Raw genomic sequence first — 144,179 nt, 5'->3', positions numbered from 1 at the left:
CCTGCTTTACCACTTTAAAACAGTTGCTGTGAAAAGAGTCTATATAAGGTCATTATCAGTTATGTATGATTAATGGGAACTGGTTGAAGAGGACCTTTAAGATGTTTCATAGGTTTAATAGCCTCTAAAACCATAAACCTCTTACTGAATGTATATTATACAACAAGCGAAAAAAGCAATCTCATTGGTCAACTAGACATTTAGAACGTGCTCAAATGAAAAAAAATGCCTCTTCACTAAAATATGAATCCCCCATTTCCACAGAATGAATCATTTTGTTGTTAATTTGAGGGAAGTCTAGGACTAAAGTCAGTTGGTCCTGGTGAACTTCTTGGGCTGTCAAATGTTTCCAGGACTATCTGAAAAACACTAAAGCAAGCTGTGGATTTATAACTCTGTTCAGTCTCCATGTTACTAGATGCTCTGGCATCCTCCATCAGCAGCTGCTGTCAGTTGTTAGCGCTATAGCTTACATGTGGAGTTTGCCAACGTAGTGGCTGAATCTGTACATGGAAAAAAAAATTCAGATATCAGAACAAGATTGAGCTATCACAGCAGTTTGGTGTTAAGATGTGTTGCGTTTATTCAGTTTTGGGAAGCTGATCATGACCTTTAGAAAGCATTAGCTCAAGTTGGCTACTCTGACTCTACAGGGACTAGTTATCGTCTCATGTTGCTATAGGTCTTTACTAAGGGTCTGTCTTATTGCTGGAGTAGTAAACTAGGCTTCATTACACAGGAGTCTATACTGGACATGACTAACTGTTTTCCAGTTATAGTCAGACCCCTTGTATTTACAGGGAAACACTAGCAAAAAGTTTGTATTGGTTTTGAGAGTGAATTCCCCCACAATATGAATATGTTTTGTCTATAAATATTTGTTGATAACCGTTGTATAATCACAATATTACACGGGAGGGAGGGTGTGCTTTACCGTCATTGTTGGCACTTCAGTGAAGCGTACAGACCGAGGCTAAAGCACCCCCTCTGGTGTTTGAGTCACACAACTGCAGCTGCTGAGGCATGAAACTGCATGATGGCATGGGCAACTCATCTGGATCAAAAGCCTGGACAGGAAAGACACACAGCCTGGCTCAGTTTGTTTGGAGTGAACTGGTCAGTCAAGGTCTAAAGTGGATAATGGAAAATGATGTAACTGTATAACTGATGTAACTGTAACTGATATACAGTACCGACTCAATGGCTTTTTACTTATAGTTTATTACAACAGGGTCTACCTCTTTTAAATGAGAGAATATGGGCATTTGGGAGTGTAAAATTAATGAGCTCAAAAATGAACTAAAAAATTATCCCAAATGCTATGCAACCACTATACAATCAATTTATACACTCATTAACACAATTACCATTGCTGCCATTTCTCTTTTCCCTATTGCAGCATTGTAATTCTCTCTTATTGAGCCTCCAACCACGGGAAACGGGGTCAGGTCTGACTCATAATTTCCCATTCTTTCTAGGGTTCTTCCTCTCCTGGCTCTCCCAGCCTAGAGGCAGCTGTCCAACTCTTCCTCATTTTCTCCTCCACTCTGGTCACCTGTAGCGTGTCCCCCCCCTGGAGGACATTTTGGACACGGCACACACTTTACAGGGTGATAAAGCACAATTAAGGCGAAGGGAAATATCGGGACACTTTTCACCTCACTCAAGTCACAAGTCCCTATTAGCAATAGAAAATGTAATGTTCTTTCAAAATGTCAATATGCGTCAAAATGGTCTTCATGTAATACATTTCTGGATAATGTAATAAGATCACATTGTTCATTAACAAACAATTATAATTATCTAAGGGAATAATCACTTCATAAGTTAAAATTATGTAATAATTGTACTCTAATGTAATAACTCGTGTTTTACATTTTTCTAATTTATGCAAGTTGTTACATTGTAAGTTAAAATTATTACATCACGGGTCAAAAATATGTCACAACAACCTTTTATGAAGTTGTAAAAATTGGCAAGTAAATAATGTGATATCTGACATGTTATTACATTAACAGGTTTTATCACATTTGACTCATTTTGTTAGAGCCATTTCTAAGGACATCCATATCATTTTTAGTTTTAATGTTAGTTGTTTGGCAGCACCTGGTGGAGGGTTTTGGTACTGCATGTAAAGAGCACAGCGTCACCTGACCCACAAATCGTGAACCCCGAAGGCAGGTGTGCTCAGGAAAGAGTTGGATTGTGGAAGACGCCACGGAGACAGTCTTCAACCACACGCTCCTCTGTGTTTTTGGTGATTTTGCTGGGTTTCTTCAGTTTGATGGTCTATTTAATTTGGGGAAAGTTTGTTTTGTTGGTTTGGGATTTTGATTTAGTTTTTACGATGCAAAGCCAAGCCCGAGCAGTTTGCCTCACTTCACTCAATCAATAATAGCCTACAGTACTACGATAACGCTACCAGCCAAACCACCACCTGGCCAACGACACTAGTACACGTACCACCGTGGATGAAGAACATCAACCAGTGAGTAGCCCAAGCTAACCAAACACAAGTGAGTAGCCCAAGCTAACCAAACACAAGTGAGTAGCCCAAGCTAACCGAACACAAGTGAGTAGCCCAAGCTAACCGAACACAAGTGAGTAGCCCAAGCTAACCAAACACAAGTGAGTAGCCCAAGCTAACCGAACACAAGTGAGTAGCCCAAGCTAACCGAACACAAGTGAGTAGCCCAAGCTAACCGAACACAAGTGAGTAGCCCAAGCTAACCGAACACAAGTGAGTAGCCCAAGCTAACCGAACACAAGTGAGTAGCCCAAGCTAACCAAACACAAGTGAGTAGCCCAAGCTAACCGAACACAAGTGAGTAGCCCAAGCTAACCGAACACAAGTGAGTAGCCCAAGCTAACCAAACACAAGTGAGTAGCCCAAGCTAACCGAACACAAGTGAGTAGCCCAAGCTAACCAAACACAAGTGAGTAGCCCAAGCTAACCAAACACAAGTGAGTAGCCCAAGCTAACCAACACAAGTGAGTAGCCCAAGCTAACCAAACACAAGTGAGTAGCCCAAGCTAACCAAACACAAGTGAGTAGCCAAAGCTAACCAACACAAGTGAGTAGCCCCAGCTAACCAACACAAGTGAGTAGCCCAAGCTAACCAACACAAGTGAGTAGCCCAAGCTAACCAACACAAGTGAGTAGCCCAAGCTAACCAACACAAGTGAGTAGCCCCAGCTAACCAACACAAGTGAGTAGCCCAAGCTAACCAAACACAAGTGAGTAGCCCAAGCTAACCAACACAAGTGAGTAGCCCAAGCTAACCAAACACAAGTGAGTAGCCCAAGCTAACCAACACAAGTGAGTAGCCCAAGCTAACCAACACAAGTGAGTAGCCCAAGCTAACCAAACACAAGTGAGTAGCCCCAGCTAACCAACACAAGTGAGTAGCCCCAGCTAACCAACACAAGTGAGTAGCCCAAGCTAACCAACACAAGTGAGTAGCCCAAGCTAACCAACACAAGTGAGTAGCCCAAGCTAACCAACACAAGTGAGTAGCCCAAGCTAACCAACACAAGTGAGTAGCCCAAGCTAACCAACACAAGTGAGTAGCCCAAGCTAACCAACACAAGTGAGTAGCCCAAGCTAACCAACACAAGTGAGTAGCCCAAGCTAACCAACACAAGTGAGTAGCCCAAGCTAACCAAACACAAGTGAGTAGCCCAAGCTAACCAACACAAGTGAGTAGCCCAAGCTAACCAACACAAGTGAGTAGCCCAAGCTAACCAACACAAGTGAGTAGCCCCAGCTAACCAACACAAGTGAGTAGCCCAAGCTAACCAACACAAGTGAGTAGCCCAAGCTAACCAAACACAAGTGAGTAGCCCAAGCTAACCAACACAAGTGAGTAGCCCAAGCTAACCAACACAAGTGAGTAGCCCAAGCTAACCAAACACAAGTGAGTAGCCCCAGCTAACCAACACAAGTGAGTAGCCCCAGCTAACCAACACAAGTGAGTAGCCCAAGCTAACCAACACAAGTGAGTAGCCCAAGCTAACCAACACAAGTGAGTAGCCCAAGCTAACCAAACACAAGTGAGTAGCCCAAGCTAACCAAACACAAGTGAGTAGCCCAAGCTAACCAACACAAGTGAGTAGCCCCAGCTAACCAACACAAGTGAGTAGCCCCAGCTAACCAACACAAGTGAGTAGCCCAAGCTAACCAACACAAGTGAGTAGCCCAAGCTAACCAACACAAGTGAGTAGCCCAAGCTAACCAAACACAAGTGAGTAGCCCAAGCTAACCAACACAAGTGAGTAGCCCAAGCTAACCAAACACAAGTGAGTAGCCCAAGCTAACAAACACAAGTGAGTAGCCCAAGCTAACCAAACACAAGTGAGTAGCCCAAGCTAACCAACACAAGTGAGTAGCCCAAGCTAACCAAACACAAGTGAGTAGCCCAAGCTAACAAACACAAGTGAGTAGCCCAAGCTAACCAAACACAAGTGAGTAGCCCAAGCTAACAAACACAAGTGAGTAGCCCAAGCTAACCAAACACAAGTGAGTAGCCCAAGCTAACCAACACAAGTGAGTAGCCCAAGCTAACCAACACAAGTGAGTAGCCCAAGCTAACCAACACAAGTGCGAGTTGTATCATGTCATGGCATCTGTGGGTGGCTGTAAGCCGCAATAGGATGAATCAGCGTGATGTCACTTGATACCCAGAAATGCAGAACCCCGCGGCAGTTAATAGTATGAGTTGTGCCAAACAAACGTTAATATCTTAAAAACTATACATGACGTCGCTTATATTTTGACATTCTGAGTGAGAGCAGAAGTAGCTCAAGAGTTTGATGTATAATATATGCATGTCGTGTTAAAGTTGTGTGAACTGTCGCAGTTTTTAAAATGTAAACAGAGTCAAGCCGGCTAGAGTCAGAAACACAAGCCTTGTGCCACTTGGGCTCCATAGGGTTCCATTGCCGTTGCCACCCACCCAGTGACGCGGTTTGTTTTCCAAAATGCTGCTCGGCTGATCCCTCGTATACATTTATTATTTATGATTTGTTTTGGGATCATTTTATTACATTTTGACAAGTCATTACATGAGCCAGCAGTCTCTTCCCACTCAGTCAGAGGGTCAGTAGGCCACTATTGAAACTACATTTATACTTATTCCATGTTCATGAAGTATTTCTGGCCACATTGGTCTCTGTCTCTGCCTTGGTGAGCAGCCCAGAAGTGCTAAATACTCTCATTACTTCTCTATTAACATTCATTACAATGACTGTATGCACGTTTGCATTGGATGGGGACATTAAAAGAGGTGGCATTTTGGCCACTATACCGCAAAGAGCAGCCACGGAGTCGCTGACTAAATGAACCATCAATAATGTAGTAATGATACAAGAAGAACACTATGCAGCAAGGCTGCTGCTGTATTCACCTTATTCCTGGACTTACGTTTCCCATGATTCTCAGCGGTTGCCGGTTGTTGACTTCCTGTTTACATTTTTTTTCACTAGCAGGTGCTGTCAAAAAGTGGGAACGTTTGGCTTATTTTATCCGAAATGGCTAAAAATAGTAACGTTGTGTGGTTGCATAGCGGCGATATTTTACAAAAACGAGGTGAATGTCAATTCACTCGTACTGTATGGGCTTATTTTAGCCAAAATTGCTAAAAATAGTATGTGGTTGCATAGCGGCCGCTTTTGTTTTGAAGGCTAAACGTCCAAACTGGAACTCTTATTATTTGGTCATTGAACGGAGCTTTAGTGGTCTCTCTCTTTCAAGATTCAAGATATTGTCACTCTGTTGTACAATATGCACGTGTGAAATTATTGTGCTGGGGGGCTCCATTACAAGACATAGGTAGGTACAAAGTCACAACAATTATTATGATTATTTTCAGTCTCTTTCGCTATGAACGGTCCTGGGCGGAAACAGGCAACCGGCAGCTGGAAACAGGGAGGGAGGTGTCATGGAAGCTCCCACGGTCTCACCAGGAAACTCGTGAATACAGGCAATCTAAAAGCAGAGTTCCTGGTGTCCTTCCCCAGAGTGCTGGTCATAATAATGACCTTCCAACACTGACACATTATTAGCATAAGCATGTCTGCGGCGCTGAAGGGAATATGCTGTTAAGCCGTTGTGCCGTGGAGGATTCTGGGTGAATTCATTGTCATCGCCCTTTCCTTATTCGTGCCTTTAGGACCCCCTCCTGATTGACACTATTGTCTATGAAAACGCCTGGTCAGAATGCGCTTTATCATTTCAATTTAGCTGTTTCACCTCTTTGCATTGTGTTTAACTGCAGCTGGGAAAGCATCTCCTCGGCTTTGCCAGGGGGGAAATCAGTTGAATCCCAATATTTCCGCTCATTCAAGACGAGGCCTGGAGAATGGCTGAGGTATCAAGGGTGCAGACAATGTCAATGGCGTCGTATTGGCAGCATCCTGCAAGCTCGCCAAGTCTTAGCGCGGCTTTAATAGCTTTTCGCTCTGTAACAATGAAGAGACAGAGAGCTCCATAAAGACAAGCCCCAGCCAATCCTTTCTGAATCCTTAATAGGGGATGGATGCATTATAATATGACTGCTGCCATGCCAAAGTCGAGCTGCCGCGTGCTGCCAGTCAAACAAGTTGCAGGCGTTTACAGTCTGGCAGGAGTTGGGGGGGAAAATAGCCTGGAGGAGTTCTATAGTTACACTACATGTTTACTGTAGGAGTGAGGGAGCAGAAAGCTTGTTCTAATTACAGTCACTGAGGAGAGAAATATTTGCCAAACAAAGTATGTAATGTAACCCAACCTATGGGAGCCACACCCAGCGACATGTGCGTGCACAATCAAAGCACTCATGTTATTTGGCTTTATGTTTTGCATCACGCAGCACGTTTAGAATGATTAATCGGTCTGATATCTCAGGGTGATACATCATCTCGTCTACAGAGGGCGCCAATTGCTGTTGCGACTCAAGTGATCCAATTCACGCATGCATTTTTTCCCTTCTTTACATCGCACTCAATTATTGATGCTGTCGTGATTTGAAAGTTGAAGCGCTTGTGTGCAAACTCAAGGCACTGACGTGCAAGCTGACGTGCAAGATACATGCAAGATACATGTAGGAACAGGGTACAAACATTGGGCTGCAGGTGCTGGAGCTGAACAGCAGAGGCAGCGTTGCATGGCCAGCTCATGGGCTGGTGTGGTATAAAGTGTGTTAGTGGGTCAGAGGCTCACGCTGATAGAAAACATACACTTTTCACACACAAGCAGATTTGACAGATTATATGATCTTTGCCCCCTTAGATCTTGAGTCAGCACACACACACACACACACACACACACACACACACACACACACACACACACACACACACACACACACACTGCTTTGTTTAACATGAATCCATGTCTTTGAGCTGACACTGGATCCTTGATATAATATGTTTTTACACATACACCATGGCATCATAAAAAGTAAACAATGAGGAATAAATCAACACACATTATGATATAGCTTCATGCTGTATGTAATAAAATAGTCTTCCACACAGGCAAGTTGACTGGTCAGATAAGGAAGGTAAACATCAAGTTGACTGGTCAGATAAGGAAGGTAAACATCAAGTTGACTGGTCAGATAAGGAAGGTAAACATCAAGTTGACTGGTCAGATAAGGAAGGTAAACATCAAGTTGACTGGTCAGATAAGGAAGGTGCGTATTTCATTTTGCCTGCTCATTCCATTGGAGACCACAGATCATGCCTTTGCAATTTTGCCTGGCAAGTTTTGTAATAAAGAGTTGATGCTTCACTCAGTAGCCTAAATCATGTTATCTGCACTTTCAAATCTTTTTCTATGTGGTGGCAAGTGCAGTGTAACCTGTATAGCCTTAGGCTACAGGTTTACTGTCTCTGCTGGCTCGCCCCAGACCATCATGGTCCTCAGTCCTCTTACTGTACCATCTCTGCTTACCGTCTTGGTCCTCAGTGGTGTGTTGGGGCAACAAATTGCAGGAGACCCACTTCCCCGGTGTTTGTGTTGCCACAGCGAATTGCTTCACCTTTAAAAAATGGAGAGGTGACGCATCTGGACGGATGAAACATTCATCAAAGGATGATTTTTCATTAAGCACGGAGAGAGCCTCCATCAATATTTCAGTGGGCCTGCTCGTGTGTGTGTGTGTGTGTGTGTGTGTTGTACTTTATATGATGACCTCACAACGTCCTCACAAGGATTTTCAATGAAGGAAAATCTAAAGTTAGGACATCTTGACATGGGGGCGTGCCGGCCGGCGGCTTGTATGAATGCGTACCACAAAGGCTTAGTAGTCCTTTACATGATGACCGACCCAGGTTCGAATCCCACCTGTGGTCCTTTGTACCCTCCCATGTCATCACCTCTCTCTATAAAAAAAGAAAAAAGATAAAGTAAAGATAACTGTGTTGAGTTTATTGTCAGGGTTTACATTTAGGTTTGGATTCGGATGGTAAATAAAAAGTTGAGTAAATTTGTTAGTTTGACATAAACAACAACCACAACCACACATAATCATTTTCACAAAAAGTATTAGGTTAAGCCATCTAAGTAAGTTGCTCTCCCCCCCCCTCTCTCTCTCCCTGTGTATGGCTGGTAGATGGCTGTATAAGTTGCCCCCCCCCCCTCTCTCTCTCTCCCTGTGTGAGGCAGTGATTGGCTATCATGTAGAAGCATGCAGGGAAAGTTACGCCCAATTTAGCCGGTGTGTGTTTGTTGAGGCAGGCAGCGTGCGGTGCGGAGACAAGTGGAGCTGGGACTGGTTTCCACAGACAAGAGAAATAATCGAGAGGTGGGTCCGCTTACCGCAAGTTGTTGTTGATTAGCGGTTATCAGATCCCTCAGTCTGACAGTGAGTTGTATCCAGACAATTGGACTCGAGTCATAGGGACTCGGACTCGAGTCGACTCGAGTCGCAAATTTGACGACTTCCGACTCGACTCGGACTTGGAAGGGTAAATACTTGAAACTCGACTCGGACTTGGAAGAAAATGACTCGAAACTGCACCAGCTGGGCGTACGCCTAGGTTTACACGCTACGTCCGATGTAGAACTCAAAGTTACGACTAACTTAATTTTATGACTAGTGCACCCTGTATGCGCTGCGTCTGTGTATGGAGCAGGCGTAAAAGTTACACCCAAATGCGTAGCTACTCACTGACAGCTGTCTCATCTTGATCTGCGCGTGATGCGGCCGGAATCTTCTCCAAAAATATCGATCGATATGTGCTGTAAATAGACGTTTTGGGCGCAGGACCTCCGCTCGTCGGCGGGTTTTTAAAAGCTGATGCGTCGGAAGATCTTTCAATTTCTTCCTGACTTCGTCAACTGCCCGCAGTCTCCGCAGTCTGCCATCGCATTCAGTACTGATTGCACTTGTGATCAAACTGCTTGTGTTGGCGCTGTTAAATTGAGCTGTGAGAACGTTTCTATGCTTTGAATACAACTCTATAAGTTTGAGCTGAGATGGAGCTGTCTGTCAGCTGTCTCGAGCTCGTCTGAGAGAAGTGTGTTGCTTGGCAACAAGCACGTATTAACGTGAAAGCGCACGTCTGCAGCCTAAATAATCTCTGCCTTGTCATTTTTTCTAACCTGTGACTCGACTTGACATAAGCTGTGACTCGACTCGAGACTTGACTTGAAATAACATTGTGACTTGACTTGACTTGACTTGCCGACAAAAGGAAACACTTGGGACTTGCTTGAGACTCGGGACCAATTGACTTGAGACTCGCTTGGGACTCGGATCAGAGGGACTTGGACAATTGTCTGGTTGTATCTAGCATTAGATTGTTTAATTAATTGGCGCGGTAAAGTTATGCGCAAGCGGGCATTAGGGATGTTCATCAATTATCGAAAATCGATAATCGATCGTTAAGGATTGGAATCGATCCTGTGGCATTTGGATCGATTTTTTAATTATTAAAAAAAAAAAAAAAAATTTTTTTTTTTTTTTTGGACTAGGTTTGGGTGGAATTCGTTACTCCTCGCCCCACTCCATTGCACTGCCGACTAACGTGAACGTATCGATTCTGGAATAAAAGATCGATCCAAAAAATCGTGACATTAAAAATCGCGATACTTAGGTGAATCGATTTTTTCCCCCACCCCTACTACCGTAAATTCCGGACTATAAGGCGCACCGGTCTATAAGCCGCACCTTCAAAGTTGACTATTTTTTTCTTATATAAGCCGCACCGGTCTATAAGCCGCGGGTGTTTTGATGTTTAATTACCATATGTAAGGGTTCGTGCACAGAGGGGATTGTCGGAAAAGAGATGGCTGTTTGGGGAAGCTCCCATTTATTAACATTTCAACAAAACAAGTTGCATATTTGCATAACGTATTCAAGTGTTACCATTTAGTGCAATAGTAGCTACAGAACATGTACTGTGCTGTGTAAATTTAGGGGTCCTTGGCATGAAAAAGGTTGAAAACCACTGATCTACATTATAGCCTACAGTAGTACCATAACAAAAAACAAAGCTTACAGCGCTTGACGAGGCAATATCAATGGCTAAATTAAATGTGTTTTTTTTAAAGTGCAAAATAAAGTGCCTGTAACACGACAGTAAGCGCGTAAGCCTAAAGTTGCAGTAACACGGCTGCTTAAAATATACGGTAATCAGCCTACCAGAAAAGTCATTAATCCTCGTCTTCATCTTTTAGGCTAAGGTGCAGTACACGGCTGTAACCAGAAAAGTCAAGTCATTAATCCTCATCTTCGTCTTCTTCCTGCGTACTAAAACCACCAAAGTCCTCATCTTCAGTGTCGGAAACGAACAGGCTCAGGGTGGCTTCGTCAGCCACTCTCCTCTCTCCTTCGTTGTCGCTCTCAAAACCAACGAACTCCTCTTCGTCACTGTCGGAATCGAACAGCCTCTGAAGGCCCTCAGCTGGCGGCGTCCTCCTCTTCATCACGCAGCAGTCCAGCCTTTCGGAACCCGTTGTTGATCGTGGATGTTTTGACACTCCTCCACGCTGTCAGGATCCACTGGCAAACTTGAGCCTTCAGTCGGATCTGAACGGCACCTCGGCCGTCTGCTCTCTGTGTCAACACCCTGATGCCAAGGTTACGTGCTGCTACTCGATTTCCTTCTTTCCTTCTTCTTCTCGCCGCCATCGTCGTAACACAGCCAGTTCTCCATCTTTTGAAGCATGATGTTAGATTACAACGAGCTAGTTGTGTGGCTTAGCCTTCCAAAATGTTGCTGTTAGTTTTTTAGAATGTAATACATAGAATTGGGAATGTTACATTCAATTTCATTCAGACTGTCATTCAGGCTCAATCGCTGCCTTTTTCCCCCCGGAGCGAGGGAGGAGGGAGGGTGTTTTACCGTAGTGGCTGAGAGAGCGTAGTGGCACAGTGCTCCAATCAGGTCGCGAGACACATTTTTTGCAACATCATCCAATCAGGGTCTCGCTCTCGTAATGTCTGTCTTGCTCTCGTTCTGCCTCATACCAACATCCATAGATTTTGGAGGTTCCCGAGTGGCCGTTTGCTGAAAAAATCCATAGATAGAGGCTCTGCACTCTCCTGGTTTGCTTCTTACCTCTCTAACCGCTCATACCAGGTCTCATGGAGAGGGTCCCTCTCCAGATCCTGTCCTCTTACCACCGGTGTCCCCCAGGGCTCAGTCCTAGGCCCCTTACTTTTCCTTCTCTATATCAGATCTCTTGCCTATGTGATCTCTTCTCATGGCTTTTCTTATCACTGCTATGCTGATGACACCCAGCTTTTCCTTTCTTTCCCCCCCTCTGACACTCAAATCGAGGCTCGCATCTCTGCATGCCTCAAAGACATTGGTGACTGGATGTCTGCCCACCACCTCAAGCTCAACCTTGGTAAGACCGAGCTACTCTTCCTCCCAGGAAAAGACTGCCCTCTTGCAGATCTCTCCATCTCCATTGACAACACCACTGTACTCCCCTCCCAAACAGCCAAGAACCTCGGGGTGATCCTTGACAACCAGCTGTCTTGCTCTGCCAACATAGCTGCTACAGCGCGCTCCTGTAGGTTCTCTCTCTACAACATCCGCAAAATCCGTCCCTTTCTCACAAGAGAAGCGACTCAACTCCTGGTCCAGTCTCTTGTCTCCTCCCGCCTGGACTACTGCAACGTGCTTCTGGCCGGCCTACCTGCCACCGACATCCGACCGCTCCAGCTCATTCAGAACGCTGCAGCCCGTCTGATATTCAACCAACCCAAATTCTCTCACGTCACTCCCCTCTTCCAGGAGCTCCACTGGCTTCCCATCTCGGCCCGCATCAAATTCAAGACACTGGTACTGGCCTACAGGGCAGTACACCAGACAGCTCCCCGGTACCTGCAATCCATGGTCAGGTTCCAAACCTCTCACCGCTCCCTTCGCTCCTCCACCAGTGCAGGTCGCCTCGCCCCTCCTTCGCTACGGGGGCTCAAAAGTCGCTCATCCCGATCTCGACTCTTCTCGTCCCTGGCACCTCAATGGTGGAACGAGCTTCCACCTTCGGTCAGGACTGCTGAATCACTGCCGATCTTTCGGAAAAGACTAAAGACACACCTTTTCAGGCTCCATCTGGGCCCTTCTTGATCTAACCTCGTCTCTCTCTCTTTCCTTATATATATAAAAAAAAAAAAAAAAAACCCTAACCAACCTTGTACCACTAACCTAAACTTGTACCACTGTTCCTTCAGAAGCTGTAGTTGTCATAGACTGTGCTCCATAGTTGATTGTTCTATTTCAGACAGAAAAATGTGTTATTGTAAGTCGCTTTGGATAAAAGCGTCTGCCAAATGACGTAATGTAATGTAATGTAGATAAGACGCACCGTTATATAAGCCGCAGGGGCCAAAAAAGGCCAAAAAACGGGAAAAAAGCCGCGGCTTATAGTCCGGAATTTACGGTATTCAGTTGGTTCATGAAATCGCTGGGCTGCGTGCCCTCCAGTGTTGCTCCTGGCCAATCCCGGCGCCACAGGGCGTGGTTATTGCTTATCCTATGTGGGGTTAGAAATCACGCAACGAAGATAAAAGGGGGATCGTGTGTGTGTGTGTGTGTGTGTGTGTGTCTGTCTGTCTGTCTGTCGGTGTGTCTGTCTGTCTGTCTGTCTGTCTGTCTGTCTGTCTGTCTGTGTGTCTGTCTGCACACTCACTCACACTGAGTAAACTGTATTGTTGAATGTAAAAAAAAAAAGCACTTCATGTGTATATATATATATATATATATATATTTTTTTTTTTTTTCATTTGTGTCATAACGAATGATATTTACATGTCTGATGTCAATACAGTTCAAAATAAAAGAATTGAGAGCGAGTTCTGCCTGAGAATGTGTGCTTTACAAAAATTGCCTTTTCTCCTGTTTATCTTCTCATGGAGACCTTTTGGGTGAAAACAGGGTGTATATAAATGGCTATAAGTAGAGTACAGAACATGCTAAAAGCTCACTTTTTTTTTTCCTGGTGAACCCAGAGACGTACATCTTCATTTTGAGGTATTGCAAATCACTTTGGTGCTAATAGATCATTTACTGTGGGTCTTGAAAGATGAAATGAAATGGAAAGAAATGCAAATGGTGGTGGTGGAACGGAAATTGAGAAGTGTGCTGAAAAAATAAGAGCCTATTGGGGAAATGCAAAAAATGTAGTGTTGGTGTGTTTTGGTACAGGGGGGATATGTGTGGGTTGTGGGTGTCAACGTGGGCGTTGAACTAATGTTGGGTGAGGAGTATGTAGCGTTCCAGGTAATCCAGGTATTACCTGTAATGTGATGTGCAATAGAAGTGTCTAGATCGCACCTAGGAACTAATGTGTGTGGGTGTGTTCCTAGGGGGAAGGGGGGTATATAGAGCCAGCGGCCGTGGGCCGGATGTCAGTCTAGCTATGGAGCGAGCTGAGACGGTTGTTGTGTGTAGAGCTAGCGGTGTGAAGCTAGCTGCTAGGAGCTAAAGGAGCCTGTGAATAAAGAACCTGTACCAACTACAACTCTCCGTTCCTTGGCGTATCACCGATACGTTACAGTATGTAGACTGGTCCGCCGGCAACATTACTATCATTCCTCTTTTCAACTGAGCTGCAGCTAATTTAGTTTGCCATTTTAATGTGTGGGGACTACGTAAGTTAGTGTGTGCAACTAGTGTGCAGTGTCACTGGCAAATACTAACTGAAGTTCCCTACCACTCCCAGCCAAAAGTCTCCATCAAGCAATTACAGTATGTCCCAACTTTCTGCACCATCAAACAATTCTCTACTCCCAAAGTTGTTTGTGCATTAACAACCCTCTCAGTGACAAAACTGTATGTATGTATGTATGTATGTATATATATATATATATATATATATATATATATATATATATATATATATATATATATATATATATAATATATAATTTTTAGTATTATGCATAGATGTAGATGTTTTTCATTTTGTAGATGTTTTTCATTTTGTATTTTTGTACTGACTTGCAATTATTGTACCAAAATACAAACTAGCTCTGTCACACAAGGCTACTTTTAATTTTTCCTTTCTGGCTTGTTCCCACAGAAAATGGAATTCCACGCTGGGACATTATCCAATAGGTAAGACATTACCTGTGCCTTTACATATGTGTATTTTTGTTGTAATGATGTAACTTCAATGTGTCCTGAGCAGTGTTGGGCACGTTACTTTAAACAAGTAATATATTAGTAACGTGTTGCTGCCCAACAACACTGGTCCTGAGTCTGACACTCACTGCTATTATATTATATTATGATGTTTTATTTAGTGTTTCGGGACCATATCTCATGGTGATTTTACACTATAAATAAAACTGTAATGTCTGCCTTCTCTCGAATACAATGCAACTAGAGATAATACCAAATCCTCACGGTTATTAGTATTACCACAGCATTTTTAACATGTGGTGAAAAATTTCAAAAAGTACTGATAGACTCACAGAATCATTTCACCAAGGCTGCACGCCTGTGTCTTCGAGACTGTTGCTAACTTTGGTTGATGATGGGCAGAATTTACTGTGTTTTTGAAATATGACATGTAGATTGTTAGACATGTCTAAAGTAATTCCACAACACTAGCTGGTGTTTGCTGAAATGAAAAACCTCACAAAAAGACCAGAAAATGTGTCAGACTCAGGGCCATAATGTCCTACTCAGGACACAGTTCTGCAGTCGATGCTGTATAGATTGACGCTCTTTTTCTGAGTTAAAATTAACAAATTATTTACAGTTTTCTGTTGTTGTGTGTTCTTAGAGTGACTGACGTGTCAAAATGGGCTGTCAAGGATGTCATACGTTGGCTTGAGATGAATGGATTGAAGGATCATCTATCAACATTCCAAGGTTTTTAAAGGAGCTATGTGCAAAAAAATAATTGCTAGATGTCATGCTAGAGCATCAGCATCAGACAAAAACAAAAAACAGTCTATGAAACAAGTCTTCCAATGCTACTGTATCCCTTAACATCGCCCTCCTAGCTGGCTGCTGTGTGTGCACTTAGCAGGCCGCTTCCTTTTTCCATTGGACCATTCACAGCTTGATCCACAACTGCTCGCAAGCCTCACATGGACAGTCGCTGACTATGTATAAAGACGAAGGGAGGCAACTACTCGCATGCAGGAGCGAGCAGACAGACTGGCACTTGGACAAGCTGGAAAACCTGCCTGGTTTTCACAACACAGGAGCGTGGCTTCCTTCACTGCTCAGAACAGCATCACTCGCCTGGCTCGTGAAATATACTAGTGTCTGCTCTGAGACTGTGGACCTTTCTGCTGTTGTCAATTGAAGAAAAGGAATGAAGAAGAGGGAGAACAAGGAAGAGACAGAAAGACATGTTTATTTCCGTGTGATTATTCTGGACTCAACCACTCCATTTCTTCCTCTTGTGCCCGTGTGCCATGTTTGAGCTCAGAACTACACACCTGTGTGTGTGTGTGTGTGTGTGTGTGTGTGTGTGTGTGTGTGTGTGTGTGTGTGTGTGTGTGTGTGCGCGTGTGCGTGTGTGTGTGTGTGTGTGGCATTTGAGTTTCAGTCACCAAGTGTCACTTGGGAATGTTTTTGTTGACCGTTACTGTATTTTATTATGTGTTTTTTTAAGTTATTGTATTTTATCCCTATATTTAATCCCCGACATAATTGTTAGTGTCTTACCCCTGTGTGATGTATGTCTTTATTTAGCAATTCTAAAAAATAAAAAACCTTGCTTAAAAGACAGCGGTTTCATCACAATCAATTATATTATTATTATGAACATTACAGCAGAAATTATAAAGGTTCCTCGAAGAACTTCAAAAGGTTCCTCAAGTAACCCCAAGAGCGGGGTTCTTCGAAGAACCTTTTCTTGAAGGTTCCTCAAAGCACCTATGGGTTCCTCCACAGCGACAAGCTGAAGAACCCCTAAAGGTTCCTCCAGGAACTTATAGTTTTAACATCACCTCAGGGGGGATGTGGGTGGTTTAGGGTTGTAGGGGTAGAGTGAGTGTGGTATGAGTCTAACCAGCCAGGGTTATATTATTCTAGGATTGGCTGCCCAGTAATAAAACCTCAAGTTTGGCAAGAGAAAATGTTGAGTTATTTTTGCCAGTTGAACACATCAAGGGTATGACCAAGTAACTACAAAAATGCCATTTGGTATAAAAAAAAAGAAAGAAAAAGAGGCTTTTAAACCACAATAATAATATTATTATTATATCATATGGTGTGACAGTCAATAGGCAAGGAAAGTGACAATAGTTTTAGCCTATTTGTGACAAATCCTAAAAATCTGAATGGAACACAATGGAAAATAGTTTAGGCAAGAGTCACAACCGTGTTGTTAGATTTATAACAGGGTTTGTCATAGAACACAATTGCCACTCAAATAGTTTTCAAGCACTTTTCAAGGACAAATTATTTAATCGGAATGAATCATTAACATTTAACACAGTGGTTCCAAACTTGGGGTTGCGACCCCAGTCGTGGCATTGCCTGGAATGTTCATGACTTCCCATTCTATCGCTATTAAAGCATGACATGTCAGGCAACTTGTGAGGGATTATTGGAATTTCCCCTGAAGATTCTACTGTAAAAAAAAATCACTTTGTCCCAAATAAAAGCTAAACTTATATTAAAAACTTGTAAGCAATGGAGACTGTGTTCATGGCTGATTTGACAGCAATATAGTGCTACTTTATTTTATGCTAATATTACTATGGAATGAAGGTAAAGTTAAAGTCCCACTGATTGTCACACACCTGAGTGTGCGAAATCTGTTCTCCGCATTTGACCCATCCCCTGGGCAGCAGTGCTGCGCTCGGGAATCATTTGGTGATCTAACCCCCCAATTCCAACCCTTTTGAAGCTGAGTGCCAAGCAGCGCAGGGAGCTGGCTTTCTCTTCGACAGCATAATTTATAGCTCATGTACTCACACACACTCCAACAGAGGGGCGAGCAGGGGTCAGTTGACTTTGCCTAGACCCAAAACTAACTTTATGAAGAAAACTGTCACATACAGATCTATACTGTCCTGGAATTGTCTGCCAGTAAATATTTCCTCCGTCGATGGGAGGAGGTTTTAAACAAAAACGAAGATCCCATCTGCACTCACTAACACCAGCAAACACACTTTGAAACTTGTCACACAACTTTACTTCCCATTATGTTTTTCTTTTAATAGTATGTCTTAGAACAGTGTCTTTTTAGATCAGCTGATCTAATGTAGTTGGCCAGCTACATAGCTGACCAAACTATTGTTGGTTTTTTTCCTATTTTTGTACTGCTTTTTACTCTGTGATTCTCCTGTATTGCATTTTACTATTTTTTTTTTTTTTACTATGTTATTTTACTACTGAACTTTACTGTCTACAGTTTATAATTGCTGTAATGTATTTGTGTATTGTGTTTGGACCCCAGGAAGACTAGTGGTCGTTTCGGCGGCAGCTAATGGGGATCCTTTCAAATAAACAAATACAAGTACAGGATTGGATGTTGTTCCTGGTGTCGTTGAAGTCTTCTTTTTGCATGATATCTTTGCACCATGTTTTTTGGGAAGACTGGTCTGCATTAACAGGACTATAGCTATACTGTATGTATACTGTACATATTGTAGCGAATCAGGTATTCCTCCAAGGACCAGGAGACTTATTGTTGGTACAGGCTTTTATTCTTGGCTTCACACACAGCTCCTAGCGGTAGCTTCGCTGCTAGCTCTACACACAACCAGCCAGCTCTCTCTCATAGCTTGACTGACTCCTGACAGGATGCCCACTTACACCCCGTTCCCCCCAGGAACCACCCCCACACATCAGTTCCTAGCTAAACACGGAAACACCACATTACACGTCAAAACCCCGGATCGCTACATACTCCCCGCCCAACAATAAAGCCAGCTCCCACGCTGGCACCACAACCCACACATATCCCCCTGTACCAAAACAACAATAACACACCACTTAATTTTCCCATCACCACATCAAATTTCCCCACAAAGTCTTTTCTTATTACAGCACACCATCATAATGTCTAGTTTTCTTTAGGCACTCCATAATGTCTAGTTTACATTAGGCACTCCATAATGTCTAGTTTACATTAGGCACTCCATAATGTCTAGTTTACATTAGGCACTCCATAATGTCTAGTTTACATTAGGCACTCCATAATGTCTAGTTTACATTAGGCACTCCATAATGTCTAGTTTACATTAGGCACTCCATAATGTCTAGTTTACATTAGGCACTCCATAATGTCTAGTTTGCATTAGGCACTCCATAATGTCTAGTTTACATTAGGCACTCCATAATGTCTAGTTTACATTGGGCACTCCGTAATGTCTAGTTTTCATTATTTCCCTTCTTTTTCACACATTTCAATTCAACACAAACCCCAACACTTACATTATTTCTTTCAACCACCACCATTTCCATCCCCCCTTTCAAAGCTTCTGTCCCACCTGAAGCACTCTAGTCCCGCTCAACCCCCAGTGGGGTTAGTCCTTTGCAGGGTGACTCTCATCGGCCCCCTTTCTGTCCTCTACAGTCCTCGCACGCACTGCAGTATCTCCGCACGTCCTCCGCGTGTTTGTCCCAGTAGAATACCAGACGAACACGGTGGAGCGTCTCCTCAGCCCCCTGATGACCGAGTCCGAGGCCCCTGTGGGCCCACCGTAGCGCCAACTCCCGTAGGCAGCTGGGTACCACCCACCCTCTTTTCCCGTTGTTACGGCCCTGGCATAAGGGAAAACCAGGGATAACATGTTGGTGCCCCCACTCTTCCCACTCCCAAAGACGAGAAGCTAGACCATGATCAAAGTTCTCAATGCAGCAGGTTTATTTGTTTTTTTAGTTCAGAGTAGAGCACTACCAAAATAATAAACAAAATCAAACTAAAAGGAAACTCACACTTTCCTACACACAAAATAAAAAGGAAAACTAAAGACAATAACTCTTACCTAACTCCTGATAACAAAAACAATGAGTGGTAAAGTAAAGTCAAAGGAAAAGGGTTTCTCTCTCCTATGTGACTGCTACATGAGAATCAACAATAATCTCTACGATCTAAAGAGACAATAAAATGTACAGATTACCATACATAAATATCTATCAGAAGAACAAGTGTGGAGCAGAGTTAGATGGCCAGCCTTCATCTCTGGGATGTGGGGAGAATAGAGGGGCAGACAGCAGGCCTCAGCTGGTGTATATCAGCTGCAACAGCCAATCAGCAGCCAGTCCTCCTGACAGCCCAGGTACCACACACCTGCCGCTCATCACCCACTCAGTAACACACAGGGGAGGAATGACACAGGTTACACACTCAAATTACCCGAGGTCATAACACCCCCCCCCCCCCAAAAAAAAAGAAATCGAACATTTCCTCCCTTAAGAAAAATGCTCGATTTCCTTAACTCCTACCCAAAACACCTAGACAGCGCATCAGCCATCACATTGTCCGTACCCTTTTTGTACCGAATCTCAATGTTGAAATCCTGTAGCATAATAGACCAACGCATCAGGCGTTGGTTACTATTCTGCATCCGTGACAAAAACACAAGTGGATTATGATCGGAAAAAACCACCGTAGGCCCCGGACTGGAGCACAGATATACAGCAAAATACTGTAGTGCCAAAAGTAACGACAAGGCCTCCTTCTCAATCGTACTATAGTGAAGTTGATGCTTTTTAAGCTTCCTAGAGAAGTACCCAACAGGATGGTTAATACCACTCTCATCCTCCTGCATCAACACTGCCCCCACCCCCCGACCACTGGCATCAACCTCCAGTTTAAACGGGCACGCAAAATTTGGAGCAGCGAGGACAGGCGCACTGCAGAGGAGGGCTTTGGCTGCGTCAAAAGCAAACGCACACCTCTCCGACCACTTAAAAGGTTGCTTTGGACTTGACAAACTCGTAAGTGGGGCCATAACATCTGCAAAGTTTCTGCAGAATGCACGACAACACCCAGCCATCCGCAAAAACCGCCGGAGTTGACGACGCGTTTGGGGAGCTGGGCAATCCAAAACAGCTTGCACATTTTCAGCAACAGGGCGCACCATGCCCTGTCCCACCCGTTTCCTCGCCTGTGCCCAAGTAACAGCACACATGGGGGATAAAGAGAGCGCGTTTGGCACCGCCTGCGCAACGGCGCACCCATCAGGGTCCGGCTCCTCCCCAACCTCCGGGTATGGAAACAGCTTACCGCCAGCTAAGTCATTACCCAGAATAATATCAATACCTGCTACTGGGAGCTGAGGTCTCACGGCAACTTTGACTTTTCCCGATACAAACTGTGAGGTGAGTTGTACAAAATGCAAAGGCGCGCGCACCACACTCAGTTTGACTCCCCATGCCAGAATATCAGACCCACTATATGAATCAGGTGAGAAAGACAAAATGCCTCCACGAATAATAGTTTGCTTAGCACCTGTATCACGGAGAATAGTAACTGGGACTCTTTTTGTCTCCCCCACCAGAGAAACAAAACCATGAGACACAAAAGGCAGAAAATCCTCATCAATTGTATCTCTGTTTGACCCCACCAAATTCAGCGTTTTTCCATCTGCCTCCAACCTAGTTTGTACCACCCCCACCCCCAATGGTGTACTTGAGTCTTTAAACGACTCTGTCTCTAGAATGGGGCAGGCCGCTATTAGGTGTCCCGGCTGACGGCAATGAAAGCACACCCAGTCATCGGAACCCGCATTAGGAGGAACACGCCGACCACCTCTTGGAGATCTACTCCCTCTCTCAAAAGGAGCCGGCTCTCGACGCTTAGGGGGCGCAAAAACGCTCCTGTGAGTTCACACAAACTCGTCGCCCAGTATCGCAGCAGCACCAAGAGATGCCACCTTCTGCTCATTTAAATAGACCACCACTCTATCTGGGAGGCCATTTTTAAATTCTTCCATTAACACCAGTTCTCACACATTTTCTAACGTGTTAACTTTACTCGCCCGACACCATTTATCAAAGAGCGCCCCCTTCTGTCTCGCGAAGTCCACATATGTTTGGGTGACAGTCTTAACACATTTCCTAAATTGTTGTCTATCAGCCTCAGGCACTAATTCATAAGCCCGCAGGACTGTGGTCTTCACTATTTCATAATCAGCGCTGTCTTCTAAAAACAGACTTGAGCATGCCTCCTGAGCCTTGCCCACAAATTTACATCGAAGCAACAGAGACCACACATTCCTTGGCCAGTCAAGAGCCACCGCTATGCGCTCAAACGCTTTAAAGAAGGCGTCCACATCCGCCTCTCTAAATGGTGGTACCAGTGTGATGTGCTTACCTACATCGAAGCCAGCTCGGGGCGTGGGTGGGTGTGCTGGCCCAGGTGAAACCTCGGCCTCTTGGGCCTGCCGCTGTAACTCCAGCGCTTTCACCCGTAGGTGCATGGCCTCCAACTCCACCTGTCTTATATGCAGAGTCAGCCTCAGCTCCTCTGCAGACATACCATGCACAGGCATTTCCTGGGCCAGAATCTGCACACCACTTTTTTCAGCAGGTTGTTCTGCTGCACCCAACAACAACAAGCCCCTTCCACTCAGCTCCGCATGTATAAGGTCTTTTAAGTCTTTGACTTTAGCACTTTGTGTAACTTTCACACCATAGAACTCAGCGAGCAACAACAAATCATTTTTTTTTACACTTTTCCAACTTCTCAATAGAAGGATCAGTGGTAAAATCCTCTAGATTAAATTCGGCCATATTTAACAAAAAGACTGTCAACCAAACACCCGAGAAAAAAATGATCCAATACTCACCAAACGATGCATTGCCAAATTAAAGGAAAAGCAGACGAGCCCCCAAAACATGTTACGGCCCTGGCATAAGGGAAAACCAGGGATAACATGTTGGTGCCCCCACTCTTCCCACTCCCAAAGACGAGATGCTAGACCATGATCAAAGTTCTCAATGCAGCAGGTTTATTTGTTTTTTTAGTTCAGAGTAGAGCACTACCAAAATAATAAACAAAATCAAACTAAAAGGAAACTCACACTTTCCTACACACAAAATAAAAAGGAAAACTAAAGACAATAACTCTTACCTAACTCCTGATAACAAAAACAACGAGTGGTAAAGTAAAGTCAAAGGAAAAGGGTTTCTCTCTCCTATGTGACTGCTACATGAGAATCAACAATAATCTCTACGATCTAAAGAGACAACAAAATGTACAGATTACCATACATAAATATCTATCAGAAGAACAAGTGTGGAGCAGAGTTAGATGGCCAGCCTTCATCTCTGGGATGTGGGGAGAATAGAGGGGCAGACAGCAGGCCTCAGCTGGTGTATATCAGCTGCAACAGCCAATCAGCAGCCAGTCCTCCTGACAGCCCAGGTACCACACACCTGCCGCTCACCACCCACTCAGTAACACACAGGGGAGGAATGACACAGGTTACACACTCAAATGACCCGAGGTCATAACACCGTTCACCTTTCTCTCCAAACGCCCATCTTTATCCAGACGCAGGTCGGTAAACATGTTCCACAGTCCCTTCGTGGCACCGGAACATGTGTGAATCTCCCCCACAGGGGGCTGGCGTCCGGCCGCTACCCACGCGTACACCGGACCGATATCCGCATCCTCCGCCTGTCGGCGTCTCCACTCACGCCCGTCGACCTCCCAGATGGCCATGTCGTCGTCCTCCAGGACCACCTCTGAACAGTCCTCCTCTTTCTCCTCCACCTCTTGCACTCGGTCGTCCTCCCGTCCCCCTCCCCCAGGGGACGGCGTGCTCAGGGCAGCAGGGCGAACACCACCTGCATCCATCTCCACCTCGGCTTTCTGCACAGCAACCGTGGGGGGTGTGTAGCGGCTAGGTTGGGCCGGATCCTCCGGCAGTAACCCCTCTCGCTCACCCGGAGACACGAGCGTCGCTCTCCCGACTGTAACAGCGCTGCAGATGATGTCTCTCACTTCCCTCTGGCTGTTCAGCATGATCCCCGCTCTCCTGATTGTCTCGTCGCTGATGATGATGTCCCCCTCTACAGGCTGGTATGCAGAGCAGCTAGCCTGGGCCGGCTCAAACGTCACTCTCCTGCCCTGAATAACCGGCTCTGCACTGCTCCCCTTGCTGTGTGTCTCTTCCGGCCTCCACACTCTCAGTGCAGTCTCTAGCTAAGTGCTCCGGCGAACGGCACGTCCAACAGAGTCTCACCTGCCCGCCGCCTGCACGTCTCTCTTCTCCCGCTGTCCTCCGGTCCCCGACAGCCTTTCGACACTCTCTGGCTAGGTGTCCAATCGCATCGCATGCCCAGCAGGCTCCCTGCCGTCCCCAGTACCGTTGCTCCGCGTACCTGGTCTGTCCCCCGGGACCGCTGCGACACCACCTCGCTAGGTGACCAGGTCCCCCGCATGTCCAACACAGTCTCTGTTGCGGCTCCTCCGGCCGTTCTCCACACTGCGCTACCTCTGTACTCAGCAAGTCCACACGCTGCATGATTTCTCGTAGCATCCGCATCAGCTCCACTGCCCAGGCAGGAGTCGCTTCCAACAGCCGTCTGACTTCTTTCAACAAACGGGCTTCCATGCCCGTCAGCACCGAGCTGATCCCCGTCATCAGCTCCTCTTTCCTCCCGTTCACCGACGGCCATTCTCCGCCGCGCACCATCGCACGTGGTGCTCTTAGCAGTTAGCACCCCTGGTAGCTAACCTACTACCGCTAGGTCGCTCGAGCCCAAAAGCCGTCTCACACACAGTCTCTTTTGCCGTTCCTTCTCACCCTCTCCCCTCTCGGCCGACGCAGAGGCGATACCGCTTTACTTGCTGACACCAATGTAGCGAATCAGGTATTCGTCCAAGGACCAGGAGACTTATCGTTGGTACAGGCTTTTATTCTTGGCTTCACACACAGCTCCTAGCGGTAGCTTCGCTGCTAGCTCTACACACAACCAGCCAGCTCTCTCTCATAGCTTGACTGACTCCTGCCACGAGACAGGATGCCCACTTACACCCCGTTCCCCCCAGGAACCACCCCCACACATCAGTTCCTAGCTAAACACGGAAACACCACATTACATGTCAAAACCCCGGATCGCTACAATATACTGTACTGTGCGTATACTGTACGTATAACTCCCATTGCCCTAGCTTTACTTTGAACAAATAAAGCAAAACTTCTTCTATAGTCAGCGGTATCGTTAACAACTTATCAGCGTAAACGAATGCTTGTGTGTGTCATGCGTTGTTTAGCAACAAAAGCAGTAGGGATTTGTGTTTCAAAGGAGTAAAATATTGAAAATATTGTAATGTAAATATTGTATTTATCATGTTATCTTGTTAATGTAATATATTTAGCGTGGTGCAATTAGCTGATGTGCACATACATAGGATCTACTTCTTAATGTGCAGACCATCTCATAATGATGCCGGTAAAGTCTTAGTGTAGAAAATGATACCGGTGTAACGCTCACTCCTAAGGAGATATTAACTCATTCATCGCCAAAGACGTCTTTGACGTGTTATCAGGAATAGCCCTCCCCGCCAAAGACGTGTTTGACGTGTTTTTGTTTTTATTAGTGCAGCGCGTAGTTCAAAGACTTCCCCAGCCTGTGACATGGTATCAGGTCCCTGCCCTCAAAGTCAAGCCGACAACACGTGAACAAACACATACCGCAGCTGTTGTTTTGAAATGAGCAGGAGGAAAAACAGAAAACAGAGAAACGCGCTTCCTTGTGCAGAGAGGAGAAACGCCATTGAAACTCCCCTCGGCGCGCTTCACGAGCTGGTCGGCTTGCTGCAGGGCAGCGGACATCGATCAGTTGTTCGCGGTAGTCAAACCCGTGACCAACATGATCGATCCTGGTCCCTGGACCCCGTTCCTGTGTGCCAGCCCGAAAGAGACGAGACGGAGTCACAACTTTGTGAGGAGGAGAACAGCAGCCTCGCCACAGAAATTGCTTTCACACAGAGCCAAGCAGCACGGCCACTTTCCTGTCGAGGGCGAGGAAGACTGGACTCCAATGCGACAGGACCCGGATGATCTCGCGGTAAGGAGTGTGTGTGTGTGTGTGTGTGTGTGTGTGTGAGAGAGACTACACTGATCTCTGCATTCTATGATCGTATAGTTTACTGAGACACTAGTACACTACACTGTCTCTGTACTAAATGTGATTATATAGTTTACTGAGGATATGTTGCTTTTATTTCAGATGAGGAGCCGATTGTGAGCCCACATCTCAGAATGAGGTCAGGACGGTCAGGATGGTCATTTAGGTCTGCTAAATGACGAAATGTAATGTAATGTAAAGAGACACACATGGGCCCCGCGCACACACACACATTCACACTCACTCACACTGAGTAAACTGTATTGTTGAATGTAAAAAAAGCACTTCATGTATATATTATATATATATATATATATATATATATATATATATATATATATATATATATATATATATATTTTTGTCATTTGTGTCATAACGAATAATATTTACATGTCTGATGTCAATACAGTTCAAAATAAAATAATTGAGAGCGAGTTCTGCCTGAGATTGTGTCCTTTACAAAAATGCAATTTTCTGCAATTTCTCTTCTCAGAGAGACCTTTTTGGTGAAAACAGGGTGTATATAAATGGCTATAAGTAGAGTACAGAACATGCTAAAAGCTCACTTTTTTTTCTTCTGGTGAACCCAAAGACGTACATCTTCATTTTGAGGTATTGCAAATCACTTTGGTGCTAATAGATAATTTACTGTGGGTCTTGAAAGATGACCAACAATTATGAAAATCTTTGGCCTGTGCTAAATATTGGCAGTCCTAAACTGGCCATGAATGAGTTAAGCAGCCTGGTTCCCAGAATAAAATGTCAGCATTGTACGCGTTTCTGCAATCCAGAGATACTGTACGTAGAATTTCACGTTTCTGAACCAAAAATGTGTTACACGTCATACTGTAGAGTCTGCTATTGACAGAGTGCGGTGGCCAATAAGCCTGTTGTGGTCGGGGGGAGTGGAGGGCGTGAACACTTGTCTTTCACACCAGAGGGCCGTATGTTCGATCCCCAGTCATGGCCACAGCATTTCCAAAGTCTACATTTCAACTGTGAGTCACATTGAATATTGTTGTTATTTAAGCCTAAGCCAAACCATCAACCTAACCTTAACCAAGCTCTTTGACTTGCTTAAATGTAGCCTGCGTTGTGTTGACAGCACTGGCAGCAACCCATGTTACGGGCTTGCCCAGGGGTGGAGCAGGATTGGATCCGCCGGCCTCCCGCTTCCAAAGCGCACACGCTAACCGCTACACACCAACAGAGCTAGCTCCCTTGGCATCAAACACCACTGGACATCAAACACCACTGATGTGATGTTTGATGTCCAGGAGAGATCCTCACTGATGTGAACTCCAAGACATTTTAATGGTTGGGACGCGCTCTACTTCGACCCCTGCACGGTGCTGGCAGGGGGCAGAGCTTCACTGCGAAACGGGTGCCGTTGCTAATAAACGGATGGGCGAGGACTTCCCAGGGGGTAATCCTCACATTGGCATCCATTTGAAGCATTTTCTTCAATAAGTCGACAAACTCATATATCGTGATCCTCTGTTCAACCAGTTGATCCTCCTTCAGTTCATCCAGAGAGCGGAAGGTGTAGCGCCTGGTGTCGGTGAAAAACTCCTTCTGAGGCGGCTGCAGCCTCCAGCGTGGGTGCCAAACATAGAAAGGAGTTTTCTTGAAGAAGATCTTTGTTTTGAGCCCGGCGTCCAGAAGATGGTCTGCAGGCTGACCCAGGAGGTCCACGATGAATTGCATCACTTCATGTTCATACTTTCCAGGGAAGAGGTCAAATCCAATATACAAGTAGGCCATCACACAGCCAAGTGACCACATGTCGATGGCCTCAGAAAACGGCAGACCCAAAAGGACTTCTGGAGACCTATAGAAACTGGGCTGAAGAAGAGTGCCAGGCTTGCCTTCACTTGTCGCCATGGCCAAGCCGAAGTCGATCAGTTTCACCTTGAAGGGCTTTGTTAGATGATCCACCAGCATGATGTTGTCTATCTTCAGATCTGTGTGTGTCACTCCGATGTACTTCAAGGCTTTGAATGCTGTGCCCAGCTGCTGGATGATAGGTCTGATGTCATCAAATCCCAGAGGGAGAAATCCTCTGAGCTCCATGTAGTCATACAGGCTCATGTCCAAGGCCTCGAACACCAGACTAGTGCCACAGCTCGTCTTGAAGGACTCGTGAAATCGAACAATGTGACACTTGTCCGGGTTCAAACATTGGAGCTTTTGTAGCATGTCCACCTCTCTTGTGGCGTAGACACATTCATAGTAGCGTCTTATGGTTTTCACAGCCACAATCTCGTTGGTGTCCTGTTTCAAACATCGGGCCACTCTTGCAAAGATGCCCTCTCCAAGTTGTTTCAGTACCAAATAGTTATTGGATCTGCAGCAGCCTCTGTCTGTCATCGATTAATTAACTTTGAGCGCTTCGCGCTCTCAATTCTAGTTCTACAGTGTGCGGACCTTCTTTTATCTTTTATGTTGACTTCTTCTGGTCCTGCACCTGCCTTGAAGGTTTGTGGATGTGCACGACTACTTCATTGTTATCGCTGAAGATGTCACTGATGATGTCACAATGTCTATGCATAAGTGACATCAGTTCACTGGACATTTCGTGCTGACATCAGTGATTTATGACATCACTGAGGAGGTCACAATGTCTATGCATAGGGTGATGTCATCAGGTGATATCTGTTCACTGGACATTGTGACATCATCACTGTCACTGTTGACATTGTGGTACCATCAGTGATTTATGACATCACTGTTGATGTCACTATTGACATGACCGTCAAGTCATAGAGATATAAGACATGCGTCATCTCCATTCACTCGAATGGACCTTTTTTTTACCTCGCAATAAGCTCCCGGAAGTAAGGTTCTGGATTTAATTCCTCCAATAATTCCTTTAAATGTTTGTTTTTCCATTATCGATGACCACATTATAATTTCCCCTCTGATTACTGCTTTAGCAGCGTCCCATATATATATTATGCTTATATATGCTTATTAGGGGTGTCACAATATATCGTCCCACGAAATTTCGCGATAGTAAAACGTCACGATATGTATCGTTGAGATGAAATCTCATATCGTGAAATTTTTTTTTTTTTTTTTTTTTTTTTTTTTTTTTAAGTAGACAAAGAAACGTCTTTGTTTGTTGAAGTTCAATGTGTGGAAAGTAGTTCAGTTGAACAAGTCTCTGAAGAGACACATGAGAAGTTATACAGGAGAGAAACCATTCAATTGAGTTTCTGGCAAAACTGTTTACTTGACAGGAAAAACTGAAGATGCATAAAAAATAGACTAAGAAAAGTCTTGTTGTTTGAGTTTGAAGAAAAACTGAAGATGCATAATGAGAATTTATACTGCTGAGAAACCTTTTAGTTCAAAGTAAATCTAAGTGACGGTGTAACTCATTCTATTTCAAGATAAGCCTTATCTCCAATCTCATGTTTTTTCTAGTTGTTATTTTAATAACAATTTCCCACAACAGCATGTTTTGTATTTGTGCATTTCAAATAAAATACTACTTTTCCAGTCATATATTGTCATTATTCAAGTTTTAAAAAATATTGTTAAAATCGTATCGTATCGTATCGTTATCGTGAACCCAGTATCGTGATACGTATCGTATCGTGAACTGAGTGTATCGTGACACCCCTAATGCTTATGCATTAGGGGTGTCAAAATGAATCGTATAATCGAATGAATCGAGTGAATCTAATTGAATCGTTGACAGATTAATCGTTGAATCGTTTATGTTTAAATTTCTGTTGACATTCAGATTTTAAAGCACTTTAAAGTAAAAAAGGGACTTGATATTTATCTGACTGCTTGTATTAATTGATGAAAAAGTAGCCATGTGCAGTAATAGTACAGAAAATTGAGGATTTGATACTTGGAGCTGCAATACTGTTGGAGCTGTATCAAGATGCATCGTGGAATCGAATCGAAGACAGATGAATCGTAATCAAATTGAATCGTGAGGCCAGTGAAGATTCACAGGCCTAATATGCATACAGATACATATGCTTTAGCAGCGTCCCATATAGTACTAGGAGAAATGTCCTCACTAATGTTCTGTTCCAAGTCGTTTTTAAATTCCACCTTAATGAACTCCTTGAACAAAGGGTCATTAACTCATTCATGGCCAAAGACGTCTTTGACGTGTTATCAGGAATAGCCCTCAGGGCCAATGACGTGTTTGACGTGTTTTTGTTTTTATTAGTGCAGCGCGTAGTTCAAACACAAGCCGACAACACGTGAACCGCAGCTGTTGTTTTGAAATTGAGCAGGAGGAAAAACAGAAAACGGATAAACGCTTCTTTGTGCAGAGAGGAGAAACGCCATTGAAACGCCCCTCGGCGCGCTGCATGAGCTGGTCGCCTTCCTGGGTGCCAGCCGGGAGAAAACGGGAGAAAGTAATCCAGAGATGTGTTTGATCATCGGAGGAATGAGGAAATGATCGATCAGTTTGACGGGTAATCCAGAGGGCGGTGAGGACGTGTTGAATAGCCGAGGGGAAAACGGGAACGATCAAACAGCAGGGAGTATAGGACAGGGAGACATGGACGAGGACGGGTGGACCAGAACAAAACAAAATAAACACACGAACAGCTAACAAGGCAGAAGCGGCAGTCACAGCAGCAGACGCCAGCAGTACTCAGACCCGGAAACAACGTAACGAAGATAAAAGGGGGATCGTGTGTGTGTGTGTGTGTGTGTGTGTGTATGTCTGTTTGTCTGTCTGTCTGTCTGTCTGTGTGTCTGTCTGTCTGTCTGTCTGTCTGTCTGTGTGTCTGTCTGTCTGTCTGTCTGTCTGTCTGCACACTCACTCACACTGAGTAAACTGTATTGTTGAATGTAAAAAAAGCACTTGTATATGTATGTACATGTATATATATATATATATATATATATATATATATTAGGGGTGGGGGAAAAAATCGATTCACCTAAGTATCGCGATTTTTAATGTCACGATTTTTTGGATCGATCTTTTATTCCAGAATCGATAATCGCAAATTAAAAAAAAAAAAAAAAAAAAAAAAAAAAAATTTTTTTTTTTGGGTGCTTGCAGTCAGGCCACTCACTGAACAGCAGGCCAGGCGCCGCCTACTGGTTTACTAGTGGTTTTATTACTTTATTAGTTAGTCTGAAGTAATAATTACACTTCAGGGTTAAAGTGGGTGCATCTCATTGTAAAATTGGACCCAAATCTGGCTTCAAACGGCCCAAATTTCACGCGCGTTGGCCCATATCGGCCTGGCCTGCTTGGTATCTAATGCCCGGCCTGAATTATGATCCCAGTCCGCCCCTGTTTTTAACTATATCGCCCAGCCCTACTCATGATATATAATATACAGTCTCTAGTGTATGATTCAACTTTTCCCATGTTCTAATCTAGTGTAAAAAAGCAAACTGAAAAAATAAAAGAAAAAAATAAACAAAAATCGCAATAAATCGTAATATCGAATCGCAATAATCGTAGAATCGCAATAATCGTGAATCGCAATATATATCGAATCGGCACCAAAGTATCGTGATAGTATCGAATCGGGAGATAAGTGAATCAGCACAGCCCTAATATATATATATATATATATATATTTTGTCATTTGTGTCATAACGAATAATATTTACATGTCTGATGTCAATACAGTTCAAAATAAAAGAATTGAGAGCGAGTTCTGCCTGAGATTGTGTGCTTTACAAAAATCGCCTTTTCTCCTGTTTTTCTTCTCAGAGAGACCTTTTGGGTGAAAACAGGGTGTATATAAATGGCTATAAGTAGAGTACAGAACATGCTAAAAGCTCACTTTTTTTTCCTGGTGAACCCAGAGACGTACATCTTCATTTTGAGGTATTGCAAATCACTTTGGTGCTAATAGATAATTTACTGTGGGTCTTGAAAGATGACCAACAATTATGAAAATCTTTGGCCTGTGCTAAATATTGGCAGTCCTAAACTGGCCATGAATGAGTTAAAGAGGTTAGTAATAAGTCTCCATGTCGTTTCTTTAGCTTTGCTGTCCAAATGTATGGATAAACATACACCTGCATGGTCCCATATGTCCTTAACTCCTATGTCACAGTTTATGATTATATGCCTCTCTGTGTTGAACATGAACAAATAATCCAGTCTGACTCTTGAGTGAACAGCATGGGGGTGGGAAAAGAAAGTATACTGCTTTTCCATTGGGTGCAGTTCCCTCCATTATGTCAATCATACCGGCCTGTCCGAGTCATTTTTTAACTGTCAATGTCTCAGCGTTTATCTTCTTCATCAAGTTAGTCGAATCAAGGGTGGGTTGTAGTTGTTGGACATTCCAGTCCCCACCACAGATCAGGACACCGGCAGACTCTGCAGTTATTATGTCAAATTTATATAAACATTTGATCATTTCCGGGAGGTCTGTAGACATTATAGTGTTACTTGTTTATGGTCGAGGAATCCTTTTACAAGGACATACCGCCCCTCCGCGTTCTGGATTAAAGGCGGGTACGGTGGTGCAGTGGCAAGCGCTGTCGCCTCACAACTCGAAGGTCCTGGGTTCGATTCCCACGGGACGCTGTGAACGCCGAAGGAATGCGTGGCCGTCCGCATGTCCTCGAGTCGTCAAAAAAGGGCCTTTCTGTGTGGAGTTTGCATGTTCTCCCCGTGCCTTTCCTTCATATAGGAACCCCCTTCACCAAAACATGCAATATCCTGGTTGCTGATGTGGTGCCTCCTCTGGTCGTTAGGGGTGCCTGTTCGGAGGGAGGGGAACTTGTTGGAATAGCGTGATCCTCCCACGTGCTATGTCCTACCGGTGAAGCTTCCCCTGTCAGGTGAAAAGAAGCGGCTGGCTAACTGCCCATGTCTCAGAGGAAGCATGGAGACAGTTTCGGCTCTCCCCATATCGGCAGAGGGAGCAGCAACCAGGATCAATAAATTAAAATTAGCACTAATGGGGGATAAAAAAATAAAAAATAAAAAATAAAGTTATAGATTAAAGGAGAATTGCAGTTTTTTACACCCCGGACCTTATTTCCATCTTAAAATATGATGTTTTACTCACCCAGAGAACTTTGGTTTCATTCGTACAGCAAGCACAGTCAGCTCTTAGACACAGGGATATCATAGGTCAGGTGCAGCATGGGCGTGGAGGCTTAGGGTTGTGCATAGGGAAACCTGTGTGGAACAAGGCATCAGTAATAGAAAATTGGAAGATGGTAGTTGAAGAAGTACATAGGCAAGAGGAGGCAATAAGATGTACTAAGGCAGTGTCGCAGGCAAAGCAAGGACAGTGGGTGAACTGGGAGAGTGTAGAGAAGAGAAAGTTGAAGTGGAGAGAGTTGTGGAGCATGGAGGCCAGCAGAATTAGATGTATTCTAGGGGCTACTTATGATGTGCTGCCATCTCCCCAGAACTTAAATCAGTGGTTGGGCGAGGATGGTGCCTGCCCGTTGTGTTCTAGTGTATGTACACTGAGGCATATACTGTCAGGGTGTAAGGTCAGTCTCTCCCAGGGGCGATACACCTGGCGTCACAACCAGGTGTTGAAATGTTTGGCAGCTGCAGTTGAGGAAAAGCGGCTAGAAGTAAATTCTCTAGTTGCTAGCAAAGGGACTAGACAGATCAAATTTGTACGTGAGGGAGAAAAGATTAGACCAATTAAGGTCAGCACAAGTTAGGGCAGCTAAGTGTAGGTGAGCCTGGGAAATGAGGGTTGACTTGAATGAACAGCTAGTCATCCCAGCATATATAGTTAGCACCCGGCTACGTCCGGACTTGTTACTGTGGCCTGAGGTAGAGAAGAGAGTTTATTTTATCGAACTCACAGTCCCGTGGGAAGATCGATTTGAGGAGGCTTATGAGCGCAAGAAAGCTAGGTATGCTGAAATGGCAGCAGAGGCAGAGCAGCGAGGTTGGAGGGCTCGAGTGCGGCCTGTAGAGGTGGGCTGCCGTGGTTTTGTGGCAAAGTCCGTTATTGCCTTACTGAGTTGGGCATTCGGGGACGGAGCCTGAAACTTGCGGTTAGCAACATGTCTCAGGCAGCAGAACGAGCAAGTGAATGGCTGTGGATAAGGAGGAAACATGCTAGCTGGGGAGCTCGCTAAGGTCAGATTGATTGTTTGTTGGTTGTTGGTCATGATTAACGGTCCGCATCAACAGGGCTGAATCATTGACAGTGGTGGTGTAGTTAGGGATTGTTTGTTGTTGGTCATGATTGACGGTCCGCATCAACAGGGCTGAATCATTGACAGTGGTGGTGTAGTCAGGAATGTCATACCGAACCGACCTGGAGCTAGGCTTAGATAGTGAGGTAATATGCAGTTGTGCGGTGGTAGCATGGAGGGGGGTGTTTCCAGGACGCTGGATTACACCGTTAAGCCTTCTTGAGGTGTCGTGGGCCTAACTTAACGAAACGTCGGTGAAGGAAGGTGCCCACTTGAAAACCCCAATGACATGCTTCATACTGCTGTTGGCTAGGGCAGGTAACTGGTGATTTGTGTCTTGTTTATTAGTTTGTTAGCCTGTTAGCTTGTTTTATTCTGGATTGGGTTTATAAATGTGTTTTTCCTCGGATTTTGGCACAAGGGATAGTAACATCTTGTCCTGTGTATTAATTAATACTGATCGCCATAGAAGATATTCAGGTCTGAGTAGAGTCTGAACTGGCCAAAACGGGGACCTCTGTGTGACAAGAGGTCACATGAGAGGGAACACGGCGGTCGAAGAGGAGAGCGAGGCGGCCGGAGGGACAAACATTGAGGAGCGGGCGGTCGTCGAGTCTGCAATTTGTCTAATATTCCCAACCTGTGAGAGGCAACAATGTGCCGCAAGGTCTACAGTCTGCCAGAAAGACATTAGAAGAAGAAAGATTTATGACATCACTGATGAATAGGCATAGCCTACTTACACACACACGCACATTCACACACTCCTCCCCCCTATAAACTGTATAATTGTGCTTTAGTAGTGACACATTTTTGGAGGAAAAGTATTCCTAAACTGTGTGAAAATACAATATGATTAACTGTACAATTACTAGAAATGTGTACCTTGTTTATTATATTGTACAATTTACATCCTATAATAAAATTGCCTAGGTGGACGGGCAGGCGGGCGGTGTCTGTCAGTCATGTTCTGTCTCACAAACGTGACGGCCTGTTTGTGACGTCGGCCAGGCCGGACGCCCCGGCTGACCGATATCACGCCCTCCCACCACACACACACACACATACAGACACCCCCCAACACAGTCACCCCCCCCCCCCCCCACATCAAACACAACACGACCACCACAAGGAGCCGGAGTCCCACCAAACTAGATTTGAAGGCCGTGTAGCAGCCTGATAATCTAGTACATACAAAAATTAAAACACATTTATTTCAAGATGGTCCACTCTATCACTAGATATAACCAGAGATGAGCACTTGAGATTTGGACTCGATTCAACTCGAGCCAAATGTGACTTGGTCCCATGTCTGTATATAACTTCTGTCAGTCTGATGATGCTTCACTTACTATGATGTACCTACTAAATTTAGATTTAGTTTATTTGTCAGGGAGCAGCATATACAATAGACATTAATCCTCATAGGGGAAGAGATGCATTGTAACAGATTTAGTCATAGGCTAATTTCCATCTGGAGTCCCTGGGGAGGTGGATTCAGAAGCCATTCAGTTTTTAGGATTCATGTCAGTCTAAAAAGGTGGTAAACTATTCTGCAAACAAAAAGGTGGCTGAACTGTAGGGCTGCCACACCAGTACCGATACCAATAGAGTACTTCATTGTGTAGTAGAGCCATACTTTTGATACCAATAGAGTACTTCATTGTGTAGTATAGCCATACTTTTGATACCAATAGAGTACTTCATTGTGTAGTATAGCCATACTTTTGATACGAATAAGAGTACTTCATTGTGTAGTATAGCCATACTTTTGGATGTTTTGGAGGCATCTCTGCAACTCCCTCACATACACCGCACTCAACTTCACCACCACAAACTGTACAGGTTGTAGCTGCTGCGGTACTGATCAGCGCTTGGCTGCGAGCACAATCATACAAATAGCCATTTTACAAATAGTAATTTTTTTCTACATCTGTGTACAAAAAGGATCGAATGCAGGTTACGGTATTGGCTGACTGGAGAAGCTTCGATACTACTTGGTATTTACCAGCCCAGTGAATTGACTTGAAGTGGGTAAATGTACCTTCCACTACATATGTAGCAGGGGGCATGTTGAATTATGTCACCATTGTGAGTCATGAGAGACAATGAATGTGCACGATCCACAGCATATACAGCAAAACAGCAAAGCCTGTAAAAGTTGATTTACTTTGTGTAAAAAAAAACATACAGTATACATAGATTCTTTCATTCAGTCTTTACAATAGAAAAATATCATTTATCTGATTTTTTTTTACAATGTTATGGATCATACATTTGAAATACCTGCATCTAATATCATTTGCCACAAAAACATTGAAAATCATTATTATTACCACCCAGTCAGAGACAAACAAACTAAATTGCTAAATTGCTGTGGTAGTGCAAAGAGCCACATCATGTTATCAGATTCAGGCTGTTCTCAGTCACTGTTCATAGGAGGCGTAAAACACTCTGCTTTCACATCGGACGCTGACGTGTTCAACGTCAACCGGAAGTCACATTAAACTTTTTTGCTATTTAACCTTAACCCATAACCCTAACCTGGCTTTTTAGCACAGGCAACGTACTACATCACTTGATATGATGCAAGTGTTACTGTCTGTGAGAGCTTGGCAATTTCTTTGGAACAACTGAGTCTGTTTCCAAGGTATATGATTAGTCTGAAGTGGGTGGATCAGTGAAAACATGGCCTGTAACAGGCAGTGTGTTAAACACACACACACACACACACACTATAGAGCCGCAGGGATGACGTATTTTTGTAGTCGGAAAGCGGAAGTCCCGTACTTCATGGTTCTTCACTGTTTCTGCCTATGGGATTTTTGAATGGGTTTTTGGCGCAACGCAAGCTTAATCAAATGCGAACCAGTGTTCAGCGGGATAATCTTCACACATGAGGACCACTTTCATGAGTTTTGAAGCGTAAATGCGAGCCCTAGAACTAAAAAGCTTGTGCTAAGCTAATCCAGAACTACACACAGTGTCGCATAGGCTTCCACGTCACGTCACCACTCAACCTGGAGTGTTGTTGATGTGTGTGCTGCTGTGCACTGATTACCCCGGGCTGAACCAGGTGAGGGAAAGAGAATTTCTGTGTTCGTCCTTTGAAGTGATCGACTCAACAGTGTAGTCTCATTTAGCCGTTTGCTAGGTACTTCATCATGCTAGGTGTTTAATCATGTTTTAAGGTGTCTACGCTAGAAAAGAAAAGGAAAAGTTGACTGTTATTGCTTGTTGTTCTCTTGTTTTACTGCATCTATATGCCCTGTTTTTGCACTGTTATACTGTTATTTGCTCTATGTTGTAACGGAGCCTACATCACAAGAATTTCACACGTGATACTTGTACTACGGAGTGACAATAAAAATCTTGAATCTTGAACTTTTAACGGCACGTAAAAGCTTCAAAACTCATAAAAGTGGTCCTCATGTCATGTGTAAAGATTATCCTGCTGAACACGGATTCGCGTTTGAATAAGCTTGCGTTAACCACAGACCTTATTTGAAGCATCAAACCAAAAACCCATTCAAAAATCCCATAGGCGAAAACAGTGAAGAACCCGGAAGTGTTAGCATCCATGTTTTCCAGACTCATTCATTCTCTATTTGATGTGAATTGAAGAGCCGCATAAGAATGAGCAAAGAGCCGCATGTGGCTCGAGAGCCTCAGGTTGGCCACCCCTGACATAGAATAGCCTAAATGTGTGTGATTTGGTTAAAGCAGTGGCTCCCAACCTTAGGGTCACGACCCTATGTGGGGTCGCCTGGAATTCAAACAGGGGCGCCTGCAATTTTTTTTATTTAATTTTTTTTACACCACACACAATTTAATACTACCGAAGATGATTAGGGTCACTTGCGATTTTTATGTATTTTTTTAGTTTTGAGTTTAAAGCCCCAATCAGTAAGACTTTTGACATTTTTTACTGTAATATAAGAGCTTTTTAGTCATAGGACATGGTAGATTGACTTGTAATAGGGAGACTCTCGTCTTTATTTATCCCACACCGCCCTCCATTGGCCAGCCCTGGGACTAAGCAGTTTGTCTGCCACGTCCTGTGGCAAAAAAAAAAGAAAAAAAAGAAGATGTGCGCATGTGCTCTACAGCGGTAGCGTTGTATTCCTATAAACCAGGAAGTAACTCGATTCGGATTTGCTACGAAAATGATGTTTCATGGAACTATGGATTATTATTTCATCATCACGTGGTGAGTACCCGATGTCACAACATGTACATAGAGCTTTCTGGCGCTGTGTTTTGTTGACTTTGAACGGCGATATCGTTATCGATACTATTGCATGCAGAGGGTGCAGTTTCCCCAATAGCAAAACTTGGAAAACTTGCTGAATGGGGCTTTAAAGTGATAATCTCTAAGATCTCAATTTTGTTCTCTTGGGTGACACCTTTGGTGATGAGTGGTAATTGCAGGTGAGATCCAAATGCATTATGTGACATTACTAATCTCACATAATGTCACTATATACTGCAAAGGCTTCCATCAATGGACCATGGCCTCAATCAACATTGTGACTCTTATTTTAATAAAAAAAAAAATATGAAAATCTTTTAGATTATAACTTTAAATCTGTCCGAATTAAGTCAGAATTCTGAGATTAAAGTCCGAATTCCGAGTTACTGTCAGAATTTTTAGATAAAAGTGAGAGTTTTGAGATTAAAGTTAGAATTCTCAGATTAAAGTCAAAATTTTGCGGGGGAAAATAAGCATACTATGTGACATCACTGATGATATTATCAATGGTGTACCAGAATTTGAATGCCTCGGGTCCTTAGATTTTTGTGACGTCAAAGTAGGGTCACAAGCCAAAAAAAAGGATGGGAACCCCTGGGTTAAAGAGAGTTCAGAGATACAGTAGTTTTGGGGATCCCCTCTAACCTGACGCTGCCAGATGGACGGTATAGCTCCACATCGGTTTCACTAAACCAGTCGATCTGGGGTTGAAGTCACCAGACCCGCTGACGGAGGCGGGCACTTTGTCCAAGCTACTTGGCAGGTGATTGGATGACCCATCTGTCTATCACCGCTGGTGGGTGTTAACTTCAACCAATCAGATCGCGGAAGGTGCCTGTGGCTGATCTCCGTGGTATTCATTGATTGAGTCCTCGCGGTCGTAAAGTCACCTTCGAAGCATTTAGTTAGATTATAACGAACTAGTTGTGTGGCTTAGCCTTCCCAAATGTTGAGGGTCGTTTTTTAGAATTTAATACATAGAATTGGGAACGTTACATTCAATTTTATTCACTGCCTGTCACTTCCGCGGCAGCAGCCATGTTGACGAGTGAAAAGAACTACAAAGACCATGTACCCACTACTTGCCCAGACGAGCCAGAGCCCGCCTACGGCCGCCGCTGATTGGTCGAGCCGGCATGGCTCGACCAATCATCTTAACTGCCTGTGCAGGTCCAGACCGTCACGGAGAACCAAATGCAATGTGAGTTCACGTGACGGGCGGTTTACCAGGCTAGATCCCCTCCTCCCTCCACAGCAATATCAGGCAAACTTGTCTCAATTGTTGAGTGTGTATGGGATCTAATAACATAATCATGATCCCATAGGAATCCAGGACTTGAGTGAAACTGAGCAAGTAAACTGGGAGGGGTTGCCCTTTTCCAAGCTTTGTCTGGAGGGAGGCCCACAGTCTCAGACTTTGAAAACCCCTGATATAAGACAAAGCAGAACAATGGATGATGGCTCGATGATTAGAATTTGTTTAATGAGCGGCAATGTTTAGTCGATGAATCGATTAGTCCATCGTCAGAAAATTAATCACCAACTACTTTTTAAAATCGATTATCGTTTTAGACTAATTTTTACGAGAGAAAAAATCTCTGGTTCCAGCTTCTTAAATTTTCAGTTTCTATTAGTTTCTTTAGTGTTTCTGTTTCTATTATCTTTGGGTTGTGGATTGTTGGTCAGGACAAAAGAAGAAATTTGAGCATGTCATCTTGGGCTTTGGTGGAAAGGTGATCACCATTTTGTGACATTTTAGAGACCAAACTATCGATTAGTGGAGAAAATAATCAACAGATCAATGGATAATGAAAATAATCATTAGTTGTGGAAGGTATGATGAGAGGTTAGTCCGGGCCGCTGGTGGATGGGTCGTACGGTGTGATAAGGCAGAAGACGCAGCCTGCCTCCTGGAAAGCCTGCCTCATCTCCACCTAGTGGGACAAACACAGACTAATGAGTCATTTGTAGCATAGTCAAGATTTGTGTAGTTGAAGAAGTCTCTCACAACAGTAAGAAACCAGAGAGCAAAGACTGTCGCTGTCGATAGTAACTGTAGTAACACATTTTCTGCTTTCAAACCTATGTTGGCACCAATACTGGGTGATAAGTTACACTAATATGACTTTTTCCAGCAGACAGTAGTTACTTGAGTCTGCTCTCACAGGCTGATCCCACCCAGGTGCAGGACTATGCTACAGGAAGTCCTTCCTGCTAGCTGCCATCAGGCTATTCAATTTGCAAAATAATTCTATGCTGTGTATACATGGACTTCTCATATATGTTTAGTTTTTAGTTGGTGGCTATGGGAGGGTAACACTTTATAATAACGTTCAGTTGTAAGTCATTTATAAGCCTTTAGTTAATGATGAACTAACTAGGGATGTGGCCGATCCGATCCAATATCGGTATCAGGTGCCGATATTGGCATTAATTCACGGATCGGATTGGAATCGGGTTTTTTTTTGCAATTCCAGCGCACACTGGCTGTAATTTGCCCATGTATAATAGTATCCTTCTTTGCCTTGTGTATTTTCTTAATTTTGTCTGCTTTTTGCAAGGTATATTTAAAAAAAAACTTTAATTGGCCAAATCTTTGCCTATACTGTATATTCAAAAAAAATATTGGTATCGGCATAATATTGGTATTGGCAGATATCCAAATTCAGGTATCGGAATCGGATCGGAAGTGAAAAAATGTGGATCAGTGCATCCCCAGAACTAACCATTTACAAAACATTAATATACATTTGTAGATGATTAATAAATGTTATGTTAACATATACAAATGTGTTGTTAGTAATCTATAAACCTTTAGTAAATGAAGTGTTCCTCACCTGTTGTAAATTATGTGTAAATAATTTACAATTAATTTACAAGGCTTTCTGCATCCCCTAATCTAAAGTGTAAACCAGTCATCACACATAAATGTTTTACATACAAGGGAGTATAGCTCTGTTTGTCAAAATTGAAGCCAATGCGGAAGTGTCCTCTTTGCCTGCAGGGGGCGACCCATTGGTTTGTGGACTTCTGTTTTGAAGCCTTAAGTATGACCTCAGTAAACACTTTCCTAATGCGTTTATGGTCTCAATCGCTATATTCAGACTATGTTTTGGGGCGTGATTGACAGGTCGCTTGTACACTGATCACACAGCTCGCAGGCAATGGCCAAAATGCCATACATGAGGCATCAAAAAACAGAAGTCCACAGACCAAGGGGTCACTCCCCTGCAGGCCATTCGAAAGAATGCAGGTTTAAGTGCACTTCCGCATTGGCTTCAATTTTGACAGAGCTTGTACGTAGTGTGATGAATGGTTTACACTTTAGATTAGGGGATGCAGAAAGCCTTGTAAATGAATTGTAAATGATTTACACATCATTTATAACAGGTGAGGAACACTTCATTTACTAAAAGTTTATAGATGACTAACAACACATTTGTGATATGTTAACATAGCATTTATTAATCATCTACAAATGTATTCATGTTTTGTAAATGATTAGTTCAGGAGAGAGACAGTTGACGGTCGGAGAGACGGCACCCGGTACGGGATGGGTTTAGCACCCCAGCCTGGCTCTCTCATGAGGGAGAAATCCACAAACGCTACGGATTAGCCTCCCGAAAATCTGTGTAAACATCGGCGCGGTCCTTCAGGCTAGAGCGAGGTGCTCGTCGCAGGCGAATGACGTGCAGCGCACAGGCCTCCTTGAGGCATCCTCCCTGCCCATGGTACGCCATGATGGTACGGCATAGTAGGATTGCCTTCTTTACCAGGGAGGGTCTGGTGAGACGAAGAAGGAGCGCGGCCGGGAAAACCACAGGGCCTGAGCCTCCATGCACCGAAGGGTCTTTCAATGCTGCGGTGTAGCACTAGCTCTATTGCAGCGGATTGGGTGTGATCAGTCCTTCCGCGGGCAACGTTGCAGACAGAGTAGGAAGGCTGATCCGTATCGGCTGCTTCCGGGACGCGGGTCGGGGTCTTAATCGGCCTCGGCCGGGTCTACTGGGCGAGGGTGTATGATGTTGAGAGACCCGAAATACCTTACGACCCCAGCTAACATCACTGATGACGCGTCCCAGCGCATGCCGAAGTATGTATTTTGAATTGTTCATCATTAACTAAAGGCTTATAAATGACTTATGACTGAACGTTATTATAAAGTGTTACCGAAGGGGTATTGATGATGAACTATGCCTCGTCATTCATGTTATCTTGCTGGTTGGGTAACACACCGGAATGTTTTGTTCATTACTGAATGTTGATGTGTCTGATAATCGCATGTGGGATGGTCAATTGTCCTGAGATGAAAATAAAATATTCATTCATTCATTGTTATTGTTAATATTGTGCGTAATTGATTAATTAGAAGGTTTATTGATGATGAACTATGCCTCGTAATTCATGTTCATTCAGGGATATTATGATGACAGTGGTTTGGGGGCCCCACTGTAAGGTGTCGCATAGGGCCCCAAAAGGGCCAGAAACAGCCCTGGGCAGGGGGAAAACTGAAGCCACTCGCCGTTGACTTGTGAAGTTGTTTGGAAAAAAGCTGAATGGATTTTGTTTATCAATTAAAACTAGAACGACCGCCAACAATGTGCCTCCGCCAACAAGTGAGCAGGCTTTCCTGAGATATGGCGTTAACGAGCATAAAACGAGTGGCTGTGAGGTCACAGTGACCTTGAACTTTGAGCACCAAAAGCTAATCAGTTCATCCTTGAGTCCAAGTGGAAGTTTGAGGCAAATTTGAAGAAATTCCATCAAGACATTCCTGAGATATGGCGTTAACGAGCTTGAAAATGGCATTCGAGAGGTCACAGTGACCTTGACTGTTGATCTTTGATCACCAAAATCTAATCAGTTCATCCTTGCTTCTCAAGCTGAAGTTTGAGCCAAATTGGAAGAAATTTCATCAAGCCTTTCTTGAGATATCGCGTTAACAAACTTGGGAATGGTGTTCATGAGGTTACAGTGACCTTGAACTTTGACCTTTGAACATCAAAATCTAATCAGTTCATCCTTGAGTCCAAGTCGACGTTTGAGGCAAATTTGATGAAATTCCGTCAAGGCGTTCCTCAGATATCGCGTTAGGAGAGGAGAACACACAGACGCACACACACAGCCAAAACATGATCTCCTCCCGGCGATTTTCGCCTGGCGGACATAATAAAATAGAATACAATAGAAGTTACATAAAGTGAAAGGTTCATATAAGGTGGCCAAGAGCGCCATCTATCACATGACGGTGAAAACACCTATCGACGTCACCTGACGTCAATAGCGGGGAAACGTTGTCGCTTAAATGACGTTCCGAGACGCCAATGGCGGAGAATGAGTTAATGATGGTTCCATTCCATTTAGGTGCAGACCTGCCAAACTTGGGAAACCATTTTGAGTACGACCTGGATGCTGCATGTGCACAACTGAATTCAAAGGCGTCAACGCCTGTTTGAGTAGTTTGAAGTGACAAATTGTACCAGCATACTTTGATGTCAAAATGCGTGCACTCCTGCTACACAAAATACGTGCAAGTTTGCAGGTCTGTAGGTGTTCCAGTGCCAGGGCCCTCATTAATGTTATTGGTTACACCTGCCACCTCAAAACAGTTGCAGTGAAAGGGGCCTATAGCAGGTGAAGGCGAGCAGTTGAGGGTACGACAGCCTTACCAGTTTCTGCTGGTCCAGACACAGCCCCACTACAGCGCCCCCGCTGCCTGGTAACTTCACAGCTGAGCCAAACTGCAGCAAGTAGCGAAAACAGTGTGAATACATACACAGAACATACAAGACAGAGGAAGGTGTACAGTACATGTTGTTGGATCAAACAAGGGACATGCACCTACCTGCCTCGCCAGGTGGACCATCTTGAGGTTCCCAGGACCCAGACAGTCCTCGGTGTAAACGGACCTGGAGGAAACATTGTTATTGTTCTGGCTTTGGCTGTGTTGTCCTGACCATAATGTGAACACAGCCAATAGAAACAGAGAGCTCACCTCCGCAGCTCAAAGTTCTGGTCCATCAGCTTTGCCAGCTGACTCCAGTCTCCGTGCTCCAAAGCCATCCTTGAGGGAAACCGTTTAGGACACGTTCATTGGTGAGATGTAACATAAAATGAGATTAGCAAGGTTTCCATACAACTGTTAAGTGAATTCTATGCAAATGTGGAACCTCACAAAAAATAACATTAAGTGTGTTTCCATCAGCTGATTTGAAGCAACTAAATACACTTCCTCAAAGTAAAAAACACATCCATGAGAAAAGCTGAATACATTTTCAAGATTCAATAGGCATTGAGTAAGTTGTTATTGTTCTACCACTTCAGCTAATGTTGGCCACATTTCACACTTTCATCCAAAGGACAGATATTTTATCGACATTTCAGAGCCTCCAAAGCTAATTTCTAAGTGTTAAAAAGATACTGGGGGAAACTTGAAATGTTGCCATTTCCATTCTGCTTTTCCAGTTCAATCCTACTAGAAAATGAGGAAAACTCTGTCTGTCCGTCTGGCACCATTTTCCTCCTCAATGGGTTGGCTAATCAATCTGAAACTGCACATGGGCATTGAGCATTGACATAAACGATTCTAGTGCACTTTGTGGAGGAAACAACCCTCTACTAGTGTGCGTCGGGTGGTTGTTTGTCTCCACGTTGTGCATTAAAATCATTTAATGCACACCTAGGAGTTGATTATGCCCTACATAATTTACAAAAAATGCTTGGATGGAAACCCCGCTATTGTGATTTTAACATTACTAGATTATTAGGCCGCTACGTGTGTCATATCTAGTTTGCTGGACCTCCGACCCGGTATTGCGTTGTGTTCTGGGTGGTTCCCAGATAAACCACTTTTTGTGTTTCCAGGAGGTGGCGCTATACTAATTTGCACGAAATTCATTGCACTGAACTCTGTCAACTCACCCTAAGCGCACTCCCTGGGTGTCGAGATCAACCACTTTGTTTTGCCAGTAGGTGGCGCTATGCCAAATTGCACGAAATTCGGCACTGCACTCCATCAGGTCCCTCTAAGCGCACTCCCCAAGTTTGAAGTCGATCGGACGAATAGTTCTTGAGATAAACCACTTTTTGTGTTTGCCAGTAGGTGGTGCTATGCCGAATAGCACAAAATTTGGCACTGAACTCCATCAGGTCCCCGTAAGCGCACTCCCCAAGTTTGAAGTTGATTGGACAAACGGTTTTCGAGATAAAATGCTTTTTGTTTGCAAGTAGGTGGCACTATATCGAGTGTGTGTGTGTGTGTGTGTGTGTGTGTGGTGGGGGGGGTGGCGTGGTATCGGGCCGACGCCACTTTGCCCGATGTTCGTGACGCAAATCGTGACTACCACCGCCTGCTACCCGCCCGTCCACGTAGGCAATTTTATCTATACTATAATTAACATATCGCTAAGCCCCACCCCCTGTCCTCACTCGGACAAACACAGGGCAGGCTGACTCGAGTAAATGGCAGCCGTCACTGTCAAAGTTATATCCCAAGACGCTCTAAACAACTTTCTGAGGCCTGATATCGTCTAGAAGCCATCATAAAGTACTTCACTATGCCATGGAGGGCGATGTACAACATTTAAAGCTATCGATAAAAATAAATGCGATATACGTGCATGGAAAGTTTGGAAACGGCTTTAGCGAATTTTTAACCAAACATGCACTTTTAACGAAGGAAGACAGAAGACAGAAGATAACCAGTGGGGATAACAGGTGACTGACATCCAGAATTTACATTTTATTCACTTGAGTAACCTCTCCATGGATTATATGCCGAATTGAAGAGTGGCGCCTGGCAATGTATTTTATGTAGGCCTACCTCTGTATAATCAAGAAACTTAGTGTCGATGTTTTTCATAGCGAGACAACAGCACGCATGCATGGGTGTAGCAGATCAGGAGAGGCAGAGCCTACAGCAGACCACTTTTTCCATCATGTTTTCTCTTTAGACTACCTCATATTTATTTGGGGAACAAGATTAATTCCCTTGTTTTAGGGTTTGACTGGTGACTGGCGATGTTTTAATCACATCAATCAATGCGCCTCGTCTTCAACCAACTCCGGCATTACGTGCATAACGTAATGGCTGGAAACTCGCATAATTCAGCATTTTCTTTTGCCGAGTTTCTGAATACCATGATGATTTCATGATACCTTTGGATCACGGAAGGCAAATGAGGGAGAAGACTCGTCATCTCGCTGTCACCACGATTGCAGATTTAACGTCCAAACAGCAGCATCATTGTGGATGTGAGTGGATCTACGTTTACTAGTTTAATATTACCAATTGCCTGGCTTCCCAGGATACCTCGTAATGTTGCATTTACCCCCATGCACATCGTTTGACCAGTTTTTTCTACTTATAACTGTATGAAACACCATAAAACCAGAGGAGAATCCCGATTTCTTCTGCTTCTCTATGGAGCTCTCGGCTCCGGTTGTCCGAGTGTATTGCGGAGCTACACGTGCTGTGATTGGCTCGTCTGCGTCGGGGCGTGGCTTAGCGATAGACTTCACACTCGGGGAGTGCGCTGATGGCGACCCGACGGAGTGCAGTGCCCTGTTTCCGTGCGATTCAGACGCGAAACACGTTCGATATTTGAATATTTGTCTTCAGTTCTGCTCCTTCAAGCCCTAAGCCCCAGCTTTAAGAGGGTCGTTGACGGGTCGTTGACAGTAGTGAGAAAAGTAAATGTAGCGTCGTTGACAGTGAATGGCCCCCATTCACTCTCAAGACCCTCTGTTTACTTTGATGTGAGTAAATGAGGCGGGCCGGCCAGTATGCCTCCTCAGGTTCCAATTAAAAAATGTCTTGCAAAGAGGGCAGCATGAAATGAGCAGAGAATGGTGTATTTGTAAGCTGAATAAGCAGCATTAATATTCATGTGAAGGGGAAATAATCAGTAGAGCTCAATGATCTTAGTTAAGTGAGATTTCTAAGAGATTTTCATGTGGCTATAATGAGTCACGCATTCGGAAATAATATCCTCTAGGGCAGTGATACTCAACTTGCGGCCCGGGGGCCAGATGCGGCCCGCGATAGGGTGCAGAGTGGCCCCCCGACAATTTCCTAATTCCCAATGAAAAATACGGTTAAATAAAATTTGACTGAGCTCCAGCTAAATTGTCAAATATGGCTGTCTGCTCGCCACCCAGGCACTTACAGTCAGTGTTGGGGGTAACTCATTACAAAAGTAACATATGACATGTAATATATTACTTTTAGCAGTAACTCAGTAATATAACTTATTACTTATAGGATTTAAGTAATATTATACCAGTTACTTTGTCAAGTAACTCAAGTTACAAATTGAGTTACATTTCATTAAATCAAAGCACATAATAAAAAAGATACAATCATTTCCTAATCAAACTGTGTGTTTTTATGCAAATAACCACTATAGATGACAATAACAAAGGAAAAGAATATAATTTAGAATTTTGGATTGTTTACACTGACTTCAAGGCGGTTGAAATAATTTTTCGGGATGGTTCCGGGGCGGCGATCATTCTGCTGCTGCTGTTATTTTGGTGAAAGTAAGGCAAAAGTAGTGTAATAAGTAACGAGTTACTTTACACAGAAAGTAGTATTGTAAAGTAACTTATTACTTTCAAATGAAAGTAACTAGTAATATGTAGTATATTACATTTTGAAAGTAACTTGCCCAACACTGCTTACAGTATATGTATTAACTAGGGATGCACCGATTGCCATTTTCTTGGCCGATTCCGATTTCCGATTTTTGAATAGTCTGACTTGCCGATACCGATTTTTGCCGATTCCGATTTTTTTTTCTAAAAACAACAATTGACAGCTTACACAAACGTTTTTGTAACTTTGTTTGAAAATTAAGATTCATAGAACAATTCTTACATCTAATGGGGATCCAAATAAACAAATAAACAATTCTTATCATTTGCATGAAGTAGGACCATCTCACTCAAACACATCTCAAAATAAAAGTGTTCCAGGTTAGGCTACAGGACAGAGCTTTTTTGTGCAAATACAATGAATACAAAAATTTAATTAAATCCAATAGCCTATATATCCCACAGCTATCATGCATTTACTTTTCCAAAAGAAAACAGGTGCAACAGAACATCAAAATGATCCATGGACAAGGAGTTTATAGACTGGCTCCAGACCAGTCCTCTTGAGTAGAGGGGAAATGAGTTTATGAGTTACAGTAACGATCTTCAGTCTGAATATCAGGCGGAGTTTACACACAGTCCGAAGTTTGGTATGCATATTTTTATCTGCCATCCGAAAAAATATCATCACGCACAGAAAACGTTGCACACTTGTGAGTCCGATGCATTTTTATTATTATGTCCGTCGTTCTCATGTCGTTCTATTTGCAATACGAAACAAATGGTCTCTCCTGTATCCACCACGTTGCAACATGAGTGACAGGCTGAGGCAGCAGCGCTGATGTGGAATGGAGAATGCAGGTCGGGGAATGGTTATACTGGACACAATGCTCACGTTCACCTCGCCAAGCCGGCTGTGCGCGGTGGCGGGTTGCTGGAGCACCGCTTCCCGGGGAGAGAGAGCAGAGAGAAAGGGGCTAGTGAGGTGAAGCGAGCCGCTCAGACTGGACTCCAGCCGAGCGGGACTCGGCCGCATCTCTGTCTCCACGGCTTATTTTCGACTTGCATGTGTGACAAACTGCGAGCTTTGTCTACTTCACTGACGGTGGAAAAAATCCACAATGAGGTATGCTGGCGTGTGTGGTGTGGTGGCTGGGTGCCTGTCTCGGTGCTTTGGGGAGCGCGCACGTCATGTGAAAATCGGCTCACAGAATCGGCTATTTAGAGTGACCGGCGCAGATCACCGATCGAGGCCGATCACATGAAAATCGGCCATTTCCGGTCACGTGCCGATCGATCGGTGCATCCCTAGTATTAACTATGCAAAAAAATGTGAGACTAAACTCCGGCTGACACCCCAAAATCCTACAATCTGCTACAGAAAAAATAATATTAATGTTTATTGACTGGCCCCTTGCTTCCTGTAATTTTGCAAAAGTGGCCCCCAGGCAAAGCAAGTTGAGTATCCGTGCTCTAGGGCCACGCCACTTCTGGGAACCCCCATCCTGTGTAAGTAGGGTTCCCAGAGTAAAACCTGGCTATTTCCACAACTGCTTATGGATGAGCATCATCTGCTGCATGCCATCGAGAACCGTTGGTCGGATCGACTTCAAACTTTGGGAGTGTACCCTATTGTGCAGTGCCCTGTTTTCGTGCAATTAGGCATAGCGCCACCTACTGGCAACATAAAAAATGCGGTTTATCTCAAGAACCGCTCGTCCGATCGACTTCCACTTTGGGGAGTGCGCTTAGGGAGTGCAGGGAGCTGAATTCCGTGCATTTTGGCATAGCGCCACCTACTGGCCAAACAAAAAGTGGTTTATCCCGATAGCCATTCATCTGATCGACTTCAAACTTGTTAAAGGTCCCATTCCGTGCAAAAGCTGTTTTTACCTGTAAATGCATATATACTGCTGTCAGCCCTCCCTGTAATGAGTGGTCACAAGCTCAGAACTGCCACAGTTGGATTTGTCCCTATCCAGCTTCCCCCTGCAGTCTCCTTCAAGCCACACACCCAAACGCTCTGTTTCCCAGACGGGGTATCGGGACGTCACGAGCTTCCTCAAGCATACTGCGCGGGTCTCTCTCACACAAGCTACCTGCAGCATTTTGTCTATAGCCACAAAATTAACACTTCTAGCTGGAGCGACGGTAACTGTACGTGATCCAGCAACTGCGGAGGTGCATTCGGTAAGTCTAGGCATTTTGAGATGTCCTCTTTAGCGTAGCAACGTTAAGTTAGCGATAGCGTTAGTTGTGGACACAACCTAGCGTGCTGGTCCACAGACGCTAATCTGATTGGCCGCTGGGAGCCTGGGGCGGGCTCTCCCTCAGCGGCCAATGGGAACTGTTAGTTCTGAATATATTATAGAAACAGACAATTCTTGGGAAGCGACGAGATGAGGAAGTGAGAACTCCGTCACAACAAACGGGGTTGCTATATTGTCGACAAATTAATCCAGAATCATGTTTTATGGACCAGAGACACACGTTTTTAAGAGGTTACAGCTGCACGAATTGGGACCTTTAAGTGTGCTGCTGGGAACCTGACATAGAGCAGCGCAGAATTTTGTGCAATGTTTGTGCAGAGCGCCACCTACTGGCAACAAAAACGTGGTTTATCTTGAGCACCATTCATCCGATTGACTTCAAACTTGGGGAGTGTGCTCCTGGGAACTCAAAGTAGTGCGGCGCTGAATTTCTTGCAATTTGACATAGTGCCACCTACTGGCAACACAAAAAGCAGTTTATCTCGAGAAACATTTCTCAGATTGTTACTTCAAACTTGGGGAGTGCGCTGCTCGAACCCCGATGGAGTGCGGTGCCGCATTTCATGCAATTTGGACTTATTCCAGGACTGTCTGTATGTCTGTCCTTCGCGTATCTCGAGAACCGTTTGTCGGATCGACTTCAAACTTGCACTTAGGTGGACCTGACAGAGTGCAGTGTGTGTGCGGGGGGAAGCGCCCACGGGGTGGTGCATGGGGGAACGGGCACTGCACTAGTTATAATAAGGAGGATTGCAGTGTTGTAAAGATGTGCAAAAACCACTACGACCAACCTGGCCTGATCAGTGAGCTCAGCAAAATTCTTCATGGCTTCAACCACCAGGGGCTCTCCTGTGGAAAGACAGAGGAAGATCAAAGCAGTTCACCAGACAACCACCAGGGGCTCTCCTGTAGAAAGACAGGAAGATCAAAGCAGTTCACCAGACAAGCAAATCCTTCTCTTCAGGACTCCTGGGGAAAACACTCAATAGCTTTTACAAGTTTCTGCAGGTTTAAATGTAAGACTTTTAATAGTAGTATAGTAGTAGTGTGTGAGAAATATCATGCTTCTCTGAAAAAGTGCACCATTGTTATAAGCACATTTGTACATTAGACTCGGGGAAATGGTGGCCATCTTGGATTTAAGCTCAAATCTGACTTCCCTAAACATAAACCTTATGGTATCCACTCACTATAGCCCTTTTCCCACATGCGTACCGGAAAATTACCTGTAAGTCAATATCGGACATTTCCCTGAATTTCCCTTCACACCTCAGCTTCGCAAGTGAGAATCTAGTCGTCAAATAGCCGGTATGTTGGGGGGTGGGGTGGGGTGGGGTGGGGTGCGGCGCGGGGGGCGGAGGAGAGTGGCCTGGGGTCTGTGCTGCAGGCAACAACAAACACACATGGAGCCGGCGTCCACTCTTTTGATAATATTGCTGACGCGCTTTTTCCTCAAACGTAGACAGCGACGCAGACAAATTAAGGCGAAAATGGAAAGGGATATACGTGCGAACAGAAACAGATTCATGTTCGCAGTCTTGTCCGCTCAACATCGTGCAGAATATGAAGATAGACTAAACCGGGGACAGATCATGACAGTGTTATTATGTACCTCTGCGCTGCTGCGTGAGACTAGAGCCGTCTGGAAGCAAGAGAGACCAGGAGGGAATTTATTTTGGGAAGATGCTCTGAACAATTTTGACGACGTGGAATGGAAGCGTCATTTTCGCGTGTCCCGATGTACGTTCGACTACGTGCTGAGTCTGGTCCGACCCGCATTAACACGCAAGATCACCCGGTGGCGAAAACCACTGGAAGCGCGTTTGCGACTGGCAATAGTCCTTTGGTGGTACGCAACACCAGGGGAATATCGAACAATCAGCTGTGTATTTGGTGTTGGACTGTCTACTGTGTCACACAGTAGACAGTCCAGTCTGTGTGCAACCTGGTCCGCGAAGTCACAGCCCACTGATAGCGGAAAATGACTGGACCCCTTTCTCACCTGTCTGTCTATCGCGGCATACCGCTCTTCTGACTAGCTCAAAACTGGTGAAATGGCCGCGACGACGGGGTCGCGCTTATACCGGCACGGCGCCTTTCCCACATGCAGGCATTTGACCACGTTCCGGTCATTTTGCGGTACAAAGCGCATGTGGGAAAAGGGCTAATGTGAGAAATTCCATGCTTCTTTGAAAAAGTGCAATTTTTTTATAAGCACATTTGTACATTGGACTCTGGGAAATGGCGGCTATCTTGGATTTGAGGTCAAATTTGACTTCCCTCCACATCTGAAAACAAGCCATATGGTATCCACTCACTCACTATGTGAGAGGTTTTGTGCTTCTTTGAAAAAGTGCACAAGTGTTATAAGCACATTTGTACATTAGACCTGGGAGAATGGCAGCCAAATCCAAATTTGTGCTCAAATCTGACTTCTCTTCATATCTGACAATATACCTTATGGTATTCATATGAGATACTATGTGAGATAAATACTTTCATTTTCTTTCTTACTTTTTGAAGAAGAAAAAAAGTATCACTACTCCTTTCATATAAAACTGGGGTCAAAAACGCCCCCTATTAATTTCCTATGTAATGGCTAGGCTGAGTGTTTCTTTGCCATATCTTTGAAATAAATGTATTTTATCATGTAATATCACATGTATTAAATAAATATTGTTTATTTATTATAAATTAAAAAAACGAAAATCATTCATCTGGAGCAACCCGGAACGACGACTCACTGTTTACTCACTGTATACTTACTAATGCCCCACACTTCCGGAATGGTATAGCACCTACATTTTCGGTTTCTCAAAGACGGAAAAGTGGATTTTATGCAACAATTTGGAAGAGGCCACTATATGTATTTAAAAGAAGAGGATGTTGGGCATCGGATAGCGTCTTCACTTCACGTGTTTGGCTCAGGTAAGGGTTCATTTTTATACCTAGACGTGAGAGCGGCACGATTGTTTGATGGGAAATGCGTTGATGTTCGCCGGGCGCTAATGCTCAGTATGAGCGAGAAGCAGGGCCGATTTTACCAACGGGCTTACCGGGGCTGAAGCCCCGGGGCCCGGGACATCAAGGGGCCCAAAAAAAAAAAAATCTTTTTTTTTTTTTTTTGATTGACACCATTGATGTCATTGGAAAGTGACATTGTTAGAACATTGGACTTCACCACTCTAGTCAAACGCTTTGCCACGGCAAAAGTCAGGAAGAAGACATTTCAGGTACGAACAGACTTGAATACTGCTTGATTGATTTGTGCAATAATTGAATAACCATGTGTGTGTGCACTGTAATAATAACAGCAATAATAAATACTAAATAATAATAATAAAAGTGCTTGTTGTGACATCTCAGTGGCAATGTTTTCTTTCCAATCAGGCTGTTTATGAAAGAACATGATGGCTAAACCTACAGTTTGTGTTTGTAAGTTAGAATGCTGACAGGAGAGCAGGTGGTGACATGAAAGTTAGTGAGAAAAGGAGAAGATACTGAATAATGACATCACAACAGTATAATCCTAATGTTGATTTAAAATGAGATATTCCTTTAAATACGGCTAAAAAAGGTTAAAAAAAAACACTCAAATTGTTTTCACTCCCTTCCGCTTGAGGGGGGGGCCCTGCAGAGATGAATAGCCCCAGGGCCCATGAAGTGTAAAATCGGCCCTGGTGAGAAGCGCCCGGCTAGCGGGGTAACAGAAAACCTAGCCTGGTAAACTCACATTTCATTTAATTCTACCAGACCGTCTGGCCTCCAGCCCTGGGAGGGAGTTTTCAGAAATTAGAAAGTGTTCTAGCCAATCAGCGACCCGCCTTGTAGTTGACATTATAACCAGCCAATCAGGAACGCCACTGGCAAAACAGTAATGGCTGCCTCCGTGGCTGTCTACCTCGAGCAGTAACATCAACGTTCGTCGAGTTTGAACAGCCATAAAGTGCAGTTATTGCAGAAATAGACTCAATAACAACAATTAAAGTATGCAACAGCGGAGTTTCTCAGCGGAAAAGATGTTTTCGCCGTTCTCCGAGTGGATTTGGATTTGACTGGATCTGATTGGCTGAAGGAGTTGTCTGTCAAGGCAAGTACACCCGCCCACTGCTAAACACTGGGTGAAACCTGGAGGCCAGATGGTCTCGTAGAAGGAAATGAAATGTGAGTTCACGTGACCGGCTGGTTTACCAGGCTACAGAAACCCTGCTTCAGAAACCCTGCTTTTGGCCATGAAACAAACAAGAGAAAAGAAATCAAATCAAATCAAATCAAATCAATTACAGTATATATGTGTATTGTGTGTGTGTATATATATATATATATATATATATATATATATATATATATATATATATAGTCACAAAATGTCAACTCAAGTAAACAGTGCGACCATGTTTCATATGAGGAGGAGAGGCCTACCGCTGAGCCAGCGCTGACGCACGTTGCTATGGATACGACCTGAGTCACTGGGGTCGCTCAGGTAGGCCAGCCAGAACACAGGAAGCCTACCCATCTCCATGGAAACGTAGTTCCCTGAGGACGGCGCATGCGCGCAAGTGCACACACACGCACACGCACACACACGCACACACACACACAAGGCCTTTTATGCTACAATATAACAATATTTTGGCAGTGTTTCCCACAGGATTTAGAGAATTTGTGGTGGGGGGCCGCAGACCCCGTCTAGGGGGGTGCGGGGGCATGCTCCCCCGCAAGATTTTTTTAAACATTTTAAAGTAAAATGCATGAATTTGGTGTACTTTGAGAAAGCTTAAGAGCTAAATTAAAAGGCTAGATCTATGAAGAACATGTCATCATTACTGTGCTGTGGGTTTACAATGACAAACTAAATTTCTCCCTATAGGTCAGGGATACTCAACTTGCTTTGCCACTTTCGTGAAATGATAGAAGGCGAGGGGCCAGTTAACACATTCACTGCCGTTGACGAGTCAACTCGTCAAGCAGAAACCAACGGTTGACTGCCAATGACGAGTCAACTCGTCAAAAAAAAAAAAAAAAAAAATTTGACGGTGGGACGTGGATCAAACCCTTTTACGTCTCCTATAAAAATATGGGAGCCACCGAACTTGTACAACCCATTCCACGACCCACTAAGTCAGACCTGGGCAAAAGGCGGCCCGCGGGCCATATGCGGCCCGCGAGCGCCCCCTGTGTGGCCCGCGCTGGAATTGCAAAAAAAAAAAAAAAAAAAAATTTTTTTTTTTTTACAGTGCACCTGAATGCAACATGCAAGGTACCCGCTGAATAAGTATCCAAATGTTCATGTTATTCTGGGCAATACTCCACTTCTGTTATAACATTTCAGTCTGGTATGGAATATCTTTCAGTAATCTTTATGACTAAAAGGCTAAAAGTAATCTAATGTGTAAGAAATGACTGTTCTACATTGAAGTAAAAATGGAAATAATTAACTTTCAAAACTAACGGTTTTGGATTTATTTAGCTTCAAGAGTGCATTTTTGTTCGTGTGACCCTCAACACAGGCTTTGAGAATCCCGGGCACCAGCCAATTAGAATTTCCACTAGCCAAAATGTTTTTCTTTAAATAAACCAGAATATGAGTGTTAATTTAAGCATAACTGTTAATTTAAAATGAGGTATTCCTCTAAACCTGACTTCAAATGCCCCCAAAAAATTTGCGCCGGTGCCATTCGGCCCCCAACACTCAGCAAAATCTGGCCCTCTGGTAGCGAGGACATTTTTTTGTAGCCCTCTCTATCATCAAAGTTCCTGGGTTACGGCATTTGTTCGGCCCCCGGCAACAATCTGGGTTTCTCATGTGGCCCCCCATGAAAAATAATTGCCCACCCCTGCACTAAGTGGTGACAGTGCTCTCCAGACTAGAGAAAGCGAGCCAAAACTGCAGGGAAAAGCGTGAGGAAACCATTCTCATACTGTAGAAAACGCTTTCGCGCTGGCGCACAACGGTGGCGCACAACGGTGGGGGGTTCCAAAAATAGACTGGGTGCAACACACAACACGCAGCATAAAGCCCAGAATCGCAAAAGCTTCATCAAAGCTCTCAACCGAAACCCCAAGAAACGAGCGAGCCCCATCCAGGCTCGCCCGACGAGGGGCCGCCAGGCAGCAGACAGGCAGCAGAAACTCGCTTGTGACACACCCGCTGCAGAGCCAAGGAGGGAGGAGGAGAACGCCCACGGAGGGAGGAGTTTGAAGGAGAGGGGGTGCGGGTGCTGTTATGGAGGAAAATACTGTTCAGAACAAATTGTTTAGATGTCTGATGTCTTTGATGCCAAAAATAAATGGTTAAAGTGACTGTTCTATCGAATTTCACAAAAAGGCATTTTTCTCACCTTTCATTTTCAGATGCTGAAACCATGCTGTATTCAACTGCTAATGCCTACATAACTACTAACTCTACAAACTAACTCTTTTAGACAGAGAAAGCACACATTCTATTAGTTCTTTTGAGATATTTTGTGTTCACAAAATCCTAGCAGAAAATAATCCTCGGCTCTTGAAAGATGAGCCAGAATCCTCAAAAAAAACCTTGGCAGAAGCTACCTACAGTAAAAAAAAAACTGTTGGCAGTGAATGTGTTAATAAACAAACAATATACATTTTTCTGTAGCGGATTGTAGGTTTTTGGGGTGTCAGCCGGAGTTTAGGCTGACAGTGTTGTGCACACCGGATAGTTAGTTAGGTTAAGTTAGTTGGGTTAAGTACATACACAAGTGCCTGGGTAGCGAGCAGATGGCGGTATTTGACAATTTAGCAGCTAAATCATAGATTATTGAAAGATATTCCATATTCCAGACTGAAATGCTATAACAGAAGTATTGGCCAGAATGACATGAACATTTATTGGACACTTATTCAGCGGATATCTTGCATGTTGCGTTCAGGTGCACTTAAAAATAATAATAAAAAAATAATAATAATAATTTAAAAAAAAAATTGGTCAACATCTTATTGTGGCGGTCAAAATATTATTGTGGCGGCCCGCCACAAATTCCTTTATGTATGGGAAACACTGTTTTGGGTTATTAAAGAGATGGGGTTGTATGAGCTACTTATCAGTAGTCTGTGTATTGACTGTATATAAAAACAATTGGACTCTCCTGTGTTGAAGCACATCCATGGTTGTGTCCCCGCCACCCTTTAGCAAGTTGGCAGAAACACAGACACACATTTGACCTCATGTCAAAGTTCAGCCTCCTAGGGCAAAAACTGTGCCTGCTAAAGTGTGGTGAACTTTTTGTGGACGACCAACCAACAGAGTGAATTATGGAGCTGTTGGTTGCAGCTAAAAAAGGGGGAAACACTGAAAACATGATGGTATTATAGATGGTGAATATGAGCACAGATGTTGTGTATTGGCAGCTTCATCCTAAAATCCACTCCAACCAGCCTTCAGAAACCCACAGCACACCCTGATCATAGTGAAATACCATAGCCCTGCTCTTCCATCAGCTGCTTGCTGAAGTCCATGTAGACCAAGCCTTCATACACCTGCAAAGGCAAAACAACAATCAGTTCCTGCTTTCCTGGTTCTTAGACGGGAGCTGGTATCTCTACCAATGTGACGGAAATACCCAGAATACCTTGCGGCCCAAAGAAGGTTGAACTCCCGTCATGAAGGGGAACAGAAGAATCACCATGACAACTCTTCAAACAGGCAAGTACAACAATTTGGTTCGGGGTTTGGGTTTGGTCATGGTTAAATAAGAAAGTCCTGAGTCTAACCTTAACCAAGTTGTTCTTGCCTAACCATAACCAGAACAATCATAACCATAACAACCGTCACCAGAACAACCGTCACCATAACAACCTGCATCCTTAAAACAAAAATAAACACTCAATGAAACATGTTTGAAGAGTTGTCATGGTGATTCCTCTGTTCCCGGTCATCCTGACGGGAGTTTGGCCTTCTTTGGGCCGCAAGGTATTCTGGGTATTTACGTCACATTGGTAGAGATAGATGCTGCCAACCGCACATGGGAGAAGTTAAGTTAGCCTGGAAGACTTTCTGCCAGAAAGGGATGAGGCAGAATAGAGGAATCTCCATACAACTCTTTAAAACATGTTTCATTGCATATTTATTTTTTCTTTTAAGGATGTTGGTTGTTATGGTTAGGGTTAAGGATGTTGGTTGTTATGGTTATGGTTAGGGTTAGGGTTAGGCAAGAACAACTTGCTTAAAGGAACACTCTGCCCATTTGCAACCAGCTTTGTCAACTGTCAAACTAGATGAATGACAGAATGTTTGACAGTTATTGAGAGTTGATTTGAGTTAATGAGTTATTAATTTGAGTTAGTGTGGACCAGTGATGTCACTGGTCCACACTTTAACACTCAATAACTGTCAAATTAAATGACAGACTTCAAAACAGTTTACAGTTTTCTGATATACTACTGATGTTCTAATGATACAAAGCTGGTTGAAAATGGGCAGAGTGTTCCTTTAAGGTTAGGGCTTTCTTATTTAACAACCAAACACAAACCCCAACCCCAACCAAATTGTTGTACTGCCTAACCCTAATAACCAATATTTTAAATTAATTTAACATTTTCAAATCAGAAAAATGCATGTTAACAAGGCCAGGTCGAACCCCCCCCCCCCCCCCATACGTGTAGGCTATGTGTTTTTTTACAATGAATTCGTATATCATTAATAATTGGGATTATTGTAAATATTAGGATAGGTGAGATCAGATGACTGCTTACCATGTAAAAGCTTTAATAACACTGGCATTGAGGGCCATAGTGTTATTAAATATTGTACATGGTATGCAGTCATCTGATGTCCCCTCCCCTAAACGTTACATGTCATGACTTGCTCCTTCCTTGGCAGAGATCTGTGCTCCAGCACATTGCCTCGTGTTTCACTGTAAACGAGTAGGCTATTGTGACAAGCGAACTTTTTCAGTGAAACAAGTTCGCTTGTCACACAATACTCGTTTGACTTATTTGAGGGCATGTATGTTTATCGTTCACGTTCGCTAACCTGTCGGTCTTTAAACTCTTTGAACAGGTCGGGGGGCCTGTCGGCAAGATGTTTAGCCAGGTTCGATGTGTTTGAGCCTTTCGCTTGGGTCGCGTTGAAGCACCTTTTACACACTGGTTTCGATGTGTCCACGGGCTTGCCTTCGCTGTCGGCAACGTATACAAAATATTTCCATATTTCGCTTCGTGCATCTGCTTTTTCTACAAGCGTTGGCGGCTTGCAAGACGAAGCCGCTGCCATTTTCGCTGTGTCTGTCCTCCTGTCGGGCCCGGGTGCTGCAGTGAGGACTGAAGGACTCGCCATAGAGCGAGCAGAGAGGGAAGAGGGGAAAGACGGCACGCCCACATGAAGCAGACAGAGTCAGAGAGAGCTTTTTTTCACTTTTCACCAGTCACCATTGGTTCAAGGCAACGATGTGTTTATTAGCCAGAGGTGCATTACCGCCACCTACCGGACTGGGAAGTGGAAAGACATTACCTCGCCCTGCATCCATGCTCAAATGCGGGCGACAGAGTCGAATGTAAGGGCCCTGCTGTGCATGCTGCACACCGGCCCCAAAAATGTAAGTGGCTTGACTGGGATTCAAACCCCCCATCATCAGATTGGAAGGCAAACACCTTATCCAGTAAGCCACAAGCCCATAGCACAAGTTGAGCTGAACATTTTCAACCCTTGCCTTGTCCTAACCATAACAACCAACATCCTTAAAACAAAAAATATAAATGCAACGAAACGTGTGAAGAGTTGTTATGGTGATTCCTCTGTTCTGTGTCATGCCTTTTCCGACTTTAAGGCCTGTCCACACGTACATGGCATTTGACCAGATTCTTTTTGATCTGTTATTTTAGTGCCTGTCATCAAAGACAAAGTTGGTGAACTAAACAGTTCAGAGAACTACAGCGCTATACTGTAGCTCTTGCCAGCATTTTGTCCAAAGTGCTGGAAAGAACTCTACTTAATAGGCTGGAGCAGTACATCCTGACTTCTGATAATCAGTTTGGTTTTAAACGAAAACATGGCACTGATATGTGTATCTTTGCTCTTAAGGAGATTTGAGATAAATACTCAAGGCAAAACTCTTCCACAAATTATGTCAACGAGCGTCCCTAGATCTCTGGTGAAGATTCTGGTTCATTGGTATGCTCACCAGACGATGCACGTTAAATGGGGAAACTCTGTATCTACTCCGTTCCATGTGAATAATGGGGTCCGTCAAGGAAGTATTTTGTCCCATTTTTTGTTAAATATTTGTATGGTCTTCTCAGTTAAATGTCAGTGGAACAGGGTGCATTGTTGGAGACTATCTCATCAACCACCTTATGTACACAGACGATTTGGTGATTTTCTGCCCATGTAGTTCTGGTCTTCAGCAGTTACTGAGGATTTGTTCACAATATGGTATCGATTTCGACATCAAATATAATGCAAATAAGAGTAATACTATGATTGTCAGAAGTAGGGAGGACAGAAAATCAGTCTTTCCTGACTTCTTCCTGTCTGGTGTTTCTCTTAATGAATGTAATGAGGCTAAATACTTAGGCCTATCTGATGATAGGGACATGTCCAGACCGTGTCGTAAGATGTACGCACAAGCGAACATGTTGATTCGTAAATTTAATTTCGGTTCTGTGGCGGTGAAGATTGGTCTTTTTAAAGCGTACTGTACCCCGCTGTATACTGCCCACTTGTGGCACTGGCGTTTTAGCCTGTATGGAATCATTTCTAATTAGAGCTGGGTATTGGTTCAAATTTCAAGAATCGATTCGATTCCGATTCACAAGGTTGCAAATCGATTAATTTCGATTCGATTCGATTCGATTCGATCGATTTCAATATGTTTCAAAATGTTTTTTGATCTGTACCCTGAATTACATGTCCAGTTATGTAACACAGGGGTTCCCAACCAGCCAAGTAGATACACGGGGGAAAAGAAGTTGCAGACCTGTTGTCAATTTTAATGGTTTTAGTTACACATATATTTACTCACCAGGTGGTGACAAAGGGTAAATAACAGCCTTTTCATCTGTCAATAAAGACACTTTCACAATTATGCACAGTGATTTGATTTCAGCCTATATAATTTCTAAAAGTAGATATTAATGATCAAACATTTCCATTCATGTAGCCTACAGTATTTATGTTTTTGTTTCAACTACAAACATAAATAAACGTCAACTTGAAACTATGTTTCAACTACCACACAGCATAATATTTTTAGCCTGTTTATTAAAAAAAAAAAAAAAAAAAAAAAAAAAAAACGATCTCTGGACATATGAATCGATAATCGAGGATTAACACATTCACTGCCAGCCGTTTTTTTTTTTACTGTAGGTAGCTTCTGCCAGAGGTTTTTTTTGAGGATTCTGGCTCATCTTTCAAGACCCGAGGATTCTTTTCTGCTAAGATTTTGTGAACACAAAATATCTCAAAAGAACTAATAGAATGTGTGCTTTCTCTGTCTAAAAGAGTTAGTTTGTAGAGTAAAGGTGCATTCACACCGAGATATTTATTTTTCGCTCTGTCGCTCAAGTCAACCCTTTGGAATCGCTCTGTCGCTCTGTTTAAATCGCTCATCAACAGGCACACGAAATGACGGACATGTGGGGGATATAACGTTACGCAATGTCATGCTGTTTGTCCACTACGAGCCACCGTCATTGTTTACAAGCTAAGCCTATCAGCGTGCTCCTAATGCGAGCTGCATACCGGTAGTACAGACTTCACTTCATGTCAGCTGTCAGCCTGTCAATGCGGTTTGTTGCCACACAATAAACCAGCGGTTTGTTCCAAGCCAGAGTGATCCTTGACTCGCTCTCACACGGCAGCCAATCAGCATTGAACAGCGAGCGACTGATGCCAGCGTATTTTCGCTCGAGTTGGAATATTTCATCTTGAGCGACGAGCGTATTTTCTCCCTATCGCTCTGCCTCTGCCGCTCGGACGCCCAGCGATTATTCTCCCAGGCGAATATACGCTCAATCGCTCGTTTGCATTGACTTTGTATGTAAACTCGACGCCAGCGACAAACTTTAATAGGTCGGTGTGAACGCAGCTTGAGTAGTTATGTAGGCATTAGCACTTGAATACAGCATGGTTTCAGCGTCTGAAAATTTAAGCTGAGATAAATAGCTTTTTGTGAAATTCGATAGAACAGTCACTTTAACCATTCATTTTTGGCATCAGTAAGACGTCAGACATCTAAACAATAGTTTTGAACAGTAATTTCCTCCATAACAGCAGGAAACCCCCCTCTACTTCAAACTCCTCCCTCCGTGTGTGTTCTTCTTGGCTGCAGCGGGCGTGTCACAAGCTCGTTTCTGCTGCTGCTCCTGTCTGCTGGCGGCCGCTGGGCGAGGATGGGCTCGCTCGTTTCTTGGGGTTTCGGTTGAGAAACCCCAAGAAACGGGGTTTCTTTTGCGATTCTGGTCTTATTTATGCTGCGTGTTTCAAAGTGTGTTGCACCCATAATCTATTATGCAAATTTGCAATCCCCCACCGCCAGCAATCAACGCGAAAGCGAAAGCGTTTTCGCCAATCCATTTTACAGTATGAGAATGGTTTCATCGCGCGTTCCCCTGCAGTTTTGGCTCTGCTTTTTCTAGTCTGGAGTCTCTAGTGCTCAGCACTGTCGCCACTTAGTGGGTCGGTGGAATGGGTTGTACACGTTCGGCGGCTCCAATATTTATATAAGAGATGTAAAAGGGTTAGATCAACGTCCCACCGTCAATTTTTTTTTTTTTTTTTGACGTATCAACTCGTCATTGGCAGTCAACCGTTGGATTTTTTTTGACGTATCAACTCGTCAATGGCAGTGAACGTGTTAAAATAAAAATCGATTAAAAATCGGAGAATCGATTTTTTGAACCCAGCCCTATTTCTAATGCCTGTGCTTTTTTTATCTGTTTCTTTTGATATCTCTATTTTTATATTTCTATTCTGTGTTTGGTGTTTGTGGTACTATGGACCGCAGGGGGCTCTGTGTCCTGAATCAAGTTTGAATTGAATTGAATTGTACCCAGGTATTTTTTTAAACTGAGCTTTTTCTATGCGTTCTGGCCTCCCGTCCACACGCAAACTTTTTGGAAAAATGCGCCCGTGTATAATATCTCCGTCATCCGCCATGTGGGTAGGATAACCAGACTTTTGGAGTTGTGACAAGTGTGTACCGAGATTTTGGTGTGTGACATCCACTAGTGCAGGGCTTAAAATTCACTTTGCAAACTGGGGGGGAATTGCCCCCTTATGTTCTTCAGATACGGGGGATTTATAGACTTTGGGGTGTTTTTTTTCAGCCGATACTATAACCAACAAATATCTGCTTCTCATGTTCGATAAGTGATAATTTCACATTTTTGTATTTAAAAATGGAAGTTCTTAACCTAAGTTTATGCACACCTGAGTCTAAATTACTATGGCTTTTGTCAATGTGTTTTATCTGCAGACTAGGAGCCATAGGCTTTTGGTTCTATCAAAGCCTTTATTTTTTGTATTGAGTGATACACTGATATTATATCAGAAGTTCTTTGTTTTGTGTTCATAGTGATGTCAGTTAGATTTGGTTAGGTCAGAGCTCTGGAATATTACAGTTAAATCATCCATCTTTGCTCACTACATCTGCCTTTCTTACTGTCATGTTACTGGCAAAGCTGTAACAAATTTAGCATTGGGGAGAGTTCTATTCAAGTGAATGGGCAGGCATGGGAAGTCTGTCCCACTATAAACCATTAGGGCCAGGGGTGCCCAACCTTTTTTGACCCAAGATCTACTTTTCAAGCAGCCAGCCTCTACCAGTCCAGTTTCAACATCGCAAACGCACACACATCGTTTCCAGCCTGCAGTAACTAACCTCACAACACTTTCTCGTTGTCCCACAACCACTTGACATTAGGGCTGTGAATCATCACTGGCCTCACGATTCGATTCGATTACGATTCAGAGGCTACGATTCGATTCGATTACGATTATCTTAAATCGATGCATCACTTTTTTTCCCCAATACATGATTTATTTTTTCTCACTTTCTTTTTTCTCACTGTGTGCCTACTTTTAAAATAAAAGTGCATTTGAAATTGCATTGTATTATGATCCATAATTAAAATAAACAACTGCATGTACTTCCATTATATTTTTATTTGATTATATATATATATATATATATATATTTTTTTTATAATCGATTTTTGACGCGATCGACCTGGGGTCAGTCCGCGGTCGACCAGTAGACCGCGATCGACAGGTTGGGCACTCCTGCATTAGGCTATCTGTCTGTGTGTTTCCACCGGATTAAAGAAAATACATTACATACATGTTGACTGATGTTTTATGTATTACATAAAATATGACATGTTTTCTTTAGGTGTATATACTTTAGGTGTCATCTGAATGGAAGAATTACTAAATTTGAATATGAAAAATATAAATGTTGGTAGGCTATAATAAACTTTGATTACCAGTCCTTTTCATCAAATTAGTAGCTATAATTGGGAGTGATAGTGTTACAGTTAGGCTACTGGTGGAAGTGCATGGTCACAATATGGCCCTCTGGTAGCGAGGACTTATTTGTGTGGCCCTCTCTATCATCAAAGTTGCCCATCCCTGCCTTAGACAGCGTGGTGACTGTCCGTCCATCCAGTGTTGATGATGTCACAGACCTGCACCACTCGGTCTTGCAGGCCAGCGGTGATGAACAGCTCGTCAGTCTCCACATTCAGAATGAAGTTGGCTCGGATGGGTCGAGGCAGATCCTGAAAGAGAAAAATATTATTGTCAACGTCTTGACACTATTCCCTCACAGCAGTAGCCTACAGTTTTTATCATTGTGTCAATTTTTTTTTATCAAGCGTAACTGTAAATAAACTCAAACATAAAACTTAGTATAGTACATAACTAGAAATACCACATCGTGGTTGTATGCCTCCGCCAACAAGTGAGCAGTCTACATCCATGTCTGTCCAGACTCATACAAGCACAAATACCTTGAAGCCCACAGCACAGTGCTGTGGCCATTGAGCCTTACGCTACGTTCACATAGGGCACCTACGCCTTGCCTCAACCTACGCCTACAGACCTTGAGCTGCGCGTGAACCTATCACATGCTTTTGCGTTCACACTGCACGCCTATTCCACGCTGAACCTGAGCCGAGTTACAAGCGCCTCTCCTCTCTCCCGAGTGTTTTTTTTGGTCACGTGTGGTCCCGAATGATCATGGGTAGGTAAAATAAATCGGATATATTTAATGTGCTATTGATGCTGGATATGTATAACCAGGTCTCCTTCTTTGGTGACTGCTGTCATAGAGAACTGGATGCTGTTGTACTAACGCTAAGTGGATTAACTTTTCAAGATTCAAGATTCAAGATTTTTATTGTCACTCCATGGTACAAGTATCACGTGTGAAATTCTTGTGCTGTGGACTCCGTTTACAACGTAAGACAGGTCAGAGACAGTGTGCATAGGTGCACATAGGTGCACATGTCATGTGCATACTTTAGACGTGCTTGTACATCTTAAATTTGACGTATTTGACATACAGGTGCAAATAGCATATACCTTATTAAACATACAATTAAACATTAGACATACGTAATGGTAGCAGCTACAGTACGGTACAGTACAGCTACTACACTATTTGTGTATGTTAAGGAGTCTCGTGGCCTGCGGGAAGAAACTGTTCCTCTGTTCCTCTGTTTTCATTATCCATCTTGCTTCTTCGGTCGCTATTCTCTCTCCTGAAGATTTGTTTACCGACGGGGAGAAAGCCCCACGTGATAGCCACCCGTCAATCACTCTCTCTCTCGCTCTCTCTGCTCAACATTGTTGTAGTAACACCATTTTATTTTGAAATTCAGTTGACTTTGCCATTTCCCACGGATATTGTCGCGTTTTTCCTTCATGGTTTGACAGAAAAAGTGTGCCTTCACGCGCCTAGTCGGCTTGAAAATAGAACACACGCCTAAAGGATAAAATCGGCGCAGGTCAGGCGAGGCGTGGGTACACGCAAGGTTCATGCTGAGGCGCCCTGTGTACTCAGCCTCATTGACTAAAAAGGACACCTATTTAGAAGCATAGGTAAAGGCAAGGCGTAGGCAAGGCATGGGTGCCCTGTGTGAACGTAGCCTCATGGCACTTTAAGCAATGTTTGGGAGTACCTCAGCAACACAGCTAATTGTTTTCAACATGGAAAATACTCCTAACCCTACGCCAAAACCACCCACTTCTCCCCAACCACTCCCTCTACCCACCACTCTAATCCCAACTCTCTAAGACAGGGGTTCCCAAACTTTTCCGTCCAAGTACCACTACATACAAATTTCCCAGGGACCACTCCCCCCTTGAATGGGTTTTTGGCGCGATGCTTCAAATAAGGTCTGTGGGCAACGCACGCTTATTCAAATGCGAACCAGTGTTCAGCGGGATAATCTTCACACATGAGGACCACTTTCATGAGTTTTGAAGCGTAAATGCGAGCCCTAGAAGTAAAAAGCTCGTGCTAAGCTAATCCAGAACTACACACAGTGTCGCATAGGCTTCCACGTCACGTCATCACTCAACCTGGAGTGTTGTTGATGTGTGCGCTGCTGTGCACTGATTACCCCGGGCTGAACCAGGTGAGGGAAAGAGAATTTCCGTGTTCGTCCTTTGAAGTGATGACGTTATTGACGTATAACATCCCCGTCGACTCAACAGTGTAGTCTCATTTAGCAGCTTTCCTTTGAAGTGATGACGTTATTGACGTATAATATCCCCGTCGACTCAACAGTGTACCGGTAGTCTCATTTAGCAGCTTTCCTCTTTGCGGCAGGAAGCAACAGGGCTTGGCCCTGCTGAAATGCAGTCTTTTTATGAAACACAAATAGAAAAGAAAAGAAGTCCTTACACTGTCTGTGATGTTGTAGAATTTCATAAGACACTTCAGGGTAGCTGAGACGATGGCACTGTAAAAGACATGGAGGAAGTAGAAATGAGTGTGCAATACTTCTAGTTATAATAAATAGCAATAATACGCTATAGCTTTGTGAGCTTTAAAGACCCCCTAAAGTCAAAAACATGTTTTTCTTCTTGTTCCTTCAGTTGGATGTGTGAGCTTCACTGTGCTGAATGATGTCTGTGCAGAGTTGGACAGTAGAAGACTGTTTCCACAATCGTCTGCTGAAAGTGTTTCTCTGAGCTCACTGAAAAGGTTGTTTACAACCAGCATGAATTGGTGACCGGGGCGTAGTGGAGGGTAAACACACAGGGGCGTAGTGGAGGGTAAACACACAGGGGCGTAGTGGAGGGTAAACACACAGGGGCGTAGTGGAGGGTAAACACACAGGGGCGTAGTGGAGGGTAAACACACAGGGGCGTAGTGGAGGGTAAACACACAGGGGCGTAGTGGAGGGTAAACACACAGGGGCGTAGTGGAGGGTAAACACACAGGGGCGTAGTGGAGGGTAAACACACAGGGGCGTAGTGGAGGGTAAACACACAGGGGCGTAGTGGAGGGTAAACACACAGGGGCGTAGTGGAGGGTAAACACACAGGGGCGTAGTGGAGGGTAAACACACAGGGGCGTAGTGTAGGGTAAACACACAGGGGTGTAGTGGAGGGTAAACACACAGGGGCATAGTGGAGGGTAAACACACAGGGGCGTAGTGGAGGGTAAACACACAGGGGCGTAGTGGAGGGTAAACACACAGGGGCGTAGTGGAGGGTAAACACACAGGGGCGTAGTGGAGGGTAAACACACAGGGGTGTAGTGGAGGGTAAACACACAGGGGCGTAGTGGAGGGTAAACACACAGGGGTGTAGTGGAGGGTAAACACACAGGGGCATAGTGGAGGGTAAACACACAGGGGCGTAGTGGAGGGTAAACACACAGGGGTGTAGTGGAGGGTAAACACACAGGGGCGTAGTGGAGGGTAAACACACAGGGGCATAGTGGAGGGTAAACACACAGGGGCGTAGTGGAGGGTAAACACACAGGGGTGTAGTGGAGGGTAAACACACAGGGGTGTAGTGGAGGGTAAACACACAGGGGCGTAGTGGAGGGTAAACACACAGGCGTGTAGTGGAGGGTAAACACATAGGGGTGTAGTGGAGGGTAAACACACAGGGGCGTAGTGGAGGGTAAACACACAGGGGCGTAGTGGAGGGTAAACACACAGGGGCGTAGTGGAGGGTAAACACACAGGGGCATAGTGGAGGGTAAACACACAGGGGCGTAGTGGAGGGTAAACACACAGGGGCGTAGTGGAGGGTAAACACACAGGGGCGTAGTGGAGGGTAAACACACAGGGGCGTAGTGGAGGGTAAACACACAGGGGTGTAGTGGAGGGTAAACACACAGGGGCATAGTGGAGGGTAAACACACAGGGGCGTAGTGGAGGGTAAACACACAGGGGCGTAGTGGAGGGTAAACACACAGGGGCGTAGTGGAGGGTAAACACACAGGGGTGTAGTGGAGGGTAAACACAAGTAAACACAGTTTACCCACCTCTTTGAAATGAGGCAGATCGTTTACTCACCTATTTTCAGATCAACTGTATCAATCAATGAGGGGAAACAAGGTGGGTAAACTACTCACCTTGGATAGTTTACCCACCTCTGTATTTACCACTACACAGCTGATCGTGACATCACGGATACTGGAGCCAATCCCTGTCCAGTATTCAGCAGTTAAAGCCCCAACACATTCTCACTGCAGATGGGTCAGGAACCCTTGTCGTCATTTTGTCGGGAGTGAGAATGTGTTGAAAGCCCGTGTTGTATGCTGTGATTGGCTAGTTAGGTTCTAGATAGGCCTAACCCTGATTGGTTGCTTTGGATTTTTAAATGAGGCAGAAGGAGGGAAAGTCATCTTACGGATTTTGACAAGATAATATAACCTTTTTTTGTGGGACGGACAAACAGACACAAATTATTATTCAAAGTAGAGTATTTTATATAGATCTTGACACATGACTTTAGGGGGTCTTTAACTCATTGAGTGCCAGCCACTTTTGGAAGACGGATGCTCCCAGTGCCAGCCCTTTCAGAGCGTTTTCAGTGATTTCTCGAGGCCCACAGAATATTGTGTGATATTACTATGTAAACACGAACACGCCCAAAGAACGATGATACTCTATTGTATCATCAGCAAAAAAAAGTTTATTGATATCATTTTCCGTTCTTTAGTTATCAGCCGGAGAAGATAGGTTGTTTTCACCAAAAACAGACGTTTCAAATTAGAAGCTGAGATAATCAGCCTTTTGTGAAATGAAGCATTTCAAGCACATCACTGACTCTGAAGCTAATATTTTCTGATGTAGTGACACCTCAAAAATAATTTCCTTCAATAAAACAGCGAAAACAAAGGAATTTTGTTTGGCAAAATAATATTTTTTAGCTGCAACCATCAGCGCTGGCCCCTGCGTGCGCAGACCCTACACTTTCTTGCTGGTCTTGATTTAATGCTGGTGGGCATCAGATATTCTAGCTTGCCAATCTGTCCATCGAGCCTGCTGTCTGGGTCTGTCTGGGTCGGTGTTGTATGCTGCCCTGCGTGCCCCCACCCCCCCCCCCCCCCCCCCAACTGCAAACCCCTCCTCCGTGGGTGTGTCTCTGGTGGCTCTCTGCTGCGTTTGCTCTGCACTGAAAACCCAGCTTTTTCACAGCGTTCCGCATGTATTTGTCACCGGCTCCCAGCGCTTCCAACTGAGAATAATAACAACTCCACAACTAATCATGTGGAGGGGCTATCGCAGCGGACACGGAGGGGCTCAATTGTGGCAGCAGATTGGCTGCTGCAGGCACAGCTAACGTTATGCTTCATGCATATCGATGCATACCGATGCGGTTTCCGTTTCATCACGGGGCTTCTGCTGCTGTTTTTCCTCACCTTTCTCTAATCTGGAGAGCACTGTCGCCACCTAATGGGTCCGTAAAATAGGTTGTACACATTCAACATGCCCCAAATTTTTACAGGAGATGTATCAGGCTTTGATCCACGTCCCACCGTCAAAAAACGCAATTGACGACAATCGTCGTCATTGGCACTCTACGTTACTATTTGAATTGACGACGATTGTCGTCATTGGCACTCAATGAGTTAAGCAAAGTGACAGCACTATAAGGTTATTAGCATATAGTATAGCATTATAGTATGATACTATAATGCACTTATGAGGACATATGAGCAGTATTTGCAGACTGCAAGTAAAGTGTAAAACAAAAAGAGTATTTGTTGTCACTTTGGCATGGAGGTATAAAGAATTATGAATGCTCAACTTATAATACATTATGTCCACCACTTATAATACTTTATAACCCTTGTTATACGTTTCCATGCATGATTAGAAACATTTATAAAGTTTTATAAACATATACATTAAGTTTTTAAGTTTTTTTTAAGTTATCCTTTATTTATCCCCATGGGGAAATGCATCCTCTGCATTTGACCCATCCTCTACTAGGAACCTTCCTAGAACTAGGAGCAGTGGGCAGTCGCAGTGCAGCGCCCGGGGACCAACTCCAGTTCTTTTGCCAGTGCCTTGGTCAGGGACACTGACAGGAGTATTAACCCTAACATACTGTACATGTCTTTAGGTTAATTTAATGTTATGAATGTGCTCATAATGCATTGTAGACATGACCTTCATAGAAAGTGTTTGTTACCAAAATATCTTGAAGACGGGCGATACTAATTAGATTGTTTACCTGCTTCCAGCAAGACCCTTGAGAAAACAGAGAGACAAACATTAAGTGACATATTTCATGGTTAGTCTAGAGAACCTTCAGACTAATATCTGCAGAGATCCTCACCACTTGTCGAGGAACGTTGGTGTCGTACTTGAGTGTGAAGTTCTGCTTTGTCAAGGCGATGCTGCAACCAGAAACACACAGAGACTTGAATGAGTGAGAAGAGATGGCTTGTGAAGTAGCACTGCACACAGGGTTCCCACTGTGACAATCTAGCTCAGTGAGATCTATTGGTTGATCTCAGGGTGCTTACCGCTAGACCCGAAATAACTTTTGGATAATGAGTGTTAGACTACTTGCACAACTCCACTACTTCCTGAAATGAGTAGGGCATCTTGGTTTCCTGTCCTACACTATTGGATGAACTGATTAATGTCAGGTGTGCCTGACTGCTGCAGTCACAACAACAGTGATCAGGCACACCTGATATTAATCAGTTCATCCAATAGTGTAGGACAGGAAACCAAGATGCCCTACTCATTTCAGGAAGTAGTGGAGTTGTGCAAGTAGTCTGTAGTGTCAGTGTCTCGCATTTAACCAGTCAGTCTGTGCATTATGTTTAGTGCAAACAGACAATTTATTAACAAATATTTGTCATTATACATTGATTATTGCTTATCATTGAAATTATAAACAGCATTTCATTTATGGTCATGTCTATCCACACTTAATAGTTATGAATTATGGAATACAACTTTATGATTTATTATTATTATTGTGTGTACAAAGTCTAAATATCAGGTTTACAGTTACAGCGGGGTGGGGTGGGTGGACAGGTAGATCTTGTGCTGTTGAAAAATGTAAAAGTAGATCTGAAGTGTAACAAGGGCCCTGGACCACGTGCTGCGTGTGGTAACGGCGGGGGCAGGCATCCCTGGGTTGTGGCTAGATGGGGTACAGCCACGTATGGAGTGACATGAAATCGTGGCAATTGTTATTATTCCATGTAATTAATTTGTGTTACTTCTTGTAGTGTCATGACGAAAGCAAAGATACAAGAGGGTGAGATAAAGGATACATCCCCCAATATTGAAGTAGCCTCTAATACTGTGTGTGTGTGTGTGTGTGTGTGTGTGTTCCTTCCTCTAGACCTAACCGTATTTTCAAAATTTCTGATCACCAATACCATTATTATTATTTTTTAGTGCTTTATAGCATGAATGAGAGATGAATAGAGGGTGGCCAGCTATTATAATTTCTGTCAAAAAAATAAGTCATATTTGAGATCCGGGGCTTTTCATAAAAGATCCTGGGCTGTAACCCCAAAAGGCCAGGCCTAACAACCTACTGCTTGTAGGGAGATGCTGCTTTATCCTCCAAACTGCATGATAATGTCAATCTAATAAAAAGAAGAAAGAAATCTCCAATAGGCTGTCAAAGAACATGTCGGTGATGTCAGGTGTCGGACGCGATGATACAATTGCCAAAATGCGACATTCACACAAGTTGTACTCTTAGATTGAATGGTGAGAAGAACCAGAACCAGAATTGACACAGATAATTAGCGAGCAGATGACAGAGATTCCAGAGAATTTTTAATAACAGAAATCGGTAAGTAAGTAGAGAATCCTTGGTGACAAGTAGACCTATAGCTGCGTCTGTGTGCAATTGTCACAGGGGCGAGAGGAGGGGATGAGATGGAGGCACGCCTCGGCGCTGCTGACTGGGAAGTGAATACAGTGCAGCGCGTCCCCGAAAGTGGAAAGCGTCCTTTCCGTTCCATATGACTGACACTGAATTAATAGTCTTTAGTGACAACCAAATTAATTAACGTGTGATCTCTTTCTCTCTCTCAATCCCTCCCTCTGGCGGGCGTGCAGAAAAGACTTCAAAGGGATTGCAGCGACAACCAAATTGACGTGATAAAAACATTGGCTGTAACGCGAGGGGACACTGACACAGAGTTCATGTCTGTAAAATGTTCTGTAAAATGTAGTTCACCACTTACGGTTTTAGCACGGGCCGAAGCAAAATAATAACGAAATAGCGAGTTTGTAAAACGGGCCGAGGGTATTTGCATTGGGAGGAGGAGGTGTGTGTGTGTGTGAGTCAGTGTGTGCTCGTCGAAATGAAGGCACCGTCCCAAGCGGGTGGGGTCAGGCTTATTGAAACACACCACCCCTTCTGGAAACGAGAGTGAAAAGTCATCCAGCGCCCCCCGAAAGTGGAAAGCGTCCTTTCCGTTCCATATGACTGACTGACACTGAATGAATAGTATCTAGACCAGCGTGCTCCGCACGTGCTAAAAACTGATCTAGCTGATATGAGCGACAGGGATTGCACCATACATTAATATCCTCTCTGTGGAAGTCTGGGGGAGGTTTTACTGATTTTCAACCCGCTTTCTATCATTACAATGTCAGTAATGATGCAGATGGACAGCCTTTACCTTGTCTTCATATTTTCCTGCACAGAGAGCTCCGCAGTTTATTCCAGCACTTCCGTGTCCAGGATGATTCAAAACGCATCATTCTGTACAGGAAGTGAACAGGCGAGGGCGGCTTCGAAGGCGGTTACTTTTTATTTTCTCTGTACATCCGCAGGAAACGCATGGAGATCCTTAACGAGCGTTAATGACCCATACCAGTTCGCGGGGCGGAGTTTCTGCAGGCAGTCAAAGGTGGATTACTCAATGCAGAAAACATGTAAACTTTTCTCTGATTGGATAAAAATTGCCGCCGACCTCAAACTATCCAATCAGAGAAAGGTTGATCGCCATGCCTATCCAACGCCGCCATCCGTGAGTCTCTACGAGTTACGCTTGCAGAGATACGTCCGCCCTGCCTGCAGGACTACAGGAGAGACATAGAGAACAGCGGGGGGTTGGGGGTTTCAAGTCACTGACCAAACACTCTATTTCAGTGATTGCTGTCAGAATATAGAGCCATTTAACACTTATTTTAACACAAAAACATCGCTGAATGTACCTTTAATGTTTATCTAGCACTTTAGTACTGAGCACTTTACAATGAGCTGAATTCAGATACTAGGTCTAAATCTATCTTAGTGCAATAGAGCGATGTGCAATAACACACAAGAACTTACTGGAGAACTTTGCACTTAACTCTTAAACTTAATATTGTCTTTAAACCCGCATTTTCTTTACATTTTGGTCCCAGTGAAATATTATGCGATCTCTCCTGTTTCTAAATATATCTGTAGCGTTTGGTTTGAACCAGTAGAACTATTTTTATAGTTTATAGTATAGATGAAAATCTCTGGTACAGTGCTGAAGCAGGAAGTAGTAGTCACTTTGCCTCTCTATTCCCATGAGAAATCCTCCCCGGGGACAATAAAGCTGAACCTAACCAAACCAATAATAAATAAATATATTTTCTTAACCACCAGTAGCACCCGTGCGAGTGTGGATACATATTTCTCTTAGCACAGAATAATTTTTAATAGCCTAGGAAAACTGTAGCACTGTACAGCCCTGCACAATGCTATCTGTTTTGGGGAGCTAGTAGTTCATTCTCAGCTAATCTCATTGTCCATGACTGGAAAATTGGTCTGTTTTCCAGGTTTTCCAGGAAGCATGGGAACCCTGTATATCAAGGTATACTGGCCCTTGAAAAGTCTGAAAAGTCTTATATATACATGTACAACTAAATTTCAGGCTTAAAAAAAAAAGTATTCAACTCTTCAATAAAGTCATTGGGTTTTCTTTGGGTTAGATTTTTCTGCTCGTTTGTAGTTTCAGAATATTCATGAGCTACTGTTTGTTCAATTGGAAAACATACTCTGGATATTTGGGGGTTTATATTTCCATTCTTGTTTGACATTTTTGTATTGTAGTTGTTTGTCAACTAGATTACAGCAACAATTACAGCAACTAGCAAACTAGCTAATCTCACCCTTGTTTTGAGCAGAACTGGTAGAACTTCTTACAGGTGGCCTGCAGTAACCGGAGACCTCCTAGGTACCTACAGTACAAAATGAACAGAGAAATTTGAAGTAGCCTGAATATTAGAATAGGGATGAAAAATCATTAGCGGTTGAATGATAAACCATGATATAATTCCTGATGGTTAGTATTACCATTTGAATTATCATTAAAACCATGTTTGATTACCACGCTTTGAAAAACACAGGAAATACTGTCCATCGTCAACCAAAGTTAGCAAGTCTGAGTTTTAAATATAAAACTTGGTGAAATGTTTTCAGTGAGTGTATCAGTACTTTTTGAACATAACAATAACGCTGATAATACTGTTAACTGTGATAATTCTGGTCACTATAATCATGATATGAAATTTCATACCCTTTCATCAGTAATTAGGGAGGGGATGCACAATATCCGATATGCCGATATTTTCCAACTCTTTTGGCCGATTGCTGAAGCTGATAGCAATATATGCGCTCATTTTTCCCCACCTATATTTTCAGAGAACATCAAGTCTTTCCTGTAGTGGAATCAACACATTATTATGCCTCCTATGGTGATGGCCCACTGGCAGATGCAGACATAAATGCAATGCTTTTTAAAAAGTATACATTCACTGGGGAAAATAAGAAAACTACTTCAACTAAGCTCAAGTAAAACATGCCATATTTTTTTATGTAACATTTTCTTTCAAACAAAACATTGTCATTGTCATTTAAACATTATTTTATGGGCCTGTCATATAGTCAGAAATGTTTGTTTCGGGCGGATGGTGATATTTAATTTGAGAGGCTTTATCGGTCGATACAGATGATCCCTGAATATGATGAGATCTACGTCAGAGTTGTTGTATACAAACCCTTCAGCTCTATGTGGTGTTTAAAGTCGAAGTGAACCGGAACGGAATGCACCAGCACGAGCGTCGGACACTGAAAACGAATTGAGAGGCGGACCATATACGTGTCGATGATTTGATTTGACAATTCTGAGGACTGGCTTTGGCATTGGCCAATCCTGGCATGTTCCACCCCCAAATCGAGTGGGATTCAGCCTGTTGTCATGATACGCGAGTGGGATCCGCAGAGTACCAGGCACCCACCGGCTTCGTGCGGAGCGAGCGGACAATCCGATCCATAGGTGCTGCCCGCCTGCCTGGAATCTCCGAGAGACGACCCCTGACAGCCAGGGAGGCTGTCAGGCTCGGAGGCGCGCGCTATTATCGTTATAAATGTAAATAATATTCCTGGGATACGTGTTTTAACGAGCCAGTTACATTTCTTTGCATTCTTAGACATTACCGTTTGATTTAGTTTGCATAATTGCTCAAGTTAGTACCGTAAATTCTGGACTATAAGCCGCGGCTTTTTTCCCGTTTTTTGGGCTTTTTTGGCCCCTGCGGCTTATATAACGGTGCGGCTTATCTATGGATTTTTTCCAAAAAAAAAAAAATCTCTCTTTTTTAGCACTCTTTCTAATTATAAATCCACTTCTGTTTTAATTTCCTCTCTTGCCCTCTTTTACAACATAACATAACACAACACAGGTAAGCAGAAAGAAAAAGACGAAGCAATCACCGCCATGAATGAGGAAATGACTCACCTGCTGGAGGCTGGAGATACACCGGCTTGGGCTAAACTTTTACTCCGTGAAACACTATCGATTAAGTCCGACATCGCTCAGAGGTTTGAGCAGCTTGAAAACAAGTTTGAAAACGTGCAGAAGTCCATCCACTCACTCACTAAAGAAAATAAGGCAACCGTGGCGTGAACAGAGTTTCTAATGCGGAAAAGCGCATCAGCGCACTGGAGGACAAAAACAACACAGTGAGTCCGAAAGTGGATAAAATGCAAAAACAAATCGAAACCCTGCACACGCAGGTTGATGACTTAATCAGCAGGAGTAAAAGAAATAACATTCGCCTGATCAATGTAAAAGAGGGAGCTGAGATTGGTAACATGGACGCTTTCCTTGGCAAAATCCTGTGTTACATCCTGGACCTGAAGGAAGGCGAGAAACCACCAGAGGTGGACAGGGCACACCGGGCGCCTCGGCCACGTCCAGACCCCGGCCTGCCACCGAGGGCCATCTTCATCTGCCTACTACTCCGCTGGCCCGACCGTCAACTCATCCTCCAGGCTGCGGGGAAGAAGCCCCTCACCTGGGAGGGTACGCGCTTTTTCGTCCGGCAGGACCTCTCCGCGTTGGTGCAGCAGAAACGCGCAACATACAACAGCATCATCGAAAAGGTTAAAGTCAATGGATATCGCTTTGGCGTACTGTACCCAGCGAGACTCGTCATAACCATTGATGGACAGCGGCGGAACAAGAGCTCAAAGTGAAACTGCCGAATATCTTTTGAGTTGGACTGGTCAATAGTACTGTGAGTAACTAAAATAAAAAAATAAAAAACGGAATTCTCTCTTCTTTAGCACTCTTTCTAACTATAAATCCACTTCTGTTTTAATTTCCTCTCTTGCCCTCTTTTCACCACACCGCGGACACCGTGTGCACTGTAAAAAAAAACACAGGTGGTGTTGTGTTATGTTGTTTTGTTGAAATGTTAATAAATGGGAGCTTCCTCAAACAGCCATCTCTTTCCCGACAATCCCCTCTGTGCATGAACCCTTACATATGGTAATTAAACATTAAAACACACAAAAAAAAAAAAAAAAAACATTAAAACACCCGCGGCTTATAGTCCGGTGCGGCTTATATATGTAAAAAACAGTCAACTTTGCAGGTGCGGCTTATACACCGGTGCGCCTTATAGTCCGGAATTTACGGTAGTTAGTTTATGGGCTAGAAACTCTGCCAGATGACAGGCACTAGGCGCCATTTTCCCCTTCATTTGGAAGAGAAAATGATCCTGAAATGAAGATTTGATTGACAGCTGCATGTCGTGAAATGATTGGTTGAAATGGGGTAGAAATTTGATAGTACTAGGTGACGTCAGCAAACTGTAAATCACTGTTATCAATGAAATCTTGAAAAACGAACTTTTGATGTGAAAAAGTGTGAAAAACTAAAGAAATTAGATTGTTGTGATTTGTTTTGCATACATTATTAAATAGGTGCACTGCATACCCAGGTATTTGAACTAAAAGAAAAGAAAAGTCATTGTTGGGTTCAGCTCGACTTTAAGCACGTCAGAGTTGTTGTATACAAACCCTTCCTTCCTGCTGATACAGAAGAGATCTTGCAAGCTTCCAAACTCTGTGGGGTCATTGAGTGGGTGAGGGAGTAACACCTGCAGCAGCACAAAAATAACACATTAGCTGTGCACAATATATCCCTGACTAAAGTGTTTTAGAGTGTGTGTGTGTGTGTGTGTGTGTGTGTGTGTGTGTGTGTGTGTGTGTGTGTGTGTTTTTACTTAAGTCGAATTTGTGGACGCACTCAACTTGAAGAATTCAGTTTTTTTACAAGCTGGACTAAAAAGTTGCACTAAAAAGGTGCTGAGCAGTGGCCTGAAACAGAGTAAATGTGGACATGTGTAATGCGTGTATTTACGTCCACATGATCTTATTCCAGCTCAAATAAATACGGGTGGCCATCGAATTCGAAAGCATCGTCCATATTCTCGATATCAGATAAATATCCAGCCATGCCTACGTGTGTTTACCCTGCCATAGACGGTCATGGGGGCTTGATCGACTGCGTCTGCGCAGACTTGTCTGAGCTCTGAGTCCCCGGATGTCAGTCCCCGGAATGGAATGCAGAACAATGGATGGCTGGCAGAGGTAAACACAGCGCATCACATTCATGTCAGTATCTTCAGGTCCGAAAATAAGCTATTTACAGGACGTAAATACACGCATGACACATGCCCACATTTCCTCTCTTTCAGGCCGCTCCTCTGCGCTCTTTTAGTGCAACGATAACGTTAGTGCGTCGATTTCAGGGCGAGTTAAAAATCATAATGAAAGCTGGAAATAAGGCCCAGCTTGTCAACAGGTGGTAAAAAGCTGATTTTACGGTCAGTGTTTAAGGTTGGGTTTAGGTAAGTAGTGGTTATGTTATGGTTAGGGTTACTAGTCTCCATGGAATGCATGTAAGTCTATGTACAGTATATAACCCAAAAGTGACCTAAGTAAGACTGTGTGTGTGTGTGTGTGTGTGTGTGTGTGTGTGTGTGTGTGTGTGTGTGTGTGTGTGTGTGTGTGTGTGTGTGTGTGTGTGTGTGTGTGTGTGTGTGTGTGCGCGTGCATGCATGCTTGTGTGTGTTGCGTTACCAAAGTCTGGCTCTCCACCAGCGTCACCTCGGCCCAGAAGTTGGAGATGGTCAAAGCGAGTGTTTTCCCATTGAATCCATCAGAGGGATTTCCCATTAATCCAACCCTGTGAATGAGAAGATGAAGTGAACTCCTGAACATTTCCAGACATCACTCAGACGGCCTGCATGTTTAGCAACAAATGTCCGTCATGAGCGCTCTCCCGCGAGCACGGACTTTACCCCCCCTAAGTGCAAAGTCGCTGGCAGAGCGGGTCTAGTTTAGCAGCTCCCGGCTCATTTCCAGAACATGCCGTGAGCAGGTGGGTGATTAACAAACCATTAACAAACCATCTCTATATATATAATTTCATGAATGGACGTAGTTATGTGGCTGGATTATTTGGAAGAGAGCCAAATTGGTGAGTAAACAAGTAAAAGTTGAATGGTTTATTTTCCTCCATCTGCCAGTCTGCATTAGGCTATTGATTGACAAGTGGCTGCTATTAACGTTCACGCATATTAATTAATTGTTCACACATATCAATGAATTAAACGAGTTTACGTCCAGATGCATCGAATTCCTCAAGTGCCGCAAACGGCTTGAATGGTTTATTTTCCTCCCGGTCAGTCACGTCCAACAGGACAACAGTTTGTCACAGCTGGCATGTGACCGATGACAGGTGTTTGTCAGGTGATCTGTTACAGTTTGTCACAGCTGCTGACACAGTCAAACTGGAACTTGAGACACACAATGGCTAAAGCCTGAAACGTATGTATCAAATCCCTAAAGCAAGTCTGCAAAGCTACAAGCACATTCTCCGCTTCCCTGTAGGGGGCGAGGTCAACCAAATAGGCATTGCGATGTTTCCACAGTTAAAGGATGGCTTTACCGATTATCAACCCACTTTGTATATCATTATAATCTCTGTAATAGAAGCACATGGGCAGTGTTTACCTTCTCTCTCTGTTTACCTCGTGGAGAAAAATCCTCCCTTTGTCTCCCTGTACAAACTCCGCCCCCGTCCGCTGCAGGTCATTAAGGCTCGTTAAGCCTCTCAATGAGATTCTCCGTGGATGTGCGCATACTTATATATCTTTTTAAATAAACAATAACAGCCGCCCTCGGAGCAGATTCCACGTCTCGAGCAGAACTTCTGCAGTTCTGCAGTTGTTCTGAAGAATCCCTTTAGTTTTTCCACTTCCTCTCCTCACCTATTTCACTTCCTTTACCTCACTTCTTTCCCTAGCTTTACTCCTCACTATGAGTTATTTTGTTCACCTGTTGGCTGCTTCACTGATTGTCCCCATTAAGTTCACCTGAGTTCCCTTCCTCACTCCTTATTTAAAGTCTACACTCCTCAGCATCATTCAGTCACACACTAGTCTGGCTGGCCAGCCTCCTCTCCCTTCCGTCCGAGGAGTCTGGCGCCGCAGGTCTCCATAGTGGGATTGCGATGGGCGGCACTTAGCGGCAGGGCCCTTGGAAAATATTTTCCAAAAATCCAACTTGCTGTTTTCAGCGTGTAGCAAGTTAAGTTAAGTTATCCTTTATTTATCCCCTTGGGGAAATTCATCCTCTGCATTTGACCCATCCTCTACTAGGAACCTTCCTAGAACTAGGAGCAGTGGGCAGCCACTGTGCAGCGCCCGGGGACCAACTCCAGTTCTTTTGCCAGTACCTTGGGCAGGGGCACTGGCAGGAGTATTAACCCTAACATACATGTCTTTCTTGATGGTGGGAGGAAACCGGAGCACCCGGAGAAAACCCACACGGACACGGGGAGAACATGCAAACTCCACACAGAAAGGACCTGGGACGGACCGGGGTTCGAACCCGGGACCTTCTTGTTGTGAGGCAACAGTGTTAACCACTGAGCCACCGTTCCGCCCACCGTCCAAACTAGATGAATGATGAATAGTTTGACAGTTATTGAGTTGATTTGAGTTAATGAGTTATTAATTTGAGTTAGTGTGGACCAGTGATGTCACTGGTCCACACTTTAACACGAAAACACGATTTCAGACGGACAAGCCCGTCTTTATTGTCACACGGTTACACATCAACACATGCACGGAGGGCCACAAACACACACATGCTGACGGTGGCCGGTGAAATTTGTCCTCTGCATTTAACCCATCCTGGCTTTGTCCTTTTCCTCCGGGGGGCAGGCCAGGAGCAGTGGTCGCTTTCTCGTACAGCGCCCGGGGACCAACTTCGGATGTTGTCGTCACTGGTCGGATGACGATGACGATCTGATCTTCTGCATGTTTTTAATGGGGGGGGGGGGGGTTATATACGGAGGAACCCCCTGGGGGAGCACGGGGAGAACATGCAAACTCCACACAGACAGAAAGGCCCTTACGACGAGATACCCCACCTGGGCAGTAGGCACTGAAGATATGGGGGGAACACAACCACAGCGCCCGCAGTGTCCCAGGCGAGAATCGAACTCAGGACCTTCTGACTGCGAGGCGACAGCTCTACCACTGAGCCACCGTGCCCCGTAACACTCAATAACTGTCAAATTAAATGACAGACTTCAAAACCGTTTACAGTTTTCTGATATACTACTGACGTTCTAATGATACAAAGCTGGTTGAAAATGGGCGGAGTGTTCCTTTAATCACTGAGTATTTCCAGGTAAAATGATTGTGCCCTACAGCAGCGAGGGTAGAGAGGAAAATGCCTGGAGTCTGACGGCGGTCTGATGAGGAAGTAATCGTGCGGCACTTCTATACTTTCTAATGTTACTGGACCAAATTCTGATAGTGAAACGGGTCATTTTGCACGAGCTGTGTTGTGTACGGTAGCGGTGTTCACTTCACACCGCTCGGTCAGCTCAGCGAGTCAGCAGCATGGAGCCCTCTCCTCCTCGCTCCTCTCCCAGGCTGTCTGTCACCAGTGCCCTGCTGCACCAGGCAAGCACAGCACTCGTCTCTCACTCACAGATTCCCCTCGCGTTGGAGGGTGTTCACGGTGTGTTTCGCGTTGTTTGGTCATGAAATGGAAAAAAAATGCCTGCAAGTCTGCTGCCTTTTGGAGATGAACTGCTATTAAAGGCAGCCGCGATGAGGGCTCTGCTCTGTCCCTATCAATAGTCCCTATCTGCAGCGCTGGGCTCTGCTGCTCTGTTACAAAGGGTAACCACAGTGTAAACACTGTGGTTACCCTTTGTAACAGCGGAGTGACTGATACAGTTGTTAATTATACACTGCCAAAAGTGTACTGGCTACCTTTTGAAGGCTTGTTTTGAAGGCAACAATAAATATGCCTCAATGCCTAAATGTTGTGTTTTCTTGTTCCACTACTTTTCGTTGTAGTGGCAAATTTGACAGTTGTCTTGTCCCACACTGTGCTACAGCAACCCCAAAATCATGTGTGTGCATTAATAAGAGAATTGAGAGTAAAAAAAAAAGTAACTCAAAAGTAACGTTCCTAGTAACTAGTTACCTGGAAAGTAACGAGTAACTTAAAGTAACTAAGTTACTTTTCAGAGCAGTAACTAGTAACTGTAACTAAGTTACTAATTTAAAGTAACTTGCCCAACACTGATTATATATACATTCCATCCCTATGCTGTTTGAACTCAGCCTAATCAAGGTTACAGCTGTGAAGCGGAGTGACATACACACAGTGATGGTATAATGAAATATCGGCACAACTGGAATGCCTCTTGTCCAATCAAATTGCTCGGCGGGAACTAACTGTTGTGGCCATGTCTATCACGGGCTCTCTCTCTGGTGTCACCTAAATCCCGCCCCCAGCTGCCTCATAGGATGCTGATTGGTGTGAAACCACCGGTGGTTCAGATTCAAACCAATAGATTGGAGTGTGGCAAGATTATTTTGTTGTGGGAGCGGGTCGTCCACTAATCAGAAGGTCGGTGGTTCGATCCCCGGCTCCTCCAGGCCGCATGTCGAAGTGTCCTTGGGCACAACGCTGAACCCCAAATTGCTCCCGATGTCTGTGCCGGCACCCCCAATCTAGCTGCCTCACAAGATGACATGACCCAGTAGTTGAGAAACACTGTGTTACAGTATGCAGGGGGAGGCTTTCTTACCTGGCATATGACCGGCATGTGATTGGCTTAGCAGGGTTGTCTTGTTGCTTGGCGGAGTAGTGAGTGAGCCACTTGGTGTAGTCCGATAGGCCCTGAGAGGTCAAGAGGAAACCAGTTGCCCTTTATTTATTTATGCACAATACCAAGTTTGGAATACGGAAACAAACACACTTAAGGCCTAAACATGGTCGTCCGTCAGAGCCTCGCCCCGCCCTCCCCGTAGGACGGCGGGTGGAGCGCCGTCCTACGGGGAGGGGGCGCCGTCGGCTGACGGGGGCTGCTCGAAAATGTGACTTCACGGCGACGATACGTGCGTGACGTCAGCTGCAGGAGAGTTGTGATTGGCCGTTGCCTTGGCTCTTCGTCGTAAAGTCGCCTTTCAAAGCATGATGTTAGATTATAACGAACTAGTTGTGTGGCTTAGCCTTCCCAAACGTTGAGGGTCGTTTTTTTAGAATTTAATACATAGAATTGGGAACGTTACATTCAATTTCATTCAGACTGCCTGGCACACAATCTCCGCCATTTTCACACGGAGCTTCCACAGGAGGAGGGGGGTGGGAGGAGGGAGGGTGTAGTGGCGTCCGAGCATGTAGGTCTCGCTGGCGCTGCCAGACGGCGAGACGGCTCCAATTCGAGGCGGACGGACGACCATGTTTAGGCCTTTAGCCAGCAAACTCATTAGTATCACCTCACCACCCCCAAGCTATCTGACTGTCTCATCCCACAAAGCACACACCATCATAAATGACCCAGACCAGCCACTCTATCAGCACTTCACTCTCCTTCCTTCTGCCTGTAGGTAGAGACAACATATTCACTCTCCTTCCTTCTGCCTGTAGGTAGAGACAACATATTCACTCTCCTTCCTTCTGCCTGTAGGTAGAGACAACATATTCACTCTCCTTCCTTCTGCCTGTAGGTAGAGACAACCTATTCACTCTCCTTCCTTCTGCCTGTAGGTAGAGACAACCTATTCACTCTCCTTCCTTCTGCCTGTAGGTAGAGACAACATATTCACTCTCCTTCCTTCTGCCTGTAGGTAGAGACAACCTATTCACTCTCCTTCCTTCTGCCTGTAGGTAGAGACAACCTATTCACTCTCCTTCCTTCTGCCTGTAGGTAGAGACAACCTATTCACTCTCCTTCCTTCTGCCTGTAGGTAGAGACAACATATTCACTCTCCTTCCTTCTGCCTGTAGGTAGAGACAACCTATTCACTCTCCTTCCTTCTGCCTGTAGGTAGAGACAACCTATTCACTCTCCTTCCTTCTGCCTGTAGGTAGAGACAACATATTCACTCTCCTTCCTTCTGCCTGTAGGTAGAGACAACCTATTCACTCTCCTTCCTTCTGCCTGTAGGTAGAGACAACATATTCACTCTCCTTCCTTCTGCCTGTAGGTAGAGACAACCTATTCACTCTCCTTCCTTCTGCCTGTAGGTAGAGACAACATATTCACTCTCCTTCCTTCTGCCTGTAGGTAGAGACAACCTATTCACTCTCCTTCCTTCTGGCTGTAGGTAGAGACAACCTATTCACTCTCCTTCCTTCTGCCTGTTGGTAGAGACAACCTATTCACTCTCCTTCCTTCTGCCTGTAGGTAGAGACAACCTATTCACTCTCCTTCCTTCTGCCTGTAGGTAGAGACAACCTATTCACTCTCCTTCCTTCTGCCTGTAGGTAGAGACAACCTATTCACTCTCCTTCCTTCTGCCTGTAGGTAGAGACAACCTATTCACTCTCCTTCCTTCTGCCTGTAGGTAGAGACAACCTACTCACTCTCCTTCCTTCTGCCTGTAGGTAGAGACAACCTATTCACTCTCCTTCCTTCTGCCTGTAGGTAGAGACAACCTATTCACTCTCCTTCCTTCTGCCTGTAGGTAGAGACAACCTATTCACTCTCCTTCCTTCTGCCTGTAGGTAGAGACAACCTACTCACTCTCCTTCCTTCTGCCTGTAGGTAGAGACAACCTATTCACTCTCCTTCCTTCTGCCTGTAGGTAGAGACAACCTATTCACTCTCCTTCCTTCTGCCTGTAGGTAGAGACAACCTATTCACTCTCCTTCCTTCTGCCTGTAGGTAGAGACAACCTACTCACTCTCCTTCCTTCTGCCTGTAGGTAGAGACAACCTATTCACTCTCCTTCCTTCTGCCTGTAGGTAGAGACAACCTATTCACTCTCCTTCCTTCTGCCTGTAGGTAGAGACAACCTATTCACTCTACTTCCTTCTGGCTGTAGGTAGAGACAAGACAACCTATGTGTAAGAAGGCCCGTTTTGACAAAAGCTTTGTCCCAACAGCCATACAAACCCTACATTATGTAACATACACTGTAGTTACTGTGTGGTGTGCAATGTCAACATATGTCTCTGTTTTAAGCTACTGTTACCTATGTTTATGTGTTTCTGTACAGTGTACTTTGTATCTGGTACTTTGTACAACCCTATACCTTTTATGTCCTACTACATGTTTGTATTATGTACGCAACTTCTGTGAAAAATAATTTCCTCTCTGAGGACAAATAAATCTGTCGACTGTCTAGACAGATAATATGTCAGTATGCCAATATATTCAGCCCATATTGGCCTTTTATACCACTAGCAATCTTGTGCGCATAGGCTCGCCCGCTGCGCGGCCTCGCCCACTGCACATCGGGCTCTTTACACACCCCTGAAAGTTTCAGCACGATTGCATGTAAAACGGCATAGCTGTGGCCGGCAAACAAAAATGTAAACAAACATTGCCCACATACTCAATTGTATATATAGGTAGATAGATGGTCTGGGTGGTTGGCAGGTGTGCATTAAAATCACATCATCACATGCCTAATCACATGTTGTAAATTCATCCACTACGTGAATGAGATCAGTTCACTGTGTCAGCAAACGAGTACAAAGTGCAAGATGACAAATGGAGGAGGTAACGTTACAAACCACTTGTCCAATGAGCTGGAAGCCAGTAGGCAGCTTCATCCCAAACACATGAAGCTGCTTCTCATTGATGAGCCACTCCTGCAGAGGAGGAACACATGTAACATTTGTCAGAATTCCAGGTGTAACGATTAATCAATTCATATAACTACATATCGTATCGTATCGCTCTAAACGTGCCAATATCGTATCGCTCTAAATGAGCCAATATCGTACTGTATCTCTCTAAACGTGCCAGTATCGTATCGCTCTAAACGTGCCAGTATCGTATCGCTCTAAATGAGCCAATATCGTATCGCTCTAAACGAGCCAATATCGTATCGCTCTAAATGAGCCAATATCGTACTGTATCTCTCTAAACGTGCCAATATCGTATCGCTCTAAACGTGCCAGTATCGTATCGCTCTAAATGAGCCAATATCGTATCGCTCTAAACGAGCCAATATCGTATCGCTCTAAATGAGCCAGTATCGTATCGCTCTAAATGAGCCAATATCGTATCGCTCTAAATGAGCCAATATCGTATCGCTCTAAATGAGCCAGTATCGTATCGCTCTAAATGAGCCAATATCGTATCGCTCTAAATGAGCCAGTATCGTATCGCTCTAAATGAGCCAATATCGTATCGCTCTAAATGAGTCAATATCGTATCGCTCTAAATGAGCCAATATCGTATCGCTCTAAATGAGCCAATATCGTATCGCTCTAAATGAGTTAATATCGTATCGCTCTAAATGAGCCAATATCGTATCGCTCTAAATGAGCCAATATCGTATCGCTCTAAATGAGCCAGTATCGTATCGCTCTAAATGAGCCAATATCGTATCGCTCTAAATGAGCCAATATCGTATCGCTCTAAATGAGCCAGTATCGTATCGCTCTAAATGAGCCAGTATCGTATCGCTCTAAATGAGCCAGTATCGTATCGTAACCACGTGTCATGATGTGTATCGTTACACCTCTAGTGATAATGCATTGGCATCATTTGGGTATGGCAAAGCATGGAGCTGCCATAACTAGCCTCATTAGATCTTTGGAGTTTTTGCCATTACAATGAAGAGCAAAGATCAAGCAGAAATGTACTTGGAGGGCATATTTATTCAATATAATTATTTATTACACTGACCAAATGATATCTAGTTAGTAATCAGTCAATATGACCTCTCTGCAGACCCGGAGAGCCCAGCCAGCAGTTCATCTACCTGCCGCACTGATACCAGCCGTACTGATACCAGCCTAGCCTAGTTTAAATTGCTTAAAATGCCCATCCCTATACTGTACCAGAGTTTCTGAGTTGTGACGTTGCATGACGTTTCGGGACTACAAAAATGGCGAAAAATATAGAGTCTGTATCAGAAAATTATAGAATTAATTGTTCTGTTCATATTAGCTATCATTTATTTTTAGTAGTTGCACATTAAGGCCTATGTAGTTACCATAATGATGACCCACTACTTGCTTTTGGTATGAAAACACCCACCACAAGAAAACAAGCTTTACTTCAGGCGTCTATGTTTGTTGCTTTTTCCGACCAAGAGCACTTGAATCACCACTTCACAACTGGGAAGTAGGAGCTTCCGAGGAGCACGTGAATGCAGCAAAGGTTACGAACCCAGAATCGTCCAAAGCTGCGGTCGCTAGCTTGCTGTTGCAGGCTGAGGAAGTGGGAAAGGTGGGGCAGGGTGTTCTGCTGCAGGCAGTAGAATACCACGCTGGCCAGCCGCGACGCCATCAGCCCCTCCTGGGGTTTCTCCAAGAAGCGACTTACCCTGAAACACAAAACCAACATCCATTACTCTCCATCTGCAAAGAGGAGTGTCCTTTCTGCATAATCCTTGTTTACCGTTGTTGCACATTTTACTGTACACATTTATTGTACATCCCCTTATATATTCATATTTAAAAATGCAATCCCTGTATAAGCCTTGTTCACAAACCTATGTAGCGTTGTTACACTTACCGTACACTTTGACTGTACACTCCTTAATATATTCATATTTAAAAATAGTCACTTAACTACATTGTATATAGCGCAGTCTCCACATTGTATATAGGAGTCACTGTAAATGTTTTGCTTATGTCCAACAAAGTATTCTTGCCTTGATCGCCTTGACTATGTGTAAACTTCTTCTTTTTTTCTCTATATGTGTGTACTTGTGTACTCTGTGTGTACTTGAGAGCAAAGCTAACCGGAGCCCAATTCCTTGTATGTGTTTGCATACTTGGCCAATAAAGCTTTTCTTCTGATTCTGATTCTGATTTAGGCATGTCACCATAACTACTCTTTGTTGGTCGATATATGTCCCAGAAATAATTGCGATAAACGATATCATTGTCATTTTTAAGACAGGTTTTTGCCACTGATATAATGATAATATATAATAACATAATAATGCAAGCAGCACACCCTTTCAAATAGCAATGGACTTATTAGCCCTCCAGACCCCAAGTAGAGTTCTACAATGTTGCTGCCGTTTCACTGGGAATTCAGATTTTTTTTTTTTGCTCATTCCAAACAGCTATACCAAAAAGAACTGAAAAAGACCGTTCTCGTGTGTGTGTGTGTGTGTGTGTGTGTGTGTGTGTGTGAGAGAGCAGACAAGAGGAGAGAAGCATGTGACCAGAAATGCAAAACATGTCTCAACCGTTTTTCTTATGTAAACAAACACGCATGTAAACATGTAAACACATGTAAAAACAATAGGCAGTTATTATTGAGGTCAGTCAAAGTATAGAGGTCATGTCACATAGCTTAGTGCTCGTTCACACCATACGCCCACACATTTCATTTAGGCATCCTTGTTAACAGGCAAGGCCGTTCACACCAGCCGCGCGCGTGGCACGCTCAAGGCGTGCTCAAGCGATTGTTCAGGATTCACTCCTGAAGTTGTGAGGGGGGGGGGGGGGGGGGGCGCTGAGGAAAAGAGAGGGCTTCTGGTATGACCGGTTAAGCACGAGCTCAGGTTCAGCGTGCCTCAAGCTTCAGCTCGGCTTATGTTAAGCGCCTGGTGTGAACAAAGACTTACGATAAGTCCATGAATTGATGATTGTGACCAGTGGCGCCGGAATGAGTTTGCAATTAGGGGGACTTTTTTTTTGTCTGCGCGAAAAATTGACGTTTTTATGGACGTTTGGATGATTTTTAGCCATATTTAGAGGAATATCTCATTTTAAATTAACATTAGGATTATACTGTAGTGATGTCATTATTCAGTATTTTCTCCTTTTCTCACTCACTTGGTGACCTGGGGCCTGTACTACAAAGCAAGATTAGTGGTTTAGCGAGGTAACTTCAGGTTTAAACCTGGTTTGGCCGTACTACAAAGCAAGTTAACTTCTTACCGACATATATTTCCATAGCAACTTATGCTTCACACTTAACCTGGTCCGCAGCAGGTTAAGTTGCAAGGATAAGATTAGACCTTAAATACACCGCCCACGAACCAATCAAATCAGCAGTTTGGAAAAATGGCCAACCCCTTTCTGGATGAGTTTCCCATCTAGGAAGGAGCACGAATTGTAATGTTGAATGAGTAATGTTAATCAATGTTAATGTTAATCAAGGACTAAAGCCTTGCACTTGTTGGCTATTTTAATTAAGCCCTACTTACCACTTTGGAATATGTTTTTATATATTCATTTTTGTGCTTTTAAGTAGCCTAGATACGTTGTTTGATCCCGCTGATCGATTGCAGCTGAATAGTGAGTGGAGAAATATCACTAAACCGGCATAAAAAGGTTACATAAACGTCTCCAAAGCGCATGGTGCCGTGTGCGCAACGGAGCTGAGACTGACGTTGGGTTGGAATTGAAATGGTCATAGTCTACATGCTGGAATAGCCTACTACATCTAAGCAATTTAATATGGGATCACCTGCACACAGGCGATCCCATATTAAGATGATTCATATCTAGGCTACTCCTGCATTTTGCAGCTGCAACTCTGTTGCTTTTGGCCTGTATGATTCGATTGAACTTCATATTTCCAGCATCATTATATGAAATATGGAGATATGCGACTCTGCTGACAATATGTGACCACAAAATAGGCTATTTTTTATAAATGAAATCTATGCCCGCACGTACCGTGTCGATTCAGTTCAGAAGCATTTATTTTATTTTATTATCATTCTTTTTTTTATTGATTAGCCTATAGGAATTATTCAATCAGTGCGACTAAACACATTGATTTTATTTTATTTTATTTTATTTTATTTTATTTGACGGTTACAAATTGAAATACAATATACTGAACAAAGTACAGACACGGATCATTATTATTCATTGAGCCTAAATGGTCTATAGCTACATACGGATTTTGGACTGAGATAGATTACACATTGCTTCCACAAAAGACTGTAGATAGAGAGCTGTAGATAGCCTACGAAACCGCTCTTCAAAGAAATTACTGGTGTGAATAAAAGTGGTCACTTTAGACAGTCATTCGGGAACAGTAATAATATCCAACGCAGATTTGCATTTGCGGTTTCATTCAATGAGGAAATAGGCGTGTCTTGCGCTGTAGGAGTTGGAGCAGTCCATATTGCACTCTGATTGGCAGTTGTTAAAAACCACGCCTCTTTTGCGGGCACGAGCTCCAGTGCACGGGCATTTTTATGTGCACGAGCTGAGAGCTTGATTAGAAAAACCTGGTTCGAGTTAACGAGTGGCAATCGACGTTCGTAGTACAAGTTAACTACAATCGAGCTGATCTGGTTTAGACAAACCAGATCAAGGGACAGATCCTGGATCTTCTTATACAACATTCGTAGTACAGGCCCCTGCTCTCCCTTTAGGTCATTTTACAATTACACTACAGCAGACAGCAACACAGGCAGAAACACTGAACTTATTATTATTATTATTATTATCACTTCGAAACACAGTGCAAAACTTGTCATCTCAACACAAAAATAAAATAACAATAACCATATACGATTATAGCAGCAGCCAATGACAACACATTCAAGCCATCCTAAAGTGCATTAGTGAGTGCAGTACAGAGTCCGGGTCTGTCTGTCTCTCAGGTGTAATAATCCCACAATGATCACGGCTTTAACAAAGTGCCTTTTAAACATGTTATCTGGATCATGTCCTGCTAGAGAGAACAGGATATTTTCAGGTTTTGCCTTTCTAAACATGAGGGGTCTTTGTTAAGAAACAACTGGATATGAGCCGTTTTTTCTGCCAGTGGGCGGCGGGGGGGCGGGGGCGGCGCGGTAGCATCTATCAAAAACAAGAAATGTGATAGGAAACAGCTTTAGCGAATTTGTAACCAAACAAAAAAAAATGAAGTCATATCTGACTAGTTTTAAATTTATTTCTCCCCACAAAAGTTTGATAGCCTATCAGTCAGTCAGCTCCTATCCTCTCCACAGTGTGGATGCACAGTCACACAACACTACCTGCCTGACAAATCTGGAGACTTCAAAAAACATGTTTTAACGGAGTCCATTGACAACGAGGGGTGGCAATGTGCCAAAAATGCCTTTGTTAACTCATTCATCGCCAGTTTAGGACTGCCAATATTTAGACCCACAGTAAATTATCTATTAGCACCAAAGTGATTTGCAATACCTCAAAATGAAGATGTACGTCTCTGGGTTCACCAGAAAAAAAAAGTGAGCTTTTAGCATGTTCTGTACTCTACTTATAGCCATTTATATAGACCCTGTTTTCACCAAAAAGGTCTCTCTGAGAAGAGAAATTGCAGAAAATTGCATTTTTGTAAAAGACACAATCTCAGGCAGAACTCGCTCTCAATTCTTGACCGTCCTGACCTTATTCTGAGATGTGGGCTCACAATCGGCTCCTCATCTGAAATAAAAGCAACATATCCTCAGTAAAACTATATAATCACATTTAGTACAGAGACAGTGTAGTGTACTAGTAGTGTCTCAGTAAACTATACGATCATAGAATGCAGAGATCAGTGTAGTCTCTCTCTCACACACACACACACACACACACACACACACACACACACACACACACACACACACACACACACACACTCCTTACCGCGAGATCATCCGGGTCCTGTCGCATTGGAGTCCAGTCTTCCTCGCCCTCGACAGAAAAGTGGCCGTGCTGCTTGGCTCTGTGTGAAAGCAATTTCTGTGGCGAGGCTGCTGTTCTCCTCCTGCTCACAAAGTTGTGACTCCGTCTCGTCTCTTTCGGGCTGGCACACAGGAACGGGGTCCAGGGACCAGGATCGATCATGTTGGTCACGGGTTTGACTACCGCGAACAACTGATCAATGTCCGCTGCCCTGCAGCAAGCCGAGCAGCTCGTGCAGCACGCCGAGGGGCGTTTCAATGGCGTTTCTCCTCTCTGCAACAAGGAAGCGCGTTTCTCTGTTTTGTGTTTTTCCTCCTGCTCATTTCAAAACAATAGCTGCGGTATGTGTTTGATCGCGTGTTGTCGGCTTGTCTTTGAGTCTAGGGACCTGATAACATGTCACAGGCTGGGGAAGTCTTTGAACTACGCGCTGCACTAATAAAAACAAAAACACGTCAAACACGTCTTTGGCGTGGATGGCTATTCCTGATAACACGTCAAAGACGTCTTTGGCCATGAATGAGTTAAGCTACATAAAGCCGCGCAGTCAAAATAGTGGTCGGACTGTCGTCAATCACTGTGGGTGATTTATTTTATGACATTCAAGTCATATCTGACTAGTTTTAAATGTATTTCTCCCCACAAAAGTTTGATAGCCTATCAGTCAGAGTCAGTCAGCTCCTATCCACTCCGCAGTGTGGGCGCACAGTAGCGTCAGGGACGATGAAAATTAATTTGGGGACGGAGCCGTACGATAGCCTAAACACGCTCTGCTCGTTATGAACAGCGTTAAAAATGACATGCCACACACACACGCACACTAAACAGACATGCGGGCACTGGCAGAGAGACAAACAGGCAGATAGAGCGGCACGCATTGCGCAAAAAGTGTCAGAATCTTGGCTGCTCTTTGTGATAGTTGTTTCATTTGCTTCAGTCATCCTGCTGCCTCGTATTCTCAGGAGAGCGCGTTTCTGCTCCACTTTTCTTCCCCGCTGCCTCTCTGTAGTCAAGCCAGCCCCCACCTCGGAAAGCACGGTCATTCTAGCCCCCACTTAACAATTCAAGCCGTTTTTGCAACACTTGAGGAAACCGTGAGTTTGCTCGTTGATATAAGCGATTGCCCGAACGATTCATTAATTAATAAACTAGCGAACGTGAAGTGAGTCACGAAGAGCCACACCTGCCCACTACGGATATGCGGATAATAACCTGCCAGCTGTTTAACATGAGCTGCGATTGCGTGGAAGCGGATCTTATACCGGCGGTCGAGGTAGATAAGATACGGAGTCGCGGGAGTGTGCATAGGCCGGCTAATTGTTGTTTAACATGCAGGCCAACCGGCTAGGAGCAGGTTATAATACGGATTCCACTGCATGTTAAGAAGTGGCTCAAGTGTCACAGGCTGTGTAAACAGTGTAAAGTGGGCTCTCTGTAACTTGATCCCCGGGTCTGTCTGTCTCAGGTGTAAGGGGGGGTGGGGGGGGGGGGGGGGGTATGGGGGTGGGGCGGCCTTTTTTTTTTTTTTTAAGGGGGACCAAATTTTAAGGAGGACAAAATGTCCCCATGTCCCCCTGCTTCCGGCGCCCCTGATTGTGACAGGCCGAGTGTCATTTACAGGGGCAGCTGGTGCATTTTTGTCCAGGGAGGGCTATATCAAAAATAGGGCTGGACAATAAGGTTGAAATCAATCTCAAGATAATCACAAGGACTTTTTTCACGTTAAATAATCAAATGAATGTTCATCTCATTGAACTGAATGATAATGTTACAGTGTCTGTGTGTCATTGTGTGGCGATCGCCACTTTATAATAATTTCTAAGAATGTTTTCAGCCAGCGTCATCTCCATAAACACACCCACCCATCTGTCAACCAGGAAAATGGCGAGTTGGTGAAGAGCTGGCAAACGGTCTGTTTGCCATAACCTGACCTGACTTGACTTTTCTTTTCTATTAGTACGTTGTTTTTTGCGGGTTTGGTGTGTGGAGACACTGTGCGGAATATTTCCTTGTTTTCCTTTTTGGGTGAGAGTAACCGCGAAATCCCGGAGTGGATCTATTTTGTTGCATTGACTGTTTGGGGATTGAACTGAACTGAATTGACCTGAACTGAAATCCCGGAGTGGATCATTTTTGTTTGATGAACTTTTCTTGCCCTTTTCTCCTAATACACATTGAAACTGATTTGCTGGTGTGGTCTGAATTTATTGCATTGCTTCATTCACTGCTTGCATTGATTGAATGTCTCATTTATTATTTTCGTGTATGAAAATTTAAGGTTAAGGATTCATGTGTTCTTTTTTACATGTATCCTTTGTGGGGTTTTGACAATGACAAAGATTTGACTGGCCAAACCGCTACAAGTGTGTCAGTATGTCTAAAACAAGTGTCTGTGTGTCAATGTGTCTGTGTCAGTAAGCCCCCGTTCACACAGGACACCGAAGCAACGCTCAACCTAAGCTCTACCTACGCTGAACCCACAAGTTTCATTTAGGCGTCCTTGTTAACAGGCGAGGCCATTCACACCACCCGCGCGCGTCACGCTAAAGCCTCGCTGAAGCCACGCTCACGCCTTGCTCAAGCGATCATTCAGGATTCACGCCTATTTTCCAAGCGTGACGCGTGAAGCCAGGCATGAAGTCAATGGGAGTTGTGGGCGGGTTCAAGCCGCTGAGAGGAAAAGAGAAGGCTTCTTGTGTGAACGGTTAGGCGTACGTTCAGCTTGTGCCTGCTTCAAGCTTCAGTTCTACTTATTACATTCGGCGTCCTGTGTGAACAAGTGAGCTAAGTCAGTATGTCTGCGCAATTCCAGCAGTGTCTGTATGTCAGTATGTCTGTGCACAAGTGACAACTGTGATGTCATCAGTCTAATAATTCCAGGAGTATCTGTCAGTATGTCAGTAGTACACACATCATTATGATGTCATCAGTAATTCCAGGAGTATGACATGAGTGATAATTCCAGGGGCACAATTGCTCAACTTTGCGTAACTGATGACATCATTCATTGATGATACAGACACTGCTGGAATTGCGCAGACATACTGAGGCCATTTACACCTGGCGTTAACATGTGGTTTCTGCCATCAGATTGCAATCAGATTGTATTTGATCACTTCAGCCTGATTCCATTTACACCTGGCGTTAACATGCATTTTCTGCAATCTGATTGCAATCTGATTGCAATCAGATTGCACAAATGGTTGTCCTCTCAATCCGCATAAAGTTGCTGTATACAGATTGAGAGGACACATCGCATTTACACTTGTGTTCAATGTGTACACAATAGGGTTGCACGGTATACCGGTATTAGTATGGTACCGCGGTTCCCTGCCGTTAAAAAGGATACTATACCACGTTAATTTAGTACCGATACTTAAAAAAATGTCATGGGTTGCGTCAGTGTGCGACCGTGGTGTTTGTTAGCGGAGGAGAGAGACACAGCGGCATTACAGTTGAGAGCCTGTCTCCCACCTCACGTGAAGGCAACACAGCCTTGCCTTGAACCAATGGTGACTCGTGAAAAGTGAAAAAAAGCTCTCTCTGACTCTGTCTGCTTCATGTGTGGGCGTGTCGACTTTCCTCTCTTCCCTCTCTGCTCGCTCTCTGGCCACAGTCTTTCAGTCCTCACTACAGCACCCCGACACACAGGACAGACGCAGCGAAAATGGCAGCGGCTTCTTCTAGTCTTGCAAGCCGACCAACGCTTGTAGAAAAAGCAGATGCACGAAGCGAAATATGGAAATATTTTGCTTACGTTGCCGACAGCGAAGGGAAGCCCGTGGACACATCCAAACCAGTGTGTAAAAGGTGCTTCAACGTGACGCAAGCGAAAGGATCAAACACATCGAACCTGGCTAAACATCTTGCCGACAGGCACCCCGACCTGTTCAAAGAGTTTAAAGACCGTCAGGTTAGCGAACGTGAACGATAAACATACATGCCCTCAAATAAGTCCAACGAGTATTGTGTGACAAGCGAACTTGTTTCACTGAAAAAGTTCGCTTGTCACAATAGCCTACTCGTTTACAGTAAAACACGAGGCAATGTGCTGGAGCACAGATCTCTGCCAAGGAAGGAGCAAGTCATGACATGTAACGTTTAGGGGAGGGGACATCAGATGACTGCATACCATGTACAATATTTAATAACACTATGGCTCTCAATGCCAGTGTTATTAAAGCTTTTACATGGTAAGCAGTCATCTGATGTCACCTATCCTAATATTTACAATAATCCCAATTATTAATGATATACGAATTAATTGTAAAAAACACCTAGCCTACATGTATTGGGGGGGGGGGGGGTACACCACATAATAAGTCTACATTTCAATAGCCTACATTTATGTGTGAAAATAATATATATTACTAAATTAACCATAAATCTGGCACTTAATGTTAATGAAGCTTAAACCCAGGATTATTAACCCACATAGGCTACAACAGCACAGGCACACTACACTAAAGTAGACTGAACACACCTTGGCAGAGTTTTTTTTTTTAATCGAGTAAATTAGATATAAAAATGACAATGATATCAAACTGAAAAATTTAAACATTAGCATAATGTAATCTAATGTATCCATCCCTACCCCCCACAGGCACAGACACGCAAACAGCCAGAATCAGCACCAACCCAGTCAAGGCAGCCTTCCCTCCCAGCTTTGTTTGGGCAGTGCAGAAAGTATGATGGTGACTCAAGAGAAGCAAAAAAATTGAACAGAGCAGTAGCTGAGTTTATCTGTCTTATGTTAATTTTACACTAGATAATAAAAGTTCTAGCATGTTCAGCGCCACACGTGGTGGCAGTACTACCAGCATGTAGTAAAATGACTACATGGCTGTGCATTACCTTGTTAAATCAATAAAATAAGTTTTAAGTTCCATGTTTTGTCCCCTCTATTTATTCCACTACTTTTCCTGATGTTTTAGTTTTTTGCCGTGGTATCGTTTCAGTATCGGTATCGAGATATTTAGGCAGGTATCGGTATCGAACTCATAATTTTGGTATCGTGACATCCCTAGTACACAATGCATCCCTGACCACCTCCGGAGGTGGTTTGGCCGATGGCAGATTGCAATCCTTCAATGCGTTTTGGGGGTGTTTACACCTGGCATTTCAAGTGATAAAACACAATCTGATTGCAATCTGATCACAGAAAATGCATGTTAGCGCCAGGTGTAAATGGCCTCACTGACACACAGACACACTGACCCCCATGGGGGGTGGGAGACTGGGGAAACTGTATTTGCATGTCACCAATGCCATCACTGATGACATCATCATCGAGTGGTTTAGGGTAATGGGGAGAGAGGGAGGGAACGGTCACGGGTATTATTGCACTAGTCTAATTTAATGACTGTTTAACTGGGACTGTAAATGGATGTAAATTCACTGCTTAGTTAACGCCTATTTAACTCAAGACTGGAAAATCTCATGTAAATTCAACATAAATTCATATTTAATATCCACAAAACACTCCTCCCCTCATGTACATATTGTATATATATATACTTAATTTGGTTGCACTTGCAAACGTTGTGATTGTCTTTAGTTAGCTTTCCTACTTCTTTATTCTGTATTCTGTATTTGTGACCTGACCGCTACGTTGCATACAGACACTAAGACAAATTCCTCGTATGTAACTTACATACATTACTGTGGCAATAAAAGTGATTCTGATTCTGATGTGACAAACAGCATCCCATGTACCGGTATATGAAATTTACATGGTCTGCTCTACACATGATATACATGATATATGACGTATTATTATTTGGTCTTCTCTAGCGCCACATAGTGGACGCAGGAAGTAACATGTACCGTAACTCCTTTGTGCAGTGTCCAAAACGCATGAAAATTCAGAGCTGTGTCGCCCGGGCGCCGTTCAGCAACGAGGCCGCAGCTTCACGCCCTCTGTTGGTCATTTACAAAACATATGAACATCACACAGACATGCCTCACCTGTGGGTGTCAGGGCAGACCTCCACAATGCCCCTGGAGCTGCTCTTCTCCCCTTCCTCCAGCTCATAATAGATGAGCAGTTCTCCAGGCTGGATCACAATCACAATCACAATCACTTGTATTGCCACAGTAGGTCATCAGATTACATGAGGAATTTGTCTAAGTAAGCAGCGTAGCGGCCACATTAATAGTCAGAAGACAAAAAAGATAGAAGATAAAATCACGCAAAAAATTAAAAGTGCAGTCCAATACAATATACACACCAATTAGAAGGATCTGAGTGATGAATAGGAATTTCCAGGCCAAAAGGTGCACGATGAAGTTAAAGAGAATAATATAAAGTCAACTAATCAGTCAAATGTTCTGGTAAGAGAAGCAGCTATGATACATTAATTCAGCATGATCACATGAAATGCGTATATATGACACGCGGGTGTTTTCTCGTGGAATAGACTACTAGATATAACTACGATAACATACTCGCAACCACTAATCCTAACCCTTAACCAAACACTAATCCTAACTCTTAACCTAACCCTGACCCTTCAAGATTCAAGATTCAAGATTCAAGATTTTTATTGTCACTCCGTAGTACAAGTATCACGTGTGAAATTCTTGTGCTGTGAACTCCGTTTACAACATAGTAGAAATATAACAGGGCATATGAGTGCAAAAACAACAAGAGACACAACAAGCAATAAGGGAGTAGAGTGATAAGACAAGTCAGAGACAGTGGCATATTCACTGCACATAGGTGCACATGTCATGTGCATACTTTGGACGTACGTAAACATTTTAAATTCGACGTATTTGACGTACAGGTGCAAATAGCATATACCTAATTAAACATACAATTAAACATTAGACATACATAATGGTAGCATCTACAGTGCGGTACAGTACAGCTACTACACTATTTGTGTATGTTAAGGAGTCTCGTGGCCTGCGGGAAGAAACTGTCCCTCAAGCGATTTGTGCGTGCTTTTGGGACCCTGTATCTTCTCCCTGAGGGTAACAGGGAGAACAGGCTGTTGTGGGGATGGACCCTAACCTTAACCCTAAACCTAACCCCCATAACTTCCACGTAAAGTTATTATGCATATTAGATTTCTAATATAAGTGGACAAGGCGAAGTGCGTCTGAACTGCACGCCAAAACGCATTTCCGCGTATCAATTCCACGACTTAACACCCTCGTGTCATACAGTATATACGCATTTCATGTGATCGGGTTGGTTAATTAATGAGTCATTAATGAGGTAGGCCAGCTGCTGCTGACCTCAGTCTGAGTGCTGGCCGGGCGTCTGATGTGTTCTCAGTCGGGGAAGTAGACCTTCGCAAATAACCAACCAAAACTTACAAAAATGTGTGAATATCTTCCCCTTAATGTAGATTCATGTGATAGAAAGAACCGCTGGATCAGATTGTTTAAACGCGTGTTTCAAAACTCAAAACCTTCCTGAAATGTTGTCAACTAATTGTGTGTGTAGCGATGCGTTTTTTTCTTTTCTGAAATGCTGTCACAAAAGGTGTGTGTGTGTGTGTGTGTGTGTGTGTGTGTGTGTGTGTGTGTGTGTGTGTGTGTGTGTGTGTGTGTGTGTGTGTGTGTGTGTGTGTGTGTGTGTGTGTGTGTGTGTGTGTGTGTTCTCTCTCTGTTCACTTTGTCCCCCACTGCAAGGTGGAGCTTTTCCCCCATTGCGGGGAGGGGCTGTTACAGGCTTCAGGCATCTCGGCTTCTGAGCACTGCGGAATCGGCCAATTATATTATTAAGATTATTCCAACTTATTTTGTGGGAGATGTGACTGGTTATGGAATGTTGACCTCCGATTGTGGTGGTTCATCAGTGTAATTTTAGTCGTGAGATTCGTCAAAATCCTCTACTAACGTAAAAGTTATGCTCGTTGCTTCGGGAGATTCCATTACTGTCAGAGTCCTTGATTGGCCCGGTCATGTCATCAACTACGACATAGTCCCTGATTGGTCCAGTCACGTCATCAATTACGACACAGTCCCTGATTGGCACAGTCACGTCATGAATTACGACACAGTCCCTGATTGGCCCAGTCACGTCATCAATTACGACACAGTCCCTGATTGGCCCAGTCACGTCATCAATTACGACACAGTCCCTGATTGGCACAGTCACGTCATCAATTACGACACAGTCCCTGATTGGCCCAGTCACGTCATCAATTACGACACAGTCCCTGATTGGCCCAGTCACGTCATCAATTACGACACAGTCCCTGATTGGCACAGTCACGTCATCAATTACGACACAGTCCCTGATTGGCCCAGTCACGTCATCAATTACGACACAGTCCCTGATTGGCCCAGTCACGTCATCAATTACGACACAGTCCCTGATTGGCACAGTCACGTCATCAATTACGACACAGTCCCTGATTGGCACAGTCACATCATCAACTACGACACAGTCCCTGATTGGCACAGTCACGTCATCAATTACGACACAGTCCCTGATTGGTCCAGTCACGTCATCAATTACGACACAGTCCCTGATTGGTCCAGTCACGTCATCAACTACGACACAGTCCCTGATTGGTCCAGTCACGTCATCAACTACGACACAGTCCCTGATTGGTCCAGTCACATCATCAACTACGACACAGTCCCTGATTGGTCCAGTCACGTCATAAATTATGACACAGTCCCTGATTGGCCCGGTCACCTCATCAACTATGACGACGCAGTCCCTGATTGGCCCGGTCACCTCATCAACTACGACACAGTCCCTCCCTGATTGGCCGGTTACATTCTAATCCAGGTGGATGGAAAATCCAGACTGATCGGTGAAGCGAAACAGAATGTGAGGTCACATGATCAGGGTGGTTTTAAGCACAGCTCACCTTTGACCTGAAGAAACGGATCACTTGAGCGATGTCAAAGTTCTGGTCTGCACAGAGCATGTCTCCTGCAATCTGCATGTAGAAACAAAGAAACGGATCACTTGAGCGATGTCAAAGTTCTGGTCTGCACAGAGCATGTCTCCTGCAATCTGCATGTAGAAACAAAAACATTGTCATCGTATGTCAGATTCACTTCTCATCAAGTTTTTTTTCTTCCTGATTTTTCTCCTCAATTGTAAGCTGCTTGGCTAATTCAGAGAGTTGTAGACTAGCACATGCTTCCTCCAATACACGCCAGCCGCTTCTTTTCACCTGACAGCGAGGAGTTTCAGCACTGACCTAAGTCATATGGACAAAGCCATCCACTCTTTTTTGGACTCACGTTTTGCAGTTTGAAGTGTTGTATGGGGGGTTTTCCAGAGCCGCAACTCCGCCTGCTATTGGTCCGTGATCGGCAAGCTGCGAAATCACTGGACAGCCGACCTGTCAATCACCCCCTTTTCTATCGTTTATATTACTCAAAATGGGCGAGTTATATAACAAATTACCCCACTACAGTTGTTATGAAAAGGTGAAATTGGCTATATATACCAAAACCGTGTTTTACCCCATACTCAAAACATGTTTACAATTACTCCTGTTACAAAGTCGGGCATTTTAACATGGGGTCAATGCCGACTGCACCCAGCCCCAAGTGGCCATTCGATGAACTACAGCTTTCAAGAACACTTCCTGGACTTCAGGTGGGAAGGTCTAAGCTTGCCCACTGGGTTTCACCAGCGGGACGTAGCGCATGGGAGGATCACGCTATTCCCCCCCAGTTCCCCTCCTCCCCGAACAGGCACCCCGACCGACCAGAGGAGGCGCTAGTGCAGCGACCAGGAATCAAACCTCACCGGCTTCCCACCCACAGATATGGCCAATTGTGCCTGTCTGACCAAGCAAGAAGTACCGTTGGCAGGAATTGAATCCGGGTCTCCGCGGGGGTAGGAGTGCTTTTACCTCTCTACACTACCCCTTATGACCCGACTCATTCAGTTCTAACGAAATACACCCAGACAGCGTGATGAAAAGTACTACTACTACTATTACTACTACTACTGCCATCATGCAGCAGAGAGAGAGAGAGTCAGGGACCAAGAGAGATGATCATACCACCATGATGTCGTCCTGCAGCTTGCGGCTGCGTATGGCTAGCTCCAGGTCAGCCACGGCCCCCAGGCGGTCGTCCAAGGTGGTGCTGCCGTCGTTTACCACGTTTTCCACCGGGAAGTCATTAGCCGTCGCCCAGCGCTCATAGTACTTATACCTACACACCCAAACACAACAACAACAGAGCAGAATGGGGTTGTTTTTTATCAAGTTTTTTTCCGATTTCACCCCATTTTCTCCCAATTGTACTTTCTCCCAATTCCCCCTGCTGTCGCGGTCATTGCTCCACCCCCTCTGCCGATCTGGGGAGAGTTGTAGACTAGCACATGCTTCCTCCAATACATGTACAGTCGCCAGCCGCTTCTTTTCACCTGAAATCGAGGAGTTTCACCGGTAGGACGTAGCGCGCGGGAGGATCACGCGTCACGCTATTCCCCCCAGTTCCCCTCCCGCCCAAGCGGGTGTGCCGACCGACCAGAAGAGGCGCTAGTGCAGTGACCAGGACTCATACATACCCCACTGGCTTCCCAGTTCCACCTGATGCTGCCAGATGCTTTGGTTTCACGAAATCCCTGGCAGGTGAAGAAACGTTTGTGCAGGCAAAAGAAATGTAAATATCAAAGTTATTGGAGTGCTCTCCTGGAGTGATTCCTTTCTATAATATTTTTGGAGGATTCAGCACCCACTGAAACTATTGAGGGTTGAGTGCATTTTTTTGGTATTTTGAGGTGATTGGATGAACCATCTGTCTATCGTGTCTATCACGGGCTCGCTCTCGCTGCCGTCACACCAAAGCCCGCCCCCGTAGCTGCCTCTGGACGCTGATTGGTGCAAGATGGATTTGTCGTGTGATCAGGATCTCATGAGAATCCAGCTGCCTTGCAAGGTTACTGGCCCCCCGTAGACACGCCCCCCCGCAGACACGCCCACTTGTGTCTGTAGAAGCGTCTGACCAAGCCGGAGGTGCCGCTGCTGGGAATTGTGTTCAAATAAACACAAGTGGACAGATCAACATATCAACACTGCATGCAGGTCAGTGCAGTGGTCAGAAGTGGAAATAAAATAGGTTGACACTCTTTGTTTGTGTACTCACTTGTCTGCATTAGTGACCAGATAGACTTCTGTGAACAGCTGTCGCCTGGAGACAAATGAGAGAAATGTACAGTACTTTACTTTTTACTTTACTTTATTGTCATTTAGCAGACGCTTTTATCCAAAGTGACGTACAACAGATAGAATACATCACACAATAAAACATAGCAGAGCAATGAAAATAGATTAAAACAGACAATATGTGATCATGATAAAAATATGCATAGATAAAAGATGCTCAGGAGTGCAGATTATTACAGTGTATAAAACAAGTCAGGAGTCCAAGAGATGCAGTAGAGGGAGAGATAGGAAAGTGGATAGTGAATAGATGTGTTTTTAGTTTTCTTTTAAATATGGGCAGAGATGTGGCCATTCTAGCTGCAGGGGGGAGCAGGATCCATTGAGTCACCTACAGACCTTTAAGTTAGGACCCGGCCCATACTGGATTCTGGGGCCGATGTTAGCCTATCTCTTGAACTCGGCGGGAACTGCTTCAGTTCGAGTGAATATAATATAATATAATAGATTATTTTGCAAACAAGTATATATACCCGCTCCCGCCATCTTCCTCCCACCACTCACCCCATTCCCCCATCCCTTCACAAGACAAAAAACAAAAACAGACAAACAAAAATGATACACCTACATTATGTCTACTACACACATACCTGGGTCATGATGTCATAAGAGCAATGTCATAGGCACCGATGATGTCATAGGCATTGTGACATCATCACTCGAGCAATTTGGTTGGTGGTTTTTAGTTACACTCATGGTTACACTCGAACAATTGTGACATCACTGATGATGATGTCATAGACATTGTGACATCATTGTGATGTCATCAGTGATGTAAGGTTGGCAATTATGCGCTGCGCATGCCAATAGATCAGGCGAGGCCACGCAGCAGCTGAGCTGCGAGCTCGGCCCGAGCTGCGGGTGAGGCCCCGCAGCGGCCGAGCTGTGTGTGCGAGTTGCAGGGCCAGCTCAGCAAGCTGCAGGGCAGGCGAGGCCGCGCAGTGGCTGAGCTAGTGAGCTAACGCGGCAGGCAAGCTTAGGAATCGAGCGTGCGAAATGCCTAGTATAACTTAAGGGGCCGTGTCCACAGGGAGCAGTTCATTGACCTGCCAGCACCTTTCTGCAATTCAATGAACGCTTCCTGTCACCACCTTAAAAAATAAAGTCTGCCATATCGCACAACACTGATAATATCATCCAAAGCGATGTATCCGGGCGGGCTCTAGTTTAAATCAGCTCTGGTGACAGTGAAGGCCGTCACAGATGAGGCATGTTATCTTCAGGACCCTCGTCACCACGGCAACGCACATGTTGACTGTTTCCCACCAGAAGTCCAGGATCTTCCTTCCTCCGATGCCAGGCAGCAAGGCCTTTGGTACCCCAGTCAGCTGGCTGTACAAGCCTGTGGCATCGTTCTGAGGAGGCAGAGGACAGATGGACAAAACAGCCAAACACAGGTTACTATAAAAGCCATTATAATGGGATGTCATGCCATCAGTACAAAAAAATAACTTATGCAGCAGCACAAAACATGCCGTTCTTGAACATAAAGTTGGCTTTTGGTCTAAAAGCTTTTTGCTGTATGCTTGTACGTGATTTGTAACATAACATGTATAGACTTTTTACAGTAAGTGCATCCCCCCCCCATATCACCTAAAGGGCTTTCTTTACTGGACATTTTACATTGACTAGTCAATGTAAAATGTCCAGTAAACATGACTTTTATTTTGCACTTTATTTTTATTTTTTATAATTTCATGTCGTTCTGTCTGCTCCATCTTTTGCTATTGCTGTGATCACTGTGCTGCATACTGCACAAAGACATGATTACTCACTGGCTATTCAAATCATCTTGAATGTTGAAGTCACACTTGGGACCCTCTGTTCGTCGCTAACAGGTGGAGGGTCTGTATCGAACTAAAAATGATTGATATAACGTGCTGCTGCCTGCTTGGTAGTCGGGTGTACAGTAGACCATCATTCTTAGAAGGTCTTACATTGGTTTGTTCAATCTGCGTACATTTGCAGATTAGCGAGGCTGCCGCTTTAAACCATAGCTTTAAACTGACACATTTTTTACAGTTTGGTGTGAGGTGAGGTCGGTGTAACGCGAACTTTGCACCAGATGGTTTCTAACAGCTTACCTTTATCTGTGTCTCTAACACGGTGCCGTGACCGGCCACCAGCAGTATACAGATCATCTGTAAACTACACGGACTGACTGCAAGGATGCAGAAAATATTCCAAGACTTGAGATCGTGGCGAAACCTCTAGCCAACAACATACACAAGACGGGTCTGTCTTCTTCTTCTTCTTCTTCTTCTGATTTGATTGTCGGTTGGCAACCAGCTTAGAGGTGCATTACCGCCACCTACTGGACTGGAGTGCGGAGCTTCTTCTTCTGTTTAGTTTTACGGCGGTTGGCATCCAACATGTTGCATTACCGCCACCTTCTGGACTAATCCATCCAATGTTCCCCTAATCCATTACAGTCTTGTTAACAGTCCAGTTCCTCTCAAAAAACGGAGAACTAGTTTCTTCCCCCTCCACTACTCCCACACATCCCATTATACCCTTCACACTGGCCTCTATTTGTCCCAGTCTCTGCAGTCCAGTCATCATGATCACCCTCTCTGCTTCATATCTCCTGCATGAGATCAGTAGCCTACATGCTCCACCGTCTCCCTTACTTGACACTGACTACAATGCCCAGTTGGATGCTTCCCTATTATACTAAGTGTTCCATTTAAATTGCTGTGACCAATTCTCAATCTAATTATGAGTCTCTGTTCACTCCTATTAGCCCCACTATTCCCCACCACTCCCACTTTATTTTGTATACTATGCAGATGTCTCCCTTTTATTGCCCTATCCCACTGCTGCTGCCACTGTGTAACTATTTCCCTCCATACTATGCTCTTCCCCTCTGATTTTGAAAGTTTGATGTCAATGTCCACCTGATCTCTCCTGATCGCCTCCTTTGCTGCCTTGTCTGCTTTCTCATTACCTGAGATTCCTACATGAGCTGGCACCCACATGAACTTTATAGTTTTCCCCTGCCTATCTAACCTTGAATTAACAAACAACAGTTCGTACACTAAATCTTGATGATTTTTCCCTGCTCCAGTTTTAATACTTGATAACGCTGGCACCGAGTCACTACAAATTATTACTTTATTTTCCACCCCTTCCTCCACCCACTCTAACGCTAACCAAAATTGCCACTAGCTCAACTGCATAAACACTTAAATAATCTGATGTTCTTTTATTGATCTCTATCCTCTTACTGGGGATCACCACTGCCACCCCTGTTACCTGTGTCTGTGGATCCTTAGACCCATCTGTGAAAATCTGTAAGTAGTTCCCATACTGCCTGTTCATATGACTATAGAACTCCTGCACTAAATCTACCTGTCTACTCCTGGTCTTTATTTCCAAAATGCCCATATCCACCCTCGCCTCCTTCAAAGTCCACACTGGTCTCAGTGGCCACAACACCGTTGGCCCAAACTCTGCCTCATGAATAGGAATTTGTTCTGCCACCTTCTGACCTACCCACCCAAAACTTGCTTTCTGAACTTTACCCCTCTCCCAGCAATCCTCCAAAACCCCCTTAGTCGGATGACTCACTCCATGTCCCCTTAAATGTATCCAGTAATTAGCCATCAGGTGTTTCCTCCTTAACCCCAGCGGCATTTCTCCTGACTCAACTTGGAGTGCGCAGTGCACACTGGTGCTGTTTTCACTGCCCCTAAACAAATCCTCAGAGCACGAGCCTGAATAACGTCTAACTGTGCCAACACAGTCTTGGCTGCTGACCCATACGCCACACACCCATAATCTACTCTTGACTGGATTAACGCTATATTTTTTTTTTTTATTGACGCTATATCAGCTCCCCAATCCACTCCTGCAAGATACCTCATTACATTTATGACTTTTTTACTCTTCTTTACTACATTAGCAATATGTTCCCTCCATGTTAGCTTGGGGTCAAAATGTATTCCCAAAAACCTAAAGCACTCTACTCTTTCTAAATTAACTCCATATAATTTCAAATTTCTCGCTTCCCTAATTTTCTTATTTGTGAAGAACATAACTTTAGTTTTTTCCACCGAAAACCTAAAACTCCACTCAAATCCCCATCTTTCCACCCGATCTATCCCTTCCTGTCATTTCTTGACTATATGCTCTAAATTCCCTCCCCTCTTCCACAAGGCCCCATCGTCAGCAAACAAACACCTCCCCATCCCTGCTGGAATACCCTCAAAAATATCATTTATCATAACTGAAAATAACGTTGGACTAATAACACTCCTCGGGGTGTACCATTTTCTACCACGTGTTTCCCTGATAACTCTGACCCTACTTTAACCTGGATGTATTTGCTTCTGATAACTCTGACCCTACTTTAACCTGGATAACCCTCCCACTTGCTTTCTGACGTCAGTTCCTTCCTCTCCTCCTCATATCTTTTATATACACCCCAGCAGCAGGAGCACCTCTGCTCCACAGTTGTGGCTTTGGTTCTTCTTGAGTGAAGCCCAAAAGAGGGGTTATTAATTAAACTCAAAAGATTAGGAATATCAGGTAAAATGTTTAGTTTTGTGAAGGATTTTTTGTATGGGTGCTCTATAGAGGTGAGAGTGGGAATGGGGGATGTGAGTATTGTGGAGAGGAAGAGACAGTGGATCACGTGTTATTATATTGTCAGAAGTATGTGTCAGAGAGAGATGTGTTAAAGAACGCACTCAGAGAGATTGGACAGGAACATATTAGTAATAGTCTAAGGAAATCTTCAGGGGTTAAGTGTTGGATGCTCCTTCTGGAGTAACCCTAACCCTAATATCAACAAGATTAATAAATATAATTTGAAGAAGTTATTATAGTTATTTGGTTCCTTATTATTTAATTGTGATTAGTGTGTTTATTGTTTGATAGGAATTAATTGTTGGTATGCATAGAATTACAGAGATAGATTTTAGTCCACACTCCAGATCAGTGGGTGGCGGTAATGCACCCGAAAGTTGTTTGCCAACCGCCATTAAACGCAAAAGAAGAAGAAGAAGAAGCAGGAAGTCAAAGAGCGTGGAAGGAAAGAGATGACACTCCGGCCATTTTTGGAAACCGAATGCGCCTCGCAGTGGTCAGCTGCCGTAGCGCCTCTCTAAACAGTAACTCAACGGGAGTTGAACCTCGGGTCCTTTTCATTAGCTATTTATCTTGAAAAAACTAAACAAATAAAACGAAAAAAATTGCTTGTTTCCACAATATGGTTGTTGTTTTACATCCCTGCACTACACCACTTCAATCAAGATTTGCAGTACGCCCGGAAAAGATGTGAATCCCCAAAGTTTAGAGTGTTCTCCCGTTGAGTTACTGTTTAGAGAGGCTGATTATAGGGGCCAGCGCTACCGCAGCTGACCACTGCGAGCCTGTGCGAGGTTCTTTTGGCGCTGTCACGTTTCCAAAAATAAAAAATGGCGGAGGCTGCTGGGCGCTGATGTTGCAATGGGGCAATATGGAGCTGTCATTTCTTTCCATAAAAGTTCTTTGAGGAAGTGACCTCGAGCCGGTCCAATGGCAATGACGTCAGAGGTTGTGCATTCATTCATAGGGGAAGCATTACGAGAGAGAGCTCGGCGCGCCCTCGCTGTTTTGGTGTCATTAACGTTTGTGGATGGGCTCCGTTGCCGCGCGAGACTGAACCGAGCAGACCACCGACATGTCACAGCCCGGGGGAGAGAGCACTCCGGTAAGAAATCACCCGGTACACCCGCTGAACTGCACCATGCACGTTCGCTGCAGCTGTCTGTGGAAGTAGCTCTGTGTGGAAGGCGTGCGCCATTTCCGCATGCTCAGCCCTTTAGAGCACGCTGATTGGCTGATCTTTGAGTCTGTCTTGCTGTCTGCTCTGCCATTGGACAGTAAAGAGGGGCCGGGTTTGACCACTGGCACTGACCTTATCTGACTCTCTCTTATCAAAACTTTGGCACGCATGTAGAAATGGCTATGGTTAGCTCGCAAATCAACTATTTAGATGCAAAGTTAATAGTTTATACTCATACCAACTCATACCTCTGCCAGATTAACAGATTTGCTGGCTTAACATGTAACTTTTATGTCAGCCCCTCTTGTTAAAAAAAGAAAAGAGTACGTGATTGTCTCCCAAAACGTATTAAAACAAAATATATTTAATATATTTACCGACACCCCCCCCCAATAGTTTTTAATCACTTAATACGAGCATTTTGGTAAACAAACCGTGTCACTTGGTGGCAACGGCAATGGAACCCTATGGAGCCTGAGTTTGAGCGTCTGACTCTAGCCGGCTGACCGTGTTTACAATTTAAAAACTGTGACAGTTCACACAACTTGAACACGACATGCATATGTTATACATCAAACTATTGAGCTACTTCTGCTCTCACTCAGAATGTCAAAATATAAGCGATGTGATGTATACTTTTTGAGATATTAACGTTTGTTTGGCACAACTCATACTAGTTAACTATAGCCTGGTAAACAGGCCGGTCACGTGAACTCACATTTAATTTCGTTCTGCGGGACCGTCTGGCCTCCAGCCCTGGGAGGGCTTTAAGCAGAAACTGCAAAGCGGAAGAGCCAATCAGCGAGTGCGCTCAGTGCCCTGTGACTGACAGCGCAAGTTGGCCAATCAGGAACGCCACTAGCATTGCACTAACAAAACAGTAATGGCCGCCTCGAGGAGTAATGTCAGCGTTTGTCTAGTTTAAACAGCCATAAAAGGCAGTTATTGCAGAAATAGACTCAATAACAATTAAACAAGTACAGGAGTATCGCCACAACTGCAGAGTTTCTCGGCGGAAAATATGTTCTTGCCATTCTCCCGAGTGGATTTGGGTTTGACTGGATCCAACGCTGATTGGCTGAAGGAGTTGTCTGTCAAGGCAAGTACACCCGCCCAACCTCTGCCCACTGCTAAACATTTGGTGAAAGCTTAACATGAGAACGAAGAACGAAATGAAATGTGAGTTCAAGTGACCGGCTGGTTTACCAGGCTACTCGTTAACTGCCGCGGGGTTACGCATTTTTGGGTGGCAATGACGTCAGGACGAATCAGCGTGATGTCAGATTGTAGAATCCTCCATGGCCACGTTGGCCAGTCCACGTTTACTCTTGCCTGCAAGCCTTTTACGGCCGTCATGTGTCTGCGAATGAATCCACCTGACCCCGGCCTATTAAATGTTGTTGTTGTGCACTGGTTGCACATATAATTGGAATGTGTTGATACAGAGAAGATTAGCATGGTCACCCCTGCGCGGGTATGACGTGCAAAATCGTGAAGTGTTCCTAATTTCCCAATTTTTCATAGAAAAAGTATTTTTTAAATCCTTTTACTTGTGTTGAGAAACAGCGGCTACGCTTGCAGCGGCCACTGCACCGTTGCACTGAGGCTGCTGTACACATCACTGGTGAGGAAGGGGTTGCAACTCACTAGTGGTGATTAATAGCAAACATTCAACAGTTTCTACTCTAAAGCGATCTCAGGACGTCTGAAATCTATAATATCCGTGACGCGCAACTATAAAAAGGACTTTCCTTTGTCCTTAGTTCTGTTTGGTTTTATGGTGGAACAGAAGAAGAAGAAAATAAGTACATCCGGGTGACTTGCAGGGTTCACTCACTATAGCTGTTATGTAGCTTAGCTTGATATACACTGATATTTATCTGTTTTAGAGAATAGAGAGCCGCAGGAATGAGTCTGGAAAACATTGATGCTAACACTTCCGGGTTCTTCACTGTTTTTGCCTATGGGATTTTTGAATGGGTTTTTGGTGCGATGCTTCAAATAAGGTCTCTGGGCAACGCAAGCTTAATCAAACGCGAACCTGTGTTCAGCAGGATAATCTTCACACATGAGGACCACTTTTATGAGTTTTGAAGCTTTTACATGCCGTTAAAAGGGCGGCTAGCTAGCAAACGGCTAAATGAGACTACACTGTTGAGTCGACGGGGATATTATATGTCAATAACGTCACCACTTCAAAGGACGAACACGGAAATGATCAGTAATCAATAATCAGGACCACTTTCATGACTTTTGAAGCGTTTTCTGAAAATTGTGTTAAAAAATGCATTTACACTACAAAAGTCATAAAAGTGGAACTCATTTGTGAAGATTATCTTGCTGAACACAAATTTCACTGTTTCATAAACTTTTGTTAACCACAGACCTTGTGCATTTAACAGAAATTCCCATACAAAAATCAGTCAGTGATATTATGTACCCACTCACACTGGTGCTACTGAAGGTTAAGAAGATAGATCCCTACATAAACATTAATGTTGGATAGTTTAAAGAATAATAATGCACCATATTTTATTTTATTTGTTATATTTTGGGAGTAAAATCTGTCAATGATCTGTCCAGAGTGCTCTGATCTGAGATCAAATGTTCAGATTGAATTTATGAACACACACAACCATTTAAAGATTTTGCAACTAAACTTATATTTAACTTAATTTCACAAAAATAACCAATAAGAATACAGTAAAGTACCAGAGATCGATAAGCAGTATCAGTAACTACTGTAGTAGTAGGCTACTGTTAACACGTTCACTGCCAATGACGTGTTTTTACGTCAAACAAAATCCAACCGTTCACTGCCAATGACGTGTTTTTACGTAAAAAAAAATTGATTTTTTTTTTTGACGGTGGGACGTTGATCTAACCCTTTTACGTCTCCTATACCAGAATTGGAGGTATTGAATGTGTATAATCTATTTTACCGACCCACTGAGTGGCGACATGTCTCTCCACAGTAGAAGAGGCGAGCCAAAACTGGAGGGAAAAGCGCGAGGAAGCCGTTCTCATACTGTAAAATTGATGGCGAAAACGCTTTCACGTTCGCGCTGACGCACAGCGGTGGCAACGGTGGGGGGTTCCAAGAATAGACTGGATGCACACTTTGAAACACGCACCATAAATAAGCCCAGAATCGCAAGAGCTTCATCAGAGCTCTCAACCGGACCGCCAAGAAACGAGCGAAACCCATCCAGCGAGCCCCATCCAGACTGCCAGGCAGCAGCCAGGCTGCAGCAACTCGTTTGTCACAGACCCGCTGCAGAGCCAAGGAGGGCGGAGGAGAACGCCCACGGAGGGAGGAGTTGGAAGCAGAGGGGGGTTTCCTGCTGTTATGGAGGAAATTACTGTTCAAAACTATTGTTTAGATGTCTGACGTCTTACTGATGCCAAAAATGAATGGTTAAAGTGACTGTTCTATCGAATTTCACAAAAAGCCGTTTATCTCAGAATAATTTTTCTGACGCTGAAACCATGCTGTATTCAACTGCTAATGCTTACATAACTACTAACTCTACAAACTAACTCTTTTAGACAGAGAAAGCACACATTCTATTAGTTCTTTTGAGATATTGTGTGTTCACAAAATCTTAGCAGAAAAGAATCCTCGGGTCTTGAAAGATGAGCCAGAATCCTCAAAAAAACCCTCTGGCAGAACCTACCTACAGTAAAAAAAAAACGGCTGGCAGTGAATGTGTTAAAATCTTAACAATACCCAATCCCTATCTATTCTATATATGAGCAAATTAATTTTGACCAATAAAGCATTACCGTATGTGCAACTGCCACCTGTGTGTGCTACTAAATGTTTCTTTGTGTCTTTCTGAAATATTTAGTTTAACTAGCACCAGTGCTACTACCTAATGAAGTAAGCATGCAGCAGCCCTCTATTGTGATTTTTGTAGGGCTGTGGCGATTCACTTATCTCCCGATTCGATACTATCACGATTCTTGGGTGCCGATTCGATTTATATTGCGATTCTTAAGTATTGCGATTCTACGATTATTGCGATTCGATATTACGATTTATTGCGATTTTTGTTTATTTTTTTCTTTTATTTTTTCAGTTTGTTTGCTTTTTTACACTAGATTAGAACATGGGAAAAGTTGAATCATACACTAGAGACTGTATATTATATCATGAGTAGGGCTGGGCGATATAGTTAAAAACAGGAGCGGACTGGGATCATAATTCAGGCCGGGCATTAGATACCAAGCAGGCCAGGCCGATATGGGCCGACGCGCGTGAAATTTGGGCCGTTTGAAGCCCAATTTGGGCCGTTTGAAGCCAGATTTGGGCCGTTTGAAGTCCAATTTTACAATGAGATGCACCCACTTTAACCCTGAAGTGTAATTATTACTTCAGACTAACTAATAAAGTAATAAAACCACTAGTAAACCAGTAGGCGGCGTCTGGCCTGCTGTTCAGTGAGTGGCCTGACTGCAAGCACCCAAAATTTTTTTTTTTTTTTTTTTTGCGATTATCGATTCTGGAATAAAAGATCGATTCAAAAAATCATGACATTAAAAATCGCGATACTTAGGTGAATCGATTTTTTCCCCCACCCCTAGATTTTTGTATTCTTTTTTGTTTGGTTGAGTATCACTGCTAATAGATTAGAGGTAGTATGTATGTGTGTAACACAAGGGGATCAAATGTCCATCACTGCTTTCTAGGATTTTATTACGGTACATGATCTGTGTTGCAGTTGAGATGTCAAGTTTCTCTGCCCACAGACGCCTTTGAGCACCTCTCTCATAGCCAAGCCTCTCCTTAGCGACCCCTCCCTGCCTTTTCATAACGGACTGGGTGAACAGACACTTATCTCTGGGAAGCAGAGATCTGTTGGGGTGGAGTCCTGAAGGGTGGAGGTGTCCGCTGCTTCAAGACACTACTGTGCATTCTCTCTGGCGTCTGATATGACCTCAGCACAGCTCCTTACCAAGACACAGGATAGCAGGCAGGCAGTCCCAGACACACAGACGACACAATAGCCTGCACAGTGCCCGCGCGCTCAGTACGGCCAGAGACAAGTATGGAAGAAGGACCTTACAAGTACATCAGGGTGAGATGGGGCAGAGCGAAATAGTCAGAGATGGGAAGTAACGAAGTAGATGTGATGAATATGATGCTGATTTGAGTGTGACTATTATTTTACTTTTGCTTACTTTTACGGTATATATTTTTCCTTGAATAGACTTGTACAAATTGTGCAATAGGGGTTGTGCATTGATCACTGTGCTTTAATGTAATAGTGAAGTGTCTGATCTGATGATCATGTTTGCACTTAGTGTTTCTGTGTAACTGTTTGTTTTGGTCATTTGTTGTTTGGTCGTTTGTAATGTTGTGATGCGACTGAGCACTTTTTGCCCAAGACAAACTCCCCCTAGGGGATAATAAACTCATCTCATCTCATCTCAAATACTTTGTTACTGTGCTTAAGTAGGATTTTCAGGTATCGTGCTTTACGGAGTATTTATTTTTCGGACACATTTCTACTTTTACTGCCTACATTTTAACACAAATATCTGTACGTTCTACCCCTTACATTTTCAAAACAGGCTAGTTACTTTAGTTTTATTGCACGACAAAAACAATGTAACGTTCGTTTGTCTGTCTCTCGTCTCGCGCTCTCCCAGCTTTCACACATGAAGTTCACCTTTTTTTGTGGAAAAAACCATATCACACAAATTATTAATCAAAGTATAGTGTTTATACATCTTAAAACATTGTTGGACGGGATCTGTAGTTTAATAGGCTTCAAATTACATTAATATGGCGTGAGGTTCGGTTAGCTTTGCACAGAAACAGCCGGTAGAAAAACTTTTTTTAAAAAACCTTTATACATTCCTTTTATACTTGAATAAATAAGTTAAATCAGTACTTCGTACTTCTACTTTAAGCTCTCTTTTTTTCTCTTTTTTTTACATGAGTAACTGTACTTCTACTTAATAGTAAATAATGTGTGTACTTTTCCCATGTCTAAAAATGCTGCAGCAGGGTATGTAAACTAATTTAGACGGTTGTAAATGTGTTGTGGAGAGGTTTTATTGTAGGAAACTGTTGACTGAACTGAACTCTTTTCTCCCTGCAGGATGGCAATGGAAAGGTTAGTCGGGTCATCCGGATTGGAACCCGCAAGAGCCAGGTATAGTACTGCTTATATTTGACAATTTCAGAGATGATGGCTTTTACATTGTTCCTGACTCATACGTTTTTTCTGTCCCGTGATTTTTGTTAGGGGTTAGCTTAGCATCATCTGAATGCAAAGAGACTTCATGTGTCAGTTAAATGTGAATGATCTGATATGCTGTTCTTCCATGTCGGTTTAGATACAGCAGACTTCTGTTGCTCTTCTAGTAGAGATAGCTTAGGTACAAAAAATAATAATAATTGCATTTTGTGATAAAAGCATATAGTTTGGTATACTTGTAGCCAAAGGCATTCCAAAAAGAATTGGATATATGGAGGAGTCATGAATGTTTGTGTAACTACAATAAAGCTGTGTAGACTAATCTGATATGGAGGATCTTGGTGTTTCTTATGATGAATTGCTCAGAAGCTGCCTTCTATCTCACAAATCAACAGTCACCTCTGGTTTGCACAGTTATGGCAATCACTTATTTTGAGTCTTCAATTGTGAGATAGAAGGAAGCTTCTGAGCAATTCTAAAGTTCCAAATTTGAATTCCTCATCATAAGAAATGTATGATTTGATACCATGATACCAAGATCATCCATATCAGAGTTAGTCTACACAGCTTTATTGCAGTTACACTTTCCATAGGCTGCCAGTCTGTGTCTGCAAAAAAATTCAATTTTTCCCCCAACATTCACGATGCCTCCATATCCAATCATTTTTCGTATGCCTTTGGCTAGAAGTGCACCAAACTGTGCTTAACTGCCCCACTAAGATAGGCTGCTCCTGTCTTACAATGCCTACTAAGATAGGCTGGTCCTGTCTTCTAATGTCCACTAAGATAGGCTGCTCCTGTCTTACAATGTCCACTAAGATAGGCTGGTCCTGTCTTACAATGTCCTTTCCAGATAGCTGCTTTTTCTCTAGTGTGCTTTAGTGATTTGGTTATCCAGCATGCAGTGACTGTGTGGACAGGGAACAGGCCAGTTCAGATAAAGTCAGTTTGCTGTTTAATTCTTTTGTCCCAGTTGGCTCGTATCCAGACGGACAGTGTTGCTGCCACGCTGAAGGAGCTGTACCCTGACGTCCACTTGGAAATAGGTGAGACCATAACCAGATTTTGTTGTCCCCAAGAATATCTTCAGCCCCTTTTTAGGTTGGTCCAAAAAGCCACGAATATCCACAAACTGCAGGCTTCTTCTTCTTTGGTCTAAAAGTTACAAAGCCGATCAGTTTAGCTGAGAGAGCGCCCCTGCAAGCGACATTACCCGGCTGATTATCGGATCAGCTGTGATATAAATAGCACATGGTGTTACAAAGCGTTCTTTTCCACACCGTCTTCGTCTTCTCCTCTCAAATTAATGTATTTGCCCTCCCATTTTCCGCCGCGGTGGTACGCGACTGACTGAATATGCCAACAGAGGCACTCCAAGGTTGAGATGAGTGTGTTTCGGACAGGCATCAACATTAACTGCACGGGCGTCAAGTTGGCCAGAATGTAAAAGTAAAGTAGGTCTTCCGCTTTAGGGCTTAAAATAAAACCCTTATTGTAACGTTAACGCTAATGTTAATTTTTGAGTAACGGCCACAGTTTCACTCCATACAGTATATATTCTAGACAACACAACAAGTATTTTGATAGAAGGTTTGCTGCTTCGTTCATTGAAATACCTTTTTCTCCTCCAACGTGTATCAATAAGGCTATTTACTTTAGTTTAAATTACATTATTTTTTATGTTTTAACCAGAAGTTTCCGTTTTATCCTGGCTAACCTGACGCTGCACAGCCGTGTGAGCAGCTGAACGGGTTGGGAGGTGATGTGAAAGTGTCAATGGCGATTACACCATGCTGCTTACCTGTGTTTAAACAAAAAAGTGTATAAGCGGTACATTTGATGTAAAAATATATATACAGTATTAGGGCTGTGGCGATTCACTTATCTCCCGATTCGATACTATCACGATTCTTGGGTGCCGATTCGATTTATATTGCGATTCTTAAGTATTGCGATTCTACGATTATTGCGATTCGATATTACGATTTATTGCGATTTTTGTTTATTTTTTTCTTTTCTTTTTTCAGTTTGTTTGCTTTTTTACACTAGATTAGAACATGGGAAAAGTTGAATCATACACTAGAGACTGTATATTCTATCATGAGTAGGGCTGGGCGATATAGTTAAAAACAGGGGCGGACTGGGATCATAATTCAGGCCGGGCATTAGATACCAAGCAGGCCAGGCCGATATGGGCCAACGCGCGTGAAATTTGGGCCGTTTGAAGCCAGATTTGGGCCGTTTGAAGTCCAATTTTACAATGAGATGCACCCACTTTAACCCTGAAGTGTAATTATTACTTCAGACTAACTAATAAAGTAATAAAACCACTAGTAAACCAGTAGGCGGCGCCTAGCCTGCTGTTCAGTGAGTGGCCTGACTGCAAGCACCCAATTTTTTTTTTTTTTTTTTTTTTTTTTTAATTTGCGATTATCGATTCTGGAATAAAAGATCGATCCAAAAAATCGTGACATTAAAAATCGCGATACTTAGGTGAATCGATTTTTTCCCCCACCCCTATACAGTATATATATTATAGAGGGGAGAGCAGAGGTGCCCAGATTCTTTCCTATGAAGTGCCATAATCTGGATGGATGGCTGTGGGCCAAAAATAAATGTTGATCTTATGTGAAATTACATTAAATTTAGGGGTGCACCGATCACGTTTTTTGCCACGGATCACCGATTGCCGATCGCCTATGGGAAATATCTGCCCAACCGATCATCGACCGATCACCGATCACTGATATATAAACTCCTCAAAAAAAGTTTGGAAACGTTATTTCGGTCGATTATTTATCCCCTTTAATAATACCAATTGGCATTGTATTTTATATCATTGGAAATCCTGATTAGTGATAGGGCTTTTTTTAATAAAAAAATAAATATAAAAAAATATCGGCAATCAGCCGATCGCATATTTGAGGTCAAAATCGGCCGATACAGATTGCTTGCCGATCGATCGGTGCACCCCTAATTAAATTATATTATTTCATAGACAATTTACATTCTAAATCTGAAATAGGTCTCCTTTCAAAACCATGGAGGGCCAAAACAAACTGAGCGAGCCCCAAATTGGTCAGTAGAGGCAACTTGCAGAGAGATATGTGGAAAAACATAGGGATGGTGTGGGTGTAGGTTAATTCAATAACGTTAGGTAAGAATGAATTTTCTGATTAGGTGGATTTGTTTGTAAATGTTGGTGACTATACAGTATGTCATGACCAGGGTAGGAAATTAAGAAAAAAGATAGAGGTCCGCACACTGAGTGTGTTTCTCTGCCCACAGTGTGCGGACCTCTATCTTTTTTCTTAACACATTCACTGCCAGCAGTTTTTTTTTACTGTAGGTAGCTTCTGCCAAGTTTTTTTTTTGAGGATTCTGGCTCATCTTTCAAGAGCCGAGGATTATTTTCTGCTAAGATTTTGTGAACACAAAATATCTCAAAATAACTAATAGAATGTGTGCTTTCTCTGTCTAAAAGAGTTAGTTTGTAGAGTTAGTAGTTATGTAGGCATTAGCAGTTGAATACAGCATGGTTTCAGCGTCTTAAAATTTAAGCTGAGATAAATGGCTTTTTGTGAAATTCGATAGAACAGTCACTTTAACCATTTATTTTTGGCGTAAGACGTCAGACATCTAAACAATAGTTTTGAACAGTAATTTCCTCCATAGCAGCAGGAAACCCCCCTCTCCTTCAAACTCCTCCCTCCGTGTGTGTTTTCCTCCTCCCTCCGTGGCTGCAGCGGTACAAGCGAGCCTCTGCCTGTCTGTGCTGCCTGGCTGCTGGCGGCCGCTCTTTGGGCGAGTCTGCATGGGGCTCGTTCGTTTCGGTTGTGAGCTCAGCTGGAATGAAGCTGCGTGCGATTGTGGGCTTTCTGCCGGTGTTTCAAAGTGTGTTGCACCGATAATCTATTATGCAAATTTGCAATCCCCCACCGCCAGCTCCCAGCGCGAAAGCGAAAGCGTTTTCGCCAATCCATTTTACAGTATGAGAATGGTTTCCTCGCGCGTTCCCCTGCAGTTTTGGCTCGGCTTTTTCTAGTCTGGAGAGCACTGTCGCCACTTAGTGGGTCGGTGGAATGGGTTGTACACGTTCGGTGGCTCCCATATTTATATAGGAGATGTAAAAGGGTTAGATCAACGTCATTTTTTTTTTTGACGAGTTGACTCGCCATTGGCAGTCAACCGTTGGTTTCTGCTTGACGAGTTGACTCGCCAATGGCAGTGAACGTGTTAAAGTCCCTGGAAACCAGAAATATTTCTTTATTATTTATCATTTTGAGTTCATCACATCACAGGACCCTATGTTAATAAGCCACCAGCCAAATTTGAACGATGATGAACGTCGCAAAGTATATAAATTTAGGTTTGACAGTCATGGCAAAAGTCATGAGAATCAATTAGTTTTTAGAGTGTATTTTCTCCCGCGGACTGTGTGGGCGTGTCCCGTCTGCAGCAGAGAAATTTCTCTCTCTGTCTCTCTCTCTCGGAGGAGAGAGATTATTCATTATTCAAATACAATAATGCTAGGGATGCACCGATATGAAAATTTTGGCCGATCCCGATAACCGATATTAACGTTGCTGTTATGGCCGAAAACCGATTTTTACCGATGTCAATATGATCTGTATAAAAACACATCTCTATGATAATCAAATTTTGTACATACTGAAAAACATGTAAACAGCGTGAAAAAGTAATGTATTTCTTTATTTCCAAAACATTTGGAAAAGCCCATAAATCAGAGATTTACCGCATTGTTTCCTCTCAATGTGAAAATGTTGGCTCATACCGATATTAACATTGCAACATCGGACTGATGCCGATATGTAAAAAATGACTAACATCGGCCGATACCGATATGATAACTGATATATCGTGCATCCCTAAATAACACTGTAAGTTACTTATTGAGAATGCTGTAAATGAACCTTTCTGTCTGCACTCTATTTCAGTTGGCATGACAACAACTGGAGACAAAATCCTTGACACAGCTTTATCAAAGGTGAAGCTCATCGTTTCATTGTGTATGCATATTTAAAATTGGAAAGGAGTGGATTTTCATGTCGGCAACAAAGAAATATACACATCATTTTTAACTGACAGGATTGCCTCTACCAACATCGACAAAAGACAGAAAATTCAAACAAATCAAAACAAATGATATCATTGGACTATTATCAAATAAGCTCTATGTTAAGAATTAAAGTCAAATCTGCTGTTTGTAAATGTGTATTGTTCAATGTAAATGTTTTCTTCTTTTTCTTTTTCTTTTGTCATGGCCTCAAGTCTTGACTGTATATTCACAGCACACAATATAAAAGGCTGTGCTTGTTGTGTGTTGTAATGGCTGGTACCCTGCAGTGTTGGACAGCTTGTGCTCATGTGTGACCTGTTTGTTTGCAGATCGGAGAGAAGAGTTTGTTCACCAAAGAGCTGGAGAACGCTCTGGAGAGGAATGAGTAAGGATGTGTGTCGACATACAGCAGCTGCTACCTTACCAGCTGCACTAACCACCTGGTTAACAGCTGCTACCTTACCAGCTGCACTAACCACCTGGTTACAGCAGCTGCTACCTTACCAGCTGCACTAACCACCTGGTTAACAGCTGCTACCTTACCAGCTGCACTAACCACCTGGTTAACAGCTGCTACCTTACCAGCTGCACTAACCACCTGGTTAACAGCTGCTATCTTACCAGCTGCACTAACCACCTGGTTACAGCAGCTGCTACCTTACCAGCTGCACTAACCACCTGGTTAACAGCTGCTACCTTACCAGCTGCACTAACCACCTGGTTAACCTAATGTAATGTTAGTACTTCTAGCAGTACTTATGGCCCAATTCCACCGCAGCTAGTAGCGCGGTCCCGCTCCGCTCGACTCGATAAATGGTCTCATCCCACCGTTAAAAACCGGCCCAGCCCGGTTTGATTTAGGGCTGAGTCGTGCTACTTTTAATACCTGCCTCGTCGGGGTTCTATTCTGCGAACCCAGGTTCATACGGTGACGTGAAAACATTGTAGACGACTGATTGGTCAGGCAGAATCGTGTTTACTGTCTATCCTACTGACTGTCAATGCAGCGCTGCATACCAGTTTAGTGGGGGGCTTACCCTTCTCTTCTGTTATGTTATTTCCATCAGTCTTTTGTGTTGCTGCCTTCGGCGCTGGTGAAATAAAAGCGATCTCCTTGCTCAGCTTTAACATGCGCTCCTCGGGAAGCCCTTTGTAGTTGGCTCCGCTAGGCCGCAGGCGAAGCCGCGGTCTTGCCTGTTGAGCTGCCGCTGGGGTTCTCCTCGTAGCGCCTCTCCCGTCCCCGCGCAGTGCATGCATGTGAGTTTGAGTAACAACAAAGTGATATCCATTCTCCTAGCCGATTGTCACATTTGCCCATGTACACTGTAGGTCATTTAGAGGCACCAGTATTTCATAATCAGTTTAAAAGTTCCGTGTATTGATTTCATTTTAACGTTATACTTATAGCCTACATCGGCAATGGGCGGAGGGCAGATATGCGGTCGCTATGATGACCAGGTGTGGGCGGAGGCAAGTAAACTTGCTATGGAAACAGAGTCTATATCAAGTAGAGCCGAGTAATACCAGATAGAGTGGAGCTGTACTGTGCTGTTATATGTGGTGGAAATGAGCCATAACAGTGTTGTAGAACAAACGAGGGTTACCAGATATTTACAAATATACATACATGTCCGGTATAATCCATACTGCCTTTATGATCACTGTAACAGTAACGTAAATTCAATGATTAGGGTACAACTCTATCGCCCCGCTGGAGAAAGTGGTTCACATCGGATGCTATTAGCTTTTCACCCATATGGGCTTGTTTCAGAAGGCTGATGCTTTTGGATTGAAATTGCCATAAACACACAGAACCGAAGAAAATAAAACATGTAGAGACACCAGAGAGAAGAAAAATACTGTAAACTTAACAAATGTAAAAAAGAGTACCGTATATAAACTGGAGAGAATGGAGATCACAGCCCAGTTATACTATAAAGCAGTGGTATGCAACCTTGCCCTGATCAGGAGTAGGGGTGGGAATCGCTGAGTAGCTCACGATACGATATCGTCACGATACTTGGCCCTCGATAACGATATTATCACGATACAGCGATACTGCGATAATCGATATATTGGAAGACGATACTTCACGATACCTGTGTAACTGAAGAGAAAAAAATACCCCTAAAAGGCAAGAAGCAGGTATTATGTATTTATTTATTAACTCTCTCAGAGTTCACTCACTCACTCATACCATTTTCGATACCACGGAGGAAAAGTTACACATTAAGTCTTTTTATTATTATTATTAAAACAAGAAAACCTATATAACCTACCTACCTATATCATTTCTAAAAGTAGATATTAATGATCAAACATTTCCATTCATGTAGCCTACAGTATTTATGTTTTTGTTTCAACTACAAACATAAATAAACGTCAACTTGAAACTATGTTTGAACTACCACACACAGCATAATATTTTAGCCTGTTTATTTAAAAAAAAAAAAAAAAAAAAAATCTTTTTTTTTTTTTTTTTTTTTTAATAAACATATCGATACTTGGTGCTAGTGTATCGATAACGTATCGCAAGTGGAAATATCGCGATACCGTGAGTATCGATATTTTGTCCCACCCCTAATCAGGAGCCACATTTCCAAAAAAAAAATCTTTGAAAGAGCCACAATCATCATCAAAAGGGAGTAAGTGGGCTCTGTTTGTTAAAGTTGTCAGTTGAGTAAATGTGCGCTGCGCATGCCAATAGGGCAGCCGAGGCCACGCAGCAGCCGAGCTGCGGGCGAGGCCGAAGTTGAGGAATTGTGCGCAGAGGGACGTCACTCGAGCACTCCATGATGTGATCAGTGATGTCACTCGAGCACTCCATGATGTGATCAGTGATGTCACTCGAGCACTCCATGATGTGACCAGTGATGTCACTCGAGCACTCCATGATGTGATCAGTGATGTCACTCGAGCACTCCATGATGTGACCAGTGATGTCACTCGAGCACTCCATGATGTGATCAGTGATGTCACTCGAGCACTCCATGATGTGATCAGTGATGTCACTCGAGCACTCCATGATGTGATCAGTGATGTCACTCGAGCACTCCATGATGTGATCAGTGATGTCACTCGAGCACTCCATGATGTGATCAGTGATGTCACTCGAGCACTCCATGATGTGATCAGTGATGTCACTCGAGCACTCCATGATGTGACCAGTGATGTCACTCGAGCACTCCATGATGTGATCAGTGATGTCACTCGAGCACTCCATGATGTGACCAGTGATGTCACTCGAGCACTCCATGATGTGATCAGTGATGTCACTCGAGCACTCCATGATGTGATCAGTGATGTCACTCGAGCACTCCATGATGTGATCAGTGATGTCACTCGAGCACTCCATGATGTGATCAGTGATGGTCACTCAAGTTGCTAGATGCTCCAGGGAAAATAAAAGAAAAAATCAGCCCACGGCCGATACTACAGCGATATTTTGTTTTTAGGCCTTCGCAGGCCATTTTAGGGCATGTGTTTGGTATGTCTAATATCCATGTTTAGGCCTGTATTTGGAAGCTAGACTATGATACACATTATTTACTAGGGCTGTGAATCTTCACTGGCCTCACGATTTGATTCGATTACGATTCAGAGGCTACGATTCAATTCGATTACGATTATCGATGCATCACTTTTTTGATTTATTTTTTCTCACTTTCTTTTTTCTCACTGTGTGGCTACTTTTAAAATAAAAGTGCATTTGGAATTGCATTGTATTATGATCCATAATTAAAATAAACAACTGCATGTACTTCCATTATATTTTTATTTGATTATTTAAAAAATATATATATATATATATATATATTTTTTTTTAATAATCGATTTTTGACATTTGTGAATCGATGCAGAATCGTGCATATATAATAATAATAAATAATTGATTATTTTTGACACCCCTATTATTTACGGATGGGCTTTTATACAAAATAAAGATCATATTTTGCAATTAGTCTGAACTGCAGTTTTTACCTGCTCTGAGCCCTGGATTATAAGCAATCCAGTTCTTTTTACAAGTTTTAAAAAGCTGCAATTTGACATCAATCACTTTTTGGGACAATATGTATTGATAACATGAAACAGGGACACTACAGCGCCCCACCACATATAGTTAGGTGTCTAATGGCTATTAGACTTCACAGCATGTAGCCAAGCTGAGTGTAATGGATCTGGCTCACTGTATATAAGCCTAAAAGTCCCTCTTCGATGTTACCAATATATAAACTGTGCACATGGTTTACTAATCCATGGGCACAGTTAAGGGAGTAAATTGTAATAAAACCATACCCACTGAGCTACCATATTGTTTTTGTATCAGGTGACCCCTGGGGGGCTCCACAGTTCTCCTTATTGTACTATGTTTATAGATTAATAACGCTGCTGTGTTGAATATTCACTCATTTAGCACAGAAATGTGCCAATTGCTTTCGTTGTTCTTGTCATCTTGTCAATGGACGAGTCTTATAGAGAAATTGTGAAATAACTGGTGCGATGGTGCAGTGTGCCGCCCCCTGCTACCCAACACCCATGTGTCTCTGTGCTGCTGCTACCTTGAAGCTGTGGAGCAAGGCAGCAGCAGTGAATGTGTCTCTGTGCTGCTGCTACCTTGAAGCTGTGGAGCAAAGGCAGCAGCAGTGATACCATCAGACCTACTGTACATCTGTGTCCTCTCCACAGGGTCGACCTGGTCGTCCACTCGCTCAAAGACCTGCCCACCACTCTGCCTCCAGGATTCACCATCGGCGCTGTGTTGAAGTAAAAACACACACACACACACACACACACACACACACACACACACACACACACACACACACACACACACACACACACACAGTAGTGTCTGTGGAAGTCTACAGTGTGTCATGATACATTCAGGAGCACTACCTGCTGCTTTAAACAGGGTTCCTTCCCACGGTCATGGAAAACCTGGAAAAGGCGTGGAATTTCAAAATCTAATTTTTTTCCATGTCTTATTTGAATGCCTTTCCCATATATATCTACATATATGTATATTGTGTGTGTGTGTGTGTGTGTGTGTGTGTGTGTACACATATATATATATATATATATATATATATATATATATATATATATATATATACACTGTATATATAATTAGTGGTGGGACTCGATTAAAGAAATTAATCTAATTAATTAGAGGCTTTGTAATTAATTGCATTTTAATCGCATATCAATATTTGACACAAGAAGCAACATTTTTCAATTCAAATGGTTTTTGGTATATGAATGAATCAGTGAATAGGTAGTAGTAGTACTACTTTATTTGGCACATAGCCGTCAGTAGACTGAATTAATGACCAATTTACAGGTTAAAAAGCAAACATGAGCACAGGTTAAAATGCACAATCGGCACAGGTTAAAATGCAGACATCAGTAGCCTACATAGCTACATAGCATATTTAAATGTATGGAAAATGCATGTTTTATTTCAATAGCTCCCATGTAATGTGATGCAGTGAATATAAATAAAGAACTAAAATCCAGTATAGAGAGGTGTGTCCTATTTGGACAGTGTAGTAATAATAGCCCCTTTCAGACATGCCCTGGAATTCAGGACTTATCTAGCCCAGGTGGGGGTGTATGTATGAATGGTATGGAGCGACGCTCCTTTGACCTTGATCTGTGACTAGGCTAGAGGGTAGTCAAAGGGCCGGGTTGGAGCACCAGAGCCTGTACACACACCAGCTCTGCAGAGCCTGTACACACACCAGCTCTGCAGAGCCTGTGAGAGAGAGACAGAAAGCCAGCCAGACACATTATTATTATATAAATAGTCGATGTGAATGAGCGAGCGAGCAAACATCAGGCAGTTTGTTTTTCCAAATGAAGCTGGAACCTGCTCCATGTGTCAGCCAACAGGCGACGTATAGAGGGTATGCGCACCCACTGGAACACGCCCCCTCAATCTGAATGAGTGTCAAAATGAGTGTCAAGTTCCTCCCTGAGTAGCAGGTGTCAGTTATCTAGGCTGATTACTGCATTCAAGCTCAGTCTTGCTGTGACACCTTCAAAATAGAGCATTTTTGGATGCGAGGGTCATCCTGCTTCCTAGTATTGGACATCGCTAGGATATCTAGGACCTATTGCCATAGTTTTTTTTTTCATCGGGTGGAGAATGCTTTCTATATCTTTGATGTAGTCTACATTGAAAAACGTTATCAAAGTTCTGTCTGGACTCATAAACCCCGCAGCACACTACGTCATGCCCCAACTCCCCCTGCCCCCTTCTCTACTCTACACCGGAGGTGTTCCCACATGTGTGACAGCAACAATGCCTCATGTCTGAAAGGGTCACTCCAGGTCATTCCCAGGGAATCATTGTTAGGATGACGTCATCATTCCTACTTTGATGTCGTCATTCCTACTATGATGTCATCGATCTCTGATGATGTCGCAAACGGTAGTGATGTCATAGCACAGGTGATGTCATGTTCGGATCTATAAAGGCCCATTCCGGCAGGTCCTCTCCAGTGATTCATAAGCTAAACTTATATCACGTCAATCTCTGCAACCGTTCCCAACCTCGAACAAGTGCAGACCTAGCGATCAAGTTCCACAGCCTCCCTACTTCTCAAGACTTACCAAGTTTGCCTCGGCCATCAACTACCCGCGAATAGATCCACATGTCTTCCGACACCAACCCTGACAGTATGAATCACTCTGAAAAGGGTTTAGCGGATAACGTTCCATCGATCAAGGGGGGAGGACCATGAGGCGCCAAATCTGCAAGATTGGCAAGATCTGCAACAGGGGGTCTTGAGCAGAATACTTGACCTGATTGCCCACCAGGAAGAAGCAATCCAGGCTCTGGCTTCCAAGGCCGAGGATCGGTACGCCCTCCTGGTTAACCGGCTAGATCGTCTCGACGGACTAAACCCTCCTGAGGGTGTCATTCTGCAGCCTTCCGCTCCTCCTGCCCCAGCTTCCGAGGGCACTGTCGTCCCGGAGGTTTCCAGACCTGCTACCCCCCCAGCTACAGCGACCGTTGCTTCTAGCCCTGCCTCTCGGCCGCCTCCAGCTGCTAAGCGCATATTCTGGGGGGGAGTTTGCGTCATCCCAGAGCAGGGGCAGCCACATTTGAGTCCCAGCAGCCATCTGTACCGTGATCTGACCGGCAGGGTTCGCATCACACCAGAGGAGAGGCAGCGCCGTTTGGACACCCGGAGCTGCCTGTACTGTGGTCGAGCCGGGCATTACCTCTCCTCCTGCTCCCGGCGTCCAGTAAGTGGTCCCACCGCTCGCCGGCCCGTGGTACTCTCAGTGGATCAAGACTCTACGTGTCCAGCCCCGAAATCTGTACGGTTGGGCAGCGTTCCCTGCAGGACTCAGGAGTGGCAGTGTGTCTCCAAGAGGGTTAAGGAGTTGGAGAGGACTGTCGATCGTCTCATTGAGAAGTTCAATCACTGCCTGCAGATCAGCTCCGTCCCCCCGCAGGGGGCCTCCGAGTCTGCTGGCCCTGAGGCACAACCTGTGGACCTTCCCCTCGCCGAGTCTGAACCCGTACCTCAGCAGCAGCCAATTCCAGTTCTTGACCCACACGTAGGTTCCAGCTTGATGCTGGGAGGTCCCCGTAGTGTCGTCAGCCCTCGGTCAAGAGCAAGAGCAAAGAAGAGGCGTTTAAAGGAGGAGACGGTGGGTGTCCTCCCCAAACTACAGGTCGGGAGGGCAGGCCTCGCTGAGTCAGATCCCCCTGTGGCTCTGCCTTCGGAGACGGCGGCATTTGACCCTTTTGATGGTCTCCAGCCTCCCATGTTTGGATCGTGCCCCGGGGGATGGCCGGCTCCAGAGGACCCACCGGAGCCGGTAGAAGTTCTGTCTACGTATCGGTCTATCTATGGCTTCGATATCCAGTATTAGGGAGGAGCACCTCCACTGTCCTACACCCCCTTTGGGGTCTGACCACCTGCATCTAACCACCTACTGAAGAGCACCTCACTCTCCTACACCCCCTTTGGGGTCTAACCACCTGCATCTAACCACCTGCTGAAGAGCACCTCCACTGTCTGGTCCCCCCTTTGGGGGTCTGGCCACCTGCGTCTGACCTCCTGCTGAGGAGCCCCTCCACCAGAACCTTAGGATTTTCTGTTCTCCATATGCCATCCTTGATGGCCTCATTGGACGCCAGGTGGCGTCCGTTGAGGGGAGGGTACTGTTAGGATGACGTCATCATTCCTACTTTGATGTTGTCATTCCTACTATGATGTCATCGATCTCTGATGATGTCGCAAACGGTAGTGATGTCATAGCACAGGTGATGTCATGTTCGGATCTATAAAGGCCCGTTCCGGCAGGTCCTCTCCAGTGATTCATAAGCTAAACTTATATCACGTCAATCTCTGCAACCGTTCCCAACCTCGAACAAGTGCAGACCTAGCTATCAAGTTCCACAACCTCCCTACTTCTCAAGACTTACCAAGTTTGCCTCGGCCATCAACTACCCGCGAATAGATCCACATGTCTTCCGACACCAACCCTGACAAGCATTTTCCTGAGCGACCCCGAGATCATCCTGAGTCCATATCTGAAAGTGGCTAATGTCTGCTATTGAGTCACCGCCTCACATTACATGGAAATTCTATTATGGATCATTGAAAAGTCCTGGAAATGTTTTGAAATGTTAACTATGTCAAAAGAAAATAACTCCTGCACGCTGTCTCCAAATGCAAAACGTTTTATTCAACAGAAAGAATAACATTTCGGTCCTGAGACCTTCATCAGATTCTTTCTGTTGAATAAAACGTTTTGCATTTGGAGACAGCGTGCGGGAGTTATTTTCTTTTGATTCAGTCGGGTTTTCCCTCCTCTGACGGACCTGTCATTTTTAGGTGTGCAGAAACTTTGCTCCTTCAAATGTGAACTATGAAAATGTGTTGAGAGCCTGTTTAACACATTGAGTGCCAAGGACGTCTGTGGACGTCCTAAAAAAAAGTAACGAGAAGTGCCAAGGACGTCTGTGGACGTCCTAAAATCATAATTCATATTATTCCATAATTCTGCTGTTTAAGGTCGTACCCAGCCAGTGAGCATGAATCCCTTCAAGGGATCACACGGCGCCACCTTAAAAATCTACACGGGAGCTGCGCCACCCACCTCAGATCCTTTACTTTGTGCAGGAGAAAGCGGAGAAAGCCGTGATCAAAGAGACAGCGATGCATGCTGCAGCCAGAGCCATATAGATTGCTCTGTCTGCAGCTGACAGTTGGCTGCGATCCGCGCCCACAACTGAGCTCTTCTGCTTCTGTCTATCTGTCTGCATATAGTTTCTCCACACGATTCCCTGCCAGAAAGGCAGCACCCGAAGCCGAACGGCCAAACCTTTTCCTTCAGTCCCGTTTGCCATTTCCTTGTTGCGCTGGGATCCGCCCGGGGCAAAAACGGAGGCTGCGAAAATAGACTGTGTGCGTGTGGGGAGGAGTTTGCAGCTCAGGGGTGGAGAGGGGGGGAGAGGGGGGTGGGGCACGCAGGCTGCACAGAACTACACCATGTCACTACATCAGAAAATAGTAGCTAGAGTCAGTGAATGTGCTTGAAATTAGAGTGCAAAAAGTATTCATAAAAGTGACTTTATCTTGAAAAGTAAAAAAAGACAGCAGAAAACCCTTGAAAGTGCTCTTCTTTCAGAGGCTGTCATTTCATAATGGAACTGTCTAGAAACAAAATTTCTTCTTTGAAAGAAGCAGGAGTGTCCAATGTTTCATTAGAGTCCAGCCCTGTCCATATAGCCCTAATAGAAAAAATTCTATAGCTGTTTTCAACTGAATAGAAGTGAATCTGGCACAGGCTCCAGACAATTTTACTGAAGCGCTGTGGCACTCAATGTGTTAAAGGCTCAATAACTGTTTTATTCAACACTTGTGCTTTCAGGAGAGAAAACCCCCATGATGCAGTCGTCCTGCACCCAAAACACACGGGGGAAACCCTCGACACATTACCAAAAAACAGGTACAACCCCCCCCCCCCCATCCCCCACCCCAGGAATTTGTTATTGTGTTTGAATGCATTTCAAAAGTATGGCAACTAGAGATGAAACGGTATGAAGAAATATCACAATTATAGTGACCACAATGAGCATGGTTATCAGTATTATCACTGTATTGTTAAAATGTGCTGAAAATGTAAAAAAAAAAGTACTGAAATAATTTTTACCAAGGCCGCACACCTGCGTCTGGGAGACTGTTGCTAACTTTGGTTGATGATGGACATTATTTATTGGGTTTTTCAAAGCGCTGTAATCACAACAACCCGGAAATCACGCTAACACGGTTTTAATGATAATGAAAATTCAAAGCAGTACGGTTATCGTTAGGAGTTTTATCATGGTTTATCATTTCATCGTCCTAATTGCAACATGTGAACTGAGATGTTGCTGTGCGCTTTGCAGTGTGATTGGCACCAGCTCTCTGAGACGGGCTGCTCAGCTGAAGAAGAGATTTCCTCACCTGGACTTCAAAGATATCGTATCCTTTCTCAAGTCTGTCTCTCTCTGTAAAGTGTGACTCTTGCAAAGCTAAGGGAGTTTAGGCAAAACTATACGTACCTAAAATGGTTTGAAGAAATCATGGCAATACAGTCAACAAACCCCAAATCAAATGTCACCTAAATAACAACATTCCTGATTGCAGGCATGTTTTTGGATTGGATTTGCAAACATAATGTAGAAACTCTGGTACTGTAATATATTTCAGGATCATTTTGTCTACAGCTGTTTTACCTCCAGGACGTTATGTTTTGATGGTAACTGGAGTTATTATTGGTCTACTTTCACATGTTGATAACATTTTACTTAACATCACAAACCTGCTAAGTTCAAATGCGATTAGCAAGGTTATAATAGTTTTGGATTTTTTCATTTTTTTTTTTTTTTTTTTTATTATTTTTGACTTTTTGTTTTCAATATCAGTTTAGTTTTCATTCGTTTTTAAGGTGGGGTTCATCATTTAGATAAGTTTTTCTTTTCTGAAAATGCTTACCGTAGTTTTAGTTTAGTTTTTATTAGTTTCAGTGTTAGTTTTAGTCTTTTTCCCCCTTTTCTTTTTTTTTGTAATATGGGGTGTTTATCAAGGGTGAGATTCAAAAAGGTCATAAAAGATGAACAGCCATCCACAAATGACAACTAGTCTAACAGCCTACACAAGATGCTCAATCTGTAATAGTCAATCATGAAAAACATCATGCCTATAGTCTTACCAAAAATGACTTGACAGGATAACAGCGATGAATGATCTTAACGAAATTTCTTTCACTTTGTTAACCAATAGATCTCTATTAGGAAGAGACCTACTTTTTCCCCAACATATCCTGATTCTGAACGAGCTTATTCCAACAATAATATGGTTAAAGAAATAAAGGATAGATAGATAGGACACAGGCAACGTGAGGTGACGCAACAGTCTTCTTCATTGCTGCTAGTTCTTTATATTTTTATAGGGATATCAAGGCTACAAAAGTCTTTCGAGACAAACAGGACATGATTCGGATGTTCCTGTAGATTTACTAACCAGCTATCGGGTCGCAGGGGGGGAGTACTGGATCAGGTTGTCTCAGCCAGGCTCCATCACGCTGCCTGGCCGGGGGGGGTAAGCTTCTGTTTTGGGGAAGGGAGGCTGGCCGATCTCCCCAAGCCAATATGGTTCTCCCTTAACTTTTCCATGTACGGTAGCTTCTTGTGCATGTTTTTCAAACAGACTTCTAGATTCATGGCATTTCCCCTTGAGCAGTGTCCCACATTTGATCACGTTCCACTACAAGTCAGTTGCTCTTATCAGTCACACATTCAGTCATATTCAAAGTAACGTTCATCCTAGCCGACTCTCTGCCACTTTCTCCTGACTTTCACCGCCATGATGCAAAGCACGTCGGGTTACCAGGCGACGGAGACGAGGGGCGTGGCACAGAGGGACAAGAAGGAAGATAGATCTAGGAAAATAGATTGCATCTCCACTCAAAATACTAGGCTTATTATGTATGAAATAAACTTACGAAGACTAAAACTAAGGACATTTTCTCTGCAATTTTATTTTATTTTAGTTAATTTTGTAAAAACACAATGCCGTTTCAGTTAGTTATAGTTTTCTTGTAAAGCTTTGTTTTATTTCATGTTTTTTTTTCAATTTTAGTTTTAGTTTTTCGTTAGTTTTTGTTAACGATAATAACCTTGCGTCAGACTGATATATCCATAATTCTTATTTTAAAGGCGTGATGTATAAATGGTAAATGAACTGCATTTATATAGCACTTTTCTAGTCTTAACGACAAGTCAAAGCGCTTTACAACATGCCTGCATTCACCCATTCATACACACATTCATACACCGATGGCGGCAAGCTACCACGCAGGGGTACTGGCACAGCCATCGGGAGCGATTTGGGGTTCAGTGTCTTGCCCAAGGACGCTTTGACATGCGGACTGGAGGGGACGGGGTTTGAACCACCAACCTTTTAGTGAATGACCCACTCTACCTCCTGAGCCCCAGTCGCCCCAGACAGATAGTAGTAACTCTCAAGGCGGTCCTACACACTGTAGCTTCCTGAGGTGTTTGTCCTTAGCTGGAGTCTTCAGCGTGGAAACCTCAACACACGTCTGAAGAAGCTGGACGAGAAGGAGGACTTCGCCGCCATCATCCTGGCCGCCGCTGGCCTCAAGAGAATGGGCTGGGACAGTCGCATCAGCCAGGTACCTCAGCTCTCTGTAGGTCTATTAGGACCTCTAGTGATGCTTCTCATAGGACTGGGCAATATCAGAATCAGAATCAGAATCACTTTTATTGCCACAGTATGCAAGTTACATATGAGGAATTTGTCTTAGTGTCTGTATGCAGCGTAGCGGTTACATCAATATACAGGGATAAGAAGTAGGAAGATAACTAACGGCAATCGCAAGGTTGCAAGTGCAATCAAATCGAGTCAATATATACATATGTACATGAGTATGTCTGCTATTAGCCTGTGATCAACAAGCTGTGCGATCACAGGACAGGCGACCTGTCAATCACCCCAAAACAGAGTATTTTCTATCATCTATTTTACTCTAAATAGGTGAGTTATATAACGTACAGTTATTCTGAAATGTGAAAATCACTATATAAACCCAAAATTGTGTTTCGGTCCATTTAGTAAACCTGCTTAATCGCTGTTACAAAGTGGGGCATTTTAACATGGGGGTGAACGGGAACGACGGGACTTCTGGGTCCTGCCTCAAGTGGCCATTTGAGGAAATAGCTTTCAGGATCACTTCCAGCAGCTTCCTCTGTAAACCCCCGAGCTAGCCCATCACATAAGTGTTGTCTTCCTGCTTTTAAAGGCTGCGTTACAGTAAAGTGGTGTCATTTGAACTGACCACACTGTTCTAGCTGTTCTATTATTATTTCTCACATGTGGCTCTGACTTCAAACTGAATATTTAGTCCACTCTGTAGAAAATACACAGATATGTATTGTGTATCACCATTCAGCCTAAAAATACAGAGAGAAGATTTTTAGGTCCATATCGCCCAGCCCTAGCTTCTCATGTAACAGTCATCCTTTAACTCCACACACTGTCTGGTTTCTCTGCTCTGGCAGATCCTGGCGCCTGAGGACTGCATGTACGCTGTCGGACAGGTACGTACAATGCAGGCAGCTCATGTAATACTACAGTTCAGCTCATTGTTTGTTAGAGAAGAGTCTATCTGAGTCTGACGACTAATACAGTATGACTCTGGGACAGACTGCTGATATAGATATATACACTATATATATATATATATATATATATATATATATATATATATCCTTTCCCAAAAATTCGAATATCATGGAAACGTTTTTTTTTTCACAATTCCTTTCAAAAAGTGAAACTTTCATAGATTATAGATTCATTACACACAAAGTGAAATATTTCTAGCCTTTATTTGTTTCATTTTTCATAATTTTGGCCTACAGCTCCAGAAAACCCCCAAAACAGCATTTCAAGAAATTAGAATGAATCAGCAGTTACTTCTCAGTTATGACTGACTCCAGCCTCAGTCCACTCCCTCTGAATCTCCGCCAAATTTATGAATCGTCTTGGTTGACAATCCGCTGAAGCCCACGGTCATCCATGGTATTTCGATGATATTCTAATTTTTTGGAAAGGATCTGTATATATTTTTTCTTTTCTTTTTCGCATGTGATATATGGGATATATATATCCAATGGTCTGAAGGCTGTTATAAGTTTATGAGAAAACCGATAAACACACCTATAGAGTCATCAGGTTTATTCTTTGCAGTCAATGTCCACTCACGTACTTTGAGGTGAGTTCCCGCTATTTACTAAGTGCATGTAAACGCGGAAATCAGATTATTGCCAGTTACCTGATTATTCTCAGTTATCCGTGTATTGTTTGCATGTAAACGCACTCATCGTACTCGGACTCATCTAATGTTGACTTGACTGGAACACTGGGGACTTCAGACTCCACTCAGACTTGAGATATAGTGACTTGAGCACAACACTGGATGATAATAATACAGGTTGTGTGTGTGTGTGTGTGTGTGTGTGTGTGTGTGTGTCATCAGGGGGCTCTGGCAGTGGAGGTTCGGGCTAGAGATGCGGACATCTTGGAGATGGTCTCCGTGCTTCACCACCCCGACACTGTGCTGCGCTGCATCGCCGAGAGAGCCTTCCTCAGAAGCCTGGTACAACACACACACACACACACACACACACACACACACACACACACACACACACACAACACACTCACTCACTCAGACACCTGGTACAACACACACACACACACACACACACACACACACACACATTCTTCAAGTGCACATTTCCACAGTGAGCTGTAGATGGCGTTGCATTCAACGTACCTCTGGTTTCTAGGAGGGTGGCTGCAGCGTACCAGTGGCTGTACACACTGAAGTGAAAGACTCCCAGGTAAGAAGAGTGGGTACACACTCGCACATATGCACCACATCTGCCATGGAGGGTGTGTTTTCTGCTGGAGGTATCGGCCTTTTCTATGTCCAAGCCATGCCATCTTTTCCGATACCATTTTTTGTTACGTGCCGTGCCGTGCCGTGCTCCCAGTTGGCTGCGGTGACATCTCGCCAACCCGTTGATGACCCCCCTTCTCATAGCATAGGTTGTAGGGGTGTCACGATACACTCAGTTCACGATACGATACACAATATTGGGTTCACGATAACGATACGATATTTTAACAATATTTGTTTGCGAATGATTTGTAAGTTGAGGGGGCATCCTCCACGCTAATTTGAGTAATTTCACCATTTTCATCCTCCGTGTCTGTAACATCCCTCGTCTGTTCAAACAAAGCAATGAAAAGGAGAGCGAGCATGCAATCAGATGCAGATCAGTGCCACCATGTTCAGCTTCTTTTTCTCGCGATATGAGATTTCATCGCAACGATACATATTGTCACGTTTTGATGTCGCGATATATCGTGGGACGATATATTGTGACATCCCTAATAGGTTGCGTTTGTGAAACTCTCAGGCGTCTGTGCTGGAGTGGAGAGAACAGAGAGAAAGAGGATTTTAAGAGCCTCTCTGTGCTCAGCTCTCAGTACTTTTGTAGCTTCTAACTGACTCTGTGCTTTGAAGTTTAGTTGATCTCCTGGGTTTCCTTTGTACTTTCAGATATCTGCTTCAATTGACCGTTTCCTCCTCGCTGTGCCGTGTTATGTTACTGCTGAGCTGATGAAAACATTCCCTGCTGCTTCCTATCAAAAGCTTTCCACTCACAAACTAGTGGAAGGCTTTTATTGTGAAGAACCTAGAGGAAATGCAATGTTTATCCACCGTTTTAGCCGTGGCTTTTGACCATTAGTCAAGATCATTAGTCACAGTCACACACTGCTATTTATCCATCTATATCGTTTTGTGTTAGTTGCCTGAGTTTTGGAGATATCGGCCGCAGAGTTGGCTGCCTTCTCTCCAATACAATGGAACTGGATGGCACTGGATGGCTTGTGCTCGAAGCACAATTATTATTTTTTTGACTCAACTCAACAGCATTGTCTCTTTCCAGAAATCGTGACCCGGTTACTCAAGATAATGCACAGACTTTGTTGTCAGCAGTTTCATGTAGGAACTATTTTCTTTTGACAAAACTACTCCCACTAGCTGCTGCTGCCCTAGCTGCTCCTATGTAGTCTCGTGTAGGAACGAGCTAGCAGCTAGTGGGTGTAGTTCGGTCAAAAGAAAATAGTTCCTCCATGAAACTGTTCATAACAAGGTCTGTGGATTATCTTGAGCAACGGGGTCATGATTTCTGGAAAGAGACATTGCTGTGGAGTTTATCAAATGTATTTCTTTAGCACTTTGAGCACCACAAGCCGAGTGCCATCCAGTTCCATTGTATTGGAGAGAAGGCAGAAACTCTACGGCCGATATCTCCAAAACTAACACAAAACGATATAGATGGATAAATAGCACTGCAGGTGAGAGGGAAAATATGCATTTTGGATTTTAGGGTGAGCTGTTCCTTTTAAAGACACACCTTCATGCGTAAAGCCCTGTTGTAGAGGATACGCAAATGGAAGCCAGCCGGGTCTCGTCAGGTCAACTTTTCGTATGTAAAAGGCCTAATAGAGACTAGATTCCAAATCCCAAGCGTTTGAGGGGTCAACAAACCATGTAGTAATCATGTTGTAACAGCAACTTGGAGAATTGTTCAAAAATGAGTGGATCAAGACTTTTCTTACACTGAAAATGTGTGAAATTTGAACGGCTTAATTGTGTTTTGTGTTTCCGCGTTTCCCCAGCTCTACCTGACGGGGGCAGTGTACAGCCTGGATGGCTCAGACAGTCTGAAGGAGACCATGCAGACCAGCATCGCTGATCTTAAAAAGGTAACAGTCACCCACGCATCGCACATATCTGTTTCTACTACTGACCGTGTGCGATACATGCATGATACAGGGTTCGTACAAAGTCTTGTAAGTTTGGAAAATGCTTAATTTTAACAGTTGTGTTTTCAAGGTATGCTTGAATTCGAATACACTCGAAAAAATATTTGAAAAATTCTGATCCACACAATCAAACACAAACTTGTTTTATATTTTAAATGAAACCATGCCGCCGTCATATCTGTATGTTGTCTCCTTGCGTTGCACACAAGACCCGGACGGAACCAGAGCTAGATGGACTGGAAAAAAGGGAAATTTTTCCTGTTGCGTTCTGCGTCATGAGGGCAATGATCTGCGCTCAGAATGCGTGCGCGTCCTCTCAACCATTGACGTTGTGCGTGCCTGCACACTGTTGATCCCTTAGCCCTCATTCACACAGGACGCTGAACGAAAGCAGAACTGAAGCTTGAAGCAGCACAAGCTGAACGTACGCCGTGTTGTTCACACAAGACGCCTTCTCTTTTCCTCTCAGCGTCTACTCTCGTGCCTTGAGCCCGCCCACAACTCCCATTTGACTTCATGCCTCACGGCTTCACGGCTTCAGCGTCACGCTTGGAAATTCGGCGTCAGTCCTGAGTGATTGCTTCGGCGTGGCTTCAGCATGACGTGAGCGTGGCTTCGGCGTGGCGTGGCGTGAGCGTGGCTTCGGCAAGGCGTCAGCGTGCCACGCGCGCGGGTGGTGTGAACGGCTTCGCCTGTTAACAAGGACGCCGAAATGAAACTTGTGGGTACAGCGTAGGTTGAGCGTTGCTTCGGCGTCCTTTGTGAACGGGGGCTAACTCTGGAAATTAGCAAGCATAAAATAATCATGATACTATCAAAGTTAATATGAACAGGTGGTAAAATATGCAAAGTGACAATTGCTGTTGATTGCTGTAGCTATAAAGAAATACTGTAAACCTTATTTTTTTGCATTTGACCTTTCCTGAAGTGAGAAACATACTTCAACGTGAGCCTCTAGTTGGCACATTGTCGGCACATACTCGAAGGTCAGCTTGACGAGAGGGTCCCAGGGAAGGTCCCGAGCAAAATGAGTCAATTGTTGATTTCACTATGATTTCAATGTTTAGAAGTTAGCCCAAGGAGAGAATGGAGTGCATACACTTTGTAACAGCTTTCACTCTCTCCTGTTATCTCCCCATCTACATTACATTATACTTGTGCTGTTCACATCAGCTGCATCGACCCGCCGGTGCGTTACAGTATATATTACACTTTTGTCTCGTCCCTTTCTCCTCTGTGCTCCAATAACAGTTGAGCAAGCTTGTAGAAGTATGTGGAGCCGGCCTAGAGTACGTGATGTCACAATTCACTCTAGCAGACTTTCCAGACACATTTTAAAACTGGGACAGTTCACAGAAGTTTTCACACTACATACAGTACATACATTATACATCAAACCCTTCAGCTACTTCTGCTCTCACTCACAATGTCAAAATATAAGCGATGCGATGTCTAGTTTTTGAAATATTATTAACGTTTGTTTGACACTCTTGTTTTGACTGACCTACTACCTAGCAACAGTAACTATGGGCGGTAACAATTTAGATGAGATAATAAAGGCTTGGAGAGTCTGTACATTTTTGCTTGAGGTCATCTGAAGGTGCTTGAATTGAAAACCTGCACGACCCCCTGGTGGCAGGTTGCAGAGGAGGTGGACGAGCGAGTCCAGAGAGTGGGGGTCACCGCAGACAAGATGGACGCCGCGGCGCAGGACAACGCCGAGAAGCTGGGCACGGAGCTGGCCTCACTGCTGCTGAGCAAAGGAGCCGGGGAGATCCTGACGGTGGCACGGCAGCTCAACGACGCCAGATAATGCTGCTTCCACGAGGAGCTCTGGAGACCAATCTTGACCTAGATCGATCCCAGTCCTGTGTCAAATAACTCTTGAATTCCTGTTTTTTTTTAAAGTTCTACTTTGGATCTCTTGAGCAGAAGCGGCACTTGGACGGCGTGCCAGCTTCCTGTTTGTTTGCTTGAGCAGGAGCGGCAGTTGGACGGCGTGCCGGCTTCCTGTTTGTTCGCTTGGTACCAGGTGAGCTCGATCACTAGAGTATTGATGAGGGTCTTCGAGCACTACTTTGAGCAGAGGAGCACCACTCTGGGATTTGAAATAGTCCTCGCAGAAATGTGTACATCAGCTCCTTGTGCACTCAGGTCTTTGCTCTAGCCTGTATACAGTGCCTTATGGAATCATCTCCTAACAATCTTGATAGGTACATTTTTCCCCTAAGGACAGTTAGGTCTGTGTTACTGAACATCTACTATTGTTCCCCATAAGCAGAAACAAGAGAGGAGTTTACACCGACCGACCCTTTGAGCTTTCAGCTCCTTTGAGACTGTGCTGGAATTTTGATTGTACCGTGTGTGTGTGTGTGTGTGTGTGTATGTGTGTGTGTGTGTCATTTGAGTATGTGTGTTCCAGGAAACATCCTCTATGTATGCAAAGTCCGTCCTCCACTCTTCAGCTCTGCACCACAGCCTTTGCTTCTGTCTGGCTTTGCAAAAACATGTCAACTAACTAATACTTGATGGGACTGACTGACATCCATGGAAATAACAAGTGTTAAGTGTCAAATATTTTATTACGCCAACTTACTAAAAAGAGAGCCTTCCCTCCCCTTCATTCTACTCATGTTGAGGTTTCCTGCTTTTTAAGAATGCTCTACAGTAGCTACCTCTTTTACCAAGAGATAATATATTATATCCACTATGGCAAGCGGGAGGGACAATTTTATTTGATTTAACCCTCGACACGGCAAGGCTGCAGTTTATACAGCGTACACATAACCTAGAGTACAGTTTCACTGCATTATAGAGAGCCAAAGTGGCACGTGACTTCCTGCTTCAGCACTGTACCAGAGATTTTCCCCGCCATTTATTTTCCCATAGACATTTCGTAAAATGCTTATAAAAATAGTTTTACTTGTTCAAACCAAACAGTACAGATATATTTAGAAATGGGAGAGATCGCATAACATTTCACTCGGACCAAAACAAAAACCTGCGGATTTAAAGAAAATATTTTTTCTGTTTTTTTTAGTTTTGGTCTGAGTGAAATGTTATGTGGTCTCTCCCGATTCTAAATATAGCTGAACCGTTTGGTTTGATCAAGTAAAACTATTTTTCTAAGCATTTTACGAAATGTCTGTGGGAAAATAAATTGCGGAAGAAAATCTCTGGTACAGTGCTGAAGCAGGAAGTGACGTTTCACTTTGCCTCTCTATTGGATAATGACTGTTAGGAGCTACAAATATAGCGCATGGACATCCCCAGCCTCTGTTTCAATGATCTGTGCTGATTTGAAGTGTGTGAGTGTAACTATGGTATCTTCTCAAATGGATACAATAGCATTAGAAAATGTCGTGCTGCTCCCCGATAGGTCCCTAGTGTCAACTCACACCTGTAGAAGCTTCAATTAGGTGTGAAGATCATCGTTTTGGATAGAGAATAATGGAGCGTTTGGAAAAGGGATCTTTGGGATGGTAAGAAGTCAGAGACGTGCACAACTGCACAGAACACCAAGCAGAATGTGGTGTCAAACCTGTGGTTAAGTTGTAATCTGCAGAGATATTATTTTTATTATTTTGTATGATTGTGTCTCTTGGTGCGCAGCGCACATTGCTGTGATGTTTCTGCACTGCGCTTCCCAGAGATCATCTGTCAATCAAACAGTGTGTCCAAACGTAAGCAGCGTAAGCCACTTCCCGTGTCCAAACGTAAGCGATGTAAGTCACTTCCTGTGTTCAAACGTAAGCGATGTAAGTCACTTCCTGTGTCCAAACGTAAGCGACGTAAGTCACTTCCTGTGTTCAAACGTAAGCAACGTAAGTCACTTCCTGTGTTCAAACGTAAGCGATGTAAGTCACTTCCTGTGTTCAAACGTAAGCAACGTAAGTCACTTCCTGTGTTCAAACGTAAGCAACGTAAGTCACTTCCTGTGTTCAAACGTAAGCAACGTAAGTCACTTCCTGTGTTCAAACGTAAGCAACGTAAGTCACTTCCTGTGTTCAAACGTAAGCCCAAACGTAAGCGATGTAAGTCACTTCCTGTGTCCAAACGTAAGCCCAAACGTAAGCGATGTAAGTCACTTCCTGTGCGCCAGAGGATTTTTCCCAGGAAGGACATCAATTTATATGAAAATGTTGCGGATTATTATTTAACCGTATCAGTGTTTTATAGCCCTTTTTAATTGGTTGTAAAGCTTGATGTAAATGATCTTTTATTGTCTCTTTCAAGATGCTTATTTTCAACAGTTTACTAGTTCAGCCAGAACAATTCACCATTTGATTAGGTGACACTTTTCCCATATAAAGGAGAATGAAAACAATCTTCACAGCTGAAGTCCTCATATCAGAGCTGAAGGTCCATTTCCAAAAGCAAGAGATTGGCCAACTTCTTGAGCACTGCACACCTTAATGCCTTTTGCCTAATTCAATGATATAGGAGACTCTGGAGCACCTTGTTGACTCTGGATTGTCAGTGACTACATTTAGATGCAATGCAATAATCCGACTATAATATTTCGATTAAGGTGTTTACATGAGTTGCTTTAGAATATTCCATTCTTATTCCGATTAATGTGGCAAAGATCGGAAAACTCCACATCTCAACTACTGCTTACTCCAACTATGACCTGATTCGGGTTAAGGCAATCAGAACATGCTGTTTACATGGCAGTGTGTAACTTACACACTGTTACACTGTGTAAGTGTCAAGAGTATTGTTCGTCCAAGGGTTAAAATGGAGTTATTGCCATCCATGTAAAAGTCCTCTGTGTTTTGTGCCTTTCTCTATAGTTTCTGTCAAAGTAAATACAGTCCGTCATTCATAGCCAAGTAAACTACATATTTGCCTTCAAGGTTACATAGGGCCATGTCTGTTTCCCGTGTTATTATGGATCCCACAGTCGTTGCAGGCCCAAAAGTCACACCCATTTCGCATGATGTGACCAGAAACCGCTCGCTGGCTGCTCTGCTAACCTTTCTATGCTATAGCAAAACCCGTACCCAAAAAGTTGTCAAGTAACCGCATCAATGGCAAGATTAAACTTTCGGAAGACCTCACGCCAATTGTAACTTTAAACAGATCATCCATTTTATGAAGAAACACGCCTTGTACTGCTGGCAGCCTGCAAGCCCCACTAATTGTTACACATTTGCCTGCAGATTTTCATGACTGTCTGTCATAGCCTACATGACTCTTGGTAAATTCTCAAATTGACAATTGTAACATTATAGGCCTACTAGAAAATATGTACAGTACAACTAAATTGTGTTCAAATATATTGACATTTAGATGGCCCTTATGTCCAACAAGTCTACTCAGATTAGGGGGTCAATGTAACGTTAGTATCTTGCATCAATAGATGCACAGCCCACACCAGAATTATTTCCATGTAGGCTATTAACGTTACACAGATGCGAGATCAAATACGCATTATAGGAATACAAATTATATAGATATTCCTATATTTTATGAATTTTTCAGATGTTATTGTGTTGGAATAAACGTCATAATTATGTTTAGTGAGTGCATTCTAGAAGGGAGACAAGACGTAGGAAAACACGCGTTTCACCAAAATGTGTCACCGACCCATGCAATTCACCTTGAAAGTAACGCAATTACAATTTTAAAATAGTGATGGTGATCTGAGAAAAATAAGTGTAAAGCCTCAAATTAACGTGGATTGACTTGAACATAGATTCCCGAACAACCTGCTGGCATAATTCATTATGATTCTCTGTTGAGAAGCGCCATTTGCAGGCAGCCTGCAGTAGCGGGGCGGGGCGGGGCGGGGGGGGGGGGGGGGGGGGGTGGTGGGACTTAGCCTACTTCGTAAAATGGATGATCACAAAAAGAAGAAAAAATAACTGTTTGAAGTTACAATTGAGATCTTCTGAAGGTTTAATCTTGCATTAAAGGCAATGATGCGGTTAATTGACAACTTTTTGGGTGTGGGTTTTGCTAGCATATAAAGGTTAGCAGAGCAGCCAGCGAGCAGCTTCCATTCATGCCTACAATAGCTGTGGGATCCATAATAACACCTGTCTCCCCTATGATAAACCACAGCAGGTCTGCTATTGCATCATATACCCCCTGTACAGTCTGATACCATTATTCTGTTTCTTATATAGTTCTTTATTATGTATTTTACTTAAGTTGAAGCTCCCTCGACAATGTGAGGGAACATTAGCCATTTGTTTTACAGCTTTAATTTCTGTATATGAGTAGCCTAACATAGAATATTTCTGTATTTGGAATTCCTATGTTCATACTCATCGTTGTCAATAAACAGCTATAATGATTTGATTTGTTTTATTATGGATATAAAGACACACCATCCAAGGGAGTAGAACATGCAAAAGTGCAGACACTTATTTCCACAAATTGTAGCCTACTATATAGTTGTGACTCATAATCTGTGCATTTACAATAATATTGATATCGATTTACCTTCATATTCCACTAGCTAGTTTTTTTTATATTTTATTTTCAATTAAAATTTTAACAATACATGAACAAAACAAACGAACAAGCTCAGACACAGGAAAGGAAAAGAATGAAAAGCATACATATAAGTTATTTTAATGTGGTGCTACCATCCATATAGGGTGCCTATGTTGTGCATGGGGTCCCACACAAGGGGGTCCAATAGGAACCAGCCGGGCAAGTCACCCACCGCCCCAATACATGTATTTAAAATAAGTATTTCAAATACATTTGTGTATTTTGTAATTTGTATTTGGCTGGACTGAGAAAAATAAGATGTAATTTGTATCAAAATACTTTCAGACCTTGTATTTTGTGTATTTTAAATACATAAAATACTTTTTTCTTTAATTGTATGTCATTTTATTCTCAAACTGACACATTCTTACCATTGACACAGGTTTAAACTGGAGATTTTTTTTTTACATTTCACTTCTACTCTCTACCTCTGATTGGCTTACCCTCAGAACAAACTCAACCACAAATCAGAGGCAGAGTAGGGTGGGTTTTGAGTCAGACTTCACATCACTTCTTCGTCTAAACTAGTATGAAGCCTTGTATTGGTGGAAATTCCCCCAGAGATAAATTACTAATATAAATTGATGATTAGATATTGCATGCACTGGCCTATCTGCAAATGAAACTGTTTACTGCATATTCAAACCAGTGTATCATATTAGAAAGACACAACTAATTATCTTCTTAATTAAAATTGGCAAAGTGGGTGGCAGTGTGTGGCGGCATTGTGCGTCACGATTGTGATGTCATCAGTGATGTCACTTGAGCAATTGTGATGTCATCAGTGATGTCACTCGATCAATTGTGATGTCATCAGTGATGTCACTCGAGCAACTCTGATGTAGTATGAGCCGATGGCACAATGGCACGGGCAGTGGAGCCGGCAATTTCCATAACTGCAGCCATGA

The 144,179-nt window shown here is 43.7% G+C and overlaps 2 protein-coding genes across 2 annotated transcripts; one reads left to right on the top strand and one right to left on the bottom strand.

The window, feature by feature from the left end:
• Positions 1-39,732: 39,732 nt before the first annotated feature.
• gkup (glucuronokinase with putative uridyl pyrophosphorylase) lies at positions 39,733-100,509 on the bottom strand (the record flags this gene model as incomplete). The annotated part of the gene is made up of 19 exons (XM_083636859.1): positions 39,733-39,819; positions 43,555-43,626; positions 43,731-43,794; positions 43,881-43,949; positions 50,541-50,598; positions 54,172-54,285; positions 57,189-57,249; positions 64,396-64,488; positions 66,621-66,678; positions 70,421-70,437; positions 70,526-70,586; positions 74,317-74,385; positions 77,513-77,592; positions 78,578-78,683; positions 82,620-82,711; positions 85,556-85,633; positions 87,165-87,321; positions 97,580-97,668; positions 100,450-100,509. 19 exons carry the CDS (start codon positions 100,507-100,509, stop codon positions 39,733-39,735), a joined length of 1,485 nt encoding a protein of 494 aa, XP_083492985.1.
• A 13,023-nt stretch (positions 100,510-113,532) lies between these two features.
• On the top strand, positions 113,533-139,713 carry LOC310776764 (porphobilinogen deaminase-like). Its single transcript, XM_083636938.1, has 14 exons — positions 113,533-113,622; positions 114,652-114,705; positions 115,724-115,796; positions 119,709-119,758; positions 120,160-120,215; positions 124,517-124,594; positions 129,728-129,805; positions 130,245-130,320; positions 132,422-132,535; positions 133,422-133,460; positions 134,399-134,518; positions 134,712-134,765; positions 136,618-136,704; positions 138,404-139,713. The coding sequence occupies exons 1-14, from the start codon at positions 113,593-113,595 to the stop codon at positions 138,575-138,577; spliced, it is 1,083 nt and encodes a 360-aa protein (XP_083493064.1). The 5' UTR covers positions 113,533-113,592; the 3' UTR covers positions 138,578-139,713.
• Positions 139,714-144,179: the final 4,466 nt, after the last annotated feature.

This window comes from Poromitra crassiceps (genome assembly GCF_964638095.1).
Source record: "Poromitra crassiceps genome assembly, chromosome: 5".
Classification (NCBI taxonomy): Eukaryota; Metazoa; Chordata; class Actinopteri; order Beryciformes; family Melamphaidae; genus Poromitra; species Poromitra crassiceps.
This window is presented reverse-complemented; position numbering and strand designations above follow the sequence as displayed.

Excerpts from the sequence above, each read along its gene's own strand:
- LOC310776764 (XM_083636938.1), top strand. The coding sequence starts at position 113,593 with ATGGAAGAAGGACCTTACAAGTACATCAGG. Across the intron at positions 115,797-119,708 it reads TGACGTCCACTTGGAAATAG|TTGGCATGACAACAACTGGA; the intron begins GTGAGACCATAA and ends ACTCTATTTCAG. Across the intron at positions 134,519-134,711 it reads GAGCCTTCCTCAGAAGCCTG|GAGGGTGGCTGCAGCGTACC; the intron begins GTACAACACACA and ends TCTGGTTTCTAG.